This window comes from Oncorhynchus gorbuscha, linkage group LG09 (assembly GCF_021184085.1).
Source record: "Oncorhynchus gorbuscha isolate QuinsamMale2020 ecotype Even-year linkage group LG09, OgorEven_v1.0, whole genome shotgun sequence".
NCBI classification, from domain to species: domain Eukaryota; kingdom Metazoa; phylum Chordata; class Actinopteri; order Salmoniformes; family Salmonidae; genus Oncorhynchus; species Oncorhynchus gorbuscha.
Window position 1 is genome coordinate 40,169,483 of NC_060181.1, and position 127,293 is coordinate 40,296,775.

At 43.6% G+C, this 127,293-nt stretch overlaps 5 protein-coding genes across 10 annotated transcripts in view; 2 read left to right on the top strand and 3 right to left on the bottom strand.

Moving 5' to 3' along the window:
* LOC124044378 (microtubule-actin cross-linking factor 1-like) overlaps positions 1-2,424 on the top strand; it is a 288,208-nt gene extending 285,784 nt beyond the window's left edge. Inside the window, 1 exon segment of the mRNA XM_046364030.1 lies at positions 97-2,424. Coding sequence (XP_046219986.1) covers positions 97-332 — 236 coding nt within the window. The 3' untranslated portion in view covers positions 333-2,424.
* Positions 2,425-9,447: 7,023 nt separating this feature from the next.
* On the top strand, positions 9,448-26,409 carry LOC124043585 (bone morphogenetic protein 8B-like). 2 transcript variants are annotated; one of them, XM_046362321.1, is made up of 7 exons: positions 9,448-11,084; positions 14,363-14,549; positions 14,970-15,118; positions 15,388-15,582; positions 15,778-15,857; positions 16,092-16,202; positions 24,785-26,409. In XM_046362321.1, the coding sequence occupies exons 1-7, from the start codon at positions 10,514-10,516 to the stop codon at positions 24,932-24,934; spliced, it is 1,443 nt and encodes a 480-aa protein (XP_046218277.1). In that variant the 5' UTR covers positions 9,448-10,513; the 3' UTR covers positions 24,935-26,409. The 2 variants fall into 2 exon arrangements, with proteins under 2 accessions (XP_046218277.1, XP_046218278.1); XM_046362322.1 differs by having other exon boundaries at positions 15,388-15,567.
* Positions 26,410-34,508: 8,099 nt separating this feature from the next.
* On the bottom strand, positions 34,509-62,244 carry LOC124043570 (zinc finger MYM-type protein 4-like). 2 transcript variants are annotated; one of them, XM_046362283.1, is made up of 28 exons: positions 61,604-62,244; positions 61,157-61,303; positions 60,888-60,949; positions 60,489-60,641; positions 60,269-60,320; positions 55,568-55,838; positions 55,114-55,303; positions 54,673-54,876; positions 54,247-54,397; positions 54,023-54,138; positions 53,627-53,794; positions 53,288-53,438; positions 53,001-53,173; positions 49,470-49,614; positions 46,781-46,912; positions 45,576-45,613; positions 44,741-44,867; positions 43,353-43,465; positions 42,922-43,120; positions 42,543-42,602; positions 40,167-40,376; positions 39,616-39,740; positions 39,229-39,406; positions 38,893-39,044; positions 38,679-38,793; positions 38,217-38,474; positions 35,914-36,046; positions 34,509-35,731 (listed from the first exon to the last, which is right to left on the bottom strand). In XM_046362283.1, exons 1-28 carry the CDS (start codon positions 61,836-61,838, stop codon positions 35,497-35,499), a joined length of 4,293 nt encoding a protein of 1,430 aa, XP_046218239.1. In that variant the 5' UTR covers positions 61,839-62,244; the 3' UTR covers positions 34,509-35,496. The 2 variants fall into 2 exon arrangements, with proteins under 2 accessions (XP_046218239.1, XP_046218240.1); XM_046362284.1 differs by lacking the exon at positions 42,543-42,602.
* Positions 61,873-64,618, bottom strand: LOC124044379 (repetin-like). Its single transcript, XM_046364031.1, has 3 exons — positions 63,953-64,618; positions 62,099-63,626; positions 61,873-61,877 (listed from the first exon to the last, which is right to left on the bottom strand). Exons 1-3 carry the CDS (start codon positions 63,983-63,985, stop codon positions 61,873-61,875), a joined length of 1,566 nt encoding a protein of 521 aa, XP_046219987.1. The 5' UTR covers positions 63,986-64,618.
* A 16,369-nt stretch (positions 64,619-80,987) lies between these two features.
* On the bottom strand, positions 80,988-102,517 carry LOC124043577 (splicing factor, proline- and glutamine-rich-like). Of its 4 annotated transcripts, none has more exons than XR_006840348.1 (12): positions 101,519-102,517; positions 100,702-100,890; positions 100,281-100,582; positions 100,074-100,169; positions 97,927-98,123; positions 97,754-97,838; positions 97,557-97,671; positions 97,427-97,469; positions 97,122-97,216; positions 82,276-82,324; positions 81,224-81,300; positions 80,988-81,095 (listed from the first exon to the last, which is right to left on the bottom strand). XR_006840348.1 is itself a non-coding variant. In XM_046362300.1 (10 exons), exons 1-10 carry the CDS (start codon positions 102,368-102,370, stop codon positions 92,336-92,338), a joined length of 2,088 nt encoding a protein of 695 aa, XP_046218256.1. In that variant the 5' UTR covers positions 102,371-102,516; the 3' UTR covers positions 91,948-92,335. The 4 variants fall into 4 exon arrangements, 1 of the variants encoding a protein (XP_046218256.1); XR_006840350.1 differs by having other exon boundaries at positions 81,200-81,300; XR_006840349.1 differs by having other exon boundaries at positions 81,187-81,300.
* Between the last annotated feature and the right edge of the window lie 24,776 nt (positions 102,518-127,293).

Below are 127,293 nucleotides of genomic sequence, written 5' to 3' on the forward strand. Positions count from 1 at the left end.
TATTTCTCTATTCTTCACTTTCTATCCCTCATTACCTCCACTTAACCACCTCCTTCCTCCCTGTTTCCTCCCTTTCTCTACCTCTTCTCCTCTCAGACCCCAAACGTACCCCATCGGGGGCCAGTGGTCCGGTCAGCCGGGCGGGCAGCCGGGCGGGCAGCAGGGCAAGCAGCCGGCGGGGCAGCGACGCTTCAGATGCCTCTGAGCTCCTGGAGACTCGCTCGGACACCTCGGACACCCCCCGGCGCCCAGGAGCGGCCAAGCCCTCCAAGATCCCGACCATCTCCAAGAAGGCCCCAAGCCCCAAGACACCCGCTTCTGGGAAGAAATAGTGAAGGAGATGTCAAAAAGACGTCATAAAAACGTCATACAGCCAACCATAGAGTCGTCAACATAACAGCGTCATACATCTAACTATCGGGCTGGTTTGACTACAAGGGCTTCCCCAGCCCCCCAAAACACCAGCCATGATGAAATAGGGAAGATGTCCAGACTATAGAATTAGATCAAGTAGAACACACCATCTCCCTTTCGAAGAGACGCTCTATAGTGAACAGACTGCTGGCGGCCATATTGGGTGTCACATTTGATCCAAACGTCCATCCATAGGGCTTGCATGGGATTCATGCACCAAGACTACTGTATGAAGGGCAGGGAGAGGGATAGGGGAAGATATCTCTCCCTTCCTCCCTCGTACACACACTCTGAAAAAAGCTCACTGGGGGTGTCTGGTTCGTGCACTTAGACGGAACAGAACTTTCCCCTTTTAAAACCCAGATCCCAGTTTGCCTTCCAGTCTCCTGTGTGCTCTGTCTCGTAATGGGATTGTGCTAGACTGTTGTAGAGAAAGCCACAGCAATTTGAACCGACAACCAACCAACATAATGCTGCCTTACTGTGTTACACATTTCTGTCCTTACTTTTACCTAATCTGAGTTCCAGAGAACGTTAGGTAGAGCCTTGTAACTACTTTGTGTATGTACACGCACAGAACTGAAGCACACACACACACACACATTTACATTTACATTTAAGTCATTGAGGGGAGAGATTAAATGACTCGGAACTTCCTGGAGAATGGCATTCAAAAGAACTGGATTGTGGGTATTGTGGAAATTATTTTTTTTCTCACCATGAGTTCAACTGAATATATGCAATGATTGCCGTCTTGTTTTATTCCTCCCCTGGACTGGGAAGTGAAAAGGAATGACACTTCAGCATGTCTATGGGTCGGGAACATCCAGACTAGCGTGAATCTACTGTTCAGTGTCTGGGCGGCGCCACTCTGACCACTTCCTGCACTGAGCTAACTGCCTAAACCTCAAGCACAGGAGACCGCGGAAGTGGCGGGAAACACACTGCAATGTCCTCACAAACCCCTGCAACATTGGAAGTGTGTTTAAAGGTGTGTATGTGAGTGTGTGTTTGATGGTATGGAGGGTTTCTCATGTTGTCCTATAATATGAAACCTGGGTTTCTGAGAAGAAAAGCACTATTTCTTGGTGGGACTCCACTAACAGCAGAAACGTGACAGTGTGAAACAATGTAGTCGATTTGTAAGGACACACAATTTAAGCGACTATGATTCTACGATTAGAGATTGAAGACCAGCACACACTGACTGTGTATCGTTGCCGCTGGAAACCCCAGAGCCGCAAACACATTTTTTGTACACGTGTGTAGTCGTCACGTGTTTACAGGAATCAAAGGTCATCGACTTGCGTCACTGTATGCAAAGATTTCATTTGTGAATGTCTTTCGTTCGGGTTAATTTATCATCCTGTTGTATTTTGTTTTAGTTTTGGTTTAGTAGTTTAAGAAAACATTTCTATTTATTTTTCAGTTCTGTATCATCACCTTGGAGAATGATTAGTGTTAATACAATGAAATCATGATATTTTGTACCAAGGAAAATGTCTGCTCCTCTCTTCAACGTTGTATGTTATTACTTCTTAACATAAATTTACTCAACTAGGAAGCTGACTTTCCATGGCAGCCTTTTTTGCTAATGACTACAACTCCCTGAACATGACCAAAGGGGGTTGCCCTTATTGTGTTGACAAAAAAAAAACTACAAATATGGATGACAGGGAACCGAACCCCCAGTGTCCCCAGTGATGGCTGCAAATGTGCTCCTCTATTTCTTAATGTGAGAGCTGAAGTATATGAAAGCTTAATGAACGCAAATGTCATCTTGAGGTGATTTTATTTATTTATTGTCTCCTTGGGGGTGGGGATCCGGGGACGCCGAAGAGGAACTCACCTTTTGATGCGGTGTTATTCTCTGTGATGAAGAGAAAATATGTCGCTGGGAGGGGGGTTAGAAGTCAATTGTGTAAAATAAGAAAAGCTAAGAATATAAAGCTTTTTTTGTTCTCTTTTTGTATTAAAAATATGCTTGCAAGTAAAAAAAAAAAAATGTCATTTGTCATTGTGTATTGATTTTTTTATGTCATTCGGGGCCAAAAGTGTGTTTACGTACAAGTGCCTTCAGAAAGTATTCACCTCTTGACTTTTTTTTTTATTGACCTCTTCAGTCAATAAGTATTCAACTGCTTTCTTACAGCAAGCCTAAGCAACTTCAGGAGTAAACATTTGCTTCACAAGTCACATAATAAGTTGCATGGACTCACTCTGTGTGCAATAATCGTGTTTGTCATGATTTTTGAATGACTCATCTCTGTACCCCACACATACAATTATCTTTGATGTCCCTCAGTTGAGTAGTGAATTTCAAACATTCAACCCCAAAGACCAGGGAGGTTTCCCAATGCCAGCAAAGAAGGGCACTTATTTGAAGGGTAAAAATAAGAAAAGCATACATTGAATATCCCTTTGAGCCTGGTGAAGTTATTAATTACACGTTAGATAGTGTATCAATACACCCAGTCACTACAAAGATACAGGCGTCCTTCCTAACTCAGTTGCCGGAGAGAAAGGAAACCACTCAGGGATTTCACCATGAAACCAATGGTGACTTTAAAACAGTTTAATAGCTGTGATAGGGGAGAACTGAGGATGGATCAACAACATTGTAGTTACTCCACAATACTAACCTAAATGACAGAGTGAAAAGAAGGAAGCCTGTACAGAATACAAATATTACAAAACATGCATCCTGTTTACCTTTACATTGAGTGTACAAAACATTTAATATTAATATTGAGTTGCACCCCCCCAACACAGAAATGTTGACTCCAATGCTTCCCACACATGTCATGTTGGCTGGATATCCTTTGGGTGGTGGACTATTCTTGATACACGCGGGGAACTGTTGAGGTTGAAAAACCCGGCAGTGTTGCAGTTCTTGACACAAACCACTGTGCCTGGCGCCTACTACCATTCCCCCGTTCAAAGGCATTTAAATATTTTGTCTTGTCTATTCACCCTCTGAATGGCACACACTCAATTGTCTCACTGCTTAAAAGTCCTTATTTAACCTGTCTCCTCCCCTTCATCTACACCAGGGCTCTCCAACCCTATTCATGGAGTGCTACCCTCCTGTAGGTTTTTGATCCAACCCCATTTGTAACTTACATGAATTTGTTTATCAACCAGATATTAGGATCAGGTGTGCAAGATTAGGGTTGGAGCAAAAACCTACAGGACGGTAGCTCTAAAGGAAAGGGGTTGGAGAACAATGCTCTACGCGGATTGGAGTGGATTTAACCATTTACACTAAAAAAAAGCCTTGTTCACATTGGCAGTTTGAAGTGACTCAAATCCAAAATTGCTTATCCGATCGGAATCTGTTTTTTTTCCTGTGGTTTGAACATCCAAAAAGCACATGGAATCGGATATTTCAAGCCACATTTAAAACCTTCTTTGAAGGTGGTTTGAAGTCAGAAACAAATCAGATTCCTTCCTGGCAATGCGACTTGTCTGATTGGTCATCTGATTTATTTGCCCTGGCTGTTAATTGTTTACAAACAAATGTGTGAATGTGCTAGAAAGCTAAACAGTTGACTGCAGTGGCTAGCGAGTTGACTGCTGTGGCTAGCGAGTTGACTGCTGTGGTTAGCTAGTTGACTGCTGTGGTTAGCTAGTTGACTGCAGTGGTTAGCTAGTTGACTGCAGTGGTTAGCTAGTTGACTGCTGTGGTTAGCTAGTTGACTGCAGTGGCTAGCTAGTTGACTGCTGTGGCTAGCTAGTTGACTGCTGTGGTTAGCTAGTTGACTGCAGTGGTTAGCTAGTTGACTGTGGCTAGCGAGTTGACTGCTGTGGCTAGCGAGTTGACTGCAGTGGCTAGCTAGTTGACTGCTGTGGCTAGCTAGTTGACTGCAGTGGCTAGCTAGTTGACTGCTGTGGCTAGCTAGTTGACTGCAGTGGTTAGCTAGTTGACTGCAGTGGTTAGCTAGTTGACTGCAGTGGCTAGCTAGTTGACTGCTGTGGCTAGCTAGTTGACTGCAGTGGTTAGCTAGTTGACTGCTGTGGCTAGCTAGTTGACTGCTGTGGCTAGCTAGTTGACTGCAGTGGCTAGCTAGTTGACTGCTGTGGCTAGCTAGTTGACTGCAGTGGCTAGCTAGTTGACTGCTGTGGCTAGCTAGTTGACTGCAGTGGTTAGCTAGTTGACTGCAGTGGTTAGCTAGTTGACTGCAGTGGCTAGCTAGTTGACTGCTGTGGCTAGCTAGTTGACTGCAGTGGTTAGCTAGTTGACTGCTGTGGCTAGCTAGTTGACTGCTGTGGCTAGCTAGTTGACTGCTGTGGCTAGCTAGTTGACTGCTGTGGTTAGCTAGTTGACTGCAGTGGTTAGCTAGTTGACTGCTGTGGCTAGCTAGTTGACTGCTGTGGCTAGCTAGTTGACTGCTGTGGTTAGCTAGTTGACTGCTGTGGCTAGCTAGTTGACTGCTGTGGCTAGCTAGTTGACTGCTGTGGCTAGCTAGTTGACTGCTGTGGTTAGCTAGTTGACTACAGTGGTTAGCTAGTTGACTGCTGTGGCTAGCTAGTTGACTGCTGTGGCTAGCTAGTTGACTGCTGTGGCTAGCTAGTTGACTGCTGTGGCTAGCTAGTTGACTGCTGTGGTTAGCTAGTTGACTGCTGTGGCTAGCTAGTTGACTGCTGTGGTTAGCTAGTTGACTGCAGTGGTTAGCTAGTTGACTGCAGTGGCTAGCTAGTTGACTGCAGTGGCTAGCTAGTTGACTGCAGTCGTTAGCTAGTTGACTGCAGTGGTTAGCTAGTTGACTCCAGTGGTTAGCTAGTTGACTGCAGTGGTTAGCTAGTTGACTGCTGTGGCTAGCTAGTTGACTGCTGTGGCTAGCTAGTTGACTGCTGTGGCTAGCTAGTTGGCTGCTGTGGTTAGCTAGTTGACTGCAGTGGTTAGCTAGTTGACTGCAGTGGTTAGCTAGTTGACTGCAGTGGTTAGCTAGTTGACTGCAGTGGTTAGCTAGTTGACTGCTGTGGCTAGCTAGTTGACTGCTGTGGCTAGCTAGTTGACTGCAGTGGCTAGCGAGTTGACTGCTGTGGCTAGCGAGTTGACTGCTGTGGCTAGCTAGTTGACTGCTGTGGCTAGCTAGTTGACTGCAGTGGTTAGCTAGTTGACTGCAGTGGTTAGCTAGTTGACTGCTGTGGCTAGCTAGTTGACTGCTGTGGCTAGCGAGTTGACTGCTGTGGCTAGCGAGTTGACTGCTGTGGCTAGCGAGTTGACTGCTGTGGCTAGCGAGTTGACTGCTGTGGCTAGCTAGTTGACTGCAGTGGTTAGCTAGTTGACTCCAGTGGTTAGCTAGTTGACTGCAGTGGTTAGCTAGTTGACTGCTGTGGCTAGCTAGTTGACTGCTGTGGCTAGCTAGTTGACTGCTGTGGTTAGCTAGTTGACTGCAGTGGTTAGCTAGTTGACTGCTGTGGCTAGCTAGTTGGCTGCTGTGGTTAGCTAGTTGACTGCAGTGGTTAGCTAGTTGACTGCAGTGGTTAGCTAGTTGACTGCAGTGGTTAGCTAGTTGACTGCTGTGGCTAGCTAGTTGACTGCAGTGGCTAGCTAGTTGACTGCAGTGGTTAGCTAGTTGACTGCAGTGGTTAGCTAGTTGACTCCAGTGGTTAGCTAGTTGACTGCAGTGGTTAGCTAGTTGACTGCAGTGGTTAGCTAGTTGACTGCTGTGGTTAGCTAGTTGACTGCAGTGGTTAGCTAGTTGACTGCTGTGGCTAGCTAGTTGACTGCTGTGGCTAGCTAGTTGACTGCAGTGGCTAGCTAGTTGACTGCTGTGGTTAGCTAGTTGACTGCTGTGGTTAGCTAGTTGACTGCAGTGGTTAGCTAGTTGACTGCAGTGGTTAGCTAGTTGACTGCAGTGGTTAGCTAGTTGACTGCAGTGGCTAGCTAGTTGACTGCTGTGGCTAGCTAGTTGACTGCAGTGGCTAGCTAGTTGACTGCTGTGGCTAGCGAGTTGACTGCTGTGGCTAGCGAGTTGACTGCTGTGGCTAGCTAGTTGACTGCAGTGGACAAAAAGGACTCGTTTTGAAAGTTGGATCATCTTATCCTATGAGGCTTTAAATGTGTTCTTACACTATGATTTAGAACATTCAAAGCAACTGGGAAATGTCCATAACCGGACCTTAGCTTGCTACATAACTTCTGAGTGATAGGAACCACGAGCACCAACAGCAATTGGCCTACACCACTGCACACACACACCTGTTGTTAATTTGACAACTAGCATAGCCATGTCAGCAAATTACTGCTGTCTGAACACACACACACCCGATGTGGTCACTTGTAAAACTTGCTGTTTGGTCAGTCAGTATTATAAAACAGATTTGAAAAACCAAACTGATTGGAGCATTAAGGTCTGCAATGTGAACAAGGCTGGTCACTTGGTCAGTCTTATATCATGGAAAGGGCAGGTGTCCTTCACGTTTTGTACACTCAGTATGTGTCCTGAATACAAAGCGTTATGTTTGGGATAAATCCAACACATTACTGAGTACCACTCTTCATATTTTCAAGCATGGTGGTGGCTGCATCATATTATGGGTATGCTTGTCATCAGCAAGGACTAGGATGTTTTTTTAGGATAAAAAGAAACGGAATAGAGAAACTTGGTTGAGTCTGCTTTCCAAGAGACACTGGGAGACTAATTCAACTTTCAGCAGGACAATAACCTCAAACACAAGGCCAAATGTACACTGCAGTTGCTTACCAAGACGTCAATGAATGTTCCTGAGTGGTGAGTTGCGGCTTTGACTTAAATTGGTTGGAACATCTATGGCAAGACTTAAAAATGGTGATCTAGCAAGAATCAACAACCAACTTGACTGAGTTTAAAGAATTTTTAAAAGACTAATGTGCCAATATTGTACAATCCAGGTGTGACCCTCTTAGACTTACCCAGAAAGACTCGCAGCTGTAATCACTCTACAAAGGTGATTACAACATGTATTGACTCGGGGGTTGAGTCCTTATGTAATCAAGATATGTTAGTGTTTCCACTTTGACATCAGAGTATTTTGTTTAGACCTTTGTCAAAAAATGACAATTAAATCAAAACAAATGTATTTATATAGCCCTTCTTACGTCAGCTGATATCTCAAAGTGCTGTACACAAATTAAATTAAATCCATTTTAATCCCACTTTGTAGCACAAAATGTGGAAAAGGTCTAGGGTTGTGAAAGGCACTGTGCACATGCAATGTCCACATGCATGTTTCCTTGCGTGTGCCTGCGGCCGTGTCTCCATGCCTACGTGTGTGTCTGGAAGAGAGTATAGACCACAAGGTCTCTCTCTGCACACCGGAAAGGGCTTGGTAATTAGGTTAGGGTACAATTATCTTCTCCAGAGATAAGGACACGCCCTGTACTAGGATCTTCCATCGAGGGAGGGTGGTCTCTGTGGTCATGGATGGGTGTGTTTCTCTACTGCTTATTCTATATTGTGAGAGACGTAGCTCAGGTCTATGTCATTCTCTGATTCCGCAGTAGCTAAGTGTAAGACTTGAGTTGCTTGGTTTCTGTGTGAGTGGAAGAATCACCTTGGTTTATTTGGTGGTTCCAGTGAAGGTGGATGGGATTTGGTCTTTAGTCTTCCCTGGGCAGCTGTGTCTGTGTTTACATGGAACGTTCCAAACCCGTCCCAAACCCGTCCCACATCCTCTCCCACCATCCCCATCTATCCTCCCGTCTGTCCTCACTACCTATTCTCACTCAGACGACAAACTGACGGACTCCCTCTTATCATTCTCTCATCCTCGCCATCCCTTCATCCCTCTCTCCATCCCTTCATCCCTCTCTCCATCCCTTCATCCCTCTCTCCATCCCTTCATCCCTCTCTCCATCCCTTCATCCCTCTCTCCATCCCTTCATCCCTCTCTCCATCCCTTCATCCCTCTCTCCATCCCTTCATCCCTCTCTCCGTCCCTTTATCCCTCTCTCCGTCCCTTCATCCTCTCTCCGTCCCTTCATCCCTCTCTCCGTCCCTTCATCCCTCTCTCCGTCCCTTTATCCCTCTCTCCGTCCCTTCATCCCTCTCTCCGTCCCTTCATCCCTCTCTCCGTCCCTTCATCCCTCTCTCCGTCCCTTCATCCCTCTCTCCGTCCCTTCATCCCTTTCTCCGTCCCTTCATCCCTTTCTCCGTCCCTTCATCCCTCTCTCCGTCCCTTCATCCCTCTCTCCGTCCCTAAAATTGCTCAACACTGGAGAAAGAAAAACAAAAATACCAGAGAAAATACTCATTCATGGCACTTCTGACTCCCTGGCTTAAGAGAAAATGTTGGTGGGTTTGGTTTGGTCAGTTAGTATTTGTGCCGTTCAAAGTGGCCACAAGTCCCAGGGTGCTTTGAAGTCCAACATACACAAACACAAGCTGGCATGGACTTGACCCTCACTACTATATTTGAATTTGTTGTAATTTCTTCCCTCAAATGCCTTGCTAGAACACCACACACAGTATTTGCAGTCAAACTGGAATGAGGTAAAGACAACTCGCAATCTGTTTTAACAGGAAATGAAAATGTATAAAATACCTTAAACAACATTTTGTTATGACAGTACACCTTAAGCTACAGCAGTCTACCTTTTATGTTTTTAGTATTCAGTTCAAAGATACGGTACAATTGCTCATCTGTGTTCTTCTGTCAGGTTTTGGCAGGTCATTCACTCCTTGTGGTTCCCCAGGATTCCAAACCACAGCTAAAACACTCAGCTGTGATGTCAGAGGTTCGACCTGATGCTTGAATGTCAGTGTTGAGGTCCAGTAAACCAAGTTTAGAGAGAGATTTCTTTTCTTCTTAATCTCATAAAATATATTCAGTGTATGCATTTTTCATCACACTTGAAGGGATTCCCATATTTTCCCATGAAAGTAAGTGATCATGAGAAAATAAAGGGAGGGAGATTTTTAAAAAGCCCAAAGGCAAGAATAAGGAAGAGAGTTGGGAGAGGATGTGGGGGGGGGGGGAAGAAGGGAGGAGGCTGCATGGAGGAGGCTGTATGGGACACTCCCTCTTGGTTATGGACAACTCGAGCAGTGTTGAAGCACCCTTACATGAGGTAAACTCTCAAAGGGCACATTACAGTACGCTGACGAACATACTGGCATTGTTCTCCACTTGAAACAGGTGGTTTAGGGGATTTGGGGAGGAATACAAAAGGATAATACAAAAGCAAGGAATAAAAGACAAATTATTCAACGTGCCAAGGATTTTAAGTTGGAGCTCCACACAGTTTGAGGAAGACATCTGGAAACATCTGGAGTTAGACACAAGTGGGCCAAACAAACAAACAAAGAATGTTTGATGGATTAAAAAGTGCCCCAGAATTGTGGATTAAAGAATGAAAGATTGAGAGGTGGACTGCAGATCATTTCTCCACTGAGGATCTTGTTCCTTGCGTGGGATCAGGTTGTTTGAGGCACGCACGGCAAGTGTGGTGTTTTCTTCCCTCATCCTTCTGAAGACCGATTAGACTGAAAACAGGTCTGATTATTTGGTTCTCTTCTCAAATTTCAATGACAACCAACCCTGCCCTTTAACTTCACCACTGTCAACCTCCATCGAAATGTACTTCTTTAAAGGGAGCCATTTCTAAGACCAACGCTGTTTGTTTTTCATCGGGACATAAAAAAAAGTTGGAATTATACCCTCGCTTTCATTTTTGTGTTCTGCTGTGTGTCGCATGAGTAGAGTCGTGTTATGGTAGAAGAGAGAAGACACGCAGTGGTTGGGAGACTAAAGTAGTAGAAAAGGCAGAGGAAGGAGAAGAGGGGAGATAAACAGAGGGAATTAAAGGGTAAACCTCTCTGTGTCTACCGTTGATCTAAACTGCTCCCGTCACAAATCACAGCGGTGCCTTTTGTTAGTGACGGATCTGTGATACTCGTAAGACAGTTTGGCCTACACAGACAGACGGTACATGCAGATAGTCTGAGACATACAGTAACAGTCCCTCTGTGGTGTGTCAGTGCTCTGCAACGCACACCAAAGTACAATCTGCTCTTGTGTGGATTGAAGGCCAAAAGAACATAGACCAACCAAAGACTTGTAAGTTGGAAAAATATATATATAAAAGCACTCGGGTAGAACTTCTTCCACGATGTCATCAGACACCTTGAAAGATTTCTCCCAAACCACGGAGAGCTTGGACAGACCGGACGCCTCCAGAACGTACATCAACACCCACGCCTGCCCATGCACGGGAAGAAGACGCATCCGTGGCAACAACAACAGCACCTACAGGGACCCTCTCCATCTCCCGCTCTTCCCTGTGGCTCTCATCCTCGTCCCTTTGCTGCTCTGTCTCTGGGGCCACCAGGCCCAAGGAGTCGTCCACTCCAGCTTCCGCCGCCTCAGCAGCCGAGAGAAGAAAGAGATGCAGAGGGAGATCCTGTCCATCCTGGGTCTACCGGGCCGGCCCAGACCCCATCCTCCCCTCCGACCGCCCTCCTCAGCCCCCCTCTTCATGCTCGACCTGTACCACGCTGTGTCGGCCGAGGGGGATGAGGGAAACGGAATAGGGAATGAGGTAGGGGGACTGGGGTTCGGCGGTCTGGATGGGTTGACGGGCCACGTCAGCCATGCCGCACTGCCCACTCACAGCACACACACGCCGCCGCTGGGTACGGTGGTCAGCGAGGCCGATACGGTCATGAGCTTCGTTAATCTGGGTGAGCTACTGACCGTTGACACACCTGTAATTTTAAATTCCTGTGTTTTAATTGGTTATTACTTTCTGTCTCGTTATCCAATTAGTTGGGAGTTTTTTGTTCAGACAATGGTCTCCCAGTAGTTATTTCAAAATAGAGGCCCCAGGGCCTGATCTGGCCCAAGACTTCTCCTGTGATCTTTTACATGTTTTGCAAAGAGCCAAAGTAACTAAAAAAGGATATAGCTAGAATTTTCAATGAGAAACGAGGCCAACCTGGCAACCTTATGCAGAGGTGAACCAGTTCACCTCTCAGGGACAGACTTGTTATCACCAGAGAGACCTTTCCTGTGCTGCACCAGCCCAGACAGTACTGATGCTTATCTGAAATGGCATAAAAATTAAACATCCTTTTCCCAATTGTTTCCTTCCGCTATCTCTCCTGGAATGAGATCAGAAAACTTGTTACCGTGGGGAAACCTGATTTCATGTTATTTCTCTTCACTACTTTTAGACATTTTGCGTAATTGCTTGAACACTTAATATGCTAGTTTCTCTTCGTATTTCTACAGTATTTGGACGTACATATGAATGTTTATTACAGCACCATATATGACTGTTGACATTGACATTTTTCCTATTTTGTTGCCTTACAACCTAGAATTAAAATAGGTTTTGGGGGGTTTATCATTTGATTTACACAACATGCCTACCACTTTGAAGATGCAAAATATTATTTTTTTGTGAAACAAACAAGTAATAAGACAAAAAAAATGAAAAGCTTAAGCGTGCATAACTATTCACCACCCCCCCCAAAGTCAATACCTTGTAGAGCCAACTTTTGCAGCAATTTCAGCTGCAAGTCTCTTGGGGTATGTCTCTATAAGTTTGTCACATCTAGCCACTGGGCTTTTTGCCCATTCTTCAAGGCAAAACTGCTCCAGCTCTGTCAAATGGGATTGGTTCCACTGGTGTAGTAATCGTGAAGTCAAACCACAGATTCTCAATTGGATTGAGGTCTGGGCTTTGACTAGGCCATTCCAAGACATTTAAATGTTTCCCCTTAAACCACTCAAGTGTTGCTTTAGCAGTAGGCTTAGGGTCATTGTCCTGCTGGAAGGTGAACCTCTGTCCCAGTCTCAAATCTCTGGAAGACTGAAATAGGTTTCCCTCAAGAATTTCCCTGTATTTAGCGCCATCCATCATTCCTTCAATTCTGACCAGTTTCCCAGTCCCTGCCAATGATAAACATCCCCATAGCATGATGCTGCCACCACCATGCTTCATTTTGGGGATGGTGTTCTCGGGGTGATGCCAAGTGCTTCTGTCCTCCTTCACCAGACATTACGTTTTCCTTGATGACCAAAAAGCTCAATTTTGGTCTCATCTGACCAGAGTACCTTCTTCCATATGTTTGGGGAGTCTCCCACATTCCTTTTGGCAAACACCAAACATGTGTGCTTATTTTTTTCTTTAAGCAATGGCTTTTTTCTGGCCACTCTTCCGTAAAGCCCAGCTCTGTGGAGTGTACGTCTTAAAGTGGTACTATGGACAGATACTCCAATCTCTGATGTGGAGCTTTGCAACTCCTTCAGGGTTATCTTTGCCTCTCTGATTAATGCCCTCCTTGCCTGGTACGTGAGTTTTGGTGGGCGGCCCTCTCTTGGCAGGTTTGTTGTGGTGCCATATTCTTTCAATTCTAAATAATGGATTTAATGGTAGTCCGTGGGATGTTCAGTCTCAATTTGTTTTATAACCCAACCCTGATCTGTACTTATCCACAACTTTGTCCCTGACCTGTTTGGAGAGATCCTTGTTCTTCATGGTGCCGCTTGCTTGGTGGTGTTGCAGAATCTGGGGCCTTTCAGAACAAGCGTGTATATATACTGGGATCATGTGACAGATCATGTGACACTTAGATTGCACACAGATGGACTTTAATTGAACTAATTATGTGACTTCTGAAGGTAATTGGTTGCACCAGATCTTATTTAGGGGCTTTATAGTGAAGAGGGTGAATACATTTGCACGCACCACTTTTCCATTTTTTGTATTTATTTTTTTAACAAGTAATTATTTTCATTTCACTTCACCAATTTGAACAATGTTGTGTATGTCCATTACCATGAACATCCATTTCAATTACAGGTTGTAATGCAACAAAATAGGAAAATGCCAAGGGAGATGAATACTTTTGCAAGGCACTGTACATGCCTTTCACTTAATGTTTCAGTTGATCTTATTTTGACAATGTCTGGTGTGATGCCTTGAACCACCATTTTAAGGCCATCTATGAATCTAGACAGTTCCTCAATTATAGCCCCTGTCAATTGAAGTCACCCATCACACACACCCTATCAATCAGAACCAGTCAAGGCCATGCAACCCGCTCAAGACCGTGCGTAGGGGACACAGCTGTAAGGAATTACAGGCCCCACTGACACACACACACAGAAACAGAGAAACGGGCTCAGAATACTGCAGAAGAGCACTCTAAAAATACTGCCCAACCTGTAGTTAGTGGTGTGTGTGTTGAGCAGCTGCTGCGGTTGAAGGTCCTTAGTGTCTCTAATTACTGTATACTCCAGAGACCGACCAGGGTTGTTACTCTGCTTTGCAGGGCTCCGTGTGTGTGTGTGTGTGTGTGTGTGTGTGTGTGTGTGTGTGTGTGTGTGTGTGTGTGTGTGTGTGTGTGTGTGTGTGTGTGTGTGTGTGTGTGTGTGTGTGTGTGTGTGTGAGAGAGAGAATGCGTGAGCATAGAGCGTGTCCATAGCGCGTGTCTTCAAGTATGTGTGTGTTCATGTACGTAGTCTTGCTTGAGACACTGCGGCTGTGGTGAGTGACCAGCGTTTGCGTGTCCATCCCTATATTTCCCAGTCTTTCCCTATGGCCTCTTTCTCTCCCCTCTCTACGTTACCGCTATCCAGTCCTCCTTCACTTGGGCTCACCTCGCGCCACACGTCTGCTCCGCTCCTCTCACCTTCCAATCCTCCCATCTCCCTCCACACCTTCCCACTTCTGGTGCTCTTCTCTCTCCCTCGGTCTTCTCATTCACACACTTACATATTAGACGTATTGCTCTTTCGCCTCCCCTCCGCCCTTGTCCTCTTCAGTCCTCCTTGTGTCATGTGGGAATGTCTGCATCATACAACGAGAATATCTCTGTGTTTGTATTAGTCTTTTTAGGGCTCGTTGAGGGGAGTGGAAGTCGTGTAGATGTGACTATGAGGTGTTGTGCTGTTGACATGTGAAAACGTCAGTGGCCTTACATCGACCTTCCTCTCTCCTCCTCTCCCTCAGTGGAGCGGGACCTGCTGCAGCCACGGCCGTACTGGAAGGAGTTCCGTTTTGACCTGACGCCCCTCCCCCAGGGGGAGACGGTCACGGCTGCAGAGTTCCGCATTTATAAGACCCTGACCATGGGCCAGAGGGCCAACCGGACCCTGCACATCTCCGTCTACGAGATCCAACGGGAGAACAAACACAGGTTCCTGCCACTAGATCCACATAATATGTCTATTTAACACTCTCTCCCTGACATGTTCAGAGGATCGGGTTTGGTTTTTGCATGAAAAAAAAGATCAAGGATATCAAATAATCCCTTTAATATTCCCGTCACTCTCGTTGAATACTCTGTCTTCTCTCTATACACATTGATTTGTTGCTGCGGCAAAAATAAAAAATAAAAAGAATTGCAATTCAACTTTTGACCTCAAACAGCTCCTGGCAACAGAACTCTTTTGGCCACGTTGTGGCTTGCGAGGACGTCTTGCAGAGGCTTGGTTCTCGAGAGAGTTGAAGCTCAAGTGGTTGTCTCTCTGTTTGTTTGTCTCTACTGCATGGCCATACAACATGCTTTGTGTATCTCTCCAGACGTTATCTCATGCCACTCCTCTACTCTTCTCAGAGAGCCAGAGCTCGTGCTGCTGGACATGCAGTCAGTGCCCGCGGGGCAGGAGGGCTGGCTGGCTTTTGACGTGACCTCTGCCAGCAACCGTTGGCTCCTGCACCCCCGCAGCAACCTGGGCATTCGTCTCTATGTGGAGACAGAGGAAGGTGAGCCTCATAGAGTTAATACTATGGTCAGGGACAGGAAATGCTCTGCGGATGGGGAGGTGATTACCCACAGAATGGATTTCTAGATTATTATGCCTTTGAATAAAGAGGCATGTTAACTCAGAATACGACAGCAGTACATGTGAAGTAACACTAATGTCTCATAGTATGTGTTATTGTTTAGTAAATACATAGAAATGGAGATATGTTGTTTTGGTTTACCTCACGATTATATCCCACACACACACACACTATTTTATCTCCATCAGACCGGTCCTTGTCAGCTGGGTGGGTAGGATTGGTGGGTCGAAGGGGCCCCCGCTCCAAACAGCCCTTCATGGTGACCTTCTTCAGAGCCAGCCAGGTCCCCTGTCGCCCCCCACGCGCCCTGAAACCCAACCCCCGCAAGAGGAAGCCCAAATATGACCTGCCCCTTCCCAGTATACATGGTGAGGTCCTACAAGGTCAGAGGACAACACTGGTTTTAGGTCTTGTTGTGAAGCTTGTTTAATGCAACGTTTAAAGGCATAGTTAATCCAAATGTAAAAAATAATTAAGTTGCATTTACATTTAATTGTGTCTTTATTGTAAATCTAATGCATCCAAAGTGTGCTTTACAGTCTGTCCTGTCTCAAAACATATTGATTGGTCCTTTTCAGATCACAGCCACGTCAACAGTGGACGTCAGGCTTGTAAGAGACATGAATTATATGTGAGCTTTAGTGACCTAGGCTGGAAGGTAAGCTTCTGTCTCCCTTAACTACTCATTCTACTGAATGGATAATATCATGAGCTAACATTGTATCACCTTATTTGCTGTATCACACAATTAGTCTTTTTAAGGAAGCAAGGCATTTGTGTAGTTTGTTCTGTTCTTTGCATGTTTTATGATGTATTTCTGATAGAAATGTAGTCTGTTCTAGTCATTCATCTAATCTGGTCATTCTATTTCTATGGTATTTCTCTCCATTAGGACTGGGTCCTGGCTCCTACTGGTTACTCTGCCTTCTACTGTGATGGAGAATGCCTATACCCTCTGGGTTCCTGCATGAACGCCACCAACCACGCTATGATCCAACTAGTGGTCAGTATGCACTACTACACCCTCTCTCACATGAACTTCACCAACCACACTATGATCCAACTAGTGGTCAGTATGCACTACTTCACAACCACGCTCCAACTAGTGGTCAGTATGCACTACTACACCCTCAACCACCAACTAACTGATCCAACTAGTGGTCAGTATGCACTACTACACCCTCTCTCACATGAACTTCACCAACCACGCTAATGATCCAACTAGTGGTCAGTATGCACTACTACACCCTCTCTCACATGAACGCCACCAACCAATTTGATCCAACTTGGTCAGTATTACACCCTCTCACAGGAACGCCACAAACCACACTTTGATCCAACTAGTGGTCAGTATGCACTACTACATTAATGAACAATAACATTGGTTTCAGTGGGAAAGAAGGTAATTGGCATTAATGGCAAACATGGCAAATTGAAAGTAAAATACCTATATTAACTGAGTCTACAATGGCAGACTCTGTGGTTGACTTTATACTATATGCCTGCTCTTTAAATGACAGACTGACCAGGTAAAACTATGATCCCTTATTGATGTCACTTGTTAAACCAACTTCAATTAGTGTAGATGAAGGAGACAGGTTAAGGAATGATGCTTCAGCATTGAAACAATTGAGACATGGATTGCGTATCAAATCAAATCAAATGTTATTTGTCACATACACATGGTTAGAAGATGTTAATGCGAGTGTAGCGAAATGCTTGTGCTTCTAGTTCCGACAATGCAGTGATAACCAACAAGTAATCTAACAATTTCAAAACTACTGTCTTATACACAGTGTAAGGGGATAAGGAATATGTACATAAGGATATATGAATGAGTGATGGTACAGAGCAGCATACAGTAGATGGTATCGAGTACAGTATATACATATGAGATGAGTGTGTAGACAAAGTAAACAAAGTGGCATAGTTAAAGTGGCTAGTGATACATGTATTACATAAGGATGCAGTCGATGATGTAGAGTATAGTACATACATATGCATATGAGATGAATAATGTAGGTAAGTAACATTATATAAGGTAGCATTGTTTAAAGTGGCTAGTGATATATTTACATAATTTCCCATCAATTCCCATTATTAAAGTGGCTGGAGTTGGGTCAGTGTCAATGACAGTGTGTTGGCAGCAGCCACTCAATGTTAGTGGTGGCTGTTTAACAGTCTGATGGCCTTGAGATAGCTGTTTTTCAGTCTATCGGTCCCAGCTTTGATGCACCTGTACTGACCTCGCCTTCTGGATGATAGCGGGGTGAACAGGCAGTGGTTCGGGTGGTTCATGTCCTTGATGATCTTTATGGCCTTCCTGTAACATCGGGTGGTGTAGGTGTCCTGGAGGGCAGGTAGTTTGCCCCCGGTGATGCGTTGTGCAGTCCTCACTACCCTCTGGAGAGCCTTACGGTTGAGGGCGGAGCAGTTGCCGTACCAGGCGGTGATACAGCCCGCCAGGATGCTCTCGATTGTGCATCTGTAGAAGTTTGTGAGTGCTTTTGGTGACAAGCCGAATTTCTTCAGCCTCCTGAGGTTGAAGAGGCGCTGCTGCGCCTTCTTCACGACGCTGTCAGTGTGAGTGGACCAATTCAGTTTGTCTGTGATGTGTATGCCGAGGAACTTAAAACTTGCTACCCTCTCCACTACTGTTCCATCGATGTGGATAGGGGGGGTGTTCCCTCTGCTGTTTCCTGAAGTCCACAATCATCTCCTTAGTTTTGTTGACGTTGAGTGTGAGGGTATTTTCCTGACACCACACTCAGAGGGCCCTCACCTCCTCCCTGTAGGCCGTCTCGTCGTTGTTGGTAATCAAGCCTACCACTTGTGTCGTCCGCAAACTTGATGATTGGGTTGGAGGCTAGCGTGGCCACGCAGTCGTGGGTGAAAAGGGAGTACAGGAGAGGGCTCAGAACGCACCCTTGTGGGGCCCCCGTGTTGAGGATCAGCGGGGAGGAGATGTTGTTGCCTACCCTCACCACCTGGGGGCGGCCCGTCAGGAAGTCCAGTACCCAGTTGCACAGGGCGGGGTCAAGACCCAGGGTCTTGAGCTTGATGACGAGCTTGGAGGGTACTATGGTGTTGAATGCCGAGCTGTAGTCGATGAACAGCATTCTCACATAGGTATTCCTCTTGTCCAGGTGGGTTAGGGCAGTGTGCAGTGTGGTTGAGATTGCATCGTCTGCGTATGTGTGCCATTCAGAGGGTGATTGGTCAAGACTAAATATGTGCCTTTGAACGGGGTATTTAAGTGCCTTTGAACAGGGTACAGGGTATAGTAGTAGGTGTATCAAGAATGGTCCACCACCCAAAGGACATTGAATGAATTTGACACAACTGTGGGAAGCATTGGGAGTCAACATGGGCCAGCATCCCTGTGGAACACTTTCGACAGCTTGAAGAGTCAGTACAGTATCACACATCACAATACAATGCCATAAAGTGTGGGCATGTAGTACCTGTAAATCAATTAAATGTTGTTTTTTTCCAAATGCAAAGAATAAGGCACAATTGTTCATGTAATATTAGCCTCATAACTCCAGGAAGAGGAAGTAGTGATGAAATAATCAAGTAAATGAAAAGACAGAGACACATGCTGTTGAACTACTAGTTATTTTATTTAAAAATGTAAAATTCAGTGCAAAATAATGTAGTGCATTAATGTCTAGATCCCTGTTAGGTGGGGAGAGAAAACAAGAGAATACATTAATTTAATGTGTGTTAACTAATCAAGGTTCAACAAAGCACTTCAAGTCCTCAAATCCTGAGAGAGAGAATGAGAGATGGACAGAGAGAGAGAGAGAGAGAGAGAGAGAGAGATGGACGGACAGAGAGAGAGAGAGATGATGGACGGACAGAGAGAGAGAGAGAGAGAGATGGAGAGAGAGAAAGAGAGAGAAAGAGAGAGAGAGCAAGAGAGAGTGTGGCCTTTCAGATCTCTGCAGTAGGACTACATGCTGGCCATGAGGTTCTCCAGGTGGTACTCCAGGAGGCTGGAGAGCTCAGTGACCAAAGATTCTGGGTTAAAGTACCAGGCCAGCTGCTTCCCAAACATCATCTAGCAGAGCCATCAGCCCGCCCTGAAGAGAACACCACACAACACATAGATAATGGCTCTGAGTTACAAGCTTACCAAGAGTTAATCCCTGTAAAATGTCATTGAAACCCTGTTATTCAGGTCAACTAGGAATAAGGAAGTAAACTATTGGCTCTTACATTGAGCAGCAGCAGGTATCTCTCAGCCTTTGGCTCAATGCTGGCAGCAGCGGGCAGGAAGGAGTACAGGAGAGCGTACAGACGCTCCATGAACCTACCAGGGTGCTAAAGGAAACAGAGGAGGAGAGAAGAGAAATTGAAGTGAATTTGCTAATAGAGAGACATCGAAACATGTACCAGTGAGATGCTACTTACCACCATCAGGGACTTCTGAGCTGTCATCAACCCAAACAGCACCAGTTCAAGAAGGACATCTATCAGGTTAACATGATGGATCTAGGACAAGAAAATAGGAATGATTTCAAACAGATCAGATACTGTGATATATAAAAGACATGCATGTGGTAGAACTCAAAGTGAGACATGAAAGAGTTAATGAACTCACCTTTGCCTCAGCCAGCTCCCTCTCAATGTCAATCTTCTTGGAGGGGTCACTCACAGTGAAGGCCTGGGGCAGGGAGACGAGCCTCAGGGCGATGTGGAGAATGTCAACCATTAGAGTCAATGGGTATAACAGCATCTGACAAGCCCAGACTACACAGACATTTAGAGGAACAGGGGGCTAATCGGTATCAGCTGCCAATTACCAGTGCCCTCCTAAAGCAGACAACAAATATTTTCAGAATGAATATGTGGGATACTTTTCAAACATAAAACCAAAAGCTTTCTGAAAAGTGTACCTCAAGGATAGTCGGCACATCCTCAAGGATGATAGCAGCATCCTGGACATGAAGGATAACTGGCAGCAGTGGCACATCCAACTGGACCTCATCCAGTACAGTTGATTCTAAAAGTAGGAACAGGAAAACAAACACACAGTTATTAGGACGTAAAACGTAGCGCGCTAGCTAGTACTACTAGCAAAAGTGCATCGCTTAGCAACATTTACTAAAGTTAACATATACAGTGGGGCAAAAAAAGGATTTAGTCAGCCACCAATTGTGCAAGTTCTCCCACTTAAAAAGATGAGGCCTGTAATTTCCATCATAGGTACACTTCAACTATGACGGACAAAATGAGAAAGAAAAACACATTGTAGGATTTTTAATGAATTTATTTGCAAATTATGGTGGAAAATAAGTATTTGGTCACCTACAAACAAGCAATATTTATGGCTCTCACAGACCTGTAACTTCTTCTTTAAGAGGCTCCTCTGTCCTCCACTTGTTACCTGTATTAATGGCACCTGTTTGAACTTATCAGTATTAAAGACACCTGTCCACAACCTCAAACAGTCACACTCTAAACTCCTCTATGGCCAAGACCAAAGAGCTGTCAAAGGACACCACAAACAAAATTGTAGACCTGCACCAGGCTGGGAAGACTGAATCTGCAATAGGTAAACAGCTTGGTTTGAAGAAATCAACTGTGGGAGCAATTATTAGGAAATGGAAGACATACAACTCCTTGCTCCTTGCTGTCCCCAGTCCACCTGGCCGTGCTGCTGCTCCAGTTTCAACTGTTCTGCCTTATTATTATTCGACCATGCTGGTCATTTATGAACATTTGAACATCTCGGCCATGTTCAAATCAAATCAAATCAAATCAAATTTATTTATATAGCCCTTCGTACATCAGCTGATATCTCAAAGTGCTGTACAGAAACCCAGCCTAAAACCCCAAACAGCAAACAATGCAGGTGTAAAAGCACGGTGGCTAGGAAAAACTCCCTAGAAAGGCCAAAACCTAGGAAGAAACCTAGAGAGGAACCGGGCTATGTGGGGTGGCCAGTCCTCTTCTGGCTGTGCCGGGTAGAGATTATAACAGAACATGACCAAGATGTTCAAATGTTCATAAATGACCAGCATGGTCAAATAATAATAAGGCAGAACAGTTGAAACTGGAGCAGCAGCACAGTCAGATGGACTGGGGACAGCAAGGAGCCATCATGTCAGGTAGTCCTGGGGCACGGTCCTAGGGCTCAGGTCCTCCGAGAGAGAGAAAGAAAGAGAGAATTAGAGAGAGCATATGTGGGTGGCAGTCCTCTTCTGGCTGTGCCAGGTGGAGATTATAACAGAACGTGGCCAAGATGTTCAAATGTTCATAAATGACCAGCATGGTTGAATAATAGTAAGGCAGAACAGTTGAAACTGGAGCAGGAGCATGGCCAGGTGGACTGGGGACAGCAAGGAGTCCTCATGTCAGGTAGTCCTGGGACATGGTCCTAGGGCCCAGGCCAGTTGAAACTGGAGCAGCAGCATGGCCAGGTGGACTGGGGACAGCAAGGAGTCATCATGTCAGGTAGTCCTGGGGCATGGTTCTAGGGCTCAGGTCCTCCGAGAGAGAGAAAGAAAGAGAGAAGGAGAGAATTAGAGAACGCACACTTAGATTTACACAGGACACCGAATAGGACAGGAGAAGTACTCCAGATAAACAAACTGACCCTAGCCCCCGACACATAAACTACTGCAGCATAAATACTGGAGGCTGAGACAGGAGGGGTCAGGAGACACTGTGGCCCCATCCGAGGACACCCCCCGGACAGGGCCAAACAGGAAGGATATAACCCCACCCACTTTGCCAAAGCACAGCCCCCACACCACTAGAGGGAAATCTTCAACCACCAACTTACCATCCTGAGACAAGGCCGAGTATAGCCCACAAAGATCTCCGACACGGTACAACCCAAGGGGTGGGGGGGAACCCAGACAGGCCGACCACAACAGTGAATCAACCCACCCAGGTGACGTGATCCCCCCCAGGGACGGCACGAGAGAGCCCCAGCAAGCCAGTGACTCAGCCCCCGTAACAGGGTTAGAGGCAGAGAATCCCAGTGGAAAACGGGAACCGGCCAGGCAGAGACAGCAAGGGCGGTTCGTTGCTCCAGAGCCTTTCCGTTCACCTTCCCACTCCTGGGCCAGACTACACTCAATCATATGACCCACTGAAGAGATGAGTCTTCAGTAAAGACTTAAAGGTTGAGACCGAGTTTGCGTCTCTGACATGGGTAGGCAGACCGTTCCATAAAAATGGAGCTCTATAGGAGAAAGCCCTGCCTCCAGCTGTTTGCTTAGAAATTCTAGGGACAATTAGGAGGCCTGCGTCTTGTGACCGTAGCGTACGTATAGGTATGTACGGCAGGACCAAATCAGAGAGGTAGGTAGGAGCAAGCCCATGTAATGCTTTGTAGGTTAGCAGTAAAACCTTGAAATCAGCCCTTGCTTTGACAGGAAGCCAGTGTAGAGAGGCTAGCACTGGAGTAATATGATCAAATTTTTTGGTTCTAGTCAGGATTCTAGCAGCCGTATTTAGCACTAACTGAAGTTTATTTAGTGCTTTATCCGGGTAGCCGGAAAATAGAGCATTGCAGTAGTCTAACCTAGAAGTGACAAAAGCATGGATTAATTTTTCTGCATCATTTTTGGACAGAAAGTTTCTGATTTTTGCAATGTTACGTAGATGGAAAAAAGCTGTCCTCGAAATGGTCTTGATATGTTCTTCAAAAGAGAGATCAGGGTCCAGAGTAACGCCGAGGTCCTTCACAGTTTTATTTGAGACGACTGTACAACCATTAAGATTAATTGTCAGATTCAACAGAAGATCTCTTTGTTTCTTGGGACCTAGAACAAGCATCTCTGTTTTGTCCGAGTTTAATAGTAGAAAGTTTGCAGCCATCCACTTCCTTATGTCTGAAACACATGCTTCTAGCGAGGGCAATTTTGGTGCTTCACCATGTTTCATTGAAATGTACAGCTGTGTGTCATCCGCATAGCAGTGAAAGTTTACATTATGTTTTCGAATAACATCCCCAAGAGGTAAAATATATAGTGAAAACAATAGTGGTCCTAAAACAGAACCTGTTATAATCTCCACCCGGCACAGCCAGAAGAGGATTGGCCACCCCACATAGCCTGGTTCCTCTCTAGGTTTCTTCCTAGGTTTTGGCCTTTCTAGGGAGTTTTTCCTAGCCACCGTGCTTCTACACCTGCATTGCTTGCTGTTTGGGGTTTTAGGCTGGGTTTCTGTACAGCACTTTGAGATATCAGCTGATGTACGAAGGGCTATATAATTATTATTTTTTTGATTTGATACAAGACCACTGATAATCTCCCTCGATCTGGGGCTCCACGCAATATCTCACCCCGTGGGGTCAAAATGATCACAAGAACAGTGAGCAAAAATCCCAGAACCACACTGGGGGACCTAGTGAATGACCTGCAGAGAGCTGGGACCAAAGTAACAAAGCCTACCATCAGTAACACACTACGCCGCCAAGGACTCAAATCCTGCAATGCCAGACGTGTCCCCCTGCTTATTAAGCCAGACAATGTCCAGGCCCGTCTGAAGTTTGCTAGAGAGCATTTGGATGATCCAGAAGAAGATTGGGAGAATGTCAGATGAAACCAAAATAACTTTTTGGTAAAAACTCAACTTGTCGTGTTTGGAGGACAAAGAATGCTGAGTAGCATCCAAAGAACACCATACCTACTGTGAAGCATGGGGGTGGAAACATCATGCTTTGGGGCTGTTTTTCTGCAAAGGGACCAGGGCGACCGATCCGTGTAAAGGAAAGAATGAATGGGGCCATGTATCGTGAGATTTTGAGTGAAAACCTCCTTCCATCAGCAAGGGCATTGAAGATGAAACGTGGCTGGGTCTTTCAGCATGACAATGATCCCAAACACACCGCCCAGGCAACGAAGGAGTGGCTTCGTAAGAAGCATTTCAAGGTCCTGGAGTGGCCTAGCCAGTCTCCAGATCTCAACCCCATAGAAAATCTTTGGAGGGAGTTGAAAGTACGTGTTGCCCAGCAACAGCCCCAAAACATCACTGCTCTAGAAGAGATCTGCATGGAGGAATGGGCCAAAATACCAGCAACAGTGTGTGAAAACCTTGTGAAGACTTACAGAAAACATTTGACCTCTGTCATTGCCAACAAAGGGTATATAACAAAGTATTGAGATAAACTTTTGTTATTGACCAAATAAATTAATAAAAAATCCTACAGTGTGATTTTCTGGATTTTTTTTCTCATTTTGTCTGTCATAGTTGAAGTGTACCTATGATAACAATTACAGGCCTCTCTCGTCTTTTTATAATATATAATAATAATATATGCCATTTAGCAGACGCTTTTATCCAAAGCGACTTACAGTCATGTGTGCATACATTCTACGTATGGGTGGTCCCGGGGATCGAACCCACTACCCTGGCGTTACAAGCGCCATGCTCTACCAACTGAGCTACAGAAGGACCAAGTGGGAGAACTTGCACAATTGGTGGCTGACTAAACACTTTTTTGCCCCACTGTATGTTCCAACACTTATATTTGAAAATAGTTGTTTACTAAACTGACAGTATATTATCATTGATTATATCAAAGTGTATGTATGAATAAGTCTGATTGACCTTTTTTCATGGCAGGTTCACCTTTTGAAGCCGGATGAGGTTCCCAAAGCGTGCTGTGCACCCACCAAGCTCAGTCCCATCTCTGTACTCTTCTACGACGACAACAACAATGTGATCCTAAAGAAGCATCGCAACATGGTGGTCAAGACCTGTGGATGCCTGTAACATCTGTGGTGGCCCATCTATTCTACATCATTTTAATAAACTTCACTACCATTGTTCCAAAAGATACAAACAGGGTTTATAGCAATAATCTGGCAATATGCGGATAAATAGTATGTATCTACACTGAACATAAATATAAACTCAACATGCTACAATTTCAACGATTTTACTGAGTAATAGTTCATATAAGGAAATCAGTCAATTAAAATATGTTATTTAGGCCCTAATCTATGGATTTCACTTGATTGGGAATATAGATGTGCATCTGTTGGTAACAGATAGCTTTTTAAATGAAGATAGGAGCGTGGATCAGAAAACCAGTCAGTATCTGGTGTGACCACCATTTGCCTCATGCAGCGGGACACATTTAATTTAATGTTTTTGTTATTTTTTCTTTAACTAGCCAAGTCATTTAAGAACAAATTCTTATTTACAATGTCGGCCTACCCCGACCAATCCCGACGACGCTGGGCCAATTGTGCACCGCCCTATGGGACTCCCAATCATGACCCGATATCATGCAGCCTGGATTCCAACCAGGGACTGCAGTGATGCCTCTTGCACTGAAATGCAGTAACTTAGACCGCTGCGCCATTCGGGAGCCCACATCTCCCTAGCATAGTTGATCATGCTGTTGTTTGAGGCCTGTGGAATGTTGTCCCACTCGTCTTCAATGGTTTTTAAAAGTTGCGGGAACTGGAACGCGCGTGTCGATCCAGAGCATCCCAAACATGCTTGTGAGTATGCAGGACACGGAAGATTTGGCACATTTTCAGCACCCAGGAATTGTGTACAGATCCTTGCGAAATGGGACCGCGCATTAACATGCTGAAATATGAGGTGATGGCAGAGAATTACTGGCACAGCAATGGGCCTCAGGATCACATAGAGGTATCTCTGTGCATTCAAATTGCCATCGATAAAATGCAATTGTTCGTTGTCCGTAGCTTATGCCTGCCTATACCGTAACCCCAGTGCCACCATGGGGCACTCTGTTCACAACATTGACATCAGCAAACCGCTCGCCCACGCGACGCGGGATTGATCCTTAAAGAGCACACTTCTTCAGCGTGCCAGTGGCCATCGAAGGTGAGTAATTTGCCCACTGAAGTCAGTTACGATGCCGAACTGCCGTAAGACCCTGGTCAGTACGACAAGCACGCAGATGGCCTTCCCTGTGACGGTTTCTTACAGTTTGTGCAGAAATCCTTCAGTTGTGCAATCACACAGTTGCGTCAGCTATCCAGGTGTCTGATCTCAGACGATCCCACAGGTGAATAGCCGGATGTGGAGGTCCTGGACTGGCGTGGTTACACGTGGTCTGAGGTTGTGAGGCCGGTTGGATATACAGCCAAATTCTCTGAAACGACATGGTAGAGAAAGGAATATTACATTCTCTGAAACGACATGGTAGAGAAAGGAATATTACATTCTCTGAAACGACATGGTAGAGAAAGGAATATTACATTCTCTGAAACGAATATTACATTCTCTAAAACGACATGGTAGAGAAAGGAATATTACATTCTCTTGCAACAGCTCTGGTGGCCATTCCTGCAGTCAGCAGATGAATGGATTATCTTGGCAAAGGAGAAATGCTCACTAACAGGGATGTAAACAAATTGGTGCACAAGATTAGAAAGAAATGCGCTTTTTGTGCATATGTAACATTTCTGGGATCTTTTATTTCAGTTCATGAAACATGGGACCAACACTTTATATGTGGTGTTTATATTTCTGTTCAGTATATTGACTTTGAGTATGAGAATGGTATATGAATAACACACATTACCTCTTTCATAACGACGGATCTTCACATTCAACTTATAACCATACTTCACTCTTAAACTATTCAAATCTACAGTAATTCAGATAATTACATCACCCTTTGTCATATATTATACGAATCCAATCAAAGCTGTAAAGTACTGTGACACAAGTACAATGCTACATTTCTACCCTTTTGATGACTGTTGTCTTGTTGAACCAAGAATGTCTCATTGTCTCTTTTAGATGTACTACACATGTTTCAATTAAAACGCTAAATATATGGACCATAAGTGTGTGCATTTCTTTAGTTCTACCTGTAACCAGTACAAGTTAGTAGCAATGGAAAATGTCCAATTCAATTTGTCGTTTTTCTATGTAGAGAGGATCCAATACACAGGAATGTGTCATTGTCAATATATTTCTGGAGGACTGTGTACTGCTATATTTGTAATTAAATAAGTAGAATATATATTGTAGAGGTTGATTTGATTCAGAAGTGAGAGGAAATGCCAGTGAACACAGACCTCCAGAAACTCCAACCCCTGTTCAGCTACATAGCATTCCAGTATATTGGAAATACATTTGAAAATACTTGTTTTTGTCTGGTATCAGTATAGAAGGAATGGCGTTTAACTTGCATTTGGAAGCAACACATTTTCTGCTAGAATTACAAGGCATACATATTCTCTCACACACAAAACATATTCACTGCTTTCCATCAGAATGGATCAAATAGGCAGAGGAATGATTTCATATATATATTGCTACATTTCTTGGAAATGGTCAAATGCAAAATACAACTGTTACAACGTGGACCAGGTGACTATCCACAGTGATTTTGGCACTGTTTCAACCAGGGCCTTTTACAGGCAGAACAAGACTCAGTCTTGGGCAAATAACAAATCCTTTCCACTATGACACCATTCTCAAAGAAAGCAGAAATGATTTGCACAAGAGTGTATGGGAGGAGGTATAGAAAAGAGTTGTGGGTTAAAGTAAGACAGTGGTACACAACTGAGAAAAAGTTGCAAAAACAGTAACACCCTGATACTTTTAGACGTGTAACAGTCTAGATGTTACTGAATCAGGTATTAATGAAGGAAGCAGCATGACCAGTGGTCAACAAACTACATGACCAAAAGTATGTGGACAGCTGCTCGTCAAATATCTCATTCCAAAATCAGGGGCATACGGCAATGGGTACCCCTTTGCTGCTATAATAGCCTCCACTCTTTTGGGAAGGATTGCTGCGGGGACTTGTTTCCATTCAGCCACAAGAGCATTAGTGAGGTCGGGCACTGAATTTCGGCAATTAGGCCTGGCGCACAGTCTGCGTTCCAATTCATCCCAAGGGTGTTCGACGTAGTTGAGGTCAGAGCTCTGTGCGGCCAGTCAAGTTCTTCCACATCGATCTCGACAAACCATCTCTGTATGGACCTCGCTTTGCGCATGATGAAACAGGAAAAAGCCTTCAAACTGTTGCCACAAAGTTGGACGCACATTGTATGCTGTAGAGTTAAGATTTCCCTTCACTGAATCTAGGGGTCTAGCCCGAACCATGAAACAGCCCCAGACCATTATTCCTCCTCCACCAAACTTCACAAACTGGCATCAGCCAAAACCAGATTTGTCTGTCAGACTGCCAGATTTTGAAGCTTGATTCATCACTCCATTGAATGCGTTTCCACCGCTCAATGGCGGTGAGCTTTACACCACTCCAGCCGACACTTGGCATTGTGAATGGTGATCTTAGGCTTGTGTGCGGTGACTCGGCCATGCAAACCCATTTCATAAAGCACCCAATAAAAAGTTCTTGTGACGTTGCTTCCAGAGGCAGCATGGAACTCGGTAGTGAGTGTTGCAACGGAGGACACAAGCTCCCGTTTTGTGAGCTTGTGTGGCCTACCACTTAAAGGCTGAGCCGTTGTTGCTCCTAGACGTTTTTGTTGACTGGGGCAGCTATAGCAGGGCAGAAATTTGACTGACTTGTTGAAAAGGTGGTGCCATGTTGAAAGTCACTGAGCTCTTCAGTAAGGCCAATGTCTGTCTATGGAGATTACATCGCTCTGTGCTCGGTTTTATACACCTGTCAGCAACGGGTGTGGCTGAAATAGCCAAATCCACTAATTTAACGGGGTGTCCACATACTTTTGTATATATAGTGTATACTATCATCTTAAATGGACATGTTGAAATATTTTGCCATAGTAAATTGTATATTCTGATCATTTCCATAATGTGGACAGTTACTGTTAATAACCTACACAAACCTGCATTTTCACCCCAGAAAATGTAGTGGAATTACACGTCCATTTTACCTCAGATTGGTGATATTAGTATAAAAGTGTATTTTCTTCAAGATGACATGTGATTGACTGCTTAAAACAGATCAATATCTTTGGTTTTGTACTGATGATTATGTTATGGCCTTTACCATTACATTTCTAAGTAAATTATGGATTTCATGATTCAACAAGAGAGAAGTGGTAGTCATGTGACTAGCTTTTTGATTCATTCTTAGTTTAAAAAAATGGTTAAATGAAGAATTGATTGAGCAGAGAATTCCACCCACTTGCCCCACAACCACAGGTGAGTAGATTCTACTATGCAGAAATGTCCCAAATGGTGGCACACTATTCAGTAATACCTAAAAGTATTACCTAAAAGTATTACCTAAAAGTATTACCTAAAAGATTTAAACGTTAAATAGGCATGTGTTTTACATTTCTAGAATTTAATTAATATCAAATGTACATTTCCAGGATATAAAATAGAACAATAAATACACAAATCAATGGTTTTATAGGGTGAAATGTTAGGTTTAAGCTTTAGTCACTCCTTATTCCTATATAGGCAGGTGAAATACATATGGATAGTAAATCAACATGTTTATATTCATAATGGCAGTCGTGAAAATGTCTCAGGTCAATATATGAATCTATGCTGTCAGTAACATGAAAGACAGTAACATTTTCCCTGTTCATATACTATGGTATATAATTAGATAAGTACTCTGTTTTTGGAATGGGACTGTAGACATATGATTGATGTGGGACACTGAATGACATTAGGGTTATTTTTGTTCCTTTCCTCCACAGGGAATACCAGTCTATGTGCCAAAGGCTGGGAGCAACATGGGGGGGAATGTGTTATTACTTCTCCACTGATTAACTGACCTGGACTGACCTGGTCGTCATAGACAGCCAACAGTATTACTATTCAATGACATTATGATAAAGTACATCTACAACCACCTTTTACTAAGGCCTTTGACTGTGTTAACCCAGAGCAGCACTCTAATATTCATTTTCAGTTCAACTTTCTGGTAAAGACCTTTTTGAGGTGAGAAAGTATTTAAAAAAAGATCCTTAACAATGACACTGAGTCCTGGATCGGGCTAACGGATGCACAACAAGAGGAAACATGGTTGTGGGTGGACAACCCACCTCTAGACGAAAAGGTCAGATATTTTGTCATTCAAATAGTAATGCATTTGCTTCCAATCACAACTCACTATAGGTAAAGCATGATCATTCAGTTAAATATTGCTGCCATGTACACTACCGTTCAAAAGTTTGGGGACACTTAGAAATGTCCTTGTTTTCCATGAAAACGTACATGAAATGAGTGGCAAAATGAATAGGACATATAGTCAAGACGTTGACAAGGTCATAAATAATGATTTTTTAAGTTGAAATCATAATTGTGTCCTTCAAACTTTGCTTTCGTCAAAGAATCGTCCATTTGTAGCAATTACAACCTTGCAGACTTTTGGCATTCTTGTTGTCAATTTGTTGTTCGCTTACTCGAAAAATTGCATTGTATTTGTTCAAACCATTTCCCCCATCAGTTTACTAAGAACAGGCAGCAAACAGATTGGTCGGCTGTTTGAGCCAGGAAAGGGTTTGTGATGCACACAAAATGTATGGTCATGTGTTCGTTTCTTTGTATTGGGGAAGAACGCTTTTACTGAAATATTAGTCCTCCAAAGGTCAGCCACTGCGATGCATTTATACTACTGTTGGCCTGAAGGGGGCAGTGAGACGTGTTCACGTCACACTGGGACTATATGCGATCCTGCACCTGTGTGTTCTCATAATTTAGAGGACCTTTGAAAGAGAAGCCACGTTCTCCCGTTTCCATCATTTATCCTGTGTTACAGGAACTACACTGCTCAAAAAAATAAAGGGAACACTAAAATAACACATCCTAGATCTGAATGAATGAAATATTCTTATTAAATACTTTTTTCTTTACATAGTTTAATGTGCTGACAACAAAATCACACATTATCAATGGAAATCAAATGTATCAACCCATGGAGGTCTGGATTTGGAGTCACACTCAAAATTAAAGTGGAAAACCACACTACAGGCTGATCCAACTTTGATGTAATGTCCTTAAAACAAGTCAAAATGAGGCTCAGTAGTGTGTGGCCTCCACGTGCCTGTATGACCTCCCTACAACGCCTGGGCATGCTCCTGATGAGGTGGCGGATGATCTCCTGAGGGATCTCCTCCCAGACCTGGACTAAAGCATCCACCAACTCCTGGACAGTCTGTGGTGCAACGTGGCGTTGGTGGATGGAGCGAGACATGATGTCCTAGATGTACTCAATTGGATTCAGGTCTGGGGAACGGGCGGGCCAGTCCATAGCATCAATGCCTTCCTCTTGCAGGAACTGCTGACACACTCCAGCAACATGAGGTCTAGCATTGTCTTGCATTAGGAGGAACCCAGGGCCAACCGCACCAGCATATGGTCTCACAAGGGGTCTGAGGATCTCCTCTCGGTACCTAATGGCAGTCAGGCTACCTCTGGCGAGCACATGGAGGGCTGTGCGGCTCCCCAAAGAAATGCCACCCCACACCATGGCTGACCCACCGCCAAACGGGTCATGCTGGAGGATGTTGCAGGCAGCAGAACGTTCTCCACGGCGTCTCCAGACTCTGTCACACGTGCTCAGTGTGAACCTACTTTCATCTGTGAAGAGCACAGGGCGCCAGTGGCGAATTTGCCAATCTTGGTGTTCTCTGGCAAATGCCAAACGTCCTGCACGGTGTTGGGCTGTAAGCACAACCCCCACCTGTGGACGTCGGGCCTTCATGGAGTCTGTTTCTGACGGTTTGAGCAGACACATGCACATTTGTGGCCTGCTGGAGGTCATTTTGCAGGGCTCTGGCAGTGCTCCTCCTTGCACAAAGGCGGAGGTAGCGTTCCTGCTGATGGGTTGTTGCCCTCCCACGGCCTCCTCCACATCTCCTGATGTACTGGCCTGCCTCCTGGTAGCGCCTCCATGTTCTGGACACTACGCTGACAGACACAGCAAACCTTCTTGCCACAGCTCACATTGATGTGCCATCCTGGATGAGCTGCACTACCTGAGCCACTTGTGTGGGTTGTAGACTCCGTCTCATGCTACCACTAGAGTGAAAGCACCGCCAGCATTCAAAAGTGACCAAAACATCAGCCAGGAAGCATAGGAACTGAGTCACCACCTGCATAGGAACTGGTCACCACCTGCAGAACCACTCCTTTATTTGGGGTGTCTTGCTAATTGCCTATAATTTCCACCTGTTGTCTATTCCATTTGCACAACAGCATGTGAAATTCAGTGTTGCTTCCTAAGTGGACAGTTTGATTTCACAGAAGTGTGATCGACTTGGAGTTACATTGTGTTGTTTAAGTGTTCCCTTTATTCTTTTGAGCAGTGTATTATCTGCTACACCAGCCCCAAACCTGGGACTTGTAACTGGTGCTTTACTATTTAGGTAGTGGAATTACTTCAACTCCTTTAGGCTTTGGGTAAAAGACATCCAAACAGGGGTGGTTAATACAGTCGGCTACCATTCTCAATAGTCTTCCATCTAGGTTGTCTATACCTGGTGGGTTATCATTATTGATGGATAACAGTAGTTTCCCCACCTCTTCCACACAAACTTGACAAATCAAAACAGCAATACTTCAGTCATTATTAGATCTTCAATACACAAATAAATGGCTCACTGTTCAATGTTTTAAAATTCTCTTCAGTTTGTCCACTTTACCAGTGAAATAGTAATTGAAATGACTTGATATAGCCAAAGGTTTGTTATAAATGGCCCATCAACTTCAATGAACAATGGAGATTAAATCAGGTTTTCTGCCCATAATATAATTTAAGGCTCAAATCTATTTTCATTGTTTGTCATTTATCTTATTTTGGTAATATAACTTTTGAAGTTGTCACAATTTCTCCATTTAGAGCATCACCCAATCAGCTGAGCAGCCCGACTTGTTCGCCACTTTCTTTTTGCACCATAAAAATGTTGTTTTAATTCACCATCGATCCGAGGGGCACTAACAGTTCCCAGTTAACAGGTGCATGCTTGCATCATTAGTAAAGGTTCTGTTCAATACAAGTTGATGTCACAGATACAATACTTTGCATACACTGATTGGTCGAGCGATAACCTGGGTCATGTCAGAGGCATTCGTCCCAGTATGAAGCTTCCACTTGAGAGGAAGATAACTAGATAACCAGTCAATGTTCAGGTCACCAAGAAAATACGTTTCTGTTAGTATCAGAGGCCTTCTCTAAAAATCACACATTCTCCAGATACAGAGTTTGCACTTTGTGGCCTACAGCAGCACACATAAAAGGCTTCAGATGAGGCAGGGGAACCTGCAACCACAGCACTTCCACTTCACTGGTCACGTAGATCCTTTCTGAGCTTTACAGGAATATGACTGAATATATACAGCAACACCTTCCCCGTAGACATGCCTGTGTTTTCTATAGCTGTTATATCCTATATCCTGCTGTCATTTAGGTTAGTATTGTGGAGTAACTGATGTTGATCCATTCTCAGTATAACCATTATGCTTTGTAATCGTTTTATTTAAGTTTTAATAATTTTTAAATCACCATTGTCCTTGTGGTGAAATCCCTGAGCAGTTTCCTTCCTCTCCGGTTACTGTTAGGAATCTCTCTGTAGTGACCAAAGCCTAATTAATAACTTCACTATGCTCAAAGGGATATTCAGCATCTGCTTTTTAAATTTTTTTGTTGTGGTTTTTAAACCAAATCGGTGCCCTTCTTTGCGAGGCATTGACAAACCTCACCGGTCTTTGTTGGTGAATCTGTGCATGACATTCACTACTCAATTGAAAAGACCTTACAGATAATTGTGTGGAGTACAGAGGAGGTCATTATTTCTAAATCATGTTAAACACTATTATTGAACACGGGATGAGTCCATGCAACTTAATGCCATTTGTTAAGCATATTTTTAGACCTGCCATAACAAAGGGGTTGAATACTTGACTAAAGACAAATCAGCTTGACATTTTGTATTGTTCTACAAACAAAATCCCACTTTGACATTATGGGGTATTGCGTGTGGCACAATCTACATTTAATCCACTTGAAATTCCCAAGTTGTAAGCAAAATTATAGATTTTCTACAATATTAATTTAAGGGTATTCTACTGTGTTTAACTAATAGTATAGAACTTTGGGTGGACAACACCTCTTGGTCCAAATAAAAAGTCTGAATATTAGTTTAAATCCATTTCAAATAGTACATTTCAAGTATCACATTTGCTAGCATTGATGAATGAGTAGTTAAGGGGTTTGTGAGCTGATGACTGAAGTTCATCTGTAATACTGCTTTGCTATGTTGTCATTCTAATTGCTTTCTAAATCTGACTGACAAAATGTAAGCAGAGATCTTCACTTTGAGCATGCTTCTTAGATTGGGTTCAGAACTTAATAATAAAAATGTCTCTGCATTAATAAAGCTTCCAAAGTTAAACATTTGTTTTTCAGTATTTATTTAAAAATATTTTATTTAAAAAAAAAGTTTCTCAGAACAAAATCAATGCAATTTTGAACTAGTATGAGGAGCACTTGCAAGGTAAATGCTTGTCTTTCCAAATTAACAAACGTGTTCTACATAAGGAAACACAGAATGACATTTTTTTCCTTCAACATTATACATGCGTGTAGGGGCACTGACATCAAGCATTTTAACAAGTTGAAATGACTCAATATAACAGTCAACTCAAGGAATGTCTGCCAGCCATCAATTTTAGTAGGCAATGGACAACACCACTGATAGCAAGGTATATCACTCGTTGTTCGTACAATATTATCTCATTCCCAAAGCAACGAGGCTAATCCCTTTGACACACAAAATCTCAAACAACTTCGCCGACATGGCTGAATGACATTGCAATCACTGGCATTCATTTCAATCCATTGTCATTTCTGCAGTGACCCAATAAAGAAAGACAGGGAATATTGAATTCAGCAGTACAGGACCTGGTCAGATATGGGATCCCAAATTCTTAAAAGCTTTTGACCATTTCCCCAATCGGAGTCCATGTTGAAGAGGGCTGGAGAGCATCGTCTCTCTCCTATGGTGACGTTAAAGAACTTGAAAATAGCTTGTTAACCCGGACTTGTTTTTCTCTACGACCACAATAATGCTGACAAAGGCAGTATGGCAGTTCTTAAAGTGATTCCTCCTACTTTTCCCCATCCATTTGCCTTGTAGTGACCAGACAGCATGAACAGTGTCTCCATTGAGCAGTTGAGCATCTGTTTATAATTTGCATGTACACACATCTCCTACACAATGTGTGTACATGACACCGTCTCAGTCTAGAACTGTGTGGACCCACTCCTCTTCACACACAGCTGAAGGTGGATTCTAGGAGTCCTTTCGGATCAACACGTAGTGTTTGTGTGTAAACAAAAAGCTTATAACTGTACGTGTGTGTGTGTGTGTGTGTACCAGTCCTCATGGTCAATCCGAGTTGTCGTCATGTTGGTCGGGGACCCACTCAGGGTCCTTGGACTGGGGCTTGTTCCTCTGGGGGTCTCCCAGATGAATCTCCCTGACGGTGAGGATGCGTGTCAGCATGGTGTCCAAGGTGTGGTCGTCCAGGCCCTGGGAGGAGAACCACATGGGGCTGTTGGGGACGCACGAGCGCTCCGGGAGCAGGAAGAACACGTTGGTGCGCTGCTTTACCGAGTCCGAGCTGGAGGAGAGAAGAGGGTGAGGAGGAGAGCTCGGTGTTAGAGAGGGCTTGTTTTCAGTGATATGAGGAAAGAGCTCAGAAAAGCTGAGCTTTGAAAAGCAATGTCAAGAAGACGAATTTCTGGTTACACTACTAAATGTTAGATTGGCCTGCAACATGGGGAGATGGTGTGTGTCACTCACCACTTGGAAAGGTAGAACTCGTACAATCGGACAGGACAGCGGAGGGGATTCTCACTGTTCTCCATCATCTCCAGCACCTCCTCTTTCTCCTCGTCATCCCTCTTCCTCTTCGCTGCCACACCATCTACATCCGCTACACACACAGGTCCATGATTACATACGAATCAAATTTGATCTGTGATTGAAGGGCACAATGAATATCTTAGGGTGAGAGCTCCAACATATAGGACCAAGTGAAAAAATTAATATATATTTTCATTTTTTCACTTAAAAAAAAATAGAAATAGCACTATATACATAAACTGTAGCAGCAATGAAGACATAAATGCTCATTGGGGTGGAGGCAGAGTAAAGACTTTAGGAGGTGGGGAGGGAATTACCATGACCATTGAGGGGGCATGGGGACCAAGTGAAAAAAATAAAAACAATAAACTGCATTTGGAAAGTATTCAGACCCCTTGACAATTTCCACAGTTACGTTACAGCCTTATTCTAAAATTGATTATATAGTTTCCACCCCTCATCAATCTATACACAATAACCCATAATGACAAAGCAAAAACAGTTTTATCAATTTTAGCAAATATATTTAAAAAACAACTTTGAATATCACATTTACATAAGTATTCAGACCTTCTACAGTATTCAAGGGGTCTGAATACAGAAAGTATTCAGACCCCTTGACATCTTCCACATTTTGTTACGTTACAGCCTTATTCTAAAATGGATTCAATAGTTTCCCCCCTCATCGATCTACACACAACACCCCATAAAAAAGGAAATATCACATTTACAGTTATGCAGACTCCTCAGTACTTTGTTGAATCATTTTTGGCAGCAATTACAGCCTTGAGTCTTCTTGGGTATGACGCTTCCAGATTGGCACACCTGTATTTGGAGAGTTTCTCCCATTTTCTGCAGATCCTCCCAAGCTTTGTCAGGTTGGATAGAGAGCGTCGCAGCACAGCTATTTTCAGGCGTCTCCAGAGATGTTAGATCGGGTTCAAGACCGGGCTCTGGCTTCAGACTTGTCCCGAAGTCACTCCTGCATTGTCTTGGCTATGTGTTTGGGGTTGTTGTCCTATTGGAAGGTGAACATTCGCCCCAGTCTGAGGTCCTGAGCAGGTTTTCATCAAGGAACTCGATCCTGACTAGTCTCCAAGTCCCTGCCGCTGAAAAACATCCCCACAGCATGACGCTGCCACCACCATGCTTCACCGTAGGGATGGTGCCAGGTTTCCTCCAGATGTGACGCTTGGCATTCAGTAGAGTTGAATCCTGGTTTCACCAGAGAATCTTTCTCATGGTCTTAAGAGCCATTTAGGTGCCTTTTGGCAAACCGTCTCATGGTGACACCGTTGAGGATGGGGACGTGTCCAGTCTGGTTCCTAGTGAAGTCCACAACAACTCCTTTGTTTTTCGCTGACGTCGAGGGAGAGATCGTTTACCTGGCACCACGCCGTCAGTGCCTACCTCCTCCCTGTAGGCTGTCTCGTCGTCGTTGGTAATCAGGCCTACTACTGTTGTGTCGTCAGCGTACTTGATGATCGATTTGAAACTGTGCGAGGCCACACAGTCGTGGGTATAACGCGAATACAGGAGGGGACTGAGCACACACCCTTGTGAGCCCCCTGTGTTGAGAATCAGTGTGGAGGAGGTGATATGGTCTTTGACAAAACTCAAAGCATTTCATGATGACGGAAGTGAGTGCTACTGGTCAGCTACCTTTCCCGTTCTTGGGCACAGGGAGGATAGTAGACATCAGAGGCTTGCAAGTTCCTGTACATTTCCTCCATCGCACCATAGGGTGTTGGTCATAGAGCATTGCCCAACACCTTTGCGCTTGCCAGAGAGGCTGCTTCCTATCCGCTCAAAAAATATATATAAAACCCGCTGGTTGTCGGAGGAAAGCCAAGTCTCAAAAGTATGTTGCAGAATCTGATGTCCCTCTGGAAGGAGATCCTCCCTCTGAGTTGGCCAAGTTTGTTCATTAATGATTGAACATTGATGAGTAGTATACTCTGTAATGGAGGACTGGTCGCCCAGCTTCTTAATCTCACCACGTCACGTCCGGCGTCTTTGCTTCCTACTCTCCGGGAGGACTCCCAAGCAGCTTGAGGCCTCGCCGAAGAAGCTAGTCCATTATTTTCCAGTCTCATGGAAAAATAATTTAAAACCTGCAATGTTTTATCGGAGCAGAAACATATGCAAAACACAGTATCAGAAAGCACAACAGACACATGAACAGGACAAGAGCAAAGGGTAGAGAGGTGCGTGAAGGAAGCAACAAAAAGACAAAGCACCTGCTGTCTCAGTAGCTAGGTCTTTCTTGGGGATGGGCGGGTAGAAGCGCAGGAAGTTGGACTTGGTGTTGTCGTGGATGGACTTGGTGCAGCGCATGACGTGGGCGAAGGAGAGCTGGCGGTGCTGAGCCACCGTCTTGAACTGGAAGAACTTGGTGCAGAAGAAGAGCAGCGTGTTGAGCAGCACGATGGGAGAGTAGGCCCCCAGCTGTTTACAGTCCCACAGGTACTCCTCCTCCACCCGCGAGTGCAGGTAGCCTGGGAGGGAGGGAGGGGAGAGATTCAAACATGCTAATAACAACCCCAACACCATCAACCTACCTACTATACCTGAAGGGAAAGGAAGAGAGTGGGAGTTTAGATGGAGAGCGAGATATGGAAAAAGAGGTCAAAGCAAAGGCCTTAATACCATTTTTTTGTTATAAACTTTATTTTCCCCACTGGGCGTACGTGCAGTCTTACCACTGGCCGTTATGGTAGGTTTGAAGCCTTTCAGCAGCTTGGTGATCTCCAGGGTGAACTTGCCATAGAAGAGATCAGTGAATATGTTCTCCATGCGCCCATTCTGAAATAAGTACTGCAGAAAGAGGGTCCATTATACATGACATTTAACCGAATGAGGTCATCAGAAGTGAGTTTTTTGTGTGTATGTCTGTGTTAAATGTGTGTGTTCTACCTGCTGGATGCCGAGACAGAGATAGAACAGACTGTCCTGGCTGTAGGACTCTCCGTTGGGTCGTTTGACTTCACAAATAAACCGACAGAGACCGTAGCCCAGCTCTGCTGTAGTGCACTTTAAAACATCCTCTTTTATCTCCATTGGTCGCGCTGTAACGGGGAAACAGAACGTCAAGGTTAACTTATTCAGTCTACTAAGTTAAATGAGTCCCCCAGGCAATTAAGAGGTAGGTTGAATTATATAAAGGAGGCAGTAAATGAGGAAGAAGCGAAGCAACAAATGTGTGATATCAGGATTTTCATAATAGTCAAGTGTATCAGTGAGCAGACCCACAGCCAAATCGAGGCTTCTCCAGGTCTGGCTGGGTCTTGCTCCACTGGACCCATCTCTTCCAGGCGTCTACCCCGTACATGTGCTGCAGTTTAGGGGGCTCGCCAGGCACCACGTCACTCTGCGCCTCACCCAGTGACGCCACCACTGACGCAGTCTCTGCTGCTTTTGACTTACGCCTCTGTGGGGTCAACAGGGTAGTCACAAACACACACTGAATTAGGTAACACTTAACTTGAAGCCCAGTGTCAAGTAAAGTGTTACCCAGATTTACAAAGAATGAGGAAAATGAAACAAGGCGCACTGCTGGGAGTCAAAATATGGAAATTAAAATTGCACAAGGCGATCTTTGAAAGGGGTCTCATTTCGATTAATTTTTTGGGCTCGTACCTTTTTCTTCTGTGGCAAGCCATCCCGAGCTTTCCTTCTGGCTCTTCGTCGTGGAGGAGAAGGTGGAGGACTGGGACTTTTATCCCTCTCCTGATCCCTCCAATGGGCCATCAGCTCCAGGGTTTCTGGCAAAACGATAGAGATATTTGACAACAGACTGCAATGAGAATGAGGCCAGAAGAATTGCAGTGTGTAGTATTAAAGAAGGGTTGTTACATGGTTAAATTATAACAGGGCAGTTGAAAGATGGAGATATATAGAGCTAGAAGCCATTCACTATAAAGTCAATATGTTTTGACCATATAATCAGACATTGAGAGTCTTCAACCAAGGTATAAGTAGATTTCAAGTTCCTTGGTGTCCACATTACCAACAAACTATCTTGGTCCAAACACACCAAGACAGTCGTGAAGAGGGCACGACAAATGCTGAAGTGCTATACAAGTCACACTGGGAAACTTCAGAAACAAAAAGTCTCAGACTGAGTCCATTTAAACAATGATCAAAATCAGGAATCCCTGAGAAGGTGGAAAAATTCCAGCATCACTCACGGACAGGGAAGTCGGCCTCTATGTCCATGATTGGGGGTGGGGGTGTGATGGGGGTGTGGATGTCCATGATGGGTCGGAGCGTCTCGTGGGCATAGGGTCGACTGTGGCGCGAGGAGACGCCGGGGGTGGGAGGTGGCTCGTCGTGCCAAGAGGTGAGGAAGTTACTCAATTCTTCTGTGTCCAGGTCTCCACTGTAGGTGCTTCCCTGGTCTGGTCCCCCGAAGAGAAAACACAAAAGCATTCAAGTTATGGGACAGCTCTCAACATATTCATTGATAACCCCTGTTATTTACTTGACAGTTTAGTAGGAACTACTTGTTAAAATAGTTTGTTAATAATATGTTACAGTGCCTTCAGAAAGTATTCACACCCCTTGACTTTTTCCACGTTGTTACAAAGTGTGATTAAAATGGATTTAATTGTAAAATATTTAAAAAATCTACATATAAATACTCTAATGTCAAAGTGGAAGACGAATTAACATTAGGAAAAATAAACATTAAAGAATGAAACACTATATCTTGATTAGATACTGTAAGTATTCAACCCCTCAAGTCAATGCATGTTAGAAACACTATTGGCAGAGATGAGTCTTTCTGGGTAATTCTATGCCCATTGTTACTTTCAACATTTTTCAAGCTCAGTCAAATTGGTTGTACTGAGAACTACAATCTTGTTGATCAATCCTCAGGTTTCTCCTATCACAGACATTAAACTCTGGCCTGATGGTCAAATCCTTGAGTGGTTTCCTTCCTCTCCGGCAACTGAGTTAGGAAGGACGCCTGTATCTTTGTAGTGACTGGGTGTATTGATACCCTATCCAAAGTGTAATTAATAACTTCACCATGCACAAAGGGATATTCAATTATTATTTTTTTTGTACCAATAGGTGCCTATCAATAGGTGCCATTCTTTGCTAGGCATTGGAAAACCTCCCTGGTCTTTGTGGTTGAATGTGTGTTTGAAATTCACTGTTCGACTAAGGGACCTTAAAAAGAAATGTGTGGGGTACAGAGATAAAGTAATCATCCAAAAATCATGTTAAACACTATTATTGCACACAGAGTGAGTCCTTGCAACTTATTATGTGACTTGTTATGCAGATATTTACTCCTGAACTTATTTAGGCTTTCCATAACAAAGGGGTTGAATACATACTAACGCAAGACATTTCAGCTTTTCATTTAATTATTATTTTTTTTAAATCAAAAAGCATAGAGTGCATTCGGAAAGTATTCAAACCCCTTCACTTTTTCCACATTTTGTTACGTTACAAGCCTTATTCTAACTGATTAAATAAAAAAAATTCCTTCGTGAATCTACACACAATACACCACAACGACAAAGCAAAAATGTGCCAATGTATGAAAAAAAATAATAATAACTTATTTACATAAGTATTCAGACCCTTTGTTCATGAGACTCGAAATTGAGCTCAGGTTTCCATTGATCATCATGTTTCCAACTTGGAGTTCACCTGTGGTAAATTCAATTGATTGGACATGATTTGGAAAGGCACACACCTGTCTAGCTATATACGGTCCCACAGTTGACAGTGCATGTCAGAGCCAAAAGGTACAGATCTGGCACAGCCACTCCTCAGTAAAAGGCACGACAGTCCGCTTGGAGTTTGCCAAACGCCACCTAAAGGACTCTGACAATGAGAAACTAGATTCTCTTGTCTGATGAAACCAAGATTGAACTCTTTGGCCTGAAAGCCAAGCTTCATGTCTGGAGGAAAACAGGCACTGCTCATAACCTGGCCAATACCATCCCTACGATGAAGCATGGTGGTGGCAGCATCAGCCTGTGGGGATGTTTTTCAGCAGCAAGGACTGGGAAACTAGTCAGAATCGAGTGAGACCTGAAAATAGCTGCGCAGTGATACTCCCCACCCAACCTGACAGAGCTTGAGAGGCTCTTCAGAGAAGAATGGGGGAAAACTCCCCAAATACAGGTGTGCCAAGCTTGTCGCGTCATACCCAAGAAGACCCGAGGCGGTCATAGCTGCCTTTACCGAGTAAAGGGTCAGAATACTTACAAGTGATATAAAAAATTCTAAACACCCGTTTTTACCTTGTCATTACGGGATATTGTGTGTAGATTGAGGGGAGGGGGGCAATTTAATATATTTTAGAATAAGGCTGTAACAAAAGTGAAGGGGTCTGAATACTTTCCGAATGCACTGTAAACACAAGGCAAGTCCGATCTTAAAACGGGCTGTATCATCTCCCACGTCCCTCAGAGTTTGGTTGTTCTAGACAGTCCTTAAAGTCCCAGCCTGGATCACCCCTAGCTGTCCAATTGGCTCATTCATCCCCTCACCTCACCCCTAGGTGGTTGCTGCAAAGGATAATATATCCTCAGTCAACTTACCTACAATAAGGGTTAAAAAAGAAGAATCTATAGTAGAGAGGCGAGGCAAACTTCTCATATCTGAAAAGGGGGAAAATAAGCTCAATGAACCAATACATTACCTGAAAAAAAAACGCGGAATTCATACCAATAGCTTTTTAGACTCTCGTTCAACTGTGAATTGCTTTTTCAACTGTGAACCGCTGTAGCTTGGCCTATGAAGCCATAGAGAAGGTCTCACAAGTTCCAACTGGCTCATGTTCATTAGGCCACGCAACAGACAGAAAATGTTGTGCAAGTCCATGTAATCTTTCCATGTCGCAGTCCGTTTTCTTCCATTTGGTGCATAATGAACATGACCCAGGTCTCATCCCAATCCCTGACTCCCGCCACTGGTTACCATCTTGTACTGCTGGGGCTGGCCTTTCAGGGGGTCGCTGCGGGGACTTCTCCCTCCCCTCCTCGGCTACCATCTCGGCCATGAGGATGAGGTCTGCCTCAAACGGGTCAGAGGGGATCTTCTCCTTGATGTCCTGGATGGTCTCCACGATGCGCTCAGCGTTGTCCAGAGTCACCGGCAGGAACATGGGCACGGGCAGCTGGAAATGGGGCGGATAAAGGGTTAGATGTGGAGGCTATGAGGGCTGCAATTCTTTATTCATGTTGCGCTTCTGTTCTGCAAGAGCATGTATCAGCCAACCTCCAACTGCTATTCAATGTTAGTTGGTTTCAAATGAGTCCAGAGCACACAGCTCTTGTTTGAGAGAATTTGAGGAGAAATCTGTGTACCAGACTGAGGTGAAGTCTAGATAATGTTTGGTGTTAACATACCGGTATGGGGAGTCCAACAGGCTGGGGGGCGTACTGGGTGTACAGGTTCATGGGGACTGGAACATACACCGGTACTGGGACAGGCACTACGATCACCTTGGGGAAATTATCATCTGTGGACCAACAATGTCAAGGTAAATAGAAACACAAAATGTAGATGCGTGCGCCTTTTGAATATGTACACTACATGACCAAAAGTTATGTGGACACCTGCTCGTCAAACATCTCATTCCTAAATCATGGGCATTAACCTGGAGTTGGTCCCCCCTTAGCTGCAACAACAGCCTCCACTCCTCTGGGAAGGCTTTCCACGAGATGTAACATTGCTGCGGGGACTTGGGGGGGGGTACTGTTGGGCGATTAGTCCTGGCTCGCATTCGGCGTTCCAATTAATCCCAAAAGGTGTTCGATGGGGTTGAGGTCAGGGCTCTGTGCAGGCCAGTGAAGTTCTTCCACGCCAATCGACAAACCATTTCTTTATGGACCTCGCTTTGTGCACTGGGGCATTGTCATGCTGAAACAAGCCTTCCCCAAATTGTTGCCACAAAGACCGGAAGCACAGAATCGTCAAGAATGTCATTGTATGCTGTAGTGTTAATATTTCCCTTCACTGGAACTAAAGGGGCCTAGCCAGAAACCATGAAAAACCACCCCAGACCATTATTCCTCTTCCACCATACCTTACAGTTGGCAATATGCAGGTAGCTCTCTCTTGGCATCTCCCAAACCCAGATTCGTTCCCGGACTGCCAGATGGTGAAGTGTGATTCATCACTCCAGAGAACGCGTTTCCACTGCTCCAGAGTCCATTGGCGGCGAACTTTACACCACTCCGGCCGACGCTCGGCATTGCATTGTCATCTGCTCGGCCATGGAAACCCATTTCATGAAGCTCCCGACGAACAGTTCTTGTGCTAACGTCGCATCCAGAGGCAGTTTGGAACTCGGTTGTGAGTGTTGCAAGCGAGGACAGACAATTTTTATGCGCCTCAGCACTCCCGTTCTGTGAGCTTGTGGCCTACCACTTCGCGGCTGAGCCGTTGATGCTCTTAGATGTTTCAACTTCACAACAGCACTTACAGTTGACCGGGGCAGCTCTAGCAGGGCAGAAATTTTACGAACTGACTTGTTGGAAAGGTGCCACGTTGAAAGTCACTGAGCTCTTCAGTAAGGCCATTTTACTTGAATTATGTTTTTTATCCCCTAATTCACCATGTTTTCATTTTATAGGGGGAGGGGCCTTAAAAGCCTCGTTTTTTTTTTACCTCTCCTGCACATGTTATTTTTGATACCTTTTAAACCTTCATATTATTCTGTATTTTCTTGAGTGAAAATATATTTAAAAGATAGTGCATGTGGTATATATGCTGTGTGTGTGTGGTGTTGTACCTGTCTGGCACCCTGAGGTGGTGAAGTTGGGTTTACACATGATGCCCTTGTTCTGGACCATAGGTTTACAGAGTAGTGCCTTGTTCTTCTGAACCTTGGGTGGAGGGGCCCGAGTCTGTGTGCTGGCCTGCCACATAATGAAGAGACTGTTAGTAACCATGGGACAAACCTAATACCACTTGAAATTCACTTAGTTTCCAATTGACATAAACGCAGGACTTAGGCTGAGTTTACACAGTCAACCAAATTCTGATCTTTTGCCAGTGTAAACGCAGCCTAAGTGAAAATTCAACTTAAGTACAAGTTCCAATTTGCCACCATGTGCATAACACAAACATACACTGGGTATACCAAACATTAGGAACACCTTCCTAATATTGAGTTGCACCCCCCCACTTTTGCCCTCTGAACAGCCTCAATTCGTTGGGGGCATGGACTCAAGGTGTCGAAAGCCTTCCACAGGGATACTGGCCCATGTTGAGTCCAATGCTTCCCAAGAGTGTGTCAAGTTTTCTGGATGTCCTTTGGGTGGTGGGCAGGTAGCCTAGCGGTTAGAGCGTTGGACTAGTAACCGAAAAGTTGCAAGATCGAATCCCCGAGCTGCCATGGTAAAAAACATAATGTTGTTCTGCCCCTGAACAAAGCAGTTAACCCACTATTCCTAGGTTGTCATTGAAAATAAGAATGTGTTCTTAATGAACCTAGTTACATAAAAGGTCAAATAAAAATTCCAAAAATAAAATAAAAATATTGATACACACAGGAAACTGTGGAGCGTGAAGACCCCAGCAGTGTTGCAATTCTTGATGCAAAATAACACCTATGCACAACTCACATTTCCAACATACTTCACATGTCTTCTTGGAACAGTCCCTGTAATGACGCAACAGAACAGGAGTTAGTTTTAAAACACCACAGTCAGGCAGGCCTGCTAATGAGATCATTTATCAACCTAATTTCATCTGTAATTAACCTGCACCTTAATGGGTGTCAAAAGGCTTTGCTATTAGCAACAACCCAACCCTATTCAAAGACATTTACTGATGAATGAACACACTGGTTGAACACTCTCCAGCTAGACTTAATAGTGTACAACACCTTGTGTGTATACAGTAAATTGTATTTAACTGGTAACCGACTTTAACCGAGTCTGCGTGTGTATGTTTGAGTTTATTTCGATTTTTACAGGGACAGTGCACATTAATCAACGGTTTTAGCCAGCCGGGCTAATTTCCAACCGCAGTCCCTGGGCAGGTTATTAAAAACAATTACAATATAGACAATCATTGAGCAGTGAGCACACGCAGAGCAACATAGGAGAAGCAAGACGTAGCATACAGACAGGACAAAAAGCAGAAAGAAAAAATTCATAAAAGCAACAAAGTGTTTCCACACCTCACAAGCTACAGACAACAGACAACATGGAAAGCAGCAATACACAGCTAGGGATTATGATCACAAATCTGATTGACCTTTAGCCATGTATTCATACATTTTGTGAAAGTGTGATATGTGGTGCAGTTATGTGTGTCTGATGGCAGTGTATTCCAGACATGGGAAGCTCTCACAGAGAAAGCAGATTTACTAAAGGTGCTTTTCCTTAAGGGAACTATACAGTCACCTCTCATGGCAGACCTTGTGGATCTGCTGCCATATGTTTGGGTTTGCTGTTTTAACAAACATACTGAGTGCTTTCTGAGGATGTAACAGTGATGATGGCTATTGGGCTTCCTATCAAGCACATTGAGAGCCTGTTTGTAGACAGACTGAATAGGTTTTAATGTTGTACAGCAAGCTTGGGCCCAACTAGTCAAGCAGTATTTTAAGTGGGGGAGTATCATAGATTTGAAGTACAGTTTTGCTACCGCAGTAGTCAAACAATTTCGTATAAATCAGAAATGAGCTAGGTTGAATTTGGTGATCTGAATGACCTTTTTCACATGCTTTTTAGAAGAGAGGTTGGAATCAAGTATGTTGCCATGGTACTTAAAATCCAAAGCCACCTGGAGCTTCTCCACCTGACACAGACATCTGGTATACCTTGCAGAGCAGTGGTGTAGTTGGACTGGCCAATGGGGGAGCTGGCGAGTGAGACTACGTTGGCGATGACGGGATCAGACCCGCTCGTAGCAGTAGTAGTATTGGAGGGGGATTGAGCGATTGACATGGCCACTGGAAGGATGAGTGGAAGAGAAAAGAATGTTGCAGTTATTACACAATGCTTATGGAATGTGATTAAAATGGACTGTTTTTTTTTGTCAACGAGCTACACAAAAACACTAATTTCACAATATATTTTCACAATATATATTTTTTTCAATAACGAAAAACAAAAGTAACACTAATAAACCTTGATAGAAAGGTATTCACCTCACCGAGTCAATACATGGTAGAAACACCTTTGACATTGATTACAGCTGTGATTCTTCTTGGGTAAGTCTCATAAGAGCCTTGCACACTTGTATTGTGGAATATTTGACCATTATTCTTTTCTAAATTCTTCAAGCTTCTATCAAGCTTGGGGATCATGGCAATTGTCAAGTCTTTCCATACATTTTCAAGCAGATTTATGTCAAAACTTTAACTTGGCCACTCAGGAACATTCACTGTCTTCTTGGTAAGCAACTCCAGTATATATATATTTGGCTTTGTGTTGTAAGTTATTGTCCTGCTGGAAGGTTAATTCATCTCCTAGTGTCTGGTGTAAAGCAGATTATCCTCTAGGATTTTGCCTGTGCTTAGCTCCACCCATTTTCTTTTCATCCTGTCAAGCATACCCATAACGAATTTTGGAACCATCAAGACTCTTTCTAGAGCTGGCTGCCCAGCCAAACTGGCCTTTATGGTAGAGTGGTCAGATGTAAGCCACTCCTCAGTAAAAAGGCACATGACAGCCCACTCGGAGTTAGCCAAAAGGCACCTAAAGGACTCGGACCATGAGAAACAAGATTCTCTGGTCTGATGAAACCAAGATTGAACTCTTTGGCCTGAATGCCAAGCGTCACGTCTGGAGGAAACCTGTCACCATCCCTAAGGTGAAGCATGGTTGTGGCAGCATCATGCAGTGGGGATGTTTTTCAGCGGCAGGGACTGGGAGACTAGTCAGGATCGAGGGAAAGATGAACAGAGCAAAAAGTAGAGAGAGATCCTTGATGAAAACCTGCTCCAGAGTGCTCAAGACCTCAGACGGGGCGAAGGTTCACCTTCCCAACAGGACAACGACCTTAAGCACACAGCCAAGACAACACAGGAGTGGCTTAGGGACAAGTCCATGAATGTCCTTGAGTGGCCCAGCCAGAGCCCGGACTTAAACATCTCTGGAGAGACCAGAAAATAGCTGTGCAGTGATGCTCCCCATCCAACCTGACAGAACTTGAGGATCTACAGAGAAGAATGGGAGACACTCCCCAAATACAAGTGTGCAAAGGTTGTAGCGTCATACCCAAGAAGACTTGAGGTTGTAATTGCTGCCAAAGGTGCTTCAACAAAATACTGAGTAAAGTCTGAATACTTACGTAAATGTGATATTTCATTTTTCTTCCATTACAATTGTTAACATTTCTAAAAACCTGTTTTTGCTTTGTCATTATGGGGTAGTGTGTTGATTGATTAAATTATTATTTTTCCCTCATCAATTTTAAAATAAGGCTGAAACTAAACAAAAAAATGTGGAAAAGATCAAGGGGTCTGAATACTTTCCGAATGCACTGTACGTCTGTTTTGGGATATTTTAATTATTTTCACTGTCATTTAGGTCATTATTGTGGAGCCACTACAATGTTGTTGATTCATCCTCAGTTCACTTCCATCACAGCCATTGAACTCTGTAGCTGTTTAAAAAAAATCCCCAATGGCCTCATCTCTAAGGAGTTTTATTTCCTGTCCAGCAGCTCAGAAGGACAGCTGCATCTTTGATGTGTCTAGGTGGTTTAATACATCATCAAACAGCATTATTAACTTGACCAATGCATAAAGATATATTCAATGTCTGATTTGTTATTGTTACCCATATACCAATCACTGCCCTATTTTATGAGGCTTTCGAAAAGCTCCCTAGTCTTTGTAGTTGTGCTTGAAATTCAATAGTTCACTGAGGGACCGTACGTATGTATGGGGGACAGAGGAAGTGGTAGTCACATTCAAAAATCATGTCAACCCCTATTATTTCACACTGAGTGAATCCATATAGCTTATGTGAGTTGTTAAGCCAGATTTTACTTCTGGCCAAATCTTACTTTACTTCTAATTTTACACTTGCAATAACAAAGGGGGTGAATACTTATACAATGACAATTTTAGCTATTACGTTTTTATTAATTTGTAAAATAATCTCTCATTTTATTATCCACTTTGACATTAGAGTATTATTGTGTAGATCAATGACAAAAAAAATGACAATTAGAACTATTGGGTGGTGGACCATTCTTGATACACACGGGAAACTGTTGAGTGTGAAAACCCTGGCGGCGTTGCAGCTCTTGACACCTACCATACCCCAATCTTTTGTCTTGCACATTCACCCTCTGAATGGCACACATACACAAGGTCCCAATTGTTGCAATGCTTAAAACATCCTCCTTCAACCCATCTCCTCCCTTTCATCTACACTGGGGGACTCCGAGACTTTGTGTGTACCTCTCTTTTAAAATCACGAGCTGTAACAGGCAACACAAGGACATGTAGTACCCTATGATGAAACAGTACAATTGTGCTATATCCTAAGTCCTACCCTTTAGGCCCTGGGGCATGCCCTGGGTCTGCAGGCTGCAGAAGTCGAGCAGACACTGGAGGTTGCAGAAGTGCTTCACCTCGCCCAGCATCGGCAGGGTCTCAATCAGCTTCCCCTGGCGCTCACACGCGTCACACTTGGCCACCTGAGGCAAAAATCAAGATGTAGAAAAGGCAGTTAGAGAGTAGCGCAAGAGTAAGAATTTCTTAGAGAATTTCTTAAGAGTTAGCCAGGTGGGACATGCACATACCAGTACGTAAATGTCACCTCAAAGTATCAGCAAAGTCAGAGCTGGTCATTTAGGGGAATAACTTGAAGAGTCCAGAGGACAAAATTAGGAAGGTGATTTGGGATGATTTAAAAATAATCTGAAGAGGTTTTAGGGGTTTGATGGCACAAGCGGGGAGCCCAGCCAACAGAGAGTTGCAGTAGTCCAGACGGGAGATGGCCTAGGACCTGAGCTACTCCCTGTGTGAGGTAGGGTCGTACTCTATGGATGTTGTAGAGCATGAACGAGTTACTGCTTTGATGTTTGCAGGTAAAGACACGAGGTGTTTTTCCTCAATAGGCATACTGCTGTGATCCACACTCGTGCTCTGAGTGAATTCTCTCGAGTACCTTCTTGTGAGGACGAGTGTGGAGAACGCATAAAACAATACATTTGAGAAGCACTCTCACTCCCCCTACTGTATTACCTCACTCTTCACCTCCCCATTCACTGAACCGTCTTCCAAGATAATTAAGTAAAATGTTTGTTTTGTGTATATCAGCTAGATATATGAATCGTAATAATCAAGCTAACCAGCTAGTCAAACAGGCAAAAATGACCTAAAACGAATTTTATGCAAGGTAGATGTACCTTTTTCGTGGGTAGCAATTCTAGCCCTATTGACTTACCCATTCACTGAACCATCTCTCAGCCAGGACAACAATGGCAGTAGAAACTAAAGAAACACAAAGCAACTGTTTTACTTCATAATTATCTGCTAGCTATATGTGAATCGTAATAATGCACACCAGCAGTGAGAGTACGTGGTGCAGACAGCTCCTCTCCATGTCACCTGGCAGGAGCGGTCTGCCAGGTAGGATGCAATCCAAGAGTGTGCAGAGCCTGAGAGGCCCAGCCCTGAGAGGGTAGAGAAGATCTGATAGACCCTGAGAGGCCCAGCCCTGAGAGGGTAGAGAAGATCTGATAGACCCTGAGAGGCCCAGCCCTGAGAGGGTAGAGAAGATCTGATAGACCCTGAGAGGCCCAGCCCTGAGAGGGTAGAGAAGATCTGATAGACCCTGAGAGGCCCAGCCCTGAGAGGGTAGAGAAGATCTGATAGACCCTGAGAGGCCCAGCCCTGAGAGGGTAGAGAAGATCTGATAGACCCTGAGAGGCCCAGCCCTGAGAGGGTAGAGAAGATCTGATAGACCCTGAGAGGCCCAGCCCTGAGAGGGTGGAGAAGATCTGATAGACCCTGAGAGGCCCAGCCCTGAGAGGGTAGAGAAGATCTGATAGACCCTGAGAGGCCCAGCCCTGAGAGGGTAGAGAAGATCTGATAGACCCTGAGAGGCCCAGCCCTGAGAGGGTGGAGAAGATCTGATAGACCCTGAGAGGCCCAGCCCTGAGAGGGTGGAGAAGATCTGATAGAGCCTGAGACACCAAGCCCTGAGAGGGTGGAGAAGATCTGATAGAGCCTGAGACACCCACCCCTGAGGGTGGATCTGATAGAGCCTGAGACACCAAGCCCTGAGAGGGTGGAGAAGATCTGATAGAGCCTGAGACGCCCAGCCGTGAGAGGGTGGAGAAGATCTGATGGAGCCTGAGACACCCAGCACTGAAAGGGTGGAGAGGAGGATCTGATGGAGCCTGAGATGCCCAGCCGTGAGAGGGTGGAGAGGAGGATCTGATGGAGCCTGAGACGCCCAGCCGTGAGAGGGAGGAGAGGAGGATCTGATGGTTCATGGTGTTGAAGGCATTGGATAGATCTAGGAGGATGAGAACAGAGGAGAGAGAGTCAGCTTTGGCAGTGCAGAGAGCCTCCGTGACACAGGGAAAAGCAGTCTCGGTTGAGTGACCAGTCTTGAAGCCTGACTGGTTAGGGTCAAGAAGGTCATTCTGAGAGAGATAATGAAATAGTTGGTCAGAGAGAGCACGCTCAACTGTTTTGGAAAGAAGAGGGATACCGGTCTGCAGTTCTTGACGTCAGAGTCAACGAGCGTTTGCTTTTTGAGGAGGGGAGTGAATCGGGCCATTCTGATGGGACGCAGCCAATGATCAGGAATGAGTTCATAAGGGAAGAGAGCAATGGGAAGTCTCCAGAGATGGTCTGGACAAGGGTATGTGGTCGAGCATGCAGGCAGGCAGGGCGGCCGGACTTCAATAGTTGCAGGGCGTATAGGCTGAGTGAATGAAGAGCAGATGTCTTCAGCTTTCGTTTCAAAGATGTTGACAAAGTCGTCAGCAGAGAGGGACGAGGCAAGGGGGTGGAGGATTAAGGAGGGAGGAGGAAAATAGTTTCCTACGGGTAAGGGACAGAAACGTGACATTTCAAGTGACAGAAAGTGGCTTTAGCAGTGGATACAGAGGAAGAGAAGGTAAAGAGGGAGTGAAAGGATGATAGGCCGTCCACAAGTGTAGCCTCCATTTTTCGCTCAGCTGCCCGCAGCCCTGTTCTGTACGATCGCAATGAGTCACTCAGCCATGGAGGCCCGTGCCGGCCGGGAGGAAAGGTGAGGGAGAAGAGAGAAAATCTCCCCCCAGGAGACATTAGCAGCCCTGTGCCACCACCGCAACGAACTCTCGGGCTGTGAGGGGAAAGCTGGAGTAGCAAGTCTTCTCTGGGGTGTTCCATGTCTCCGTCAGGGACAAAAAGTCAAAGGACTTAAGGGTAGCATAGGCTGAGATGAACTCTGCATTGGTCCAAACACGGCCAGAGACCAGGAATTCCACATAAGTTGTGTGCGTACTGTAAACTAAATTAGAAGGGTTGCATCCAAGGGGTGGGGAGCGTCTGTAAAGCCTACAGGCGAGAGGAGCAAATGGGTACAGAAATCACACACACAGATGCCAAAGAGCAAAATGAGATCTGAAAATAACTAGGTAAGATATTTAAGTGAGAGAGTGGTGTGGAGCTTTCCTCTCTTTCCATCCTTGAATAACTCGGCAGAACAAAAGAACCGTCTTTGTTTCGGCGGCAGTCTTAAGTTCTGCGACGAGACTGCTGCTGACATGGATGCCTGAAGCACTTACACTAATTGCCCTGCCAACAGCGATTCCAACTGCCACATTGGATATACCATTTGGAAAGTTCAATTCATTCACTCATGTGGTTTCTTATCCCCAACTTCTTCCTTCCACCTGCACAAATATGAGAGAACAAGTCTCCAAGTTTTCAGACAAGTCTACAAAAGTTTTGTATTGGAGTCATTTAAGATCCATTCAAACTGAAAGAACAAGGGGATAGACACCAACAGAAGACTGCTCCTCAGCATTGAGCCTCATTGAACCCTAGGTGTTTTGTTTAGCGTGGTTCCTTCCTATACCTGACAGAAGAGCAGGGTGTAGTGGGACTTGCACTCATCCGAGCAGAACTCCTCCACCTTGCCTCCGTACTGGCCCGTGACGGCCTCCTGCGCGGTAGAGGCGCAGTAGGCACAGGTTCTGCAGTGTTTCCCCCAGCGCTTGGTCAGGTCGTGCTTGTAGAGCAGCTTACAGCCTGGATATGGCGGAGAGAAGAGGGCGAGAGACAGGGAAATGTGTCTTTAAACACCAAGGCGCAAACTCCTGGAAGTAGCAGGCCTATTAAAACATGTCTAGTCTCCATCCTCACCTTCACTGCAGAAGGTGTAGTCCCTATTGTTGATTCTCTTGAGCTCCTTGGCTGGCTTCTCAATCTTGCAGTACTCGCAGCGCGCCATCTCATAGTTGAACTTTCTGTACTCCTCGGAGCAATTTACCGAACAGAGGAATACCATCTTATCCTGTAGGGTTGCAGACATACATTCAATCAACTCTACAGCAGCATTAACAGAGGCTGTCGACATAGAGGAGGGGGTGTGTTTGTGAGAGGGCGAGAGAGTTCAACAAAATGGAAGATGGAAAAGCAAAGAGACGAGAGAAAGAGAAATGAGGGGGATAGAGAGAGAGATATTAAATACAGTATAGGTACCTTGAACTGAATGAGCTCGGGCTTGGAGGAGAATAGGTGGTGGCACTGGAAGCAGGGCAGTTTGGTCCCTTGGGATCCCCTGTCCCTGGTCTGGCCCGGTGCCGCGGTGGTCCCTGTCCCCGGGGTCACGTTCATCTGGCTCTGGGAGTTGCTCTTATTGAACTGATCCTACAGGCCACAGAAATATTATAACATTGTAGTGTCAGTGCAGGACAGGAAACAGTACTTTGTACAGCGTACATGGCTATGTTTTAGAAACAAAAGCGTAAAATATCAAAAGCAAGCGCTATTAGAGCCTCAATTAAGATCATTGAAGGTCAGTAAGTTGCCGTCCTTGAAATGTTTCTACTCTAACGTTTCAACTGAGCTAATTCATCAACCCAGAGGAGGTGTTACCTGAAAGGTGACGACACAGTTCATGGTGCAGAAGTTCCGGATGGAGCCGTCCGACATGGCCAGGTGGAAGGAGGGCACAGTCTTCTGACCACAGGTGTTGCACTCTACCTGAGCACCTAGGTCGACACGAAAGGAGGAGAGGGAGTGTTATGAATGTATATGCATACGAGTGAGCGAGCGAGAGCAAGGTGTACATGTTGCAGAGGTGGTTAGCCTAGCTATACCTGAGGAGCTGACGGTCTGTACTTTGTGGGCTGTAACACAGCCAGTAGAGCAGAACATCTCCAGCTTGCCATCAGAGTCGGCACTGTCGACCATCTCCACCGGTGCGCGGAACTTGCGGCACATAGTACACGCCACAGACTTCTTAGCTTTCTGAAAAACCAGACCGACCACAGAGGAAGAGAGAGTGAGTGCTTTTGCTTGCTTTAACTTACAGGTAGAAGGTTTTTATGTACTGGAGAAGATCCAAGGTCCCTCCCTGGGACCTCCACCTCCGAAGAGCTTTGAGAGGAATTGACAAAACAAGGGTGGTCGGAAGCAAGGATTTGACAAATCGTAACGTTTTTAGAAAACAGCCCAAGTTACAGTCCACAGGCCAACGGCTTCTTCTGACTGCGTGACCTGCATCTCAGGGATCAGATTCTTACCTGTTTGAAGGTGGTGACACAGCCGGCGCTGCAGAAGGTCTTATTGACCCCCTGCATGACCAGCACGGTGACCTTGCCATAGCAGTAGTTGTTGCAGCTCTGACAGCTGTTCATGGACAGCTTGTTGGTGGAGCGGAAGCGCGTGAAGCACACCTCGCTGCACAGCCTGTGCATGCTGCCCTGGAAGATCACCTCATGTTTACTCTGTGGGGGGAGAGAACAAGGAGCTCATGTTGAGGCAAGAGGGGCAGAAATAAATATTCAAGGCAAAAGGAGTCCAGTTTTATACTTTAACACACTAAAACCCACTATAAAAAAAAGTCTGTCAATCCAAAAATTTTCACTTCCCTGTCAACTCTGACATTCCCAGTTTTATATGGCCAATTTTGTTACTCCTAGCAACTACCACACTGACACGCGCAGAGACCATAAGTCCCTTACAATGCAGGCCTTTTTGCACATGCTGCACTTGACGGCCCCAGTCATGGTGGAGAGGGAGGAGGAGAGGGTGGAGACGGCAGAGTTCCTCTTGAAGTTGAAGGAGGAGAGGCAGGTCTGGCTACAGAAGTCCTTCACCGTGCCCATGGTGTCCACAGGAGCTGTTATCACGTCCTTGGGGTTTGCAATCTCCCTGAGGGGAGTGATAAGTTCATAATTGATCTACGAACATATTGTTGTTTACATTCAGGTAGCTCACAGTGCCTTACATTAAAATGCATGTGGAAAAAGATAGCACAATGGAAGTCAAATGTGAATCAAACTTTTACTCTAAGTACAAAAGGTAAATCAAATGATTTTTATTGGTCGTCACCTTTGGAGTTTAGTCCATTCCTTTATCTTTCTTAAATAATTATCTACATAGCTACTCCATTGGCATGACAACAGCAAGACTCACTTGAGGCAGTAGTGGCAGGGTTTCTTGGCTGGGCAGGGGGCAGTCGTCTTGACGACAGACGGGGGACTATAGGAGGTGAGACAGGACGTGGAGCAGAAGAGGTCCGAGGAGCCCTTCCTCTGGTAGGCTGTTTGGCCCTTCAGTAACACCTTGTTACAGGCCGAGCAGGCCACCCGCATAGCCATGGGCATCAGCGGAGGGATGGAGGAGGCGGCCGGGGTCAAGGGAGGCATTACAGTCTTGGAGAGGGAGGTCACTGGTATGGATGTGGCTGTGAATAATAGAGAGGATGGGTGGAGATTGAGGGAAGAGAGAAATATATTTTGCTCCTTGAGAGCTTGCGGTAGACTATAACAATCCACTCACAGCCCAGGGATGTATCTGCCATGAAAATTATATATTATATAAATATATATATATATATTTTTTTTTCAGGTTGGGATGGCAATCAAATTTTTGGAATGTTAAAAAAAAAAACTATTTCCGGCCTCTCGAGTGGCGCAGCGGTCTAGCGGCTAGAGGCGTCACTACAGATCCGCATTTGGTCCCGGGCTGTGTCGCAGGCGGCCGCGACCAGGAGACAGCGCACAATTGGCCTAACGTCGTCCACGTTAGCGGAGGGTTTGGCCAGCCGGGAAGTCCTTGTCCCATTGCGATCTAGCGACTCCATGGCGGGGTCATGTTTCGGAGGGCGCATGGCTCTCGACCATCGACTCTCCTGAGTCCGTACAGGAGTTGCAGCGATGGGACAAAACTAACTACCAATATGATATTACGAAATTGGGGAGAAAAAGTAGACTTACATTTTTTTTAAATTTAAAAACGCTTTCCGTGTAAACTTTAACACCTAAAACCAGATATAAAGTATGTAGAAAAGATAACGTACCACCAGTGCCTTCGGAAAGCATTGACCTTTTCCACATTTTGTTACATGTGAAGAAGATCCTCATTTCAAACAAACACATTCGTTTGCATAATTCCTCACCTCAATTACCTTTGCCCTTTTCTTCAAATTGCCCTTATTCTAAAATGGATTTTAAAAATACAAAAAAAATCCTCAGCAACTTACACACAATACCCCGGAATGACAAAGTGAAAACAGGTTTTTTGAAATTGCAAATTTATTAACAATACTAAACACAAAATAATTTATTTACATAAGTATTCAGACCCCCATCCTGTTTCCATTGATCATCCTGGAGATGTTTCTACAACGTGATTGGAGTCCACCTGTAGTAAATTCAATTGATTGGACATGATTTGGAAAGGCCCACCTATCTATATAAGGTCCACAGTTGACAGTGCATGTTAGATCAAAAAGGCACCGATCTGAGGAAGGGTACCAAAAAACATCTGCCACATTGAAGGTCCCCAAGAACACAGTACCCTCCATCATTCATAAATAGAACAAGTTTGGAACTACCAAGACACTTCCTACAGCTGGCCGCCCGGCCAAACTGAGCAATCGGGAGAGAAGGGCCTTGGTCAGAAAGGTGACCAAGAACCCGATGCTCACTCTGACAGCGCTCCTCTGTGGAGATGGGCAAATCTGCCAGACGGACAATCATCTCTGCAGCACTCCACCAATCAGGCCTTTATGGTAGAGTGGCCAGACAGAAACCACTCAGTAAAAGGCACATGGGAGCCTGCTTGGAGTTTGCCAAAAGGCACCTCAAGGACTCTGACCAAAAAAACAAGATTCTCTGATCTGATGAAACTAAGATTGAACTATTTGGCCTGTACAGTCGTGGCCAAAAGTTTTGAGAATGACACAAATATACATTTTCAAAGTTGGCTGCTTCAGTGTCTTTAGATATTTTTGTAAGAAGTTACTATGGAATACTGAAGTATAATCACAAGCATTTCATAAGTGTCAAATGATTTTATTGACAATTACATGAAGTTGATGCAGAGTCAATATTTGCAGTGTTGACCCTTCTTTTTCAAGACCTCTGCAATCCGCCCTGGCATCTCTGGGCCACGTCCTGACTGATGGCATCATTCTTGCATAATCGTTGCTTGGAGTTTGTCAGAATTTGTGGGTTGTTTGTTTGTCCACCCGTCTCTTGAGGACTGACCACAGTTCTCAAAGGGATTAAAGTCTGAGGAGTTTCCTGGCCATGGACCCAAAATACCAATGTTTTGTTCCCGAGCCACTTAGTTATTGCTTTTGCCTTATGGCAAGGTGCTCCATCATACTGGAAAAGGCATTGTTCGTCACAAAACTGTTCCTGGATGGTTGGGAGAAGTTGCTCTCGGAGGATGTGTTGGTACCATTCTTTATTCATGGATGTGTTCTTAGGCAAAATTGTGAGTGAGCCCACTCCCTTGGCTGAGAAGCAACCCCACACATGCATGGTCTCAGGATGCTTTACTGTTGGCATGACACAGGACTGAAGGTAGCGCTCACCTTGTCTTCTCCGGACAAGCTTTATTCCGGATGCCTCAAACAATCAGAAAGGGGATTCATCAGAGAAAATTACTTTACCCCCGTCCTCAGCAGTCTGTACCTTTTGCAGAATATCAGTCTGTCCCTGATGTTTTTCCTGGAGAGAAGTGGCTTCTTTGCTGCCCTTCATGACACCAGGCCATCCTCCAAAAGTCTTTGCCTCACTGTGCGTGCAGGTGCACTCAAACCTGCTGCCATTCCTGAGCAAGCTCTGTACTGGTGGTCCGCAGCTGAATCAACTTTAGGAGACGGTCCTGGCGCTTGCTGGACTTTCTTGGGCGCCCTGAAGCCTTCGTCACAACATTTGAACCGCTCTCCTTGAAGTTCTTGATGATCCGATAAATGGTTGATTTAGGTGCACTCTTACTGGCAGCAATATCCTTGCCTGTGAAGCCCTTTTTGTGCAAAGCAATGATGACAGCACGTGTTTCCTTGCAGGTAGCCATGGTTTACAGAGGAAGAACAATGATTCCAAGCACCACCCTCCTTTTGAAGCTTCCAGTCTGTTATTCGAACTCAATCAGCATGACAGAGTGATCTCCAGCCTTGTCCTCGTCAACACTCACAACTGTGTTAACGAGAGAATCACTGACATGATGTCAAAATCAAATCAAATCCCAATTTTATTTGTCACATACACATGGTTAGCAGATGTTAATGCGAGTGTAGCGAAATGCTTGTGCTTCTGTGGTGGCAGGGCTGAAATGCAGTAGAAATGTTTTTGGGGGATTCAGTTCATTTTTCATGGCAAAAGGGACTTTGCAAATAATTCCAATTCATCTGATCACTCTTCATAACATTCTGGAATATATGAAAATTGAGGCAGCAGACTTTGTGAAAATTAATATTTGTGTCATTCTCAAAACTTTTGGCCACGACTGTATACTAAGCTTCAGGTCTGTAGGAAACCTGGCACTATGTCTACGGTGAAGCATGGTGGTGGCAGTATCATGCCGTGGGGGTGTTTTTCCAGCGGCAGGGACTTTGAGGCTAATCAGAATCGAGGCAAAGATGAACGGATCAAAGTACAAAGAGATCCTTGATGAAAACCTGCTCCAGAGCGCTCAGGACCTCAGATGGGGATGAAGGTTCACCTTCCAATAGGACAACGACCCTAAGCACACAGCAAATACTACGCAGGAGTGGCTTTGGATGTCTCTGAACATCCTTGAGTGGCCCAGCCAGAGCCCAGACTAGAACCCGCTCAAACATCTCTGGAGAGACCTGAAAATAGCTGTACAGCAATCCTCGCCATCCCTCCTGACAGAGCTTGAGAGGCTCTACAGAGTAGAATGGGAGAAACTCCCCAAACACAGTTGTGCCAAGCTTGAAGCGTCATACCCAAGAAGACCCGAGGCTGTAATTGCTGCCAATGGTGCTTCAAAGTATTGAGTAAAGGGTCTGAAAACTTATGTAAATGTGACATATTTTTATTTTTTTTTAAATTAGAAAAAGTCTAAAAACCTGTTTTTTATTTATTTTTACATTTGGTGTGTAGATTGATGACCGAAAAAAACAATGTAATAAATTTTAGAATAAGGCTTTAACGTAACAAAATGTGGAAAAGGGCCAGGGGTCTGAATACTTCGAAGGCACTGTATATTTTTTTAATAACGCAATCTTTGAGAACTATCAATTACCTAAACAAAAGCTAGACATCAGTGAGAATTGACAATTCCAAAAACAATTGATTTAGCAGTATTCATTTTGTTAGTATGTTTGAGCAGAAGAACCCAGCATAAGCCAAGGCAAAATGCATAGAATAACAGGAAATTAGCTTTAAAACGGCAAAAGTTTCTCAGCTCCATGGCAGAATATGAATAATCAAAAGAAACTTGCATTAAAACTGCACAAATGTATCTCAGCTCTATCTAGAACATTTGCAGGAATTGCAGAATTGGCAATTTGCAGAACATTTGCAGAATTGCAGGAAATTGGCTTAAAAACGGAACACTATCTCTACCCCGCCAAAATAAGGGTTGTTAAAGTTCTGTTAAATTCAAACATTGTTAAATGTTAAATTGCCCCCTGCCACCCGTAAGGCCCTTTTTGATCTAGAAAAAAACCTAATCAGGTTTGCTGATGACTTGATTAGTGGAATCAGGTGTGTAGTGCTTGGGCAACAACCCCCAAAAATATGCACCCATTTGGGTCCCTAGGACCATGATTAAGAAACACTGCCTCAGGGCTTTGACCGTTGAGCGACCACTAACGTGTCCTGATGTGTACAAATATCAAAGTGTCCTGCTCACCGATTGGGGTAGGGGCGCCGCCCACAGAGAAGACGTTACTGATTTTCAACTCCTGTAAATAGCAAAAAGGTGACATACATTTAACACGCACACAGGATTTGGGATAAAATACACACACAGCTTGAACTATATGCATTGACGTCAATAGACAAAGTTCATGTGGCTCAGACAACTGAATGGTCCCGTTAGAACAAGGCCAGTGAGTTTAGAGATGTCGTACCTCCGCTGCGTCTGGTTCATCCTTGACGCCCTCTGTGAGGACGACTGGAGCCAGGGCCTGGTCATACTCCTCATCTACTGGCTCATCCTTCACATTCACCATGGAGAGGGTGTCAACGCGGGTGGACACAGGCTCTGCTGTCGGCTGGGCAGACTGCATAGAACATTCAACAGCAGCATGCAACATTCAGTAAGAATTGTAGATGGAATCATGCAAGTTAATGATGAATGTTTACCGGCCATCTATTACACAGGTATTCTGACAAAGCCTTCGCAACACCTCAATCTTTAATACATATAAGCAGTGGCCACATTTCTGCCAAGCTTAAGCTTGTGTAGTCACTCGGGAGGAAATGAATTCACTCTATTCTTTCGGTTGAGCTGGAGAGAGGATACTCACGTCCACAGCTTTGACTGGCTGTCCTGTCACTCCATTCTCCAGCCCTGCAGGACTGTCAGAGCCTGCAGAAAAACAAGCAACCGGTCTTTCAGCTTGAGATTTGATTATTTATTTTTTAACAGTAAAAGCATTACTGAGAAACAGAAGTGTACTCATTAGCATCTGAATATTGGGAGGGACCACACTAACATTCACGTAGTCGGGTCATGTCTGAACATCATGCAGCCAAAGACTGTATATTCCAAAGACTGACTCTTGTGGACTCTCACCTTTACTGTTCTGTGGGAGAAAAGCTTCGCTAGAGGTGGGACTGGGGTGAAATGGTTTGACATCTTCAGAACGGTCCCCCTCCATAGGTGGAGACGAGCCGCTAGCCTCCTCAAAGCTGGTCTGCTCAGCAGGTTGCTCGGTGTCCTCTGTCGTGGAGACAATGTTTGAGAGATGGGACAGTGTGAGTAAGGTGACGTGTTTGAGGTCTGAGGACTTTCGACACTGGGGCACTCCATCAGCAATTGAGTGTCAAGCAAGATAGAGAAGTGTTTAGGGTAGCATCTCATCCGTAAAAATAAACACAACCTGAAGAAATGAATAAAGCAAACTACGGAAACAATTGATAATCCCGATCCTAAACTTGTATAGCCAACAAAAAGCTGCAGGCAGCAGTCTTATTACCTGTATCCACAATAGAAGGCATGGAATCAGTGTTGTCCACTTACTGGGCTTACTGGGCTTCTCTCGTTGCTTCTCTGTCAGTGCATCTGTCCCGGTGTCCATCTTCTCCACTTCATCCCCATGATCCAGGGAGTTGCTGCTAAAAGCGTCCATGTCGCTGCCCTCTTCCACAGCAGTTATCACGGGCATCCCCTCCAAGTTGTGTTCCTCCTGCATCTGTTCCTCCTCCACTTTGATAGCATTGACCTCCATCTCATCATCGGCATCCACTACTCCCATGTCCAGAGGTATGTCTGTGCTGTCTGTTCCACCATTAGTCTGTGAAGCATTTGTATTGCCTGTTTCTTCCACAGTCTGGGGTGCATCTGAGCCAACGGTTTCTCCGACTGCCTGCGAAGCATCAGCACTGGCTGTTTCTCTTTCCGTCTGTGAAGCATCCACGCTGGCCGTTTCTCTTTCCGTCTGTGAAGCGTCTGCACTGGCTGTTTCTGAAGCATCTACGCTGGCTGTTTTTCTTTCCTTCTGTGAACCATCTGCACTTGCTGTTTCAGTCTGTGAAGCATCCACGCTGGCCGTTTCTCTTTCCGTATGTGAAGCATCCACGCTGGCCGTTTCTCTTTCCGTATGTGAAGCATCCACGCTGGCCGTTTCTCTTTCCGTCTGTGAAGCATCCACGCTGGCCGTTTCTCTTCCACGCTGGCCGTTTCTGTCTGAAGCATCCACGCTGGCCGTTTCTCTTTCCGTCTGTGAAGCATCCACGCTGGCAGCTTCTCTTTCCGTCTGTGAAGCATCCACGCTGGCCGCTTCTCTTTCCGTCTGTGAAGCATCCACGCTGGCAGCTTCTCTTTCCGTCTGTGAAGCATCCACGCTGGCTGTTTCTCTTTCCGTCTGTGAAGCATCCACGCTGGCCGTTTCTCTTTCCGTCTGTGAAGCATCCACGCTGGCCGTTTCTCTTTCCGTCTGTGAAGCATCCACGCTGGCCGTTTCTCTTTCCGTCTGTGAAGCATCCACGCTGGCTTTCCGTCTTCTCCACGCTGGCCGTCTTTCCGTCTGTGAAGCATCCACGCTGGCCGCTTCTCTTTCCGTCTGTGAAGCATCCACGCTGGCCGCTTCTCTTTCCGTCTGTGAAGCATCCACGCTGGCCGCTTCTCTTTCCGTCTGTGAAGCATCCACGCTGGCCGCTTCTCTTTCCGTCTGTGAAGCATCCACGATGGAAGTTTCTCTTTCCGTCTGTGAAGCATTCACGCTGGCCGTTTCTCTTTCCGTCTGTGAAGCATCCACGCTGGCCGTTTCTCTTTCCGTCTGTGAAGCATCCACGCTGGCCGTTTCTCTTTCCGTCTGTGAAGCATCCACGCTGGACATTTCTCTTTCCGTCCGTGAAGCATCCACGCTGGCCGTTTCTCCTTCCACCCGTGAAGGATCCACACTGGCCGTCTCTCCTTCCATCTGTGAAGCATCCACACTGGGCGTTTCTCCTACCGTCTGTGAAGCATCCACACGGTCTGTTTCTCCTTCCGTCTGTGAAGCATCTACACTGGCTGGTTCTCTTTCCGCCTGTGAACCATCTACACTGGCTGGTTCTCTTTCCGCCTGTGAACCATCTACACTGGCTGGTTCTCTTTCCGTCTGTGAACCATCTACACTGGCTGGTTCTCTTTCCGCCTGTGAACCATCTACACTGGCTGTTTCTCTTTCCGTCTGTGAACCATCTACACTGGCTGTTTCTCTTTCCGTCTGTGAACCATCTACACTGTATGTTTCTCTTCCTCTCTGTGAATCCTCTTCACTGACCATTTCTCCCACAGTCAGCAAGGCATCGGTTATCATTTCTTCCACTGTCTTTGAATTCTCTACAAAGGATTCCTTCACAGTTTCTGTATTACCAGCATCCCCTGCCCCGTCTATAGTTGAGGTACTTGCACTGACTGCATTGGTAGCATCATCCCCACTGTTTCCATCTGCCGAGGCTGTTGGTGCATTGTTGCGTGATGCTCCTGGGCCCATAGAATCCACTGATGCTCCAGACTGAGCTGGCTGCTCCATCTCCTTGTTTGGCTCACCTGTATGCTGAGTTAAGACAATATTCTATTAATAATGGTCCTATAAGTAGGGCCCTGAGTTTTTCATTACCACTTGACCTGACCAGGACAAAGTCAAGAACACAGTTAACAGACAGATCAAGTGTCATGGCTACTGGGGGTAATGTCAAACTCATGCTTACAATCAAATACCAACGTAGTGAGAACCAACTAGAACCGATTTTGAGAGTGCAGTGTTTAAGTATGTTGATTTTCTTGGGCGGGAAATGAAGTGGAGGGTCGATATAACTATAACTACCTCGCTTGCAGAAGACATAACTAACTAGCTAGCAATAATTCAAAAACGTTAATTACCTCTGACTGGCCTGCTTTCTGGGATTCAGCCATGACTTGCTTCCAACGGCAAAAAACGACTAGCTCTTATTGTCACTCACTCACAATATAGGTCCACCAAAATATACTAAAAACGGATCAGAGGCTTGCTAGCCAACATGCATTAGCTACTTCTGCCGCCTCCTTGTTGTGGGGAAAGCTAGCTAGGTAACGTTAGCCAGCTAGTAGCAACGATATGTCGCCAGCTAAAACGAGTCTTAATTTGAATTACCGAACAAGGTTCTTAAGCTTTGCCATGCATATGACGCTAACTTCGGATATATCAATGCCGGTGAGTTATAACTTTACAGAAGTCAAGTCCTTTGCATTTTCACTCTGCACAGCTCCTCGAAGAAACTAGCGAAACATACATCTGCGTAAACATGGAAGACCTGGCTATGTCATTTCCTGATTCACATCTACATTGCAACACCTCAGTTCCGCCAACAAGAATAATGAAAGCCAATTTATGATTGAACTGGCAATGCGATTCCGGAGGGTGTGGCATAATTGCGAAGCCTCGGGAGGTTTCAATATCAAGCTCCACACCACATCTCTGTGCTCCTCCTAAATGTTGTAACAATGTAAAGGGCTCTGTTCATGCCTGTAAAGCTCCGCGTTGGCATGATTGGTTGATGGTAGGTGGGGACGGGAGGTCATATAAACTTACTTCCTTTTGACAACAGCTTCGCTATGTGAAGCTCAAGAAGTATGAAATACCTGACTTCTGCAGAGGCCATATCACAGTAAATGCTGTATTTATCGGATTATCAATGTATAACCTTTAAAAGGCTGTACATACTCAAGCCAATGTCTGAACGTGACTTTTATTCTGAAAGATTTCAAAATCGGTGACCCAAAAGTACTTAGTTATTCTTGCTTGCTTCACAGATGTGCCAAGCGGTCAATATTAACTACGGTAACTACTTCTGGGTCACGGATTTTTGGAATTCTTCAGAATAAAAGTCCAAACCTGTATACTTTGCTAATTTTGGCACAATTATCAATATTCTATACTAATTATCATACAAAGAATAATTAAAAGTATTTCTATAAGATATTGTCATTTTATTTTTTTCCAAGCCTAAATGGTCAACAATGGTTTTTGTGTGTGTACTCCTATCATTTAATGTGCCGTACAACATTATCTGTACATTGTGTCGCAGTAAAAGGGGAACTCATGAGCACACTTGTAGTTTCCAAGTCCAGAGTTAACACCCAGATGAGTGTCACTGCTCATTTGGCAGCCCTTATAAAGTTGCACGTAAACTTAAATCCAGTATTTTTTTAAATATTGGACATACATAAAACTATTACGATCCTCTGGGTGTAAAACTCTGTAGATTTGGAAACTATTGTAGAAGTGCTCCTGAGTAGAATGGACCCACCCTTTTACTGCGACACAATGTACAGATCATTTTTTATGCTGCAATATGTATGTCCAATATGAAAAAAAGATTGGATTTAAATTTACATTTACATTACATTTAAGTCATTTAGCAGACGCTCTTATCCAGAGCGACTTACAATTTGATGGGCCACTCAAATTAGTAGCAACTAAAAGTGGTCCTGAGTAGAATGGACACCTTTTTACTGTGACACAATGTACAGAGGCCAAATGATAATGACCATTATGTAGTTAGAGAGGTGAAGGTACCAGCTGAAGGATTGGAAATTTGACTCTAGTAAACCAAAAGAATGCCATGCAAAATGAATATGCACAGAACTGTTCTAATTTAGCATGCCACCATACAGGGCAAGCTAGTGATTTGAAATCAGTATTCTATATGGCAGGGTTCCCCAGCTGTCAGCCCGCGATGCACGTTGGTGATTTGATTTTGCCCTCCAGGTTTTTTGAGCAAAAAACAACACCAGGAAATCAGCTCCAAGTGATTTTTATTTAAGAAATCCGTTCCCAAGTATTCCCACGCATACTAGAGATATGACATGATCGTATACAAAGCAAGGTTTGAAATTATTATATTTTAGTCAAACATATCTGTTTGGGCTTCTTGCGGTCAATTTGCAATCTACAAATTATTTGTAATTACGTTCCAGCCCCCCGACCATCTGCTCAAGAAAAAATTGGCCAGAGGGCAGAATCTAGTTTTGAACCCTGCTAAATGGGAACATGTTGCTAGAGATTAATGTGAGAGAAGAATATAAACAAACTAGATTAATTGTTGTAATGCGCCCTTGCGTGCAGCCTATGAAACGAGTAGGTCATAGGAGAATAACTTGAATCTAGTCTAATTACTAACTTTGGTCGAACCAGGCTGCAAACTGTTCTGCAGCCTTGTGAAGCAGATGTGCATCAAGTTTGGAAAATGCGGACTAGATATCCGGCAAAAAATGAGTTAACCTTGTATCCTCATTTACCCTTTTATTTTTATTTATGTCTCTATATATACACACACACACATTTATATTGACTCTACACACACGCACACCCATTCACATACAAGCTGCTGCTACTCTGTTTATCTTATATCCTGATGCCTTGTCACTTGACCCTATACACATCTACCTCCATTACTCCAGTATCCCTGCACATTATACATATGGTATTGGAACTGACCCTGTATATAGTATGCTTACTTACTTATTGTGTTCTTCATATTTCTTATTTCTTTTTACATTTTTTTTAGTTATTGTTATTGATTATTGCTGTGTTTTGAGTTTGCAAGAAAGGCATTTTAATGTACTTGTGCATGTGACATTAAAACTTGTAACTTGAAAAACAACATATAACAAAACGCACCATGCACCTGGTGGACATATGGCGTGACTGCGGCATCCCCAACTAGTGTTGCGTACTGCTCCATTGACAATGAATGACTTCCACCAGAACATAAAGAGTTTGATACATTTGGTGAACATAAGGCTTAAAGCAATTCATGCTTAATCTGATGGTGTGACGCAATTGCAGAGCCTCCGGAGGCATGTAGAGACCAATTTGAGCTCTGTACTACCCTCCACTGCCCATTTTTTTTTAACAACGAGGACGGCTCCATATAGCTCTGCATTGACATGATTGGTTGAGGATATGTGGACGCAGGAGGTCCAGTATAAACACAAACTCACTTCCTTGACAACTTCCTTCTTCTCAGCTAAGCACAATAAATATAAATGCCCTGACTTTTGCATAGGCCCTATGTAGTAAATTATGTACAGTCACTGCTGACATTTGATTGACCATGTACAGCCTTTTAAAGGTTATAAATGGTCAATCCGATAAGAAGTCAGGGATTTCATACTTCTTGAGCTTCACATAGCAGAGCTGTTGTCAAGGAAGTAAGTTTGTGTTTATATGACCTCCCACCCCCTATTTAAAAAATTGTCCAAACATTATATGGGAATAATAGCCATTTTATCTAAGAAAATGTAGTCTATTTCTGAACAAAGTACAGAGTTTGGAAAACCCTGCTATTGGCTGATCGAAATAGAGTACCACAGTATGAGTCTTAACACCCATAAAACCTAGTGGTCAAACAGGGAAATGGTTCCAATCGTTTTTCCAATAGGGGATTTTATAAACACTTAAAATAAGGGCTGTGTTTCATGTAAGCTTACCTTGGTGTGAAGTTTTGATAAGCATGTAAATCTCTCTAGGACAAGGTGACTTTTATCAATATATTCCCCTATATTTAGCCCCCCCAAAAAAAAAATGAAATGCTAAACAGCTGCTAATCTGCCGAATCGAGACAAAGGTAATTTCTGGATTAACTATGTTAGCTACCGTAATTTCTGGATTAACTATGTTAACTACCGTAATTTCTGGATTTTTAAGCGCACCTGAATATAAACCGCACCCACTGAATTAAAAAAAATATATATGTATTTTGTACATAAATAAGCCGCACATGTCTATAAGCCGCAGGTGCCTACCCATACATTGAAACAAATTAACTTTAAACAGCTTTTAAACGAAACACGGCTTGTAAACAAAAATAAATAGGCTGAAACCACTGAAGTCATCTCCTTCGGTGTGGGAGTTGAATAGCTTCAGAGCTGCTGACCCAGACTCGTCCGTACCCTGATGGACAGGCCTTTACGTCTCATAAATCTTAGACACCACGATGGTCCACCTCTAAAATCCTCAAACTTCATTGCGCTGGCGATTGTTTTGGCTTTCAGTCGGATCTGCACAGTTGAAACACCTCGGCCGTCTGCTCTCTGTGTGTTGACCCAGTCTTCAAGCTCATTTTCTAGTTTGGGCCATCTGCTTTTCTTCCCTCTGAAAGCTTTTGTTGTCTTCTTGCACGGAGTCAGTTCCTCGCGCTGCTGTTTCCATCGTCTTATCATCGACTCATTAAGGCCAAGCTCCCGTGCAGCAGCTCTATTTCCCTTTCCAACAGCCAGATCGATCGCCTTCAACTTGAAAGCTGCATCATATGCATTTCTCCGTGTCTTTGCCATGATGAGAGTGACAAAATGACTACCGTAATCAGAATGATGGGAAGTTTGAGCGCGCTCCATTTACGTCACATTATGTGACGGTGCTCAGTTTTTTGGCGGCATGAATCTTGCGAAAGCGGGGAAAATCCATAAATTAGCAGCGTCATTGTATAAACCGCGAGGTTCAAAGCGTGGGGAAAAAGTAGCGGTGTATAGTCCGGATATTACGGTAAATGTAGTAATTAATAAATTGGCTACATTTCTTTAAATGGTCAAGTCTGTGAACTTTTTTGTGCAAGTTTTTAAATTGACACAATACCTGTTAGCAAAGTTGTCAGCTCGAGATGACGTGCAGGAGCTTGCATGAATTTGTAGTCTTGCATGATGTTTACTTTAATGCTAATTAGCATTTTCGAATCTGAGAGTAAATAGAGCCAAATATATTGATAAAAGTCACCTTGTCCCTAGAGATTTACATGGTTATCAAAATATCACGCTAGTGTAAGCCAACACGAAGCACAGCCCTTATTTGAAGTGTTTCTAAAATCCCCTATGAGAAAAATGAATGGTGGAAAACCAATTGGAACCATTTCCCTGCACAAATAAATAATCATAACATTTAAAACTATATAAATATTAAAACACATACAAAAATACACATAAATATCAAAAAGAAGTAACAAAGACAAATAGAAACAAACTGTAGTATATAAATACAAATAAAAAAGAGAATTTAATTATTAACCTATTGCTAACAGAAAAACACACAGAACAGTGTTTCTGTGTGTCCCCTTAGTGCCAGATTTCTAATTGCCAGAGACTGCACAATAGCAGTCAGACATGTCAACACCTCTCTCCATCTTATCCTCTCAGCCTCCATAAGAGCCATCTCATGCTTATCAATTGTTTCCCCTTTTTTGATCCTCATTGTTTTTTCCATGTTTTCATGCAGTTTTGGTGTTCTGGACTGCTGTCGGTGAAGTCAGCAAAGAACTTGCATGTTTCCAGTCTGTCAGTCCTGAGTTTTCTAAATACATTTTCTTCTTAGAAAAGAGTTTGCAGCAGAAGCAGAAGAGGCTGTTGTTTCTTTCAGAATGCACCAACCAACTTCTAGGGATTTTTTTCACCACTCACCAAGGTCTTCCTGAAATACTGGTGGTGGCAACTTCTTCCATCACTCTCATTCCTTGGGGGGGGGGGGGGGGGGGAGTCAGGTGGTACCTCACTTGGTCCTCTGCAAACTAGTTGTGTCATAATTCTGTCAGTCAGAACTGAAGGCCAGTCAGTAGGGTCATCAGACAGTGGTTCATCCTCAGCAGCAGGGTCTGTAGACAGTGGTTCATCCTCAGCAGCAGGGTCTGTAGACAGTGATTCATCCTCAGCAGCAGGGTCTGTAGACAGTGGTTCATCCTCAGCAGCAGAGTCTGTAGACAGTGGTTCATCCTCGGCAGCAGAGTCTGTAGACAGTGGTTCATCCTCGGCAGCAGGGTCTGTAGACAGTGGTTCATCCTCAGCAGCAGGGTCTGTAGACAGTGGTTCATCCTCAGCAGCAGAGTCTGTAGACAGTGGTTCATCCTCGGCAGCAGGGTCTGTAGACAGTGGTTCATCCTCAGCAGCAGGGTCTGTAGACAGTGGTTCATCCTCAGCAGCAGGGTCTGTAGACAGTGATTCATCCTCAGCAGCAGGGTCTGTAGACAGTGGTTCATCCTCAGCAGCAGGGTCTGTAGACAGTGGTTCATCCTCAGCAGCAGGGTCTGTAGACAGTGATTCATCCTCAGCAGCAGGGTCTGTAGATAGTGGTTCATCCTCAGCAGCAGAGTCTGTTGACAGTGGTTCATCCTCGGCAGCAGGGTCTGTAGACAGTGGTTCATCCTCGGCAGCAGGGTCTGTAGACAGTGATTCATCCTCAGCAGCAGGGTCTGTAGACAGTGATTCATCCTCAGCAGCAGGGTCTGTAGACAGTGGTTCATCCTCGGCAGCAGGGTCTGTAGACAGTGATTCATCCTCAGCAGCAGAGTCTGTAGACAGTGGTTCATCCTCGGCAGCAGGGTCTGTAGACAGTGGTTCATCCTCGGCAGCAGGGTCTGTAGACAGTGATTCATCCTCAGCAGCAGGGTCTGTAGATAGTGGTTCATCCTCGGCAGCAGAGTCTGTAGACAGTGGTTCATCCTCGGCAGCAGGGTCTGTAGACAGTGGTTCATCCTCAACAGCAGGGTCTGTAGACAGTGGTTCATCCTCGGCAGCAGGGTCTGTAGACAGTGGTTCATCCTCAGGCAGCAGGGTCTGTAGACAGTGATTCATCCTCAGGCAGCAGGGTCTGCAGACTATGATTCATCCTCAGGCAGCAGGGTCTGTAGACAGTGATTAATCTTCAGGCAGCAGGGTCTGTAGACAGTGGTTAATCCTCAGGCAGCAGGGTCTGTAGACAGTGATTCATCCTCAGGCAGCAGGGTCTGTAGACAGTGGTTCATCCTCAGCAGCAGGGTTTGGTGGGAATGCTGCTACAGGCATTTCTAATGGAGAGCACATGGGAATTATTTTACACATGTTATTCACAGCATTTATAGTGGTGGAACATCCCACATACATACCCAGTAATAATTACATCATCATTGTTACCTACAATATGGAAACTTAAAACTTTGCAAAAGGGAAATTATTTATTTTGTTTATGTTATGCAGGGATGTACACACATAAACACATGTGTGTACCCACACACACCAGTGTGCACAAACACACCTGAAGAATCCTGCTGGGGAGAAGTGGAAGCAAATGGGTCTTCATCCTCAGACTCAGACAACATTTGAGGAGGTGACTGGCTCCTCAACCTGATGCTCTAAGATCATTTCTGAAGACACCTGTGTGGCTGAGGAGGTGACTGGCTCCTCATCCTGATGCTCTGAGATAATTTCTGAAGACACCTGCGTGGCTGAGGAGGTGACTGGCTCCTCATCCTGATGCTCTGAGATCATTTCTGAAGACACCTGCGTGGCTGAGGAGGTGACTGGCTCCTCATCCTGATGCTCTGAGATCATTTCTGAAGACACCTGCGTGGCTGAGGAGGTAGATGGCTCCTCATCCTGATGCTCTGAGATCATTTCTGAAGACACCTGCGTGGCTGAGGAGGTAGATGGCTCCTCATCCTGATGCTCTGAGATCATTTCTGAAGACACCTGCGTGGCTGAGGAGGTAGATGGCTCCTCATCCTGATGCTCTGAGATCATTTCTGAAGACACCTGCGTGGCTGAGGAGGTAGATGGCTCCTCATCCTGATGCTCTGAGATCATTTCTGAAGACACCTGTGTGGCTGAGGAGGTAGATGGCTCCTCATCCTGATGCTCTGAGATCATTTCTGAAGACACCTGCGTGGCTGAGGAGGTAGATGCCTCCTCATCCTGGCCAATGCCAGAGGGTGCTCCAAAATATTTCAGAATTTGCATTGAATTACAGTATATGAATCTGACACCCTAAATACATGTCTTGCACAATTAAATATACATGTCATTATGCAAAACTTATCAAACTTTCAGAATAGGTACCAAATGAACCATACAACCTCCTTGGCTAATTCTAGGCATAAAACACCCCAAAAGACTCAATATATCACAAAAGATACAAAATATCGTGTTTTAAGTTATCCTACAGCATTGGAAATTCCTTACTGAGCTTAGGACCTAGTCAAAACAATCACAGAAAACCTTTACGATGTCACCTCAATGAAAGTTGAGACCAAATCAATAATGTGCTAGTTAGGTTGTAATCGTTTTGCTGCATGCTGCACACATTATCATGGGGAAATTGTGTGAAATTATATCCAAGCTAGTTGGACAGAAAACAGAATATTGTCGCCATATGTGTAATAGCATAGCAAGCAACATAAGCAAGCAACATAGGACAACAAACATTAAGTGTTACGCTAGTGTAAGGAAGTGCTGTGTCTTATGCAAATGACCAGCTTACTGCTATTACATTGCTATAACTGAGACAACGTATTTTCACAGTGAAACATGTTAGGTCCCATACAGGATAGCTTCCACACGCACACACACATACACACACTAACTGCCGAGGACACACAGATAAGACATACACCCACACATTGGGAGGAAGAGACACAGCCTTGACTTGCAGACACAAGCACACACACACAATCTCCTTCCTAGCCGAACATTGTGTGACTGAGAACGGCCCGACGAGACCCGGAGGAACGACGGACGGCTCAACAGGACCAATCCAAGAAGACAACACCTCAACTGTGGCCAAAAGACCGGGACTTCCAGACTCAACCCACTTTCTGTACTGTACATAACATGCTTGCAATCTGTTATCGGGGCTTCTTTCTGCTGGTTCCTTGTGAGCCAAATGAATGAGCCCGTATACGTTGTACCAGATATCTTTACTCTGAATAAACTGTCGCTTGTCATACAATTTACCACCTTGTCCGAATCGATCCTTGATCTACATATCCCATTATCAACACTAGCCTATTTCATAACATGCATAATATTATACTCATAAAGAGATGACGTAGCTGCGTATCTTTATCTTTTGCACATTTCTCCTCTTCTTCTTTCCTCTTTGTCCTGAACACGGGGCGCCTGATGCCTTAGACCTTTTCTTATTCTTTTGTGTTGATTTGGCACTCGAGCATCAATACATTACCCATCCCCCAACACTGTCAACCAAGACTCAAGACTACATTACCCATCCCCCAACACTGTCAACCAAGACTCAAGACTAAACCAATTCACCTCAGTGGTGTAGAGAGTGGTTTTATATTATTTTTGACGATTTCACACAAACCAGACAAAAAATGCAAAAATATGTCTGTGAAACTATATATTCATAGAATTATGAATGAATTGAGGTTTATTTGGTAACATTTCATAGTGTGACTGATTTGACTAATTGCATTAGTACTGTACAAAATTAGAGGTGCGCTATTTTATAGATTCCCTACCTCAGGCTTCCAGTGGGGAGGCCTGAGGTCAACCTGCCCCCTCCCCATCTCGTACTTCTGAGTGGGAGACCTTCCCAGACAGGAGCCTGCCTAGCTCACAAACTAGAATCAGGGCGCCCACTCCGACAAGGTTAATTGACCCACAGTCCCACACAGTGACATGATATCATTGACGTGGAGTGCAAATGAGCGATAGAAAATCGCACAAATGCTAACGTTCCAAATATTTTTGTGCAGGCACCCTGTGCTGCCCCCGGCAAGATGTTGCCCTGGGCGGATGCCCATATACCTAAATCCACCACTGGGTGGGGGTCTTGTGGTGGGCAGAAGGATATCACCACAGCTGGCCTGGGACATGATGAAGGCTGTTCCAGCCTGGTATCCATCCACGCCTGTATGCATTCCCCTCTTCTCCACCCTGATGTGCCCTGTGGTTAGGTGTACTTGCCCTGAGCAGACCCATATTACTGGCCTTACCTCTGCTGGTAATTGCCTGGGTACGATGAGAGGAGTAAGGTCGTATCTCGCAATACGTATTCTCCCTGGTCCAACAATCGTACAACGTTTAAAATATACTGTCCTCCTTAAATCGGCCCATTCTCTCTGCTGACAGTGACAGAATACAATATAAGATAGTGTAGGCCTATTCAAACATGTCCTACTAGGGGCAGATCACACCAGGCGGCGGAGCTTCCGGCTATGCTTGAGTCTTACAATCTCAGCAGCAGCATCAAAACTCTGTAGCAGTATTGAATGGGTTGAATTTTACAATCTCAGCGACCTGGATTGTTGGGCTGGACCAATCTGGTCCATTTGAATAGAAGCATGAGGAAAATGTTGTTCAACATGTGTATGAATGTGGTTCATTGAATGGGTTTAGTTCAGCGGTTCCCAAACTAGGGGTCGTGACTTCATGTGGAGTCGCCTGATATGAAAATGGGGTTGAGGGAGAATTTCCCAAATCCTGCAAAATTAACAATAAAAACACATACACACATATTTTATATATATATATATATATATATATATATATATATATATACATACAGTGGGGCAAAAAAGATTTAGTCAGCCAACAATTGTGCAAGTTCTCCCACTTATTAAAAAGATGAGAGGCCTGTAATTTTCATCATAGGTACACTTCAACTTTGACAGACAAAATAAGAAAAAAATCCAGAAAATCACATTGTAGGATTTTTAATGAATTTATTTGCAAATTATGGTGGAAAATAAGTATTTGGTCACCTACAAACAAGCAAGATTTCTGATCTTCAAGATCTCTTACAGATCTCTCACAGACCTGTAACTTCTTCTCCAAGAGGCTCCTCTGTCCTCCACTCGTTACCTGTATTAATGGCACCTGTTTGAACTTGTTATCAGTATAAAAGACACCTGTCCACAACCTCAAACAGTCACACTCCAAACTCCACTATGGCCAAGACCAAAGAGCTGTCAAAAGGACACCAGAAACAAAATTGTAGACCTGCACCAGGCTGGGAAGACTGAATCTGCAATAGGTAAGCAGCTTGGTTTGAAGAAATCAACTGTGGGAGCAATTATTAGGAAATGGAAGACATACAAGACCACTGATAATCTCCCTCCATCTGGGGCTCCATGCAAGATCTCACCCCGTGGGGACAAAATGATCACAAGAACGGTGAGCAAAAATCCCAGCACCACACGGGGGGACCTAGTGAATGACCTGCAGAGAGCTGGGACCAAAGTAACAAAGTCTACCATCAGCAAGGGCATTGAAGATGAAACGTGGCTGGGTCTTTCAGCATGACAATGATCCCAAACACACCGCCCGGGCAATGAAGGAGTGGCTTCATAAGAAGCATTTCAAGGTCCTGGAGTGGCCTTGCTAGTCTCAAGATCTCAAACCCATAGAACATCTTTGGAGGGAGTTGAAAGTACGTGTTGCCCAGCAACAGTCCCAAAACATCACTGCTCTAGAGGAGATCTGCATGGAGGAATTGGCCAAAATACCAGCAACAGTGTGTGAAAACCTTGTGAAGACTTACAGAAAACATTTGACCTCTGTCATTGCCAACAAAGGGTATATAACAAGGTATTTAGATAAACTTTTGTCCAAATACTTATTTTCAACCATAATTTGCAAATTAATTAATTAAAAATCCTACAATGTGATTTTCTGGATTTTTTTTTCTAATTTTGTCTGTCATAGTTGAAGTGCACCTATGATGAAAATTACAGGCCTGTTAATCTTTTTAAGACAGAGAACTTGCACAATTGGTGTCTGACTAAATACTGTTTTGCCCCACTGTATGTATATAGCACCAGTCAAATGTTTGGACACACCTACTCGTTCAAGGATTTGTCTTTATTTGTACTATTTTCTACATTGTAAAATAATAGTGAAAACATCAAAACTATGAAATAACACATATGGAATCATGTAGTAACCAATTTTTTATTTTTGAGATACTTCAAACTAGCTACCCTTTGCATTGATGACAGCTTTGCACACCCTTGGCATTCTCTCAACCAGCTTCACCTGGAATGCTTTTCCAACAGTCTTGAAGGAGTTCCCACATATGCTGAGCCGTTGTTGGCTGCTTTTCCTTCACTCTGCAGTCCAACTCATCCCAAACCATCTCAATTGGGTTGAGGTCAGGTGATTGTGCAAGCCAGGTCATCTGATGCAGCACTCCATCACTCTCCTTCTTGGTCAAATAGCCTTTTACACAGCCCGGAGGTGTGTTGGGTCATTGTCCTGTTGAAAAACAAATTATAGTCCCACTAAGCGCAAACCAGATGGGATGGTGTATCGCTGCAGAATGCTGTGGTAGCCATGCTGGTTAAGTGTGCCTTGAATTCTAAATAAATCACAGACGGTGTCACCAGCAAAGCACCCCCACACCATCACACCTCCTCCTCCATGGGAACCACAACATGCAGAGATAATCCATTCACCTACTCTGTGTCTCACAAAGAGACAGAGTTTGGAACCAAAAATCAAAAATTTGGACTCATTAAACTAAAGGACAGATTTCCATCGGTCTAATGTCCATTGCTCATGTTTCTTGGCCCAACCAAGTCTCTTCTTCTTATTGGTGTCCTTTAGTAGTGGTTTCTTCACAGCAATTCAACCATGAAGGTCTGATTTGGCTGAGAATCATTGTTGGACAGCAATATTCAAACTGTGTCTCTGATTTTCAAGCAAAGTACCCATAAGGGCCACTGATGTCATAATATTAGATAGAAATACAAATACTAGATAGAACAGAAGGATGTCCTGTATTCATGACAGCCCTAATGGCCTGATACTTCCCCAACAGGTTACCTTAACCTTTATCAATTTTTTTCTAGATTTCTCCTGGTTCTACATACTTGTGTATTTGGACACCCCCTCAATTTAGTAGATTTAGCTATTTCAGCAACACCCTTTGCTGACGGGTGTATAAAATTGAGCACACCGCCATGCAGGGGCGGCAGCGTAGCCTAGTGGTTAGAGCATTGGACTAGGAAACTGAAGGTTGTGAGTTCAAACCCCCGAGCTGACAAGGTACATCTGTCGTTCTGCCCCTGAACAGGCAGTTAACCCACTGTTCCCAGGCCGTCATTGAAAATAAGAATGTGTTCTTAACTGACTTGCCTGGTTAAATAAAGGTAAAAAAATAAAAAATAAATCTCCATAGACAAACATTGGCTGTAGAATGGCCTTACGGAAGAGCTTTGTGACTTTCAAGGTGACACTGTCATAGGATGCCACCTTTCCAACAAGTCAGTTAGTGAAATTCCTGCCCTGCTAGATCAGTCAACTGTAAGTGCTGTTATTGTGAAGTGGAAATGTTTAGGAGCAACTCTGCATAGTGTGAAGTTTGGTGTAGGAGGAATAATGGTCCCTTTGTTCCAGTAAAGGGAAATCCTAATGCTACAGCATACAATGACATTCTAGATGATTCTGTGCTTCCAACTTTGTGGCAGAACTTGACTGGCCTGCACAAAGCCCTGACCTCAACCCCATCGAACACCTTTGGGAAGAATTGGAACCCCGACTGCGAGCCGGCCTCATCGCCCAACATCAGTGTCCAACCTCACTAATGCACTTGTGGCTGAATGGAAACAAATCCCCACAGCAATGTTCCAAAATCAAGTGGAAAGCCATTCCAGAAGAGTGGAGTCTGTTATAGTAACAAAGGGGAGACAAACTCTATATTAATGCCCATGATTTTGTAATGAGAAGTTCAACAAGCAGGTGTCCATATACATTTGGCCACTTTAGTGCATGCATATACAGTTGTAACAGTGTTTTACTTTTCTACAATTTTTTAGAACCTTTAACGTTCTTATAAAGTTGTTTAATTGAAGGAACTTGTATTTACAGGTACTGCACATTAAAAAGCTCATCAGTGGTTGGATTTATTTATCATTCTGTGACAAATTGCCAGTCCATACTCTATTCTATTCTGAGCCTACACATACACCTTGCCAAAAAAATAACTAGTGATCTAATTTCGAGCCTTTCCAACTTACAGTATTTTCCGGGTAAGAAGATTTGTAACACACTTTGAAAATGTAGTACCATCCAAGGCTCTTTTCAGGCTAAATGCCTGGGATCAACTGAAAAACCAGCATACAAAGTGGCTTGCATAACTGAGCAGTCCTCAATTAAGACCTGTTGTTCCAAAACATGAAACCCAGAACATTTCCTTAGTGGGTTGTGGGAAGTCACTTTATTTTTCCAGGGGCCTAATCAGGGTGTTTGTGAATCTTGGCCTTCCCCTACTGGAGTTTTAGGGAAGTGATCTTACTATCCAGCTCGTCCATAAACCCTTCATCCACAGAGTCACTGTCCCCCTCCTCCCCCTTTCCAAATCCTTCCGTGGGCAAGAATATGTGAAGCTGTGTGCGTGCTGGCATAGGAGCGGTGGGAGGCCACGGTTGGCTGGGGAGGCTCAGGCAGGGCGTTCCTCTCACTGTTAGACCCTCCCCTTGTGACGACTGGCGGTACTGTATCACCAGAGGACGGAGCTCGCCTTGCTCCGTGGCCAGGGTCAGGCTTTGTGATCTGGGCTTCACCAGCTTTGGGTTGGGTCTGATGGGGTAGGAGAAGTGGGTGTACACTGGTCTGCTGCTCTGGCTTAGGTTATTTCCTACTACTGTGTCACAGGACATGCAGAGAGGCAGAGGTCGTTTTCTCAGAGGGTGATGCCAGTTGCGGGAAAACCCCTCAAACAAGGCTCGTTCTCCCGGGGTGAAGAGGGAGGGCTTGCTGATGCTGTGAGAAGAGCAGTCAGACAGATAAAGATGGGACAGAGGCAAAGAGAAACACTGATCAGCAACTACGGGAAAATAACATACATAAAACACTGTAAAACTAGACATGACGCCGTAAAAGGTGAAATGTTGACACAATTTAAACATCCTTTAATCATTTGAGTATCAGGGGCCTGAACAGAAACAAACCGATTACATTCAAACAAGCATTTAAGTTCTACTCTGCCAAAGGAACCGGTTGACCAGTGAAAAATTCATATTGTACATTTGTTTTCTTCATCGAGGAAATACAGTATCGAGTCTTGTTGAGATAGACTGTGTGAATTAAGTTAATTAGTTATTCAAAACCTGAGATGAGGACATTAACTGACTGTAGCAGAACATGTGGTGTCAGGGGATGTGTCCTGCTGGGGAGTGTTTCCATTCGTGAGGTATTTAAGTGCCTCACTCAGGTTTCACCTCCTATCCCCCAAGACACACAAATACAGCAATGTGTCCCAAACAGAGACATATCCTCTTACACCTGAGATTTATGGAGGAAGGCTTCTGTTGTCAAAGCAAAGCGAAGTGTGTAAAGTACCTAATTTGATTCTTAATTGCTGGGAACTGCACAACTTGCTTTGCTTATTTCCAACAGAAGTTGGGGCAATTAAACACAATTTCCAGACAAATCAGGAAATAATCCCCATCCTTCCTCTCCTCATTATCTACTCAATTCACTGTATGATAACGTATTCTGAATCAATATCACAATATTTTTCAGATACAAAGAGAACAGTTTGGATAGGCAATTGCAAAGGATTATTACACAACGTATCTTTTGAACGTTGCACCAATGAGAATACAGCACAAAACCCACGTATAAAAAGTTCCTCCATTATATCTGGTCCGCAATTAAGTCCTCCAATAAGAACAATGCATTCAACATCCAAGGCTATAGTGGTTGCATGGGCCCCAGTCTGGTCCTAGAAGTACGGGTATCAGCTTACCTGAGCGGAGTCATGGTGGTCTGCCTTTGCGGGGCTTTAACGGCTGCTAGGGAAGGTAGTCGGACAGTGTCACTTTTCCGGGTCCCATTGGGCCGAGGCAGAGGGGGCACAGAGTTGGACTGGAGGTAGGTTCGAACTAAAGCTCTGCTCCTCTGCATGGCTCTCTGGTTCCATAGCCCACCGGCATCCAGGCTAAGGCCAGGACGGGCTCCGGTGGTGCTCATGTCTCCAGCGGACTGCACTGGCCCATCGGTGTGTGCACTGGCGCCCCTGGGGGTGCATGCAGCCAGGTGAGGCTGATCAATGATTCATGCCCATTAAAGATGCATCGACGAGGCAGGCCAACTACTTTATTCCCTCTACCCTTATTCCAGGGGTCAACTTACACAGGTAGGTGCAAGTGGCTATTGTGGGCCATGATTCACCTATTTATTTTACAAACTTCAGAAGTAGTCAAATATTGCAGGGCAGATGTTTGGAGTTGAGACATTTGGAAGCATTCAATTTAGAGCATGGAATACTTAAGTCTGCTTCATGTTGAATATGAACAAGTCAAAACCACTGCTTTCAGGTTCTTTAAAATGGTCATATATACACCAAGTTACCATTAGTATTTCCAGCTTAGTCTTTGGCTGCCCTGTGTGAACACAACGATTATATCAGGACAGTAATACAATAAAATATATGGATTTTTCAAAATAGTCATGAAATGTCTTCTAAGTGACTAAAGCAAGGGCATTGGGGGCAGTGTTTCTGCCCAAATAACTATTGCCTTAGACTAGTGCCAGGATGCAACGCAAGTCAAACCAGAAAAAAAAACATTCTCAATTCCTTGTTCCAGCCTGGTGTACCTTCAGCTGAACCATCTCCAGCATTGACAGCCAACCCACAGGATACAAGAGTGATCCAGCACAGGGAAACACTGCACCTTCCCCTTAATTGTAACTGGACAATCAGAGGCTTCCCAGACACAGGTGAGAATAAGCATTTTGTGTGGTTGAGAGTTTAAATGCTTTGATATACTGGTAGACGGGGATCACAAGGCCTCAGTCAGAACAAGCTAAATAGGTCAACCAAAATCTACTCATGGCAGATCTATAAACATACTTGGTGATGCATGTAAACATGCACATAAGTTCAATCAGTTCTATTCAATTGTTGAATAAGTAAATGGAGGCAGTACTATATTTTACACTTTAAATGGCATTGTAATTATGGTCATTTGACAAGCTTCACTAGGCACAATTTAGTACCAATTGTGTTAACTTACTATTTATCCTGGTAAATTCCAGTGGAAACAGTAGTGTAAAGTGCTACCAGTTCTATTAAAATGGCCAAAACATCCCTGTGGATAGTAGTCGTCTTTAGAGATGCATTATAAAAATTACAGATGTATGAAAAAAAAAGGGAAAAAAAACACAAGTCTCAAAGTTGAACCTTTTATTACAATAGCTTGTAGAAAAAAAAATAATCTCCCGTGGGACTTCTAGCTTCTCTGCTGGTTAGAGCCTGGTGCGGCCTCAGAACTCTTCCCTTCAGGGAGAAAGAAAAGACAAATGGAATCAGTCGCTACAAACTGTCATCCATTGGAAATGTGAATCAAGGAATAACAACGCAACCACACCATTTAGACTAACATGTTGAAGAACAGTTCAACCAACCCGCAGAACCATTTCCGTGCTTTAGGAGACCAGAAAGGCCCCTGCTCCGGTTTGTACAGACAGTCTCTTCAGTTAACCTGCAAAAAAAAGGTCCATAAGTCAACAACATCCACTAATACCAAAGCAACATTGCCAAAAACAACAGTATAAAGGAAATCTAATTAACATAATACAAAAATCCTACTCAAAATGTGCCAGTTTAAGCTAGAGATTGGTTGGGTCTCAATCTACCACATCCACGTATGCCACACGTATGCCACACGTATGCCACACGTATGCCACACGTATGCCACACGTATGCCACACGTATGCCACACGTATGCCACACGTATGCCACACGTATGCCACACGTATGCCACACGTATGCATCTGCAGTGGAAGGTGACAGAGCTAGAGCGGTGTTTGTCAGACAGACATCCTGAAAATCTGTATTCACAAAATCTGTTGCGTCCAACCGGTTTGGCCCTATAAACTATTATGACCCCTCTATGGAAAGATGACTCACAAACACGATAGAGAAAAATGTAGAACACTACGACCCCAAGAGTCTTGGGACTCGTGTGAAGTTGGTACAGCTGATCTACCAACTTCAGTCTGTAGCGTGCAAATAGTTTGGGCAATACACTAATTTGACACTGCTGTGGAAAAGGTGAGACTCAAGAACATGTTTGTTTTTTGCACTAGGACGCCCACAGGCCTCAACTGGTTCCCCTGGTACCAGTTGAACAAAGTACATATGGAGACTTTAGCATCTCAGATATAGAACAGACTTCAGAACAAACCTCTAGATGTGTATGGGCTAATAGCAGTATGGCTAAAAATACTTTCTAATAATTTCATACTTCAATTCTTAAAAGAGATGAATGATCCTTATGACCTTAAATTCCATATAGCTTAGTAGACCCCCCCCCCAGCATAGCAAGGGCTTAGACTTATGCTTCAATGCTTCAAAAAGGTAGACAATGCCTCTGCAACACTACATCAATTCAGACTAGTATTTGCCCTTAGGTGCAATGACAGTCTTCCACCCAGTCACTCGGGAGGTAGCTTACCATATGTTAGACCAGCAGCTCATCAGCCTCCTACAATCACCCGAGGCCCCTGCAGTGAGAGAGAAACAATGAGTTCGAAGCTAGGAACTTGGGAAAGACATTCCTATACAAATAGCTGTGGAATTGAGTGCTAAACTACATGGATGTAGAGGATGTTTATGGGAATTTTAAAATTACAAAAAACTATAGTACAGGCATGCACTAGATTTAATTGACTGACATACTGTAAAATGTGAAAGTAAAGAACTTGTGCCAAAAAGACATACATAAAAATAGAGCAAACCCAATAATACGGGTGCATTTTGACAAGTAGTAAGTATATATATATATATATCCTAGGTCACATTATAGCTAATATTTTTTGTAACTTCTGTGGTAACAGGAAAATGCGTAAGAGCCATAACACCAATCATGCAAATACGTGAGAACTGGAAACGGTTACAAAGCAAGGTAAGCTTGACTTGGTTGACACTGGAAAAGTATTGTTATAGCAAATCCCCAAAACGTCAGGACCTATGAAGACGCTTTCACCTTATACCTCATGATGGGCATTTGCGACGTCGGTCTTGCAGAGCGAGTTTGGAAAGGGCATATAGCCCTTCCAGTAGCAGCCCTAAGGCCCTGGAGGGTAGTTCTGGCATCACACTCTGAAGGGGATACTGAGAAGCAGACTGACCACTCAAAGAGGAGACCTCCGAGGGTAAATGGATCACAGTGCAGACAGACACACGACAGCCCTGGGGCTGATTTCACTGCTCATGGTAGTTCTCTACACAAGACGCTTAGTCCAAGATTACCAACACTAAGTTTGCTGCATGAGACACCGTTCACATACAAGCTGCTACATCAAGGTTGGCACAGTCCTTGTGAACTGTACAGAAGAACCCTTTACAATTGATTGGCTGGCTGGCCACTGGCTTGAGAATGTCACTATAATAAGGACAATTGACGATACTTTGACGCATGAAATGCACAAGGGGGGGGGGGGGAAACAGGCTGCCATTTTTTGACAGTGCCACAAAATTTCAAAACACAGGAGAGAGAAAGAGAAAGTGCCTTTATGGCAGCTGCCACACTGAAGTGAAGTGCTCTTTATGCATATCTAGGTTGTGAATGACGCAGATAGACCCAAAACCAGTATCTTGACTGTCCACCCCACCCAAGAACAGCCCAGTGGATCAACACATAGTTGAGCTTAGCAATACTCCAAAGTTACATTCTACATAAGTTAGGCTGTTCCCTAAAATCAGCAAGGTGATTATTATTATTACCATTACTACCTCACAGTAAATAAATTATAGCTGGGTCTAACAAAAGTCACATTAAACTAAACCTTCCTAATTTACCTAGGGGAACAAATGAAAGTAAGATCCCACGAGTAATGAGCCGTACAACCATGAAAATTGGAGGTTGCCGATTATGCATGTCCAAAACAAAACGGGCTACTGGTATGTGACAACACAGCATTTCTACCTCAAATATTAGTACAATTCACTGCTCTAGTATTTCTACATTGAGAATGCTGTGGACATGTCCAAATACCCATACTTGCGTTCTAAATAGGCTGAGTATGCAAAAAAAAAAAAAAAATCAATCCTATGCAACATACTGATAGAGTATACTTTAAAATGCCCCGATGCCACTCATTTCAGCTGACCAATTAGATATGGGGATGCCCTACCGAAATCAAATAGTGGGAAAGAATACAATCTCGCATGACTCATTCTCAGTGTGAGAAAATAATGTTATAACATGTTAATTTTTTGTAAATAGTATGGTTTATATGCCAGAATGTTACACTAATTTTGGCTCTTCATTTAGTAGAATTCGATGCACTTTCCCATACTTTAATGGAACAGGTGGACTGCGAAAGATATAGGCGCTCTTCTAGTAGTCAAACAAAACTAACCCACTTCATTCGGACGACGTCGAATAGCGAAGCTTCTGTGGCGGTGTTCAAATGTAGGCTAAGTAGTTTGTTCACCTTAAAATGATAGTGTTGCACCATAGGCTAAATCTTTGAAACCTAAAGTTGATCTGTTCTCATGGAAGTGTGTTGTGTTCTTACTAAATACTAAACCATCTTTTGATTAATGAATGTTTCGGCACCGGGGACTCGGGATGTGTCTGGGTTGATGTCATGTATAATTATTATATATATTTTTTAATTCAGTCCTCCTGTTTCTAACATGTTATTTAAACATTTATGATCAAGCTGTTGCAGTTCTCGTTCCCAATGAAGTGCTTTAGTGTTTTATGTTGCTGACCAGCGGTGTCAGAAGGTGGCCCAAAAATTGCCAAAGACTGCTGCCACCCAAGACAGACCTCACTCTGATACTGTCCGGCAAACGGTACCAAAGCATCGGCTCTCGGACCAACAGGCTCAGACAGCTTCATAAGACCACTAAATAGTCAATGGTACCCAAACTATCTGCACTGACCCTAGTCACTAGACACATACACCAGAGTATCCCAAACACCATGGGGTGCACGGTTTGGTTTTTGCCCCAGCATTACACAGCTGATTGAAATAGCCAACTAATCCTCAAGCTTTGATAATTTAATAAATTAAATAAAAAATTCAGCTGTGTAGCGTTGGGGCACGTTTGTTTTTCTCCACCCCTCTTTGGGGTCCCAAGGACAGAGTTGTGGAAACACCAAGATTATTTTATTTAGTCGCTCAGTAACAAAAAGTTAACGCCTACTCATTCCAGGGGGTTTCCTTTGACTATTGTAGAATAGTGAAGACCTCAAACAGACATATGGAATCGTTTAGTAACCAGTGTTAAATCAAAATAAGATTCCTCAAAGTATCCACCCTTTGCCAAATGTGCAAAGCTGTCATCAAGGCACTCTCAACCAGTTTCATGAGGTAGTCACCTGGAATGCATTTCAATTCACAGGTGTGCCTTGAATTTCTTTAAATTCTTAATGTGTTTGAGCAAATCATGTGTTGTGACAAGGCAGGGGTGGTCTACAGAAGATATCCCTATTTGGTAAAAGACCAAATCCATATTATGGCAAGAACAGCTCAAATAAGCAAAGAGAAACGACAGTCCATTACCTTAACCTCTAGAAACTAGGGGGCACTTTATTTTTGGAAAAATAACGTTCCCAAAGTAAACGGCCTATTTCTCAGGACCAGATGCTAGAATATATATAATTGTCAGATTGGGATAAAAAAAAAAACTCTAAAGTTTACAAAAAATAGTGTCTGAGTATAAACAGAACTGATATTGCAGGCAAAGCCCAGAGGAAAATCCAATCAGGAAGTGCCTCTTATTTTGAAACCGTTGTGTTCCTATGCATCCCTTTTGGCCATTGAAAGGGATATCAACCAGATTCCTTTTTTCTACGTATTCCCTACGATGTCTACAGCCTTTAGACACCGTTTCACGCCTTTATGTTGAAGAATGAGCGTAAACGACTACATTGCGTAAGTGGTCAGCTGAGGGCTCCGAGTGATTCTTGCGTAAAAAGACAGGTGTCTAGTAATTTTTCCTCTCGCTCCTACTGAAAAGCCAATTGTCCCGGTTGATATATTATTGAATAGATAGTTGAAAAACACCTTGAGGCTTGATTATAAAAAAACGTTTGCCATGTTTGTCGATATTATGGATATAATGTAGAATTTTTCAGCGTTGTCGTGACCGCCATTTCCGGTGGATTTCTCAACATAACGTAACCAACAAAGTGAGGTATTTTGGTTATAAAAATAATCTTTATGGAACATTTGCTGTCTAACTGGGAGTCTCGTCAGTGAAAACATCCGAAGATCAAAGGTAAACGGTTAATTTGATTGCTCTTCTGATTTGTGACCAAGCTTCCTGCTGCTAGCTGGACATAATGCTATGGTATCGATAAACTTACAAACTCTTGTCTTGCTTTGGCTGTAAAGCATAATTTCAAAATCTGAGATGACCGGGTGATTAACAAAAGGCTAAACTGTGTTTCACTATATATCACTTGTCATGAATATGACATTTTCTAGTAATATTTTTGGACAGTTGCCCTATGCTAATTAGTGTAGTTGATGACAATTCTCCCGGATCTGGGATGGGTAGTTCCAAGATTAAGACATGGTCAGTCAGTACGGAAAATTAAAAACTTTCAAAGTTTAAGTGCAGTTGCAAAAACCATCGAGCTCTATCATAAAACTGACTCATGAGGACAGCCACAGGAAAGACCCAGAGTTACCTCTGCTGCAGAGGATAAGTTCATTAGAGTTACCAGCCTCAGAAAATAGCATGCTCTGATCTAGTGGAAACAATTAAAATCAGATAAGCATATTCTATCAGTGCTTGACTTGGACTGAAATAGGTTCCGGCACAGTTTATTTTTAGGTGCAGGAACTCCACAATACCCTTTGAGCTATTACTCTATAAAAGAGGAACAGGAGCTTAAGCAGTAGAACATTTGAGGTGCCGGTACTCGGCTCCAGTGAGCTCCTGCCCAAGTCAAGCACTGCTTCTTATATCTTGCACAAATAGCCTTCAGCAGTCTGTCCCGGGCTCACTGGCACAGGAAACTGAGGGCCCAGAATATTTTGCACAATGTTGCAACATTCACTAGTGCAAGTCTGTGGGCCTGACCCAAGTTAAGTTGATACAATGTTTCAAGTTCATTGCAGACAGGCCCATGCATAGCCAATGTGCTTTATAGGATTTAAAATATATACTCTACCTGCAAGTTGCAATGTTTGTTGGCTTTACATAGACTAGTTTCACATAGTTGGCAATGGAAGTTCCTTTTCAGTTTGTGTCATTTACATAGAATGTTGAGTAGACCATGACAATGATTTGGAAATATGAGATTATTATTAATGAAACTGTTACAGGAAAATATGCACATGAAAACCATAACTGGCACACAGATCGGTAGAAATATAGGCATTCCACATAAGAAAAAAAAAGTGGCTAACTCCATGTAGCCCATCACTGGCAACTTCGGGAGAGTAAGGGCAGAATCTGCAAAAGCCAGCAGGAGAATTGTTACGGTCTTTTTCCTCTGGTTGTCTATATATGGAAGAACGTAAAAACATTTTATTAAAAGGTCAAAAGAAGACGACTCAGTCACCCAAGATTTTTTTTTAAGACTGGGACAGCCCTAATTAAGAGAAATATATTGAATTGGAAATGATCCGTTATCAGGCTGGTTAATTCAATGCCCGTCTGTTGAATTAGGAAAAACAATCACCCACACTTGGCCCCGCCCCACCTACTCAGTAGCCGCATGCATCACGGTATGTGTGACTGAGTAAAGTACGTAGTACGCTAATATGGGTATTCAGACAGTCTGAAATCGGATAATACTGACTCGTTAGAGGTTCTTCTGAGTTTTGCCTTAATATTGAAATGGACAGGGAAAATATCGCATTGCAGACTCCCAAAACAAGCCAGTCCATGTAGAGCACACGTCAAGTAAAAAAAGTAAACAGGATGATTCTCATTTCCCCAGACAAACCCCAACCCCCCAGAACAAATGTCAAGCTCTGAATAGTGTTTGTTTACATCAACACCATCTCTATTGCAAATAACTAGTTCGACTTGAGCCAGAGTCCTGAGTTCAAGTACTACGATACACCTTCCTTGCAACATTTTGGCCTAGGTCTAAAATGCAGGCTACTGTATCAAGGTTTGCAATATAGGCAAAGTAAATGCTATTGTAATACTAGGGAAACACTGGACCAAGCTTCACAAATCACTTCTATTACTTGATGAAATAGGATGTCATAAATAGGATATCAACAATAAAGTGCCGCCCACCAACGATTTCTTGTGACTACCAATCAGTTACGAGTCCCTTCTACAGTGCCAAGGAAGCCATGAATTCAATGTCAAAATCCTAATGTCAGCTAACACCACCCCCCCCCAATACGTTTGTGAGAACTTTGCACTTGGTTTCAAAAGGTCATTACAGCTTGAAAGAGAAGGATCTGCAAAAGGAGTTGTGTTGACTACACTGGCCTACAGTAGAGTTGAGGGTATACACCATCATACACTATTCATTGATGAGCCAGTGACACAGCCATCCATATACAGCTCATTTCATAGAGACCAGCTTTGGTCAAAAATGAAAGGGAAAATATCAGATACTGCACAGGCTAAAAAAACAAACATTGCCACAAGTTCACATACAGGAGGGAGGAACAAGTACTGCACTGTGATTCCATTTTTCAGAAGTGTGATGCCAGAACCCCTGTATCGTCACATTCCGTGAGAGGAAGGTAGATCAGTTAAATTTGGCATTTAAACAAATCATAAAACAGGAACACTTACCTTCTCAGTGGCTCTGTTAGCATACCTCTCGCTGCACACAAGTCCAGGCTCTACTGTCCACTGACTTCTGCAGAACTACTGATCCTCAACGTAACCAACTGCCGGAGCCTCTACTGTGGAATGGGGCAGGCTGGCTGTTGGACTTTATTGCACAGCTACTGCACCCCCATGCACTCAAGACACTTGAAAAAGACAAGCCTCTCGCTCCTTATAGGTACGCAGGTCTCCTGAGTCTGCTGAAGGGTGACGGGGAATAAGGGGAAGTTCTACCAAAGACTTCCATCGGTTATACAAGGTCTTTGATACAAAACTATCAGAGTGGAGTACTTCTATAATCCATACAAAGCCAGGACAACACTATTCTAAAAATATATATACTGAACAAAAATATAAAAACGCAACATGTAAAGTGTTGGTCCCATGAGCTAAAATAAAAAATCCACACGCACAAAAGGCACATCAAATTCTGTGCACCAATTTGGTTACATCCCTGTTAATGAGCATTCCTCCATTGCCAAAACAATCCATCCACCAGGTATACCATATCAAGTAGCTGATTAAACAGCATGATCATTACACAGGTGCTCCTTGTACTGGGGAAGATAAAGGGCCAATAAAATACGTGGTTGTCACACCGGCCTCACAACCGCGTGTAACCACGCCAGCCCAGGACCTCCACATCCGGCTTCTACACTTGCGGGATCAGAGACCAGCCACCCGGACAACTAATGAAACTGACGGGTAGGTCTGTAATAAAGCCCCTTTGCAGGGAAAAACTAACTATGCTTGGCCTGGCTCCCAAATGGGTTGGCCTATGCCCTCCCATGGCTTTGCCCCTGCCCAATCATGTGAAATCCATAGATTAGGGCCTAATGGATTTATTTCTGTTGTCCAATTTTCTTATGTGAACTGTAATTCAGTAAAATCTTTGAAATTGTTGCATGTTGAGTTTATATTTTTGTTCAGCATATATATATAAAAACTAAGGGGTTGTCTATATCCCCACTACAGGTGCATATAAACAAAGCTAGCAACATTTTAATCATTAGTTTGTCCCCTGATCTGTGATTCCATCTGCAATGATACTATGGCTTGTATTTAGGCAGGCAGCTAAATTCTGATTATTTTCTCACTAATTGTTCCTTTGACAAATCAGACCAGCTCTGAAAAGATCTGATGTCAAAATACCAATTAGTGGGACAAATAACAGAATTGGCCTGCCTGTAAACACAGCCCAAGAAGCTAAAATAAAGCAAACCCTGGTAATTCTTTGTTAACATCAGAGCTCCACAGATCAAGTCTAAATTCCATTTAAAATGGTCAGATCATTCTCAGTATATTACTACTACTGGGCCTATATCCAACTGAGTTGCCTGTAGGCCTACATTAGTATGCAAGTTGACCAACTTGGTGAGTAGTCCAGCAAGAGCTGACCGAGTAAATCTAGAAACATACACCCTAACAAGCAGTGCCAGATCCAATCATTGGTCTTGTTATTCAGCCATTCAGGCACACTGGATCCCATAGTCTCCCAAATCACCTAGATCCATTGGCAATAACACCCAGTAAGAATATTAGTGGGTGTTAATATGAACTATTTAACCAACTGGTACCCTGTTACAATACTGAACACCGACTTGAACCTTAACTGCCAACTTTTCACTAAGGCAAGACTGTCTTCATCAGGTTGGTCTGTTTAAGACCAGTCATAGGAGTAAACTGTATTAAGTGCTACTCAGTTAGGCCTATGATTTCTTGGTTTAGAAAGGTCTCCTTACACACAGCAACCTTTAATAAGGTGGCCAAACCTGTCAAAGAAGAAATGTACAGAAAACAGAAACATTTAATGGTTTACATTACTTTTGTCAAGGTACTCAGATATTTGAGTAGACAACGGGTTAGATAAACTGAATGTTTAGTCATTTGATTAACATGCTCCACAACCATGATCGATCTTTTTGCTGTAATTCTTGAGTTCAAAATTGCCGAAATTGTAAAAGCCTATTGAGTTTAACTACACAGTGACACTGGTGCTATTTCCATACCGATGTAAAGAATAAAATAAATATTTAAAAAGGGTGAGAATTTCTTATCTTCAGTAAAGAAATGTTCCTACACAGAAAATGTTACATTTGTCTTTTTGGTAAAAAAAAATATATTTTAATTGCTGATATATCTACCCTTTGGTGTGTGTCACCTTAAGTCTCAGTTGGAAAATAGATAGTATCTGCCCTAATACTAGGGGAAGTTTGAGCCCATTATTTAATTCCGGAAGTCAGGTGAACTTCTGGCTACCACTGGTCTATGCATCCAGATTGAAGAAATAGGTAGTTTAGCGAGACAATGCTAAATAGCTTAGCACAAAGATGGGAAGTTCAGGTAACACCCAAGACTTCTGGTCTTTGCACTAAGCTAGCACAAACGCTATCATTGGCTCGAAAAACTACCCCATTAACGCTTCCATGATAGTTTCAGACTTAGTTGTCTAATCTGCATGTGAAAATTCGAAGTGACAGTGGTACTCGCTGGAATGAATCAGTTCACACCACCCTTGGTTTATCAACAGCGCTTAGGGTAGGAGAGCTACTAAAGAAATCCAGGGAAAGAGCCATAAATAAAAAAGGAAGCTGAAAAGTTCTACGTTAGCATTGAGGGCAAAACCACACGCTACCGGTCCCCCTCACAGTTTCTCGTAATAACATTACCATTTGACTAATGACTTGCATACGTTAGACAGTGGCTGGAACTAGAATTTAGGTTAAGTTTTGTAGACCATTTTCATAGATTCTCTTGTATGCTACATTCATTGGAATGTAACAGATTACATAATGCAATGTCAAGAGACATTATGAATGAAGTGCTGCTTTTAAAAAGATTAACGATGGTCAAGGTGGACCTTCGACCTTGGTTCAATATGTAGCCAACTTCGGAACAGTCCAACATAACTCCTTTATCAACGCTAAAGAAACAGCAGTTGTCAAAGACCATATCACTTCATTTACAAAACACTGCTAGAAGCATTAGTCGCGTTTCACACCAGGACTGCTTATTTCAGTTGTCAACATTGGGCCCCACAAGTACAATTTCTACTTGGCCCAACTGTGCTCTAAAATGTCAACTTTCTTGGCTTTAGCAATACTGTGTCAGTATGCATATTTGTTCAATTTCATTCACACTACAGGGTAATGTTTTCGTTAGTTAAAAATGGTGATGAATAACATTAAAAAGTCACCCCCGGGCATTCCAACATACTAAATCCAGGGTAATCTAGGCAATATATTAGTCAATAATTGACCCACTTAATATAGATGGCGGCTAGAGCAAAAGGCTTGAAAACTCCTGCTAGTGTTATTTAGGGTAACTCGAAATTGGGCTAAAATAAAATTTAAGAGGGTTTGGAGAGAACCAACTGAAGTCTTTATTGTAAAGTTACATGTTTTTACTTCAAATCTTAAATGGCACAAAACACAGCCATTGAAAGGTGAGAAAAGTTGACATTTATCACCATTTACGACACGAGTCACAGAGCATGATACAACTGGAAAGAAAGTTATACATAGGTGAGATAGCGCTATGATCACTGAGGGTGACCAATGTATTCATTTCACACTACTCCAAATACAAAATCAAAAAAAGAAAAAACCTAACTTGCCATAAAAATGAATGAGTCTTCAGGCTAAAATGCAAGAACACTTTCAACTTAAATACAACAATTATGACTCAATGTGAAGATGTTCAGAGAATCTACACAAAAACGCTGCTATGAATGACACTGAACAGATTTAAAAGCGGGGCTTCTTGGCAGGCCCATCAAACTCCTCACGGACCCTGCCAAACCCTTGGTTGTTAGGACCCAGTCCCCCCCGGCCTCCCTGAGGGAAGTTTCGCTCATTTCGCTATAGGGATTAACAACCATACCAAGGAGCCAGATTGGAGGGGTGAGGAGAGGGCAGTGCGGTGCACACAGTTCAAGTCCATATTGAGGGGAGGGGGTAGAGAGAGTTGTTTGAGAGCCATGACAAAATAAACAGCAGGAGACATGTCCAAGGGAAACGTTCGTTGAAATAGTTCCAATACGCAGATCCACAGGTGCCACAGGTAACATACAGAGAAGGAAGAAAGGGTAATGTTTTCGTTAGTTAGGTCCTACCATAGTCTGCTGTGCATGCCAAAGGCTGGGCTACATCATTCACTACTGGCATCATGTGGAGCATTTTGGGGAAGACTGCCGGTTTGCTATGGCCCAACGGTTACATTTAATGCCAAAAACCTACAGGTAGGCCAGACAATAAATGCACTTCAGCGCTACAATTCCACCTTCTTAAAATTCTTTGTGTAGAACTTTATCAGGCCTATTTAACAATATAGCTGTAAATCTGTTGCTCGCGCTGCCTCTATTGCTTAAAACACACTAGTAGGATATCACTGCACGACTACAGTATTGCTGACCTTTCAAATGGCAAAAATATGATTTTAATCAATGAGCCCACAAAGTCCTACCCATTTGTTAAACTTGAAGCTTTCATGGCCTTAGTAAAACACTGGACCGAGGGGGGGGTAAATTTCACATTACAAACTACAAGTGTAAGCGAGTCCACAGGCTCGCCAATAGGCTAGAACTAATTAAAGTAGATGTTCATTAGCCTAATCCTGACATGTTACTTGCAGGGTCTACGCTTTATAGAGTGCCATTTCACCAACCAAACCTTCTACAATTTAATAAGCATCACATATTTGGAAATATGCCAGTAGTTGACGCAAAATAGGTCCATATAGGTTAAGACTCAAAACTGAAGTTTCAAAGCAGTTGTGGCAAATCCAGATTATCTACTGAAGTTCCTGGACGAAAAGACCATGTTCCATTTTGCATACACACAAATTGCCACCCTGCTCCTGTACAATTCCGGTGGCAAAATACAATATTTTTTTCAAAGGTGAAATTTCCCATTTGAAGTAAATCTCAATATTTTATGCAAATTTAACATTTTAGGGTCCTTAAACCTTTTTGTTATTTGGCTTGATTGAGAAACTCACCCCAGCCGCAATTCACTTCCTCATTGTTCGTTGTGCAGCATCAGAGCATACCAAAAAACATGTCCTTTTAGAAACAGACACGCTGTCAGTATAGTAACATAGGTGTTTAGATGTTGTACACATGACATTCCGAACTTATACCAAAACTTAATGTTCCATTTATTTGACTCAAGCCATTTCTTCTACCAGCTGTGTTGCACAGTCTGTGTCCATGTACTATAGGGAATGGCTCAGCATGCAAAGCTGCGTGAGGTAAACTCAACCAAAATGGATCACAACGTTGAAGAAAGTTAAGGGAAACAAATTGTGTACAACATCAAAGACCTACATAACTACACTAAATGGATGTGTTTGGGTGCTTTTGTTCATCTCTTTGGCGTGCCCTGATGCAATTCCTCAGCGCTCCTTGTGTCGTATCGCGGCTGGGGTAAATTTCTCAAAATAAGCCACATCACATTGGGTGTCTGGACTAGAGGTCGACCGATTCTGATTGTTCAACGCCGACACCGATTATTGAAGGACCAAAAACGTTACCGATTAAATCAGCCGACTTTTTTTTTTTATCTTGACAAGAACAATACGTAATGAACAAAGAACATTTTTTTACTTAATATATAAATAAAATCTATTTAGCCTAAAATAATGAAATATGTTCCCTTTGGTTTAAATAATGCAAAAACCGTGTTGGAGAAGTAAACGTGCAATGCTCAGAACATAGGAAGCTGGTGGTTCAATATTCCCAGTTAAGTTATGACTCGTCGACTATTTCTCTCTATACCATTTGTATTTAATATATTTTTGACTATTGGATGTTCTTATAGGCACTTTAGAACTGCCAGCCTAATCTCGGGAGTTGATAGGCTTGAAGTCATAAACCGCGCTGTGCTTCAAGCATGGCTAAGAACTGCTGGCAAACGCAGTAGTGTGCTGTTTGAATGGATGCTTAAAAGCCTGCTGCTGCCTACCACTGCTCAGTCAGACTGCTCTATCAAATTATAGACTTAATTATAATACAACACAGAAATACAAGCCTTTGGACATTAATATGGTAAAATCCAGAAACTATCATTTAGAAAACAAAACGCCTATTCTTTCGGAACCGCTCCGTATTTTATCGAACAGGTGGCAACCAACTCTAAATATTGCTATTACATTGCACAGCCTTCAATGTTATGTCCTAATTATGTAGAATTCTGGCAAATTAGTTCAGTTTGCAACGAGCCTGGCGGCCCAAACTGTTGCGTTCAGTGCAAGCAGAGTCATGGCATATGCAAGAGATGAGACAATTTCCCTAGTTAATATTGCCGGCAAACATGAATTTATTTTAACTAAATATGCATGTTTAAAAATACACACTTGTGTATTGATCATAAGGCATTGATGCTCATGGTTAGGTACATTTGTGCAATGATTGTGCTTTTTTGCAAATGCGCTTTTGTTAAATCACACATTTGGAGAAGTTGAAGTAGGCTGTGATTCAATGATAAATTAACAGGCACCGCAATGATTACATGCAACACAGGACAAGCTAGTTAAACTAGTAATATCAACCGTGTGTAGTTAACTAGTGATTATGTGAAGTTTTATTTATTTATTTACAAGATAAGTTTAATGCTAGCTAGCAACTTACCTGGCTCCTTGTAGCCACAAGGTCCTTTTGGCGCTGCACTCACGTAACAGGTGATCAGCCTGCCACGCAGTTTCCTTGTGGATTACAATATATTCGGCGTCCAAAAAGGCCGCTTACCAATTGGTATGAAAACTTGAAAAATCGGCCCTAATTGAGCGGCCATGTCAATTAATCAGTTGACCTCTGGACCCTTCAGTTTTACATCAAAGATAGAGATTTACTTCAGATATAGGAATGATGTATTTCAAGGTGTCCTAAACATTTGTTGACCTTTTACCCCAGTCATATTCCAAATACTTTGGTTTTAATTAGGCCATGTTTCACACTTTAAAATGCCTAAACTCTAAAAATGAATATTCACCTACAAGTATGTTGATCTAGGCACATGGTGTAAACACTGTATTAATCGCTGATTCTACTTTGACACAATATGCCTAACAAAAGCAGGCTTAGTTAAGGTAGGCTTAGCAATAGCCATTTTCTTCAAATGAATAAATGCTTGGCCAATTAATTGTAGTTCTAATGTCAATAATAAATGGCATCCCAATTTGTCATTGCGTCCTTGTGTGTAGCGGCATGACCAGACAGTAACATATCTACTAGCCATCTTCCCTTCAGAGCAATCTTACCTTCCCCATGCGATCCCTGCACTATAAAAAGGTGGGTTCATTTTGCATTGCTTGCACCGAAGAACAGAAAAACTGACACGTGGAGAAATCAGTAAGAGATGTTGTCGAACTGCACAATCCAGTATCGAAAAGCAACATCTGCTCACCTATTGCAAAAGCAGCCAACCTGTTGTGCCGTTTTTCCTGCCAGATTGTTTTGCCACCCTTGAGTCAAAGCGGCCGTGTGCCATTACACGAATTGATAGATCCTTGACAGTATAAAAACTTAACTCATACAAAACGCAAGCTGTATCACTTTTAAAACGGACTTACAGCTTTGCGTCAGAACATTTAAGGAAGTTACCAGATATTTAACTGGTCAACTTAATAATTGCATTTAGCCTATAGCGTAAAAAAGGACATTAATACACCTGCCTGCCATAGGCCTAATGCGGATGCCTTCATCACATTCTGGGCTTTAGAGGGTTTCACCCACAGGGTACAAATAGCACACGTTTCCAAGCAGTCAATGCAATGCCTGTCATCCTCAGTTCTTCATATTCTGTTATGCAAGTTGCACTAAGGAGCTTACCCATTAGCTCAATGGTATGTCAAGAGACATTTGCGTCATAATGCAACCTGTACTAAAACCCCTCATTTGAATTGCTTGGACAAGGTGGTGGCTGGGGAAACATTACAACAACTAGGTAGTCAATCCATGCCACAATAGAACATTGCAGGAAGTTCACGTTTCACACTGAGGCCCCTAAAAATATTTCCAGGTTACACCAAGACAGCATCTGTACCATTTCATGTGATAGCATGAAGTTCAATGAGAGTATGGGGAAAGTACTAAATCCACAAATTGCCACAAAAAAATGCTGCCAGGTGACATGTTTCCACTTGCTAAGAAAAAGTGCCTGTCTGGCTCACACAAGACAGGGCTTGCAACTGGTCCATTACACAAAGTAGGAGCTTTGAGAAAGCACTGGAACACAATTCACCGGGTTTAGTACAGGTTGATTATTTTCAGCTGAAATACAGCTGTAAGAGTAGAGGAACTGAGGGAACACGCTGTTGCTGAAAACAGCCATTGAGCACAAATTTAATCTCAACATGGCAGAGATGCCGCAGAAGATGCAAACAAGCTTAATTTCTTCCACACGCTTCCAAACGTGGCCGACCGGAGCAAAACCCATCTACTTCACTCTCCCTGATGACAACTACAGCAACCAGTGGAAAAACCCACACTTAACTGGGCCCTATTAGTGTTGGAATCCATTTGGAATACATTACCATTTCGTTGGGCATCATGGCTCCCCCAGTGCTGGGTCCCCCCATGCCTTGGTGTCCCATGGGGAACTTCTGGTTGGGTGAGCCAAATTGATTGTCTAGTAGGGACAACAGGACTAAACGTCATACATTAAAATGAGAGTCAGGGCAGCTTAAGGGGCAATGTCATCATTTGCTTTTATAAAAGCAGTCAAACTAGGTACTCTCGTTTCAAAACACATTTCTGGGTCAAGCTGAAAATCAAGATATGGGTTGCAAGAACAACTCAAATTACAATTCATGAAAACAAATCGTTATAAGATACTCACCAGCCATGCCCATGGAGCCACCCTGAGTCATTCTCATATCCCTCTGAAATCAAGACAGTAAGAAGACGCAGCTCAGTTGCAAATGTCAAGGTCTGAATGGTTGTATGATAACCTGAGCAGAGTAACTTACATTGTCCATGAAGTTGCCACTCCTGTAGGCCTCCTCACGCTTGCGCCGCATTTGCTCCTCAATCTCCCTCTGGCGAAGCATCTCTTCCTCACGTATGCGACGCTCCTCCTCCTGCCTGTTATGCACACTGCCAAGTTTCAGTGACATTCCAATGAATAAATTGTGGAACAAACAGTAACTCAAACCAGTTTCAATACCTGAGCTGCATCTCTTTCCTCTTCTGCATCTCTGCACTGTGCATCTCTTCCATGCGCCGTAGTTCCTCCTCCCGCCTCAGCAGATCTAAACAGAGTGCAAGAACATACATGTAAGACAATGCCAAAAGCTTTTCCATTTTGAAAAGTGGTCGTTTGTCCCAAGCTAAACTTGCCTTGGCGGATCATGTTGGCCTGGTGCACATGGAACGCATCGTCCATCTCTCCCTCCAGTTTCTCACGGGCTTCGCGGATGTTCTTCTCCACCTGCTGCCGCTGCTGCTTCTCCATGTCATCCAGGGACTTCCAGCGCTTAGAGTATTCAAACTCAAATGTGCCAGGACGGGCAAACCTGGGCGGTTCCTCCCGCTCCCTGTAGCCACAAGTTGTTAGAATAGAAAGTTGTAACCAAGACGTGCATAGAGGGGTACTCAACATGGGTAATCATTTTATCAGAGAATCAACTGAAATTGATTTTTAACCTCTTGAGTGTAGGGGGCAGTATTTTGATGTTTGGATGAAAAACATACCCATACTAAACTGCCTATTTCTCAGGCCCAGAATATGCATATAATTGTCAGATTGGGATAGAAAACCCTCTAAAGGTGTCCAAACTGTCAAAATATTGTCTGTGAGTATAACAGAACTGATATTGCATGCGAAAATCAAACCCGGAAGTGGCCTCTATTTTGCGCCATGTTCCATAGCCTGCCTTCACTCCATTTCAAGGGATATCAACCAGATTCCTTTTCCTATGGCTTCCCCATGGTGTAAACAGTCTTTAGACAGTTCCAGGCTTTTATTTTGAAAAATCACTCTACTATTGAAGCTACATTCCCGGTTGAACTATTATCGATTATATATTGTAAAAACAACCCGAGGATTGATTATAAAAAAAACGTTTGAAATGTTGCTAACATTACGGATACTTTTTGGAATTTTCGTGACAGCTCGAGCCTGTGGATTTCTGGTATTTTGAATATAAAATTAATCTTTATGGAACAACAAACATTTATTGTGTAACTGGGAGTCTCGTGCGTGCAAACATCCGAAGATCAAAGGTAAGCCATTTAATTTATTGCTTTTCTGACTTTCGTGACCAATCTACTTGGCTGCTAGCCGTTTGTAATATTGTCTACTGAGAGAGATGTGCTTACATAAATGCTTGGTATGCTTTCGCGGAAAAGCTTTATTGAAAATCTGACACGCCAGGTGGATTAACAACAAGCTAAGCTGTGTTTTGCTATAATGCACTTGTGATTTCATGAAAACTAAATATTTTTAGTAATTTAATTTGAATTTGGCGCTCTGCAATCCAGCGGTGGTTGACGAAAATGATCCCGCTAACAGGATGGGTGCATCAAGAAGTTAACAGCTGTCTCATCTACCAACCCAACATCTGGTAAGCACTTTAGCTCAACGAGTCCCACCTTAACGAATGCCCGTTTTGGATTTATAATCCTTCTTAAACATTGTGTTTGAGCTGCAGAGTTGTGGGTTGTGGCACTGGATTTGTCTATTTCTGCACCCGTAGATAGCAACCATTTGTCTGTGTGATTAACGGGGGCTGAGCTAGAGCTGTGTTGGTGAGAAATGGGCAGATCTCTAAGGGGCCTGTTTTTTTATAACCCCTTTTTTTGTGATATTCAAGTGGTAGTAGTTAATATTGTCTCATCGCTGTAACTCCCGTATGGGAGAGGCGAAGGTCGAGAGCCACGCGTCCTCCAAAACACAACCAAGCCGCACTGCTCGGTTGGAGGAAACACTGTAAACCTGGCGACCTGGTCAGCATGCACTGTGCCCGCCACTGGGTCCAGATTTTTAATACAAGCTATTAAAAGCGGAGACTCACGAAAACATTACACGTTCTGCTCTACGGTTCATACAAATTCATTTGTGGCGGGTTTTTGCTTTGGCTGTGCTTATTTTTATTGACATTTGTCAATAAAACTCAGGAATGCAACAGTTTGTGTCTAAATGTTTTTTAAATGTTTTCTACTTGAAACCCTTGTTGTCCTGAAAAGAAAATGGTATGAGACTTCATTGTTGGGGCAAATATGGACATGCAGAGACATGAAAAGCAGATTGCTGGAATCTCAGTAATGATAGGACTAGCGGCGCAGTTTGCATGAAAAGAGCCGCCTTGGCAGCACCTGGCTACAATAGCTATATTTCCAATTCTCACCTCAACTCAAAATGAGCATAACATCAAAAGGTATACTGTGGTTGTGGTAATAAGAAAACAAAATATGCACACCTATCAAGCACAAAATCCCATATGCTATTGAATTAAAGCCATTTAGTTATATGAAGTGAGGGTTACTTATGATAGTTGTGGTTCTTCTGTGCCAGTTTCTCTGGTAGACCATCCTCATCATCATATTGTTCAAGAGGCTCAACGACAATTGGACGAGGTGACCTAAGACATTAAGAGTATCAATTACAACGTAACAGCATGAGCCATTAGGAGAAAGCTTCATGTGCATTTCATGTTCTACTTAAAGTTGCCAAATAGATGTATACAACTTACGTGGTGAGCAAGAAGACGCCATCGTTGCAACGATCCAGGGCCTTTCGTGCAGCAGGCTTAGAGGCAAATTCAACAATGCCCTTGCCAGTGGAGCGCCCGCGATCATCTACAATTACCACAGCTCTCTCTACCACTCCAAACTGGGAGAAGGCCTCCTCCAGTAGCTCATTGGAAACAAAAGGTGACAAGTTCTTCACAGAGAGTGCAGCAGAGTGAGTTGCGAAGCGCACCCGAAGAGGTCTGCCTTTCATTGGCACATCATCCAGTTCAGCTTTAGCTATCTCAGCCAACGCACGGGATTCCTGGAATGGTAGAAATGCTTTTAAACTGTAACTTGAGGGGGCACTAAACAAAATTACTTTATGGTAGAGCCAACTACCAAAATGACAATGGTTATGCAAACACAGTGTGGTGCACTTACCAGGCGTATGAAGCCAAAGCCTTTGTTTTTGTTGATGAAAATCTCACTGGGCTCGCCATACTTCGCAAACAGCTTCTTGAACGTGTCATCTGAGATATCATTGGGAAGGTTGCCAATGAAAAGGCGGCATCGTTGAGTGTATGTCTTCTCGCCAGGTCTGCGCAGGGATGACAGCGTCGCTCTCAACTCCTACAGACGGAGACAACGTTCAGTTTCAAATACCAAAATGTAAATGATAGTGTTACTTGAAATTAACCTTAATCGTAATTAAACAAAAACCAAAATGTAAAAGTAGTTGGGATAAGATTAACTATTTGGATTGTATGAAATTATCATGGGGACAAAGGATCCAGTTAGTACTAGCTAGCTAGGGTATATGCATGTTACTCAACCGGTCTACACCCCCCACAGTAGAAGAAAAAGGCCCAAATTTTAGTTTACGTCTTCTCAGTGGCTTCTTCCATGCGCTTGTTAACCGCGTCGTGTGGATGCATATATATATATAAAATCAGCTTTCAGTAACATTGTCGAAATGTACCCGTGGTTTAATTATTATTTTTTATATTTACACCGTCGTCGCTAGATTCACACAAAATGGCCGACGTGTCTCCCATGTAACAGTTAGCCACCTAGCTTAATTAGCTAACGTTCGCTGGCCAACTCCGCAACGCATTTTGAACGGAAAGCTTTACTATCTCAGTGGGTCCACTTGTATTTAACATAACACGGCTCCATAGATAACATTGGCTAAAATACAGTAGTTAGTTAACATAGTAATTACGGAATGTTAGTTAGTTTGACTGACGCCCTTACTAACCTTGGGGTGCTGGGCTTCCTCGGCCTCCATTTGAGTATTCTGAGTTTGAGGTTCAGGTTTTTTGTTAAAGGGTGCAGATTTATGCCCATTTCCATTGGCGTTGCCTGGTCCTGCTCTTTGCTGGTTCCTATTCATTTGGTTTGGTGGGGGAGATGAAAGTGCTGGTTTCTTCATTTGGTTTGGTGGGAGAGATGAGATTGCGGGTTTCGGAGGAACAGGCTTCGGAGGTGGGGACTGCATTTTTGGTTGACCTGCCGGCGCTGCTGCTGCGGCTGCTGGAGGTGTAGCTGCGGCTTTCGGGGGTGCTGTTGCGGCTTTCGGAGGTGCTGTTGCGGCTTTCGGAGGTGCTGTTGCGGCTTTCGGAGGTGCTGTTGCGGCTTTCGGAGGTGCTGTTGCAACAGCCGGAGGTGCGGCCACCGGTGCTGCAGTCGCTGGAGTTGTTGCTGTGGGCGCCGGAGGTGCTGCTACGGTTACCGGAGGTGCTGCTACGGTCACCGGAGGTGCTGCTGCGGTCACCGGAGGTGCTGCTGCGGCCGCGGCCTGCTGTTGCTGTACGGGGCCCTTCATGGTTAGCGCAGGGCCAGGAGTAGGTGGTGGCCGAATCGGTTGAGCGCCTGGCTGGGAAATAGTAGGTGGCAGAGGCTTCTGAGGGGTCATCGGACGTATCTGGTTGGGTGGTTTTCCAAAGTTACCGGGATGAGGCCCTCTTTGAAAGGGGTGTTGGTTTTGTCTGAAATTATTCAGGTTACCCATTCCACCTCGCATCGGACCACCAGGCCCAGCTCCCCGGCGTTGAAATCCAGCTCCACGGTTATTTCCTCTAATGTTAATGTTAAATCTGTCCCGAGACATTTCAACGTTGTAGGATCACTGGATCAAATATGTAATATATCGTTAAGTGTAAACAAAGCGTTGAAGTATGTAGCTAACTAACTTCTTTTGTTCCGAACAGCTCTCCTTCTTTTCTAAAATGGCGAATCAAAAACGTCGTCGTAGTGATTTTGAAAGGAATCCCACTTGCGCCTGCGTATCTCCGCCCAGATGTATCGACATACCGGGCGTCTCCATCTGATGTGATATTTTTTTGGGGGGGGGAAACAAGCCTGTTTCTTTATATATATATAAAATACTATTTTTTGATGGAAATCATAATAAGTTCACGGTCCATGTAACAATTATCAGTCTAATAATCTAATACACTTGTTCAAATGGAATAATATAATATTCGTATGAATTTCTCAAGTTCTCAATTGTCTGATCCACTCGTTTAAATTGAAAATGTTTTTACATTTCTCATTTTTCTGCACTGTAAAATTTAGATTTCTATATAGTTTTTCACATGTATCAAATGTCCTTTATTTGTTTGAAAAGTAAAGTTGGGTGAACTGGGTGATTTCTAGTATGTGGCTCAAGTGGAAGCTACCACTTCAGTGCAGGGGGATTAGCCTATAAATAACGTGGTAAATGAATGTTGTCCTTGGAGGCTAAGTCACACACACACCAGATATCCAAAAAGCAATGCTATACCAGTCTAACTGAATGGCGTTAACTATTTTGGTACGGTCACTGCGAAGACATGAGCTGTGTTCGAATACCCATACTAACATACTGTATACTATGAGGATTATGTGTTATGCAATATAGCCCGTTACCATATATGTGATTGAATATTATCTGCTGTTGGCTTGTGTGGGTGTATGTTTTATGCAACATAGCTGACTTGAGACATTGTTAACAGTTTCAGGACCATGGGCCTTTCTCATGATGGAAAAATATAGAATAACATGAAGACAGGAACAGTGCAATGAGTTGGGGGGGCACATTCAGAACGTAGTGTTGCGAGAACAAACTGTCTTTTGTTAGATAACAGGAGCCAGGTGCCTGATAAAGGTATATTCTACACATCTACAACGACTGACCGCTGAAGTGCTTAGTGGGCTGGGACCAGCCTCTGCACCAACAATCAACGATAGGCTGGGTGAGTCTAAACCACGCCCAGTCTCTACTCTGACAGGCCGGCTCGGAAGCAGGAACTACCGCTGTCAGAGTATATTTATAATATCTTTGTCAGGAACAAGTCAGTTCTCTGTTTTGCCCTGCGAGGTGGGACAGAGAGCCCGTATATACGAAAATTGCATTTACCACTTATTGCTTAGCTAATAAAAAATACATAGTATACAATCGGTGACTCAATGTCATATTTATCCTGATACCAGATTCGAATTGACGCAACTCTAACAATACTACATACTTAATCAGTATATACTACATACTATATACTATTAGTGCATTTTAGTGTAACGGATGTGAAACGGCTAGCTCAGTTAGCGGTGTGCGCTAAATAGCGTTTCAATCGGTTATGTCACTTGCTCTGAGACCTTGAAGTGGTAGTTCCCCTTGCTCTGCAAGGGCCGCGGCTTTTGTGGAGCGATGGGTAACGACGCTTCGTGGGTGACTGTTGTTGATGTGTGCAGAAGGTCCCTGGTTTGCGCCCGGGTATGGGCGAGGGGACGGTTTAAAATTATACTGTTACATTAGCATATTGTAAAGGAACAGTATCCTTTCAGTTGAGCGTACAAGCTCTTCATCTGTCTACCGGAAGTTGATGCTGTTGCTATGCAAACTCTTGCTAGCTAGTTAGCGTAACAAATGACTAGTTAGACATTTTACGACATTTATTTTAGACATTCAATCTGGTGTGCCAGAGTGAGCTCGAAAATTCAGAGCGTTCTCAGATTGTCCATTTGTAAATTCAGAGCGCACTCTGGACTCTCAGCCCGAGGAGTAGGGTTGATTTGAGCGTTCTGACCTTAGCTTTGGTGCTTGACTACCATTGTAACGTTGGCTAGCCTCTTCCAGACACTAACGAGACCACTCTGACCATTTTACTCGCCCTAGCAGAGCTGGTTAGGCAGTTTTCATGTTATCCAGAGCGTTGGTGATTGTAACTGTGCTGATGGCAACAATTTAAGGATGTTTTTTTGCGACGTTTAATGACACTGGCCATATTCAACACACTCAGACGAGAGTGATATGAAATCGGAGTAGATAGCCAGAGCGAATTTACGAAAGCACCCAAATGTCCATTGAAAACGCAAAACGACTATACCATTCCAACATAGCGTGTAAGATAACTTATTTGAAAAGTCATTACTTTTTTACATTGCTCAATATTTTCTTAACACTTGTCATAATTAGTTTGTATCTGCTCTCGTTGTACTTCGGCTGCATATTTTCCGCCCATTTTCTTCAAATCTGGAAACGATGTGAAGCCACATACATTTCCTGAATAATTGTATTATGGGCCCTAAAGTAATGAAATTGTGTCCTCTGCGTGCTTGTATACTTCATATTTTTGAGAATTTAGTATGACATCTGGGAACTTTTGGCATGCTAACTATATCCATACAATTTTATTTTTTATATATATTTTTTTATTTCACCTTTATTTAACCAGGTAGGCCAGTTGAGAACAAGTTCTCATTTACAACTGCGACCTGACCAAGATAAAGCAAAGCACTGTAACAAAAACATCAACAGAGTTACACATAAACAAATGTACAGTCAATAACACAATAGAAAAATCTATGTACAGTGTGTGAAAATTTAGAAGAGTAGGGAGGTAGGGAATAAATAGGCCATAGAGCCGAAATAATTACAATTTACCATTAACACTGGAGTGATAGATGTGCAGATGATGATGTGCAAGTAGAGATACTGGGGTGCAAAAGAGCAAGAAGGTAATTAATAATATGGGGATGTGAAACAGCAGATTTCCTCCTCTTCGTTTGAAGAGGAGTAGGGATCGGACCAAGATGTGGCGTGGTAAGTGTTCATGACGAATTTAATTTTAAAAAGCACTGAACACTATTAGACACAAAACAATAAATGTGACCATTAACCAAACCGAAACAATACCGAGTGGCGACAAACACACACACGGAAACAAACACCCACAAACCAACAGTGAAACCCAGGCTACCTAAATATGGTTCTCAATCAGGGACAACGATAAACTACTGCCTCTGATTGAGAACCATATAAGGCCAAACACAGAAATAGAAAAAACATAGAAACACAAACATAGACTGCCCACCCCAGCTCGCGCCCTGAGCGTACTAAATAAAGACAAAACAAAGGATATAAAGGTCAGAACGTGACAGGATGAGATAGTTGGGGGTGCTATTTACAGATTGGCTGAGTACAGGTACAGTGATCAGTAAGCTGCTCTGACAGCTGATGCTTAATGTTAGAGAAGGACATATAAGACTCCAGGTTCAGTGATTTTTGCAATTCGTTCCAGTCATTGGCAGCAGAGAACTGGAAGGAATGGCGGCCAAAGGAAGTGTTGGCTTTGGGGATGGCCAGTGAAATATACCTGCTGGAGCGGGTGCTACGGGTGGGTGTTGATATGGTGACCAGTGAGCTAAGATAAGGTGGGGCTTTACCTAGCAAAGACTTATAGATGTCCTGGAGCCAGTGGGTTAGGCGACGAATATGTAGTGAGGGCCAGCCAACGACAGCATACAAGTCGCAGTGGTGGGTAGTATATGTGGCTTTGGTGACAAAACGGATGGATGTGTTATACATTTACATTTACATTTAAGTCATTTAGCAGACGCTCTTATCCAGAGCGACTTACAAATTATACTACATCCAGTTTGCTAAGTAGCGTGTTGGAGGCTATTTTGTAAACGACATCGCCAAAGTCAAGGATGGGTAGGATAGTCAGTTTTACGTCTGGCAGCATGAGTGAAGAAGGCTTTGTTGCAAAATAGGAAGCGAATTCTAGATTTAATTTTGGAGTGGAGATGCTTGATGTGAGTCTGGAAGGAGAGTTTACAGTCTAACCAGACACCTAGGTATTTGTAGTTGTCCATATATTCTAGGTCAGACCCATTCAGAGTAGTGATGCTAGTTGGGCGGGGGGGTGCGGGCAGCAATTGGTTGAAGAGCATGCACTTAGTTTTAATAGCATTTAAGCGAAGTTGGAGGCCATGGAAGGAGTGTTATATGGTTTTAAAGCTTGTTTGGAGGTTTGTTAGCACAGTGTCCAAAGAAGGGCCAGATGTATACAGAATAATGTCATCTGCGTAGAGGTGGATCAGAGAATCACCAGCAGCAAGAGCGACATCATTGATATATACAGAGAAAAGAGTCGGCCCGAGAATTTAACCCTGTGGCACCCCCATAGAGACTGCCAGAGGTCCAGACAACAGGCCCTCCGATTTGACACACTGAACTCTATCTGAGAAGTAGTTGATGAACCAGGCGAGGCAGTCATTTGAGAAGCCAAGGCTATTGAGTCTGCTGATAAGAATGTTGTGATTGACAGAGTCGAAAGCCTTGGCCAGAAGACGCCTGCACAGTATTGTCTTTTATCGATGGCGGTTATGATATCTTTCAGGACCTTGAGCGTGGCTGAGGTGCACCCATGACCAGCTCGGAAACCAGATTCCATAGTGGAGAAGGTACGGTGGGATTCGAAATGGTCGGTGATCTCTTTGTTAACTTGCCATTCAAAGATTTTAGAAACGCAGGGCAGGATGGATATAGGTCTGTAAGAGTATGGGTCTAGAGTGTCTCTCCCTTTGCAGAGGGGGATGACTGCTGCAGTTTTCTAATCTTTGGGGATCTCAGACGATACGAAAGAGAGGTTGAATAGGCTAGTAATATGGGTTGCAACAATTTCGGTGGATAATTTTAGAAAGAGAGGGTCCAGATTGTCTAGCCAGGCTGATTTGTAGGGATCCAGATTTTGCAGCTCTTTCAGAACATCAGCTGTCTGGATTTAGGTGAAGGAGAAGCGGGGGAGGGGGGCTTGGGAAAGTTGCTGCAGGGGGTGCTGAGATATTGGCCAGGTAGGGGTAGCCAGGTGGAAAGCATGGGCAGCCATAGAAAAATGCTTAATGAAATGATCGATTATCGTAGATTTATCGGTGGTGACAATGTTTCCTATCTTCAGTGCAGTGAGCAGCTGGGAGGAGGTGCTCTTATTCTCCATGGACTTTACAGTGTGCTACAGGAAACACATTTCTGTTTGAAAAAGCTAGTCTTAGCTTTCTTAACTGACTGAGTATATTTGTTCCTGACTTCCCTGAAAAGTTGCATACCGCGGGGAATATTGCATAATGCAGAACGCGCCACATGATATTTTTGTGCTGGTCAAGGACAGTCAAGTCTGGGGTGAACCAAGGGCTATATCTGTTCTAAGTTCTACATTTTTTGAATGGGGCATGCTTATTTAAGATGGCGAGGAAAGCACTTTTAAAGAGCAACAAAGCATCCTCTACTGACGGGGTGAGGTCAATATCCTTCCAGGATTGGTGGATGACCAATAAGTATACATTTACATTTACATTTAAGTCATTTAGCAGACGCTCTTATCCAGAGCGACTTACAAATTGGTGCATTCACCTTATGACATCCAGTGGAACAACCACTTTACAATAGTGCATCTAAATATTTTAAGGAGGGGGGGGGGTGAGAAGGATTACTTTATCCTATCCTAGGTATTCCTTAAAGAGGTGGGGTTTCAGGTGTCTCCGGAAGGTGGTGATTGACTCCGCTGTCCTGGCGTCGTGAGGGAGTTTGTTCCACCATTGGGGAGCCAGAGCAGTGAACAGTTTTGAATGGGCTGAGCGGGAACTGTACTTCCTCAGTGGTAGGGAGGCGAGCAGGCCAGAGGTGGATGAACGCAGTGCCCTTATTTGGGTGTAGGGCCTGATCAGAGCCTGGAGGTACTGAGGTGCCGTTCCCCACACAGCTCCGTAGGCAAGCACCATGGTCTTGTAGCGGATGCGAGCTTCAACTGGAAGCCAGTGGAGAGAGCGGAGGAGCGGGGTGACGTGAGAGAACTTGGGAAGGTTGAACACTAGACGGGCTGCGGCGTTCTGGATGAGTTGTAGGGGTTTAATGGCACAAGCAGGGAGCCCAGCCAACAGCGAGTTGCAGTAATCCAGACGGGAGATGACAAGTGCCTGGATTAGGACCTGCGCCGCTTCCTGTGTGAGGCAGGGTCGTACTCTGCGGATGTTGTAGAGCATGAACCTACAGGAACGGGCCACCGCCTTATACGATATACTCAATTCACATCACAAATAGTACGGTAGGTCCTGGAGTTCTTGGCACTGACATTTTTTTATTTGAATTTGAGAAGACAGCAGGTGAAGATACTTAACTGAAAAATGTTAAGATCTCAATTTAAGGTAAGGTTTCTCCCTTTATGATCTAAATGTATATTGTTTCATAGCTGTGCAAATGGCTGTTGTTTGACTCTTTCTCACTTTTCTATTTCTAAAACAGAAAATTTACACAATTCAATGGATATAAATCAACAAAGAGGTAAGAATATGTAAAATCAGTGTAGGTTCCTCAGAGGAGGAACCTCCAAAGTGAATTTCATAAAAATCAAAATTGTAAAACGTTAAAAAAAGTTATCATTTTTAGATAAAACTATACTGTAACGGCGTTCGTCTGTTGAATGAAGAGAGTCGGACCGAAGCGCAGCGTGTTGGTTACTCATGCCTTTAATGAATGAAACGCGGTACATGAAATAACTAAAACTGAATACAAAAACAACAGAACGGAACGTGAAACTAATTACAGCCTATCTGGTGACTACAACACAGAGACAGGAACAACCACCCACGAATTACAAAGCGAACTCAGGCTACCTAAATACGGTTCCCAATCCGAGACAACGAGAATCACCTGACTCCAATTGAGAACCGCCTCAGGCAGCCAAGCCTAACTAGACACACCCCTAATCATACACAATCCCGAATAATACAAACCCCAATACGAATACAACATATAAACCCATGTCACACCCTGGCCTACCCAAACATATAACAAAAACACAAAATACAATGACCAAGGCATGACAGAACCCCAGGAGAGGAGAAAGGCTCTGGCTGCGCTAAACAGGCGGGAGACTCCGACAGCGCAGGAGAGGAGAAAAGCGCTGGCTGCGCTGAACAGGCGAGGAGCACTGGAGGCCTGGTGCGCGGTGCTGGAACTGGTGGTACTGGATCGAGGACACGCACAGGAAGCCTGGTGCGGGGAGCTGCTACCGGAGGACTGGTGTGTAGAGGTGGCTCTGGATAGACCGGACCGTGCAGGCGCACTGGAGCTCTTGAGCACCGAGTCTGCCCAAGCTTACCTGGCGCGATGCCCACTCTAGCCCGGCCAATAGGAAGGGCTGGTATGTGCCGCACCTGGCTCTGCACCCGCACTGGAAACACTGTGCGCTCCATAGCATAACACGGTGCCTGCCCGGTCTCTCTAGCCCAACGGTGAGCACAGGGAGTTTGCGCAGGTCTCCTACCTGGCATAACTATTCTCCCTTCTAGGCCCCCCCCAATAATTTTTTTGGGCTGCTTTTCCGGCTTCCAACCGCGTCGCCGTGCTGCCTCCTCATACCAGTGCCTCTCCGCTTTAGCCGCATCTATTTCTTCCTTGGGACGGCGATATTCTCCCGGCTGCGCCCAGGGTCCTTTACCGTCTAATTCCTCCTCCCATGTCCAATTCTCCAAGTGGTGCAGCCTCTCCCACTGCAACTGCTCTTCACGATTAACAGGGAGAGTTGGCTCAGGTCTGAACCCTGACTCAGCCACTCTCTCTCTGCGCTTTCCCCCAATAAATATTTGGGGGTTACTTTCGTTTTTCGCTCTGCGTCGCCGTGTTTTCCTTTTAGACTCCATTCGTCTATAGCCCTCTTCGCACTGCTGAAGCGAATCCCAAGCGGGCTCCTGCACTCTCTCTGGGTCGGCCACCCACCTGTCGATTTCTTCCCACGTCGTATACTCCATGCTTCTGCTGTCCATAACGTCGTTGCCAGTTACACGCTGCTCGGTCCGTATGGGGTCTGTAACGGCGTTCGTCTGTTGAATGAAGAGAGTCGGACCGAAACGCAGCGTGTTGGTTACTCATGCCTTTAATGAATGAAACGCGGTACATGAAATAACTAAAACTGAATACAAAAACAACAGAACGGAACGTGAAACTAATTACAGCCTATCTGGTGACTACAACACATCTCCCTCCACAGATTTTCTATGGGATTAAGGTCTGGAGATTGGCTAGGCCACTCCAGGACCTTAATGTGCTTCTTCTTGAGCCACTCCTTTGTTGCCTTGACCGTGTGTTTTGGGTCATTGTCATGCTGGAATACCCATCCACAACCCATTTTCAATGCCCTGGCTGAGGGAAGGAGGTTCTCACCCAAGATTTGACGCTACATGGCCTGGTCCATCGTCCCTTTGATGCGGTGAAGTTGTCCTGTCCCCTTAGCAGAAAAACACCCCCAAAGCATAATGTTTCCACCTCCATGTTTGACTGTGGGGATGGTGTTCTTGGGGTCATAGGCAGCATTCCTCCTCCTCCAAACACGGCAAGTTGAGTTGATGCCAAAGAGCTCCATTTTGGTGTCATCTGACCACAACACTTTCATCCAGTTGTCCTCTGAATCATTCAGATGTTCATTGGCAAACTTCAGACAGGCATGTATATGTGCTTTCTTGAGCAGGGATTCAGTCCTTCACAGCGTAGTGTGTTACCAATTGTTTTCTTGGTCCCAGCTGCCTTGAGATCATTGACAAGATCGTCCCGTGTAGTTCTGGGCTGATTCCGCACCGTTCTCATGATCATTGCAACTCCACGAGGTGAGATCTTGCATGGAGCCCCAGGCCGAGGGAGATTAACAGTTATTTTGTGTTTCCTCCAATTGCGAATAATCGGCCCAACTGTTGTCACCTTCTCACCCAGATGCTTGGCGATGGTCTTGTAGCCCATTCCATCATTGTGTAGGTCTACAATCTTGCCCCTGACATCCTCGGAGAGCTCTTTGGTCTTGGCCATGGTGGAAAGTCTGGAATCTGATTGATTGCTTCTGTGGACAGGTGTCTTTTATACAGGTTACAAACTGAGATTAGGAGTATTCCCTTTAAGACTGTGCTCCTAATCTCAGCTCGTTACCTGTATAAAAGACACCTGGGAGCCAGAAATATTTCTGATTGAGAGGGGGTCAAATACTTATGTCCCTCATTAAAATGCAAATCAATTTCTAACATTTTTGACATGCATTTTTCAGGATTTTCTTGTTGTTATTCTGTACCTCACTGTTCAAATAAACCTACCATTAAAATGATTGAAGGATTATTTCTTTGTCAGTGGGCAAACGTACAAAATCAGCAGGGGATCAAATACTTTTTTCCCTCACTGTATGCTTGGGGTCATTGTCCATTTGGAGGACCCAATTGCGACCAAGCTTTAACATCCTGACTGATGACTTGAGATGTTGCTTCAATATATCCACATAATTTCCCCATGATGTCAAGCAAAGACGCACTGAGTTTGAAGGTAGGCCTTGAAATACATCCACAGGTATTGTCATGTTTGTCATTTATTATCTTGTCTTGTCCCTGTGCTTCCCATTCTATTCGTTTCCCTCTGCTGGTCTTATTTGGTTCTTTCCCTCCTTCTAGCCCTCTCTCTCCCCCTCCCTCTCTCACTCTCTCGCTCTCTCTTCTCTCTATCGTTCCGTTCCTGCTCCCAGCTGTTCCTATTCCCCTAATCATCATTTAGTCTTCCCACACCTGTTCCCGATCCTTTCCCCTGATTAGAGTCCCTATTTATTCCTTTGTGTTCCGTTCCTGTGCCGTCAGTTCCTTGTATTGTATTCACCATGCTGTGATTGCGTTTCGCCCTGTCCTGTCGTGTTTTTTGCCGTGATTGTGTATCACCCTGTCCTGTCGTGTTTTGTGCCTTCATCAGACGCTGCGTGTGAGCAGGTGTCTCAGTCGACTACGGCCTGCGCCTACCCGAAGCGACCTGCAGTCTGTGGCCGCTTCTCCAGTTGTTTTCCCCTCTACAATCTAGAGGATTTCTGTTATTCCGTTTTGAACATTAATAAACTCTGTTTCTGTTAAGTCGCGTTTGGGTCCTCGTTCACCTGCATGACAGGTATACCTCCAATTGACGCAAATTATGTCAATTAGCTTATCAGAATCTTCTAAAGCCATGACAAAATTTCTGGAATTTTCCAAGTCTTCCGACTGGCTTGGAAAGAGTACCGTGCAGTATTGAAGAGGCCTCACTGCTGCTCGATCATCTTATTTTTCCAACTTAATTGAGGAAAATAAGAACAGTCCAAAATGCATTTTTGATACAGTCGCAAAGCTAACTAAAAAGCAGCATTCCCCAAGAGAGGATGGCTTTCACTTCAGAAGTGATAAATTCATTAGCTTCTTTGAGGAAAGGATCATGATCATTAGAAAGCAAATTATGGACTCCTCTTCAAATCTGCGTAATCCTCCAAAGCTCAGTTGTCCTGAGTCTGCACAACTCTGCCAGGACCTAGGATCAAGGGACACAAGTTTTTTAGTGCTATATCTCTTGACACATTGATGAAAATAATCATGGCCTCTATACCTTCAAGCTGCATACTGGACCCTATTTCAACTAAACTACTGAAAGAGCTGCTGCCTGTGCTTGGCCCTCCTATGTTGAACATAATAAACATCTCTCTATACACCGGATGTGTACCAAACTCCCTAAAAGTGGCAGTAATAAAGCCTCTCTTGAAAAAGCCAAACCTTGACCCATGAAAATATGAAAAACTATTGGCCTATATCGAATCTCTCATTCCTATCAAAAATGTTCGAAAAAGCTGTTGTGCAGCAACTCACTGCCTTCCTGAAGACAAACAATGTATATGAAACGCTTCAGTCTGGTTTTAGACCCCATCATAGCACTGAGACTGCACTTGTGAAGGTGGTAAATTACCTTTTAATGGCGTCAGACCGAGGCTCTGCATCTGTTCTCGTGCTCCTAGACCTTAGTGCTGCTTTTGATACCATCAATCACCACATTCTTTTGGAGAGATTGGCAACCCACATTGGTCTACACGGACAGGTTCTGGACAGTTTTAGATCTTATCTGTCGGAAAGATATCAGTTTGTCTCTGTGGATTGTTTGTCCTCTGACAAATCAACTGTTAATTTCAGTGTTCATCAAAGTTCCGTTTAAGGACCACTATTGTTTTCACTATATATTTTACCTTGGGGATGTCATTCGGAAACATAATGTTAACTTTCACTTCTATGCGGATGACACACAGCTGTACATTTCGATGAAACATGGTGAAGCCCCAAAATTGCCCTCCCTGGAAGCCTGTGTTTCAGACATAAGGAAGTGGATGGCTGCAAATGTTCTACTTTTAAACTCGGACAAAACAGAGATGCTTGTTCTTAGGTCCCAAGAAACAAAGAGATCTTCTGTTGAATCTGATAATTAATCTTCATGGTTATACAGTCGTCTCAAATAAAACTGTGAAGGACCTCGGCATTACTCTGGACCCTGATCTCTCTTTTGACAAACATATCAAGACTGTTTCAAGGACAGCTTTTTTCCCATCTACACTTTCTGTCCAAAAATGATGCAGAAAAATGAGTCCATGCTTTTGTCGCTTCTAGGTTGGACTACTACAATGCTCTACTTTACGGCTACCAGGATAAAGCACTAAATAAACTTCAGGTAGTGCTAAACACGGCTGCTAGAATCTTGACTAGAACCCCAAAAATTGATCACATTACTCCAGTGCTAGCCTCTCTACACTGGCTTCCTGTTAAGGCAAGGGCCGATTTCAAGGTTTTACTGTTAACCTACAAAGCATTACATGGGCTTGCTCTTACCTATCTTTCTGATTTGGTCCTGCCCTACATACCTACACGTACGCTACGGTCACAAGACGCAGGCCTCCTTACTGTCCCTAGAATTTCTAAGCAAACTGCTGGAGGCAGGGATTTCTCCTATAGAGCTCCATTTTAATGGAATGGTCTGCCTACCCATGTGAGAGACACTGACTCGGTCTCAACCTTTAAGTCTTTATTGAAGACTCATCTCTTCAGTAGTTCCTATTATTGAGTGTGTCTGGCTCAGGAGTATTAAGGTGAATGGAAAGGCTTTGGAGCAACGAACCGCCCTTGCTGTTTCTGCCTGGCCGGTTCCCCTCTCTCCACTGGGATTCTCAGCCTCTAACCCTATTACAGGGTCTGAGTCACTGGCTATATGGTGCTCTTCCATGCCGTCCCTAGGAGGGGCGCGTCACTTGAGTGTGTTGAGTCACTGACGTGATCTTCCTGTTCGGGTTGGCGCTCCCCCTTTGGGTTGTGCCGTGGTGGAGATCTTTGTGGCCTATACTCGGCCTTGTCTCAGGATGGTAGTTGGAGATATCCCTCTAGTGGTGTGGGGGCTGTGCTTTGGCAACGTGGGTGTGGTTATATCCTGCCTGTTTGGCCCTGTCCGGGGGTATCGTCGGATGGGGCCACGGTGTCTCCCGACCCTTCCTGTCTCAGCCTCCAGTATTTATGCTGCAGTAGTTTATGTGTCGGGGGGCTAGGGTCAGTTTGTTATATCTGGAGTACTTCTCCTGTCCTATTCAGTGTCCTGTGTGAATTTAAGTATGCTCTCTCTAATTCTCTCTTTCTCTCTCTTTCTTTCTCTCTCTCTCTTTCTTTCTCTCTCTCTCTCTCTTTCTTTCTTTCTTTCTTTTTTTCTTTCTCTCTCTCTCTCTCGGAGGACCTGAGCCCTAGGACCATGCCTCAGGACTACCTGGCTTGATGACTCCTTGCTGTCCCCAGTCCACCTGAGGCTATGGAACCCTGACCTGTTCACCGGACGTGTTACCTGTCCCAGACCTGCTGTTTTCAACTCTCTAGAGACAGCAGGAGTAGTAGAGATACTCGGAATGATCGACTATGAAAAGCCAACTGACATTTACTCCTGAGGTGCTGACCTGTTGCACCCTCGACAACCACTGTGATTGTTATTATTTGACCCTGCTGGTCATCTATGAACATTTGAACATCTTGGCCATGTTCTGTTATAATCTACACCCAGCACAGCCAGAAGAGGACTGGCCACCCCTCATACCCTGGTTCATTTCTAGGTTTCTTCCTAGGTTCTGGCTTTTTTAGGGAGTTTTTCCTTGCCACCGTGCTACTGCACATGCATTGCTTGCTGTTTGGGGTTTTAGGCTGGGTTTCTGTACAACACTTTGTGACATCAGCTGATGTTAAAAGGGCTTTATAAATACATTTGATTTGATATGATTTGAACACCATCCCAACCGTGAAGCACGGGGGTGGCAGCATCATGTTGTGGGAGTGCATTGCTGCAGGAGGGACTGGTGCACTTCATAAAATAGATGGCATCATGATGGTGGAAATTTATGTGGATATATTGAAGCAACATCTCAAGACATCAGTCAGGAAGTTAAAGCTTGGTCTCAAATGGGTCTTCCAAATTGACAATGTCCCCAAGCATACTTCCAAAGTTGTGGCAAAATGACTTAAGGACAACAAAGTGGCCATCACAAAGCACTAACCTCAATCCTTTCAAAAATTTGTGTGCAGAACTGGAAAGTGTGTGCGAGCAAGGAGGCCTACAAACCTGACTTAGTTACACCAGCTCTGTCAGGAGGAATGGGCCAAAATTCACCAAACTTATTGTGGGAAGCTTGTGGAAGGCTACCCAAAACGTTTGACCCAATTTGAAAGTGAAACAATTTAAAGGCAGTGCTACCAAATACTAATTGAGTGTGTGTAAACTTCTGACCCACTGGGAATGTGATGAAAGACAAAATCTGAAATAAATAATTCTCTCTACTATTATTCTCTCTACATTTCACATTCTTAAAATAAAGTGCTGATCCTAACTGACCTAAAACAGGGAATGTTTACTAGGATTAAATGTCAGGAATTGTAAAAAACTGAGTTTAAATGAATTTGGCTAAGGTGTATGTAAACTTCCGACTTCAACTCTATGTGGTATCCTACACTGCCCTATATGTAGACACTGAAATGGTTAAAAATGTAGACACTGAAATGGTTAAAAAAGTGGAACATGATTGCTACATTCAACCATTGGCTGAAGATGAACATTCAGAGAAATATGTGTTTTATGACTTTGAGAGTAATCAGGGGTTCAGGGGGTTAACCTGCCAATTGTTGTATCCACCATGACTGTCAAGGGTGAAGAGTGGTTGGTAGAGGTCTCCGATTGTGCGCTACTCATTCTAAAACATTTCCAAAAACCCCAGTACAAAAATATCACTTTTTTAGCTCACAATTCTAGAGCCTTTGATTCCTTTCTTTTGAATCCCTTGATACAACAAGGCGTTGAACCCAGTATCATAGCCCAAGGTAGTAAAATCTTGTGTTTTGTAGACCCAGCCTTCCACCAGAGATACAAGTTTCTGTTTGGCTCAAATGCCAGAGGCCTTGGGTTTTGAAAACTCGGTGAAAGGATGGTTTCCTCATTTCTTCACATCTGAGGAGAATCTACATTATATTGGAGCTTATCCCAGACCCGAAATGTACGGGTGTGATCAAATGTCTCCCAAAGAGAGAGAGAGAGAGATTCATGACTTGGTATGAGACAGTACGTCATAACACCTTTGATTTCCATAAAGAGATGGAATTATACTGTGACAATGACGTGGTTTTAAACTGCACGAAGGATGCCTCAAATTCAGAGAAGAGGTAATCAAAGATGCATGTATTGATCCCTTGAGTTTTCATGCATCAGCATGCATGAAAACCTATCGTACACACTTTTTTACCTCCAGCCTCTATAGCTATTCCATCGCCTGACAACTAGGCTGGGAAATTACATCTTGCCACAGCCAAAATTACCCAGTGTCTGATAAGTCTCTATTTTACCTGTGTTTTATCAGGGTATTTCTACTCAAAGTAAAGGATTTGTAGACCTGCTTCCCCTGTTTCCCCTTTGTATCAGGAGAGCACCAGTTCTATGTCCAATGCACTTCTCATAATTGTATCTTACCATTGTTTTTGCCCTGTTTTGACTTCTATCTGCTCTTATTCATTGCATCTGATATGTTTTGTTTATTTCATTGTGTGCCCACTGTTTGGCGTTTTTGCACTCTGTACAGTACTTTTGGTCAACTACAGTTGTTTTTAAATGCGCTCTACAAATAAACTTGATTTGATTAACCGTTGAGCAATATATTAAAGTAATTTTGTTTCAAATTTTGCTCTGGGTGCTTCTTTAAGTTTGTATTCAACACAATAACTTATTATCTCAATGAAATGTACTGAAATTAATGTATATGTGACACAAATAGTCAATTCCTTATTTTGGCTGGTAAAAAATATGCTTTGCTGGTGGATTTTTTCATCTACCAGTCCCCTTGGCAGGTGAGCCAAAAAGTTCAGTTCGGATACTACTTACAAGGGACCTCAAGGAAAACTTTTCTTTCCCCTTTGTCGAACCTGCAGTGAAAACAACAACCAGGAAAAGCCTTGTGATCCTTCAGATCAAGAAAGAGCCTTGACCGTTGAATTCTCTAAGGCTACAGAGAAGGGGTATCGTGTGGCCAAAGTCTTTGAAGTCTGGAACTTTCCCAGGAAATCAGATACTCTTTTTAAAGAGTACACCACGACCTTCTTGAGATGCAAGCAAATGGCTTCAGGGTATCCTGCATCAGCCACTGATAAAGAGAGCAAAGACAGATACATTCAGGACTATCATGAAAAAGAGGCCATACGTCTTTAGCCTGACAGAATAAGAGGTCAACAAAACCAAAAGAAACATCTCAAAGTTATTCTTGAATAGTCTTTGGGGGAAGCTATCTCAGAAAAGCAATATGTTGTCTTAGTGCCAGACTCTGACTGTGGTGGTATGTAAACATCTACAAAGAATACAGATGACAACTCTCTCGGTAGGTAGTGTGGTCTACAGCTTATCATGAGATACTCTACCTCAGGCGAGCAATAGCGCGAGACTTCCTTAGATATCGTGCAACAGCTGTTGTTTACAGAAATACATAAACCGCCACACCTTGTCTTACCAGATCATGGGGATCGGGGCCTGTTCCCGAGGAAGCAGTATATCCTTCGCGTCGAGCTCGTCAGAGTCGTGAAAGGAAAAAAGGACTCTGCTAGTCCGTGGTGAATAATCGCAGTCCTGATGTCTGGAAGTTATTTTCGGTCATAAGAGACGGTAAGAGGCAACATTATGTACAAAATAAGTACAAAAATAAGTTACAAACAACGCAAATAAACAAACAAAAAAACACAATCGGCTGGGGGGCAAATAAAACGTCTGCCTTCTTCTCCGGCTCCAAAGGAGAGTTTATCTTTCAAGGGGATGTTGGCAAGGGTTCTCATATGATGGACTTGCATGAAAGTATCACTGCATCCCACAAGATTACTGATGATAGAAGATCTCCTGGGTGGCGTCAGTTTCTCAAAGCCCTGCAGGCCTCAACATTCCACTCTCGGGTGTACCAAACTGTAAACTTCGCCAACAGATTCAAACTTTAAAACAAAACCCCTCAAAGAGTTTCAGCACCCCTAAAGATGTTCTTGGAACCCCTCCCCTTTTGAATGGGTCAACAATAACTAATTTATGGGCGAGTCCTCTCCCCTGAATGCCTCCGGACCTTTTCCTAATCCTGATCTCTCAGCGTGGTTAGACTTTTGAATGACTTTTGATTAAATTCGATAAAAAATGTTTTTGTTAAATGATACAATTTAACATTTGTGACATTCTTTAAACATTTGATGTGAGCATACACCTTGATTATAGGGTCTTAAAGGACACAGACTTAAAGAAAAAAATCAGGGGGGAAAGCCTTAGGAATCAAAAAAGGTTGAGATATTTCTACCTCCTTCGTCATCTTCTAATGTCACAGCCAATGTTCACCAGACATGTGTTCAGGATGGGTATTAACAATAAACATGGCCGGTCGATCCTTCCATTTCTCAATAGGAAGTTCATCACAAGCCCATACGCCACAAAATTGTTTTCCTATCAAGCGGCTCATGAGACCTTCTAGCTCTTGGGTATTCATGTTTTGCTGAATGTTCCTTAATACCTTAATGAATAATAATCCACTAAGACTTGTCTTCGGACATTCACTTCCAACATTGAATCAGAGCGTGCATAAACAATCATACTAACTGTGCGACCTAAAGGTGTACGGAAACGCATTTCCAGCCCGAGGTTACCTTGGGACACCACAGACAGATTTCCTGAGGTGATGAATTGATTAATTGAAAGCATACAATGTGTAAACCTCTGCAAAATCATGGATAAGTTGTCATTGAATTGTGGTTGGAAGACCTTAGCAGGGACCTGACGTCCGTCCTGACAGAAAGCTACATACTCCGCATTGAAATGCTGAAAATGTTTTTTTTTATTTTTATGTAAGCTGCCTGTATTAGAGGTGTGATCAACCAATCTAATAGCAATGTAGAGGGGTAATGTGCTTAAAAACAGCTTTTCTTGACTGCAGATTCTACTCCCCACAGGTATGCTGAATGTTTTCATGGTAATTCTTTGGAGAGCGTAAAGGGCATATCCTTTCATCAAAGCCTGTGAACGACCCAGACGAACTGCTGGAGATTTTTAAAAAAATAAAAAAACGAGCACCCAACACTTTTAAACTAAAGTCACCGTCTCGGGCAGCCATCAGACAAAACTCATCCTTGGCCCTTGTTAATTTTTTCCTTAAATCAACCGAATTTAAGAGTAAACGTTCTTGAAAGAAAAAGAGTGTATAGGACCTAGCCGATGAAACTCTCGAGAGGCTGAACTGTAGAGAGAATGAGCCTCCAGTCCTTTGTTTTCACAGGTAGTGGGGTCTATGGCTTCCATAGAAGCCCCTGCAGTATCCTTACTAAACAGTCCAGCGCTGAATTGTGTCTTCAAAGTGTCTTCGGAGTAGTTTAGTAAACATTCCAGGATAGCCCTATAAGGATAGGTGGCACTGCTTTGACTGATAAGGCCCAAAGTCACATCCACTTGGGAGAAGATGGTGGCCAAGGGGTAATTAATGAGGCCCACTTTGGCATCATTTGCAATATTGGTACCATCTCTTTTGGTCACTTTGAGACGTAAATGTAATACGGTGTTGTTGAGGTCCAGGTAGTTGTCACAACGGCCTGGGATGAAAAACTCTATAGGTCTATTGTCTGTAATGGCAGAGAGTGGGGCTATCTCCACATAACTGGACCTCTCTATTGAATGTTGGGTTAAGTGGGCCGTGAAAAGATCGAGCTCTGTCTTTATAGCTTCAGAGGACATGCGGTATAAAAGAGTCACGTTGCTTGTTCTTTTAGAAAATGCTTCTGAGTATTCGTTTTACCGTTTTTCGTCGAGATCTCCTCACTTTACGTCGTCTTTGACTTACAGACTTTCTTCTAATGTTCAGCTATCGCTTTTTAAGGGCGGGCATACGCCTTATGTTGGTCTTCGAGACAACAGCATAAGACCTGAGCCTTCTTGATGTTCAGGATCTGATGACGCACGTCTAGTCATAGCATTAGCCACCACCTCACTTACTATGTTTTTGGCTGCTGATATTAAATAAGGTTTGGCTATGCTAATGCCTCTCTTCATAAAGTGTATAACCATCCTAAAGAGGTTGCGGAATATACCACCTGGTATACACAAACATGTTGTAAAACCATGCATGTATATCCACAGGGAGTGAGAATAATTTATCTTTCACAGCCACCCATTTATTGGGCTTCATTCCCAACATGAAGGCTAAATTACTACTGGTTTGTATAGCTAGCTCATCATCCCCTGTGATTTGTACACATTTTTGAATAGGGTTGTAGTTCAATAGTATTTTCATATGGTTCAGGGTTAGGAGGCCGTTCAACTCAAAGATGATCCTCTTTACAGTTCTATATAATCATTTTTTAAGCTCAAGATGTTTAGGGGGTTCAGATATCATTTTAAAATAAAAAATCACAGTCCTTATCCTTGATATTATACCAACTATGGGGGTATGTAATCTCGCTGAGACCTACTTCCCAGGCCTCTGATAACTCTATAGGCTTTGGAAAATTGGTTGTATAATTCGAACATTATTATTCCCATATATATCTTCAAACGTGTTACTGGGGAGAGTCAGGTAAAATCCACGGTGCTCCATGATGCACTACAGTGTACACTTGAATGGGTGTATTTTTATCCTTGCATGAGGGTTGAAGTTCACACCCCCACTGCCGCCACCACCTCGTCCTCTAATACCCAACTGTTGAACTTTTGTGGACAGTTTTACCAACGGACCAACACCCATTTTATCCCCTTTTCTCTCTTTTGATCCCGATTCTCCTCCATGTGAAAGACTTGGTCTTTACCCATCTTTACCTTCTGGAGTTCCTTCTCATAAAAGGAACCCTCTAAGAGTTCCCCATCATAATATTTTAACTTGTAGACAGACAGACGTGGAAAACATTCAGTAACTGTGAACAACTCGTCGCTGTAACCTTGCTCATATTTTTTGTTGAAAACACCCCTCAACTTGGATATATGTACCAAGTCACCCACTATGAATTTAAAATGTGAAAACATCTTACGGCAAAGGGGAAACAAACCACACAGATTTTTAAAGACTTGAAAATAGTTTTCCGAAGACACCTCAGAGGATTTCATATGGATACTCTTGTGGTAAATGTAGTTATAACCCTTTACCAAATCTTGAACTATATCCACATACAGTTGAAGTCAGAAGTTCACATACACTTAAGTTGGAGTCATTTAAACTCGTTTTTCAACCACTCCACAAATTTCTTGTTAACAAACTATAGTTTTGACAAGTCGATTAGGACATCTACTTTGTGCATGACACAAGTAATGTTTCCAACAATTGTTTACAGACAGATGATTTCACTTATAATTCACTGTATCACAGTTCCAGTGGGTCAGAAGTTTACATACACTAAGTTGACTGTGCATTTAAACAGTTTGAAAAATTCCAGAAAATTATGTCATGGCTTTAGAAGCTTCTGATAGGCTAATTGACATCATTTGAGCCAATTGGAGGTGTACCTGTGGATGTATTTCCAGGCCTACCTTCAAACTCAGTGCTTCTTTGCTTGACATCATAGGAAAATCAAAAGAAATCAGCCAAGACCTCAGAAAAAAATTGTAGACGTCCCCAAGTCTGGTTCATCCTTGGGAGCAATTTCCAAATGCCTGAAGGTACCACGTTCAACTGTACAAACAATAGCACGCAAGTATAAACACCATGGGACCACGCAGCCGTCATACCGCTCAGGAAGGAGATGCGTTCTGTCTCCTAAAGATGAACGTACCTAGAGATGAACGTCCTTTGGTGTGAAATGTGCAAATCAATCCCAGAACAACAGCAAAGGACCTTGTGAAGATGCTGGAGGAAACAGGTACAAAGGTCCTATATCGACATAAGCTGAAAGGCCGTTCAGCAAGGAAGAAGCCACTGCTCCAAAACTGCCATAAAAAAATACAGACTACAGTCTGCAACTGCACATGGGGACAAAGATTGTACTTTTTGTAGAAATGTCCTCTGGTGTTATGCAGGTGAATGAGGACCCAAAAGCGACTTGGCGAAAACAGAGTCTTTATTCCAGTAAAGGAAATAGGCAATACTCCTGGACAATCAGAGCAGAAAACAAAACATAAAAAACTTAATTCCACTCGTAGTGACGAGGACAGACTGGAGACTCGACCATTAACTGTAGGTTGCCTCGGGAAGGCACCGACCGTAGCAGACTCAGACACCTGCTCACACGCAGCATCTGAGGGAAACAAGACACGACAGGGCGAGACAAAGACACAGCACGGCGAACAATATACAAGGATCCGACAGGACAGAAACGGAAAACAAGGGGAGAAATAGGGACTCTAATCAGAGGGCAAGATACGGAACAGGTGTGAAAAGACTAGATGATTGAGTAGGGGAATAGGAACAGCTGGGAGCAGGAACGGAACGATAGAGAGAAGAGAGAGGGAGGGAGAGAGAAAAAAGGGAACGAACCTAATAAGACCAGCAGGGGGAAAACGAACAGAAGGGAAAGCAAAATGACAAGACAATATAAGGCAAAACATGACATCTGGTCTGATGAAACAAAAATAGAACTTGAAATAGAAAGAAATATGCCATTTAGCGGACGCTTTTATCAAAAGCGACTTACAGTCATGTGTGCATACATTCTATGTATGGGTGGTCCCGGGAATCGAACCCACTACCCTGGCGTTACAAGCGCCATGCTCTACCAACTGAGCTACAGAAGGACCATGATGACCACTGTTATGTTTGGAGGAAAAAGGGGGAGGCTTGCAAGCCAAAGAACACCATCCAACCGTGAAGCACGGGGGGTGGCAGCATCATGTTGTGGGGGTGCATTGCTGTAGGAGGGTCTGGTTCACTTCACAAAATATATGGCATAATGAGGGGGGGGGGGGGGTATGTGGATATATTGAATCAACATCTCAAGACATCAGCCAGGAAGTTAAAGCTTGGTTGCAAATGGGTCTTCCAAATGGACATTGACCCCAAGCATACTTCCAAAGTTGTGGCAAAACCGCTTAAGGACAACAAAGTCAAGGTATTGGATTGGCCATCACAAAGCCTTGACCTCAATCCTATAGAAGTTTTGTGGGCAGAACTGAAAAAGCTTGCATGAGCAAGTAGGCCTACAAACCTAACTCAGTTACACCAGCTCCGTTAGGAGGAATGGGCCAAAATTCACCCAACTTATTGTGGGAAGCTTATGGAAGGCTACCCGAAACGTTTGACCCAAGTGAAACAATTTAAAGGCAATGCTACCAAATACTAATTGAGTGTATGTAAACTTCTGACCCACTGAGAATGTGATGAAAGGAAAGCTGAAATAAATAATTCTCTCTACTATTATTCTGACATTTCACATGCTTAAAATAAAGTGGTGATCCTAACTGACCTAAGACGGTGAATTCTTACAAGGATTAAATGTATTTGGCTAAGGTGTATGTAAACTTCTGACTTCAACTGTATCTATGGGTGTTATGAGCAGTAAAGTATTTCCACATTCTCTCCTTCAAAGTCCTGTTAAAGTGTTCAACAACTGAAGCTTTCAAATCCGAACCTGTAGCAAAATGTACGATATTGTGCTTCTTCATTAATTTCTGAAAAGTATTAATAAAATAGCATTTACCGCCGTCAGTCTGCACTTTCTTAAGTGCTCCTCTGTCCTCCAGGATAGAGTCAAAGGCCCGGGTCACCTCTGCCCCACTCTTATTTTTTAAGACCCTTACAAATGCTATTTTAGAGAAAATGTCTATAACCATTAGCATGTATCGATTTCCATCATTTCTATCAGAAAGTTCCTGCATGTCACATAGATCTGCCTGATACTGGGACAAGATAATGAGTAGAGAAAACTCTATTTCGAGGAAATTGTTTTTGCACAGGTTTATGCAGAATGTAAGCAGCCAATCATTCACTTGAGCATCGCTTAACCTGCTACCTGTTTCTTCAGCTATAGCTCTCTGAAACCTCTCCTTCCCATTTTATTTTTGCATACATTTTTAAGTATTACGTATCCATACAATTTAGGATATGTAGCAAGATATTATTACCCTTTTTCTCAATGACCCAGGCATGCAACACATGGTATACTTGGTTTACATTTACAGGCTTATATCTCAGATTTTTTTTTTAACACATACATCCGTTATATAAGTATATACACAAAGAATATGATACATGTTACAATTAAATGATGGCTCAAACAAACTAATCTTAGACAAGGATGTTTCTAGTTCTTCAGAATCATCCACAAGACGTGATACCAGTTGTGACCATTGTAGTCTTCCCCGTATGTCTTACATGACTCATGACTTGTTCCATTTTTAACACATGCTCTGCATTAACCCCTGTACTGTAGGCTGTGTAGAGCGAGACATTGTCCACTTTATTTTCAATCATTTGTTGCATAAGAGTTGTAAATTATCTCAAAAGAAAAGATGTAGTTATTCTCTCTAACATAGTTACCAATTTTTTTTATATCTAATTTAAAAAATATATAATAATGTTACTCGTTTTCTTGGGGTTTAGTAAGCCAGAAAGTAACCACATCCGCCGCCAAAGCTTCCTTGTATTTGTTGTTGTCCACCAGTGCATGTCTGGTTTCTTTGAGTTTCTCATGGATGTAGATCACCTCCTTCAGTTCATGTAGGAAAGCCTCAGTTACACCGTAAACTCTGGGAATAGATGGCACAAGACCCTAAGACTCCAGGGCTCTGACCATCGATGGTATAAAGTGGCTGGACCACAGTCTTTTCACCAGCTCCTCAAAGTGGTTGAAGAAGAAGTACTTGGGTGTGAACACGGATGTCGTCGTTGGCTGGGGTGACCATGGCATTTTTCTCTTATATACTCTCCAATCACCACGTCTAAAAGTGTGGCTACAGAGGCCTTGATGGTATCCACAAAAATAGTACTGACCACCCCATCAAACACATCCTCAGGCTGTGTACATGTAGGGGGTTTTGGGGGGGGCTTGCCTGGCGGGAGTAGAAAGGAGGGCTGTGAGGCATAGAGTCTTCAGGGTCTGGTACCCACAACATATTGGAGTCCTCATATGTCATATGAATATCCATGGTATATGCTGAAATGAAGAACCGTAGGAGTTATGGTCACCCCTTTCATTGTTGAACCATTCCTTTGGGATCGGGGCGTGGTTAACGTAACACCAGCATACTTCGTTTTTTCAGGGGTTGACACTTCTGGGGGTTCCTTTGAATCAACATCCTTAGTATTCATTGAGTGTTTCCTCGTTGCTGATATAGAATTCTACACGAGTCCACAAGGAAGTGCATTCTTTCTTTGTATTATCACCCTATGAAATATTCTTCCCGAGGAGGCAGGGGCAACTTCCCAATGGGCCTCCTAGCCCATGTACACGTTATAACCCTTTGAGCTAACTTTCAGTTTCAGGACACACCACCTTGCGAAACACATGCCAGTCTTCAACCCTGTGGTCCAGGGTCTGTATGTTCTTCTCCTTCGGCTAAGGTATAGAGTTTCACTTTACATGCCAGGTAATTAAACATATACCTCCACAGTTGTCCATTAGACATCAACACTTGATCTTTCAGTCCAGTTACGGGAGGTATTTGGGTTCTATACAAATTTAGAAAATGCCTTTTTGACGCATCATATATTGCTGATTTATACTCAACGAGTTTTCTGAAGTTTATCTCTCTTGAGGTTTCTTGTCGCTCGTAGTGTTCACAGGTCTTACTTATACTCAGGCATACCTACCACGGAAATATTTTTTTTTTTCATTCTACAGGGGTTCACAAGCTCACTCCATAAATTCACTACAAACATTTCCAACTGTTTAAACTTTTCAAACACATTCAACGGTTCAACAAGGTCACTACACATCAATCAACATGACATTTTTATTGCAAACATATGCTTTACTTCAAAGGAACAGCTGCACTATCATGTTACATAAGCGCTCAATCGATAGCGTGAGAACATCCGGACAGGATGTCCATAGCGTGAGAACATCCGGACAGGATGTCCATAAAAGGGCATAAACACGTGACACTAAAAATAGATCATCAATCACTTTTGGACACATGCTGTCTACTATATTCTCTCTGTCATACATAATTCATAGATGCACCAAACATCTATTGTTTCATTATTCCTGGTAGATAGTACTGGTTATGATTAATTATTTCTGGTAGATACAACTGGTTATGATGAATTATTCCTGGTAGATACTACTGGTTCTGATTGCAGACAGAGCCCAGAGAATGGGATGGTGTAAAACTTAATTAGTCATATTTTGATAAGGTGCATGCATGGGAATGTCCACGTCAGCCAGAGATATACCCATGATTTAGAGGTACACCTAGCGGACTAAAACTTCACTGTTGTAGGCATAGTACAGCTAGTGCTATCTAGACTTGCG

Excerpts from the sequence above, each read along its gene's own strand:
- LOC124043577 (XM_046362300.1), bottom strand. The coding sequence starts at position 102,370 with ATGTCTCGGGACAGATTTAACATTAACATTAGAGGAAATAACCGTGGA. Across the intron at positions 98,124-100,073 it reads AAGAACCACAACTATCATAA|GGAGCGGGAGGAACCGCCCA; the intron begins GTAACCCTCACT and ends TTGTGGCTACAG. Across the intron at positions 97,470-97,556 it reads GTGGCAACTTCATGGACAAT|AGGGATATGAGAATGACTCA; the intron begins GTAAGTTACTCT and ends TCTTGATTTCAG.
- LOC124043570 (XM_046362283.1), bottom strand. The coding sequence starts at position 61,838 with ATGGGAGTAGTGGATGCCGATGATGAGATGGAGGTCAATGCTATCAAA. Across the intron at positions 60,642-60,887 it reads AGCCAGTCAAAGCTGTGGAC|TCTGCCCAGCCGACAGCAGA; the intron begins GTGAGTATCCTC and ends TGTTCTATGCAG. Across the intron at positions 49,615-53,000 it reads ACACCCTGCTCTTCTGTCAG|GTGGCCAAGTGTGACGCGTG; the intron begins GTATAGGAAGGA and ends TTTTTGCCTCAG.
- LOC124044379 (XM_046364031.1), bottom strand. The coding sequence starts at position 63,985 with ATGGCTGAATCCCAGAAAGCAGGCCAGTCAGAG. Across the intron at positions 63,627-63,952 it reads AGAAAGCAGGCCAGTCAGAG|CATACAGGTGAGCCAAACAA; the intron begins GTAATTAACGTT and ends GTCTTAACTCAG.
- LOC124043585 (XM_046362321.1), top strand. The coding sequence starts at position 10,514 with ATGTCATCAGACACCTTGAAAGATTTCTCCCAAACCACGGAGAGCTTG. Across the intron at positions 11,085-14,362 it reads CATGAGCTTCGTTAATCTGG|TGGAGCGGGACCTGCTGCAG; the intron begins GTGAGCTACTGA and ends CCTCTCCCTCAG. Across the intron at positions 14,550-14,969 it reads CAACGGGAGAACAAACACAG|AGAGCCAGAGCTCGTGCTGC; the intron begins GTTCCTGCCACT and ends TACTCTTCTCAG.